General features: G+C 36.9%; 2 protein-coding genes across 14 annotated transcripts; one reads left to right on the top strand and one right to left on the bottom strand.

The window, feature by feature from the left end:
• The first annotated feature begins 31,472 nt into the window (after positions 1-31,472).
• Positions 31,473-81,210, top strand: TASOR (transcription activation suppressor). 8 transcript variants are annotated; one of them, XM_049640733.1, is made up of 24 exons: positions 31,473-32,047; positions 39,974-40,119; positions 41,290-41,382; positions 42,051-42,123; positions 42,570-42,661; positions 43,327-43,461; positions 45,914-46,038; positions 48,166-48,197; positions 48,933-49,038; positions 49,807-49,910; positions 49,990-50,093; positions 60,380-60,452; positions 60,558-60,629; positions 62,300-63,001; positions 66,286-66,692; positions 68,045-68,186; positions 69,452-69,511; positions 72,960-73,771; positions 75,875-75,997; positions 76,781-76,940; positions 77,705-77,813; positions 79,289-79,467; positions 79,634-79,798; positions 80,401-80,669. In XM_049640733.1, the coding sequence occupies exons 1-24, from the start codon at positions 31,720-31,722 to the stop codon at positions 80,454-80,456; spliced, it is 4,398 nt and encodes a 1,465-aa protein (XP_049496690.1). In that variant the 5' UTR covers positions 31,473-31,719; the 3' UTR covers positions 80,457-80,669. The 8 variants fall into 8 exon arrangements, with proteins under 8 accessions (XP_049496690.1, XP_049496689.1, XP_049496691.1 ...); XM_049640732.1 differs by having other exon boundaries at positions 72,837-73,771; XM_049640730.1 differs by lacking the exon at positions 80,401-80,669 and adding an exon at positions 80,678-81,210 and having other exon boundaries at positions 31,474-32,047.
• Positions 81,211-82,458: 1,248 nt separating this feature from the next.
• On the bottom strand, positions 82,459-132,212 carry CCDC66 (coiled-coil domain containing 66). Of its 6 annotated transcripts, none has more exons than XM_049640736.1 (19): positions 132,187-132,212; positions 130,478-130,542; positions 129,805-129,830; positions 120,150-120,594; positions 118,392-118,557; positions 118,109-118,212; positions 115,951-116,072; positions 115,219-115,320; positions 103,905-104,036; positions 103,038-103,288; positions 102,739-102,823; positions 101,507-101,668; positions 98,471-98,615; positions 97,620-97,706; positions 86,225-86,712; positions 85,613-85,653; positions 84,604-84,845; positions 84,291-84,415; positions 82,459-82,697 (listed from the first exon to the last, which is right to left on the bottom strand). In XM_049640736.1, the coding sequence occupies exons 1-19, from the start codon at positions 132,195-132,197 to the stop codon at positions 82,611-82,613; spliced, it is 2,886 nt and encodes a 961-aa protein (XP_049496693.1). In that variant the 5' UTR covers positions 132,198-132,212; the 3' UTR covers positions 82,459-82,610. The 6 variants fall into 6 exon arrangements, with proteins under 6 accessions (XP_049496693.1, XP_049496694.1, XP_049496696.1 ...); XM_049640737.1 differs by having other exon boundaries at positions 103,038-103,225; XM_049640739.1 differs by having other exon boundaries at positions 120,450-120,594.
• Between the last annotated feature and the right edge of the window lie 11,967 nt (positions 132,213-144,179).

Raw genomic sequence — 144,179 nt, 5'->3', positions numbered from 1 at the left:
GACCTGAGCTGAAGTTGGACACAACCGACTGAGCCACCCAGGTGCCCCAGACTAATCACTTCTTCAACTGACCTGGACGGCATAGCAAGGAATTAGAAACCGTGCTCTGTATCTGAGAACTGATCATCTAGTTCAGGAAACTGCACATGCATTCTAAATAACTTGTCCATTTATACATATGTATTCACACACAAACACACCTAAATATTAATGACCTGTGCTACTCATCTGTGAATGGTTTGAAGAATATCACCCTGAAGGTATTGTATTCAGTGTATCTATTTTCATATCTGTGAACACTTTAAAAAGTGAGACTGTGAATGTGAAATCACTTTGGAAATTAGTAAGAGCTAATAGTTTTCATTATTGTTATTTAATACTCACTTTTTTTAATTTTATTTTTTATTTTTTAAAATTTACATCCAAATTAGTTAGCATATAGTGAAACAATGATTTCAGGAGTAGATTCCTTAATGCTCCTTACCCATTTAGCCCATCCCCCCCCCCACAACCCCTTCAGTAACCCTCAGTTTGTTCTCCATATTTATGAGTCTCTTCTGTTTTGTCCCCCTCCCTGTTTTTATATTATTTTTGTTTCCCTTCCTTATGTTCATCTGTTTTGTCTCTTAAAGTCCTCATATGAGTGAAGTCATATGATTTTTGTCTTTCTCTAATTTCACTTAGCATAATACCCTCCAGTTCCATCCACATAGTCGCAAATGGCAATACTCACTTTTAAATTTACACCTGGTGTTATGAAATTTCTCAAAAGTATGATGTTGGCCTTTTTCACTGTACTGCACACTTCAAAGGGGGGGGGGGTGAGTGGTCTTCTTAATCCAGCAAATCAGGAGTATTTTTTTAGATTTTTTTTCTTTGGCATTTTCCTTCCCACAATTATCTGTTTTTTCTTTCAGGAACTCCAGAAAGAGAGATGTTGAACCTTGTGGATTTGGTCTCTACTCCTAATTGTTTTTCATTGTTCTTATCTCTTTATTCCTACTTTTTATTTCCTTATATTTTGTTCTGTCTCAGGGAAACTTACTTACTGTTATCTTCTAACCCTTCTATTAATTTGGGGAAATGGTTAGCTATCACAGGCTTTGTTTTTTTTTAAGATTTTATTTTTAAGTAATCTCTACACCCAGTGTAGGGCTTGAATTCACAACCCCAAGATCAAATTCACATGCTTTACTGACTGAGCCAGCCAGGTGCTCCAATCACAGTTTTTATTGCTAATTTCCCCCCCTTTTTCCATCATCATTCCTATTCTTAGACCATCTTGTTCTTGTTTAGTGAAGGCAATAACTACTGTAAACTCAGGACATCATAGTTTTGTTGAGTTTTTCTTCTTGCATTGTTTGTTAATCTGGCAATAATAATAGTAATATATGGGATTTGAGGGAGGAGTAAAGGAGCTTAAATGTCCAAGAAGGTAATGCCAGATATCTTCATTTACCTCTCCAAAGCCACTCTCTGTCCTGATCCTTCTGTGCCTGTGAAATCTATGTGTACTTCATCAATGGGCTCTCTTCCTTGTAGCTTCTGGCCAAAGGGGAGTTCTCACATGATATCAGGGAGGGAAGCAAGTGAAGTTGGAGTATTTATGCCCTCAGGTCTCTCAAAGAATTGACTTGGCCTGACTGCATCTCTTGACAGGAAGTCACAGCTCCTCTCAAGGAGTCCTCTCTGAGTTCCCATAAGCCTGCCAGCCTAGGATGGTAACAACCCTAACTGTCACTAGCCCTAGGAGACTGCATTATTCTTGTACCCTGCTCACAATTGCATAAAGTCCCTTTATGAAGTCCTCCTTGAATTAACCTAATTTGAATCTGCTGCTGAGCCTCCTAAGCCCCTGACGGATACTGGTGGCTGACATAATAAACATTATACTACATGTGCTATCATCACTCTTGTCACTGTTATTCCACATCTGCATTGTATTTTCATATGTTGTGGTTCAAGGATACAAAGATCTTGTGGACTCATCAAAGTTGGATTTTGTGTTTCTGTTTCTTATTATTGCAGTGGATTGTTTTATGAGAAGAAACAGGAAAATATCTTTCAAAAACAAAGACAAAATAAACAAGGACTTTTTCAGGCATGCCACATCCCAAAGCCAAAAGATTTCATAACCAACAGACCTATACTACAAGAAATGTTAAAGAACCTTCTTTCAAGAGAGAAAAATGATACTGGATGGAAGTATGGATCCATGCAACAGAAAGAAAAGCACTGAAAAAGCAACTATGTGGGGAAAATAGGAAATACTCTTCTTATTGTATAAATCTCCTTAAAGGATTGAGTTCTAGCCATTCTAGACTAATAAGGATAGTTTTACCTTTTCACCTGAAACAGCAAGAAAAAGGCAGCGTATATGAAACTGTGGCTTTAAAGACGCTGAACATCAGATATTGAAGAACAATGGCCCTGAGAGAGGGAGAGCAAATGACTGAGCCCTGTGATTGCTCCAGCTATGGCCTTGAGAAGGTTTTCAGGCAGCAGTGCAGAGAGTGGAAACCCAGACTGAGTCCAGTGAACTCACTGAGTGGAAGAGATATAGCTAAGAATTCTGGGAGACCAAAGCAGCTACGCTACAGAGAAGAGAGCAATGCCTGGAGAGAGAACCGTGGTGGTCTATAGAGGGACACACTCAGGTGCTCAGCTGAGTACTGATGAGTGCACACACGTGAAGAAACTACCCAAGGGTGGGGGAAACTATCCAAAAGGATTAGAGGGAACTCACACAGTGCTGGGAATAGTGCCTATTCCCACAAACCACACCAGAAGAATATCATAATTGGGTAAAGTACTCAGAAGGGCCTACTTTCAGTAGTGGGGAATAATTACCTCTACACTAAACACTAGCCTGGTTTGCACCTAACAAGTCTTAAAAGAAAGGCTAAAAAGGATCAAACCATTTCCAAGTAACTTAACTGCATACCAGAACAAAACTCAATTGTTTATACGAATACAAAATTATCCAGCATCTAACAGGGTAAAATTCACAGTGTCTGACATCTAATCGAGGGCTACAAGCCCTTCAGGAAAGGACAACCCATAGTGAAGAGGGAGGAAAAAAAATTAAAACCAACCCAGAACCAACATAGATGTAGGTGCATCACAAGTTGTAGCTGTGTTCCATATTTTTAATGTTAAGTGGAGAAATGAAAAATACGAAGAAAGACCCAAATCTAACTTCTAGAGATGCAAACTACCATGTATGAGATGAAAGATACACTGGATGAGAATAATAGCAGATTATGCCTCACAGGGAAAAAAAAAAGATAATTTTTTAAATAAAAATACTACCCGTATGTCACAAGACAACTTTAAGTACCCTAATGTGCATGTAATTGGAGTCTCTATAGGAATGGAGACAGGAGACAGAAGAAATATTTGAAGAAATAATTGTAAACACTTTTCTAAACTTGATGAAAACTATTACCCTACAGATCCAAGAAGCTCAAAACCCCATACATAAGAAACAATAGAACTACCCCAAGGCATAACATAATCAACTTGTTCAAAACCAGTGATAAAGGGTGCCTGGCTGGCTCAGTTGGTAGAGCATGTGACTCTTGATCTCAGAGTTTTAAGTTCGAGTCCCACATTGGGTGTAAAAATAAAACCTTTAAAAAAAAAAAAAACAGTGATAAAGAGAAAATGTTAAAAAGTAGCCAGTGGAAAGACATGGTACATACAAAGGAACAAAGCTAAGGATGACAAAAGATTTCTTATTGGAAACAAGGCAAGCAAGAACACACTGAGTGATATCTTTAAATTACTGAAAGAAATATAACTGAACCTGGAATTCCATACCCAGTGAATATATCTTTTAAAAGCAAAATTATTTTCTAACATAAAAAAACTGTAAGAGTACCTTACCAGGAGACCAAAACTACAAGAAATGTTAAAAGAAGTCCTTGAGGCAGAAGGAAAATGATACTAATGGTTAATTTCACATCCAAAATTAGTCAATATAATTCATCACCTTAAAAAAAGAAAAAAGGTGGGGAACACATGATCATCCCAATATTAAAAGAAGTATTTGGGGGGTGCCTGGGTAGCTCGGTCAGTTAAGCGTGTGACTCTGGCTCAGGTCGCGATCTCACAGTTCATGGGTTCAAGCCCCACATCAGGCTCTGTGCTGACAGCTCAGAGCCTGGAGCCTGCTTCAGATTCTGTGTCTCCCTCTCTCTCTCTACCTTGTCTGTCTCTCTGTCTCAAAAACATGGATAGAGCTAGAGAGTATAATGTTAACTGAAATAAGTCAATCAGAGAAACCATATGATTTCACTCATATGTAGAATTTAAGAAACAAACCAAACAAAGTGGAAAAAAGGAGACAAATCAAAAAATAGATTCTTAACTATAGAGAACACACAAATGACTACCAAAGAGGAGGTTGGCAGGGGATGGGTGAAATAAATGAAGGAGACTAAGAGTATACTTATCAATGAGCACGAGTAATATATAGAATTGTTGAATCACTGTATTCTATACCTGAAACATTGAATGCTGTGCTGGAATTAAAATTTTTAAATGGACTAAAAAACAATAAATAAAAATAAAGATTTTCACAGACGCTTGACAAAAAAAGAGATATATACATGGCAAATAAGCACATTAAAAATGCTCACCATCACTAGTCATGAGGTGAATGAAAGTTAGTACCACAATGAGATGCCACTATTCACCTATTATAAATCTGGAATTAAAAAGACTATAACCAACAGCATATAAAAACATGCTCAATATCTCTAATTAGTAGAGAAATGCAGTTCAAAACCTCAATGATAACATTAGGATGTCTATTATTTAAAAAAAAAACAAAAAAGTATTAGTAAGGATGTGGAGAAATTGAAACACTTCTGCACTGTTGGTGGGGATGTAAAATGGTGCAGCTGCTATGGAAAACAGTAGGGTGGTTCCTCAAAAAAATTAAAATAGAATTTCCATATGTTCCAGCATTCCCACACTTTGGGTATATATACAAAAGAATTGAAAGCAGAGTCTAGAAGAGGTAGTGATACCACAACCACGTTCACTGTAGCATTATTAACAATAGCCAAGAAGTGGAAGGAACCCAAGTCTATAGACGAGTGGGTAGACAAAATGTGGTATATATACACAATGGAATATTATTCAGCCTTACAAAGGAAAGAAATCCTGTCACATGCTACAACATAGATAAACTTGAGGACATTATACTAAATGAGCTATGCCAGCCACAAAAAGACAGATACTGCATGATTCCACTTATACGAGGTATTGAGAAATTCATACAAATTCATAGAAACAGAAAGTAGAATGTTGGTACCCAGGAGCTAGGGGGAGAGGGAAATGGAAGTTGTTGTTTAATGGGCATAGAGTTTTAGTTTTGCAAAATGAAAAAGTTTTAGAGCTCTGTTGTACAATGACATAAATATACTTAACACTATGACCTGCACACTTGAAAATGGTTAAGACAGTAAAGCTTATGTTCTGTTTTTTACCACAACTAAAAATAATAAGAGGCACCTAGGTGGTTCAGTACGTTAAGTGTCTGACTCTTGATTTCAGCTCAGGTCATGATCTCGTGATTTGTGAGATCGAGCACCGCATTGGGCTCTGTGCTGACAGCGCTGAGCCTAATTGGGGTTCTCTTTCTCCCTCTCTCTGCCCCCTCCAAAATAAATAAATTAATAAACATTTTAAAAGTAACAAAATAAAAGATTAACCAGATTTCTGGTGAGATAAGATAATATAGAATCATTCCTCCCTGTTATTCCCTACTAAGTACAACAATAAACCCTGAAAATAACACAAGAGGCAACCACAGGAGAACTCTGAAGGGTAGTAATAGAAAGGTGAACTGGTTTTGGACCTCAGAACTGGAGGGATAACACAGTGGCAGGGTGTCTTCCACTCAACCGAAGGTGACCCACGCCAGCATTTCCTGACCCAGGAATGGAAAGCAGCCCAGGTAGGTTCAGTCCACCTCCAGATCAAACAGACAGAGGGTGTTGATGTCCCTCTGTCAACACCGGGTGAACTCAGCACTGCCTGCACTAGGGACCAATCAGGAGCCCTAACAGTAAGTGCCAGGAAGGCATTCCTTTCCCACCAGGTCTGAGGCAACCCTCCCCCACCAAGAGATACTAGAGTAACCAGGTAGCACCAGCAAGAGGGACTCTGCTGCAACAGGTGGCCAGCCCAGGAAGCGTCTTTGTTCCCATGGGCCTTAGACTCACCTCCTCCACTCAGAGACACCTGGTGGTCCAGCCTGGGAAACACCCTCCGCCTCTTCAGCACCAGCAAGAACCAGTGGGAGCCCCATCAGCTCCAGAAATTTTATCACTCAGAAAATTAACCTGCCTTTGGAACCACAGCCCCCCAAATTGGGTGAAGACCTGCATGCTAAACCTAGAGTCACTGCCTGCTAAAATAAAATATTGAAATAGCACCTATCCTCCCAACATAATTTAAAAAAAAGAATGCTTAGGATGCAATAAAACAATCACCTATCATACCAAAAGCCAGGAAAATTACAACTTAAGAAAAGCAATCAGTTGATGCCAACATCAATCAATATGTCAAATACTGGCAACATCTGACCAGGATTTTAAATCAGCCATCATAAAAATGCTTCAAAAATCTATTGCAAATTCTCTTGAAACAAATTTTAAAAACAGAAAAATCTCAGCAAAGAAATAGAACTTAACACGAAAAGTTATCAAGTAGAAATTATAGAACGCGAAAATACAAAGAAGTTAAACAAAAAAAAAAAAAATGCTTTTGGCTTGATAGTAAAGTGGAGATGGTAGACAATAGGATCAGAAACTCTACGGAAGATCAAAAGAATTTACCCGAACCATAGAGAGAAAATAAAAAGAAGTTAACAGAGCCCCAGGAACCTGTAAGACTTAAAAACAAAAACAAAAAAACATTGGCATCACACACATCCAATTAAGTGTAAGTTAAACTGGGAAAATCTGAGTAAGATTGGCATATGATATCAATGTGAATATCCTGGTTATCTACTATTCTATAGTTTTACAAAATGTTACCATTGGGGTAAACTAGGTGAATGGCCAACTCTTTGTATTATTTGTTACAACTGCAGGTAAATTCACAATTATGTCAGTAAAAACTTTAGTTACAAGATGGCCTAGCTGCAATGTGGAGCTTGAATAGCCTGTGCGGAAGGAGAAGCATGACAGAGAGAACACCAGGAGTTCCAGTTTGCACGTGTTAAACTGGAGTCTCCTATGAGATATCAAGTGGCAGTACAAGTGACTGAGTCAGGGATGTCTAGTCTGTCAGCATTTGGTTTGCCATCTACCGGACTAGGCAAAGATTTATTTTTCGCTTTGAATCATATTAATGAGGTATAATTTACATACATGCAAAAGAACCCATCTTAAGTGTACTGCTCACTGACTTTGGAAAAACATTTACACTCATGTAACCACAACCACAGTAAAGATGTAAAACTTTTCCATTATTCCAAAAGATTCCCTTGTGCTCCTTCCCAGTCAATACCTTCACCTACTCCCCATCCTGCCATTGGCTCCAGTTTATTCTTTTTTCTGTTGCTATAGCTTAGGTTGTACTTTTCTAGAGTTTCATATAGCTGGAACAAAGTAATAGGTATTCTTTTGTGTTTGGCTGCTTTCCCTCATCACAACATTTTTAATATTCAGGTTGTCATATATACCAATTGTACATTCTTATTGGAGTATATGGATGTAGATACATGTATGAATGTATATATCCATCAATATTTTGTTGATGAATAGTATTCTATGATATGAATATACCAAAATTTGTTTATGCATTCACATGTTGATGGGCTAATAACCGAAGTTGCTGTAAACATTCACTTGCAAGTCTTAGTATAGATCTGTATTTTCATTTCTTTTGGGTAAATTAGTACAATTGATGGGGTACATTTAGCTTTACAAAAAACTTCTCGGGGCGCCTGGGTGGCTCAGGTCGGTTGAGCGGCCGACTTAGGCTCAGGTCATGATCTCGCGGTCTGTGAGTTCGAGCCCCGCGTCGGGCTCTGTGCTGACAGCTCAGAGCCTGGAGCCTGTTTCGGATTCTGTGTCTCCCTCTCTCTGACCCTCCCCTGTTCATGCTCTGTCTCTCTCTGTCTCAAAAATAAATAAACGTTAAAAAAAATAAAACTTCTCAATTATTTTCCATATGATTGTATCATTTTATATTCCCAGGAGTAAATCTCAGTTACTCTATGTCCTCAAAAACACATGGTATTGTTTAGCTGTTTCTCCCTCTCTCATGATACTGGTAGGCTTGTCACCATATCTGATAGCGATTTTCACTGTATTTCCCTAATTACTAATAATGTTGAGATTCTTTTCATGTTCTTTATCGGCCATCCTCATATCTACTTTTGTGAAGTGTTTGTTCAAATATTTTGCCCATTTTCATAGGGTTATTTGTGTTCTCAATATTGAGTTCTGAGAGCTCTTTATATATTATAGAAGCAAGTCCTTTATCGAGTTTTTGCTTTGCAAATGACTATCCTTCCATTGATATTACATAGCCTTGATTCTTGTAGCTTTATGGCACTTCTTAAAATTGGATAGTCTAAACATTTTTTTCTTGTTTTTTCATGATTACTTTGGCTATTTTAAATCCTCTGTTTTTTTCCAAATAAATTTTAGAGTAAGTTTATCAATTTTTACAAAAAACGTGCTGAGATTTTGACTGGTATTGTATTAATTAAGATCAATTCAAGGAGAATTACATTTTAGTAATATTGTGTTTTTCTTTTTTTTAATTTTTAATGTTTATTTATTTTTGAGAGAGAGAAAGAGCATGAGTGGGGGAGGAGCAGAGAGAAAGGGAGACACAGAATCTAAAGCAGGCTCCAGGCTCTGACCTGTCAGCACAGAGCCTGATGCAGGGCTCAGACTCACGAACCGTGAGATCATGACCCGAGCCGAAGTCAAGAGTCAGGTGCTTAACCGACTGAGCCATCCAGGTGCCCCAATAATATTGTGTCTTTCAATCAATGGACATGTTTTTTGTCTATATATATTTTTGTCTTTGAATAGGTCCTTTGAATATATCAGATTAAGTTTTCTCTCTCCTAATTTGCTAAGAAATTATTTTGCTTGTTTCTATATCTTGAATCATGTTGAATTTTATCAAAAGTTATTTAATTTATTGAGGTGATCATATGGTTCCCCCTTTTTATTTTAATGTGATGAATTATATTAATTTTCTAACATTAAATTAAACCAGCTTCACATTCCTAGGATCTACACTACTTGGTCTTAGAGTATCCTTTTTTTTTTCTATTTTATTTTATTTTTTCAATTTTTTATTTACAATTACAGTTAGTTAACATATTGGTTAGTTAATATATTGCAACATTGGTTTCAGGAGTAGAATTAAGTGATTCATCACTTACAACATCCAGTGTTCATCATAACTAGTGCCCTCCTTAATACACATCACCCATCTAGCCCCTTCCCCACCCACCTCCCTCCATCAACCCTCAGTTTGTTCTCTATCTTTAGAGTCTCTTATGGTTTGTTTCCCTCTCTCTTTCCTTCCCTCCCATATGTTCATGTTTTGTTTCTTACATTCCACATATGAATGAAATCATATGGTCTTTGTGTTTCTCTGCCTGACTTATTTTGCTTAGCACAATACTGTACACTGTAGCTCCATCCACATCGTTGCAAGATTTCATTCTTTTGATGGCTGAGTAATATTCCATTATATGGAATGGTTATATGGAATATGATGAAATATACATATATATGTGTATACACACACACACACACACACACACACCACATCTTCTTTTATCCAATAACCACATCTTCTTTATCCATTCATGAGTCAATGGACATTTGGGCTATTTCTGTAGTTTGGCTATTGTTGATAATGTGCTATAAACATCGGGGTGCATGTACCACTTTGAATCTGTATTTTTGTATCCTTTGGGTAAATACCTAGTAGTGCAATTGCTGAATCACAGGGTAGTTCTATTTCTAACTTTTTGAGGAACATCCACACTGTTTTTTTAGAGTGGCTGTACCAGTTTGCATTCCCACCAACAGTGCAGGAAGGTTCCCCTCTGTCCACATCCTCGTCAATACCTGTTGTTTCTTGTGTTGTTAATTTTAGCCATTCTGACAGGTGTGAGGTGATATCTCATTGTGGGGTTTTAATTTTATTTTAGAGAGAGCACGAGGGGGACAGGGGCAGAGGTCTCAAGCAGAGAGATTGTTTATCAGGGAGCCCAACACAGGGCTCAATCCTGGGATCATGACCTGAGCCGAAATCGAGTTGGACACTCAACTGACTGAGCCACCCAGGCACCCCTCATTGTAGTTTTGATTTGTATATCCCTGATGATGAGTGTTGTTGAGTATCTTTTCATGTGTCTGTTAGCCATCTGGATGTCTTCTTTTGAAAATGTCTATTCATGTGTTCTGCCCATTCCTTAACTGGATTATTTGTTTTTTGGGGTGTTGAGTTTGCTAAGTTCTTTATGTATTTTGGATACTAACTCTTTATCAGAAATGTCATTTGCAAATATCTTCTCCCATCCCATAGGCTTCCTTTTGATTTTGTTATTTCCTTTGTGATCCAGAAGCTTTTTATCCAATAGTTCATGTTTGCTTTTGTTTTCTTGCCTCTAGCAACGTGTCTTGTAAGAAGTTGTGATGGCCAAGGTCAAAGAGGCAGTTGCCTGTGTTCTCCTCTAGGATTTTGCTGGTTTCCTGTCTCACATTCAGGTCTTTCATCCATTTTTAATTTATTTGTGTATGGTATAAGAAAGTGGTCCAGTTTCACTCTTCTGCATGTTGCTGTCCAATTTTTCCAGCACCATTTGTTGAAGAGACTGTCTTTTTTCCATTGGATATTCTTTCCTGCTTTGTCGAAGATTCATTGACCATATAGCTGTGGGTCCATTTCTGGGTTTTCTCTTCTGTTTCATTGATCTGTGTGTCTGTTTTGTGCCAGAACGATACTGTCTTGATGACTACAGCTTTGTAATATAGCTTGAAGTCCAGAATCATGATGCCTTCAGCTGTGCTTTGCTTTTTCAGGGTTGCTTTGGCTATTTGGGATCTTTTTTGGTTCCATACAATTTTTTTAAAAATTTTTTTAATGTTTATTTATTTTTGAGAGAGAGAGTGAGATAGAGTGTGAGCGGGGGAGGGCCAGAGAGAGGGAGACACAGAATCGGAAGCAGGCTCCAGGCTCTGAGCTGTCAGCACAGAGCCCGACTTGGGGCTCGAACCCATGGACCACGAGATCATGACCTGAGCTGAAGTCGGACACCCAACTGACTGAGCCACCCAGGCGCCCCTGGTTTCATACAAATTTAAGGATTGTTTGTTTTAGCTCTGTGAAAAATGCTGGTGGTATTTTGATAGGGATTGCACTAAATATATAGATTGCTTTGGGTAGTAATGACATTTTAACAATGTTTGTTCTTCTAATCCATGAACATAGAATGCTTTTCCATTTCTTTGTGTACTCTTCAATTTCCTTCTTAAGTGTTTAACAGTTTTCAGAGTACATGTCTTTTACCTCTTTGGTTACATTTATTCCTAGGTTTCTTATGGTTTTTGGTGCAATTGTAAATGGGATTGATTCCTTGATTTCTTTTTCTGTTGCTTCATTATTAGTGTACCGAAATGCAACTGATTTCTGTGTGTTGATTTTATATCCTGTAACTTTGCTGAATTCATGTATTAGTTCCAGCAATTTTTTTGGTGGAGTCTTTCAGATTTTCTACATAGAGTATCATGTCATCTGCAAATAGTGAAAATTTGACTTCTTCCTTGCTGATTTGGATGCCATTTATTTCTTTTTGTTGTCTGATTGCTGAGGCTAAGACTTCCCATACTATGTTAAATAGTAGTGGTGAAGGTGGACATGCCTGTTTTATTCCTGACCATAGAGGAAAAGCTCTCAGTTTTTCCTCATTGAGGATGCTATTAGCTGTGGGTCTTTTGCATATGGACTTTATGATGTTGAGGTATGTTCCATCTATCCTTACTTTGTTGAGGCTTTTTATCAATGGATGCTATATTTGGTCAAAGGCTTTTTCTGCATCTGTTGAGAGGATCATATGGTTCTTATCCTTTCTTTTATTAATGTGGTGTATCACATTGATTGATTTGTGAATATTGAACCAAACCTGCAGCCCAGGAAAAAATCCTACTTGATTTTGGTGAATAATTCTTTTAATATACTACTGGATTCAGTTAGCTAGTATCTTGTTGAGAACTTTTGCATCCATGTTCATCAGGGATATTGGCCTGTAATTCTCCTTTTTAATAGCGTCTTTGTCTAGTTTTAGAATCGAGGTAATGCTGGCCTCATAAAAGGAGTTTGGAAGTTTTCCTTCCATTCCTATTTTTTGGAACAGCTTCAAAAGAATAGGTATTAACTCTTCTTTAAATATATGGTAGAATTCTCCTGGGAATCCATGTGTTTTGTTTGTTTGTTTCTTTGTTTTTAAGATTTTATTTTTGTGCTCACTTCAGCAGCACATATACTAAAGATTTTATTTTTAAGTAATCTCCACATCCAACATGAGGCTTGACCTTCAACCCCAAGATCAAGAGTCACATGTTGTACCAACTGAGCCAGGCAGGCACCCCTTAGAGTATCATTTTTAATCCTTATAAATCTATTGAGAATTGTTTTATATCCCAACATATGGTCTATCTTGGTGAATGTTTCATGTGTGTTTGAAGTGAATGTGAACTTGGATAGCATTGGGTAGGATGTCAATCAGTTGAAGTTGGTTTAGAGTGCTGTTTAAGTATTCTATATCAATGTTGGTTTCCTGTCCAACTTTTATATCAATTAATTTTTTTAAAAAAGTATTCAGGGGCTCCTGGGGTGCTTGGTTGGTTAAGCATCTAACTTTGGCTCAGGTCATGACCTCTCACTTCATGTGTTCAAGCCCCACATTGGACTCTGCACTGATAGTGTGGAGCTTGCTTGGAATTCTCCGCACCACCCCCCCCCCCCAACCCTTCCCTGACTTGCACTTTAAATAAATAAATAAATGAACAAATAAACTTTCACAAAAAGCATTCAAATTTCTAAGTACAATTTTGGATTTATCTGTTTTTCCTTTTAGTTCTGTAAGTTTTTGTGTATGTATTTTGAAGCTTTGTTATTGGGTGCAAACACATTTAGGATTATTGTATCTGCTGGATGAATTAACCCTTTTATCATGAAATGTCCTCATTCTCTCTGGTAATGTTCCTCATTCTAAAGTCTCTTTTTAATATTAATATAACGACTCTAGCTTTCTTCTGATTAGTGCATATATACCTTTTGTCATCACATCTTTTAATCCATATGTCTTTTTATTTAGATAGGTTTCTTGCAAAAGGCATTATGGGTCTCACTTTTTTTTTTTTAACCTAGCCTGACAATCTCTGTCTTTTAATTGTATACCCTGTATACTTAATGTAATTATCAATATACTTCATTATAGGTCTACCATCTTGTTACTTTTTTTGTTTACATAGCATTTGTTCTTTCCTTTTTTCTACCTTTATTTTGGTACTTTTTAATATTTCATTTTGTCTCCCTTATTGGCTTATTAATTATTCTCTCTCTTTCTGTCTCTCTCTCTCTCGCTCGCTCTCTCTCTCTTTTGGTAGTGATTATTATCACAACCTTATCCTAAGTTTTATCATAGTCTACTATGAAATAATATTATACTGTTTCATTTATAATTTAGGAAACTATTACCAGTACACTTCCGTTTCCCCTTCTCCATTCTCTGTGCTACTGTTGTTATACATTTGTAGGTTGTGTTACAACCCTACAATGTGTTGTCATTTTTTCTTAATAAAGGTATTTATCTTCTAAAGAAATAAATTACATAAAATCATGTTACATTTATGCACTTACTTACTATTTGTAGTACTTTTACTTCCTTTGTGTATATCAAGATTTCCTTTGTTATCATCTTATTTCAATCTGAAGAACTTCTTTTATTGGCAGTCTACTAGTAACAAATTCTTTCAGTTTTTGTTGGAAAATGTCTTTAATTTTGCTTTAGTTTTTTTTTTTTTTTAATCTTTATTTATTTTGAGAAACAGAGAGGCAGAGCTCAAGTTGGGGAGGGGCAGAGAGAGAGGGAGACACAGAATCTGAAGCAGGCTCCAGACTCCAAGCTGTCAGCACAGAGCCCGATGTGGGGCTTGCACTCACAAATCACAAGATCATGACCTGAGCCAAAGTCAGACGCTCAACCGACTGAGCCACCCAGGGGCCCCTAATTTTGCCTTAGTTTTTAAAGGATATTTTCATTGGACATAGAATTCTAGTCTGATATTTTTTTTTTCTTTCAGCACTTTAAAGATGAAGTTGCATTATTTTCTGGTTTGCATAGTTTCTGACAAGAAGCCTGTGGTAATTCTTATCTTATTCTTTTTTTTTTTTTTTTAATTTTTTTTTCAACGTTTTTTTTTTATTTATTTTTGGGACAGAGAGAGACAGAGCATGAACGGGCGAGGGGCAGAGAGAGAGGGAGACACAGAATCATCGGAAACAGGCTCCAGGCTCCGAGCCATCAGCCCAGAGCCTGACGCGGGGCTCGAACCCACGGACCGCGAGATCGTGACCTGGCTGAAGTCGGACGCTTAACCGACTGCGCCACCCAGGCGCCCCAGCTTATCTTATTCTTTTATGTAGAATGTGGTGGTGAGGGTCAGGGGTGTTTCTTTGTTTTGTTGTTGTTGTTGTTGTTGTTGCATTTAGGATTGTTTCTTAATTATTGGTGTTTGACAATTTGATTATGACATGACTTGTTATGGTTTGTATCTGTGAATGTGTTTAACTTTCTTGGGGTTCACTAAGTTTCTTGAATTTCTGAGTTTATAATTTCCACAAAATTTGGAAAACTATAGTCCACTATTTCTTCAAATAGTTTTTTGTACTCCCTTCCTTTAGGGATTCCCCCAATTACACACATATTAGATCACTCCATGTATTCCCACGGGTTACTGAGGCTCTATTCATTTTATTTTTTGTCTTTTAAAAATTTGGGCTTTCTTTCATGTAGATTCTATTGCTAGGTAATCAAGTTCACTAGTTTATTTTGGGGTTTAGCAATGTCTAATCTTATTAGTGCCATTTAGAGAAATTTTAATTTCTGATACTATATTTTTCATCTCAGGATGTTCCATTTGGTCCTTTTATGTATCTTCCATTTCTTCCCTCATTGTGTTCATATTTTTATTTACATATGCTTACATTGTTATAATAGATACCTTAATATTCTTATCTGTTAGTCCCACCAACTGTATAATTTCTATGTCTGTTTTTATTGCTTTTTTTCTCTCAGTTATGAATCAACATTTTCCTAATTCTTGGCATGTCTAGTAATATTTTATCAAATAGTGAACATTACGAGTGTCTGAATTTTATTGTTTTCCTTTATAGAATGTTAGGCTCTGTTCCGGCTGGCAAGTAAGTTAATTATAGAACAATCTGATCCTTTTAAGGCTTATTTTAATTTTTGCTACAGGAGGTGTAAATTGGCTTTTACTCTGGGAATTGTTCAGTCTTACTACTGACTTGAGGATTTGGGTTAATTGACTTTCCCACATCTCTCCACTCAGCTCTGGGTATTACTCAATTTACAACTACAACTCACTCAGCCTTATGAAGTTTCACCTACACGTGCATGGTCAGGGGACATCTGAGTAAGAATTCTGGGTCTCTTTCTGCACAGCTCCCTATTCTCTAGAATTCTGACTTGCAAATTTCAGTCAGCTTGGCCTTCTCAAATTTTCAACTCAGAGAAGACTGCTGGGCTCTGATTGCATTTCCCTCCCCACATACATGCTGGGGAATTGCCTCTAGACAAAAGTCTGAGGTGGCTGTAGGGCTTAACTTTCTGTTTCCCTTCTTTCAGAGATCACAATCCATACTACCTATTGTGTAATGTCTTAAAACCATTGTTTTACATATTTTGTCCAACTTCCTAGTTGTTTATACAAGGAGGACAAGTCTGATCTTAGTTGTTCCAGTATGACTGGAATCAGGAGTCCTAAAATCATTTAAAACATTTTTGTTTTAAAATATACCAGGTACATATACAATGGAATATTATTCAGCCTTGAAAAGGAAGGAAATTCTCACACATGCAGCACCATGGATGAACCTTGAGGACATTAAACTAAGTGAGCAAACCAATCATGAGAAAACAAATACTGTATGATTTCACTTATACGAGGTAACCAAAATAGTTGAAATCATAGCGACAAAAAGTAGAATGGTGGTTCCTATCAGCTAGGAGAGGGAGAAAGGGAAATTGTTCTTTAATGGGTACAGAGTTTCAGTTTTGCAAGATAATATAGTTCTGAAGAGTAGTTGCACATAATGTGGATTTACTGATCTATATTCTTAAAAATAGTTAAGATGGGGGGCGCCTGGGTGGCGCAGTCAGTTAAGCGTCCGACTTCAGCCAGGTCACGATCTCGCGGTCCGTGAGTTCGAGCCCCGCGTCAGGCTCTGGGCTGATGGCTCGGAGCCTGGAGCCTGTTTCCGATTCTGTGTCTCCCTCTCTCTCTGCCCCTCCCCCGTTCATGCTCTGTCTCTCTCTGTCCCAAAAATAAATAAAAAACGTTGAAAAAAAAAATTAAAAAAAAAAAATAGTTAAGATGGTAAATTTTTTGCTAGGCTTAATCATTTAAAGAAAAAAATTAATTATTACATATGGTAACAAATATTGTAATATATTTATATATTTACAATGTTATATTAAAGTATTAAGTATTTATGATCTTTATATATTATATACTATTGTTATGTTATTAATATATTTTAATGTGTAATTATATGCAATATAAAAGCAAATACATGAATAAATAATATTGTTAAGTAATAATTTAGCAATAATATTAATAATTAAATAAATTAAAAAACTTTTGAAAAAACAATGAACACTGTTCCTGTCACTAACATTTAATCTTGAGCCCTTTGAAGTACGGCTACTATTATTATCTACCTTTTAACAATAAGGAAATTCAGACACATAGAATATATTTTTTAAAAGAATTCCATTGAGGCAAGGAGGGGGGAAATGAATACTTATATTCATATACATACATACCTACATAAGAATTCCACTGTACCTTAAACCATGACCTTCGTAAAAGAGTCGGCAAACCACCAGCAAATGATCCCATCAAGATATTGTGGCTCATATTGGTTCCCTCCTTCTATTGTCTTAGGTCCTATCCATCCAAGAGCCTTCAGCAGTCTCAGAACTCTGGAAAGAATTCCATTCTGCCTAACTGTAATTCCATGATTACTATGAGAGAAACTAATATATATATTGTATATCAGGTAAGATATAAGTTTAGATATAAGACAAACTAACATATATATGAACATATATAAACATATATATATTCACATACTCTTCTGCTGAATATTTAAAAAATATTGTTAAGCAACATAAAAAAGTGGCTAAGGTTTTTAAAAACAGCTTAGTGAACTTTTGCTGCCCTCTGCTGTAAGGTTTATGTATATGCTCCCAAAGGTCTGGTTTGGGGCAACAAATGGATTGGTTAAAAAGCATCAAGTGTTGTATTTACTAGCCCAATGATAGATTCTGTTCTCAGAGCCTGGATCTTCAAGAAAGTGTCTTGGGGCACCTGGGTGGCTCCCACGGTTAAGCGTCTGACTTCCGCTGGGGTCATCATCTCACGTTTGGTGAGTTCGAGCACCGTGGCTGGAGCTGGGCTCTGTGCTGACAGCTCCGAGGAACCTGGAGCTGGCTATGGATTCTGTTGTGTCTCCAGCTGTCTCTGACCCTCCCCTGCTCACACTCTCTCTCAGAAAGCAGGAGACGCAACAGAATCCGAAGCGAGCTCCAGACTCAAAAAAAAAAAAAAAAAAAAAAAAAAAAAAAAAAAAAAAGTGTCTTAAAAAAAAAAAAAAGAGCCTTAGACATTCTGCAAGTGTCTGCTTCAAATTTTATTTTCTAAACACTGAAATTATTTTTACAATAAAAACAATACGGTGTATTTAGGGGCGCTTGGGTGGCTCAGTCAGTTGAGCATTTGACTTTGGCTCAGGTCATGATGTCACAGCTGGTGAGTTCAAGTCCCGCGTTGGGCTCTGTGCTGACAGCTTGGAGCCTGGAGCCAGCTTCTGATTCTGTGTCTTCCTCTCTCTCTCTGCCCCTCCCCTGCTTGCGTTCTGATTCTCTCTCTCAAAAATAAATAAATAAATAAATAAAAACAATAGGGTGTCTTTAAATGTTACATAATCTAATTTTGACACACCAGACACCACCTGAATCTAGCCTTAGAATGAAACGAGAAAATCTTAACCCATTCAGTCTTCTTACTATCTGCTCTTCTTAAACTTTTGTGCTCTACCACTCCATTTCAAACCCTATGGTCCTCTGCTATGCAATTCCAATAGGGAAAATACCTTATACTATTTCATAGGGGATGTTTTTTGCTTGAAATTTGTGAAGCATTGTAGGGTCTTCTGCATCTGAATAATGAATTGGAAGTGTTCTCATCCTTTATACAGCTTACTTAAAAACACCTGGCAATATCACTTCGTGGTTTACTACTTGGTCCTTTCAGGGAATTCTAGATTCCATATTTTTAAAAAAGGAATATGGTGGCAGGGAGAACAGCAACAGCTTCCTTAGTAACTATTATCGATTTCTTCCATCTCTTTACTTCTTCCCTCTGAAATTCTCTCACGCTGTAACACAAGCCTTGGTTTGTATCTAGGCCGACAACTACCAAGGCTGGGAGGTCCTAAGCCATCTCTTACCTAGATTTTAGCAAAGTGTCCTAACTGGTCTTCTGCCTTTATGTTATATCCCTAAAATCCACCTTCTATAACAAGAACCAGAATGATCTGCCTCAAATACACATCTGATTGGGTCAGCCTCTACCTAAAGTCACTAGGTTTTTATCTCTTGCCGTCAGGATTAGGTCCAAGTTCCTTAACATAGCACATGAGCTTTTTCTGTGATTCAGCTCAGCCTGCCTCTTGCATTCCCGCCTCACCCTGTATTCCAAAACAAGAGCCGCCTGTGCTTCCCTGCTGCATAAACATTTTTGCTTCTCACATTAGTATCTTTGTCCCTTTTTCTCACTGTCCTCTCTACCTGGATTCCCTGAATTCCCTGCCACTTCACTTCCTCTTCCTCTCTGGCCTTTGCTAGAGTGAGTCTCGACTAGATTGTCTCCTTTGCTTGATTGCTTTATTGTCTTTACGAGCAGGAACTACATCTTATGTTTAATCTTCTGCATCAGATACAGTTCCTGGCAAACACAAACTGTTCAATAAAGAATCGCTAAGTAATTAAATGGGTTTAGCAAATAAGCACCAGTGACATGAGAGTGGTAAGCTCCAAATTATCAGTGTCCCAGTGTGAGGGTATGAGGCATTGTCCTACCTTACAAATTTCCTGGGTTATCGTACACAGGTTGTGATTGAAGGTTGCTTGAGACATTGAGATATGCTTGTATGTTAAAACTTGCAGTATGGTATGCCTGGGTGACTTGGTGGGTTAAGCATCCAACTCTTGATTTCATCTCAGGTCATGATCTCACAGTTTGTGAGATGGAGCCCACATCAGGAATCTGCTCTGATAGCACAGAGTCTGCTTGGGATTCTCTCTCTGCCCCTCCTCCACACATGCTCTCTCTGAGAATAAATAAACTTTAAAAAAAAATTTAAAAACAAACAAAAAACTTGCAATTTGACTCCACTTCAGACATCTTAGGTAGGAAATAGGGACTTAGGACTTTGCTTGCATAATTTATGAAGCTTGAATATCTGGGATACATTGTCTTGTGTGCAATTCTGCAAAAATGTAAGATCTGTCGAATATGCTTTTTGTAGAAATGCTCTTTACAGAGCACAAGAAATACTTGGAAAAATTTGACAGTATTAAATGTCTTGCACGCCTTATTATATTAATAGGAAACAGAAATTCAACTAAAGGACATACGACCTATGATAGCAAATTGATTAGGAGAGTGATGAATTCGTTAGCATTTAAAGAAAAAGCAACACATAATGGTGAGTGTAACTAACATCTCTAGTAGGAATGTGGATAAACATCTTGAAAGGACTTATAGGGTTATATTGTTTTAATGCAATTTTTATTAAAGAAATGTATATAAATAGTATTTTATATTTAATATACATTTTGAGCCTTTGCAAAGTAAAGCAAAATGAGTTTGAAACATTATTACCATATGCTGTCCCCAGAGAAACACATTTAGATTCTCAAGAGAATGGACTGATCACCAAATGGCACAAACCACAAGCAAGATTCCTCTAGACAAGTAACTAAACACCACATTTTCTTCAATTAGATAAACGTCTGGTGTTATGTTTCTATAATTTATGTAAATTGCAACTATAGACCTACCAATTATCCTATTTAAACTTGGCTGGTTCCCCAAAGACTTCTTAGAAGAAAACTTATAATAACTAGTTGCCTATCTATATAGAGCCACCGGGGGGTACCAAAACTCTAGGACATATTTTTTGTAAAGCTTTATTTTTACAAATCTCTTCTAGCTAGTCAGGATTTTTTTTTTTTTACATTAAATGGAAAAATAATTGGGAAAAACATGGCTTTTTTGCATGTTTGGGAATATAATGAGAAAGGACATTTGAAATAAAATATTTAAAGCCAAACAGTAATCTAACTTTTATTTTAAATAGCTGAAATGGATTTTTTGGGAAAATAATCTGGAATATTTTATATTGATAATTCATGAGGACTTCTGTTCAATGTTATTTTTATAGGAGTTAATATTAATTAACTTTAATGAAAATTTAAAATATAAAAATCAAAAAAGACACAGCTAGCACTTTTCTACTTATATATGCACATATTATAATGGGTGGATATAGACATATATAGATGTCAATTGTTGCTGCCTTAATTGACCCAGACTATGTTTCAGAGGTAATATTTGCATTATGCCACTGCTGTATGGGTAGAATCTGGTGTTTTTCCTTTTTCTTTGAAGAGAAAACATAGAAAATTGCTTACTCAGCTATCTCTACATAGTCAACACAGAAGTAAGTAACCAGTAAGCAAGTAAGTCAACCAGTAAGCACTGCTTGGAGGTCACAATAACTTCCTACATCATGTGCCTGAAAAAGTGTTTCCCCCAAGTTATTACTGGACCACTTTGTCAATTCCCTTTTCAAAAAAGCTTTATTGATATAATTCACATACCAACAAATTATTAAAGCATGCAATTAGTGGTCTTTAGCATAATCACCACATTTAAGAACATTTTCATCATCCTAAAAAGAAACCATACCCTTTAGCTTTCACCCCTAAATTCACCCATTCCTCCAGCTCTAGGCAACCACAAATGTACCTCTGTCTCTATAGGCTTCCCTATATTCCAGCCATTTCGTGTAAATGGAATCATTCCATACATGGCCTTTTGTGACCGGCTTCTTTCACTTAGCATAGGTTTTAAGGTTCATCTATGTTGCACATACCAATTCTTCATCCTTTAGTATTCATTCCATTGCATGGAGTATACAACATTTTGTTCACCTGTTTATCAGTTGATAGGCATTTGCTAATGTTCTTTTAAAATCAGTATTTACTGTGTAGCAAAAGGTCATGTCAAAAGCATCTTTTGTTACTAGGCTTTTATGAATTGGGAGAAAGTGTCCAAAGTTAAAGTCAGTCTGAATCCCCTGCTGGTACTGTGAAGTTCCAAATAATAAAGGAATAATCTGAATCATGTGATGTAAAAGGGAAAATTCTTGGTTCAGTTTTTGGTCAGTTGAGGAAACTGGATGAGTAATTTGCTTCTGTCTGTCTAAAAACCATCTACAAATCCGTAAGTGCCATTAGAAACAAGTAAAAATGAAAGAAGCTTGTGTTTGTAAGGGATTTGGTGGAACGTTTCCTATTGGAAGAATAGACAAAAAAGGGGAGAGAACTGACACATTGGAGAGTGACCGAAGTAAAATGGGGCTGTACTTCATCCTGTTTCTTATCTCTTGACAGCCTTGATCAGCAAACTAGAGGCATAAAGCAAGTGGAATTTTTCGTGAGGTTCCAAAAGCCTGAAATCTGAGTTAGGAGACGCAAATTTGACCGCTGCTCTATCTCTTCTCAGTGGTGTTTCTTTCAGCAAGACAACTAAGCCATCGTTTCCCCCTCTGCCCAAAGTGGAAATGTTTCTCTGGCAACTTCTGTGAAGATTCAATATGGCAAGGGGAAGCCCCAGATTGTGAGCCTATGGTTAGGATGGATGTTTTCAGCTGTCCGCCCAGGAGCCCAGCCTGGGGCCTGGTAGCAGAGAGGATTCCAAGAAGTATTTGTTGAGAGAATGAAGCCTGTGGCAAACCGTAAGGAGTTATTCAAATGTTCTTTCTGTCTTACTACTCCTTTTCTTCTAATTTATTCACTCTTCCAAACTAAGCGGTGAGATGCATTTTATTCTGAAAACATCAATTCCTACACGACGTTCTTTTGCCCTCCTGTGTTATAAGAAACATAAAAGCAAAGACACTTTTAACTTAAATTTTTTTTCACACATTTCACCACTGCTTGCACTCTTGCAATGTACCACTTCCTCTGGAACGTTTCTTTCCTCTTTGTGTGACTTGTTTCCTTGGTACCATTCTCCATCTTAGAGACTCTACAATGTAAATTTAGTATAAATCTGAGTCTTTCTTCAGGTGGAAATTGCAGTGGTATAAATGATCTCATGACTAGGTCTGTACTGGTCAGCCAGCAGATAGGACATGACCATCACTTCCAACTGTCAAATCCTTTGGATTTAAACAAATCTTGGATTTGGCAGGTGAAGTTCACCTGTCTTCTCAAATGCACTACAAGGCACTTTGAATTTGTATACAATGTTCAAAGGGCATTGACTAGACACACCTCAATTTATACTTTGGGTAAATTTATTTTGTTTATGTTTACTTATTTATTTTTGAGAGAGAGCAGGGAAGAAGCAGAGAAAGGGAGACAGAATTCAAAGCAGGCGCAGTGCTGTCAGCACAGAGCCTGTTGCAGGGCTCAAACTCACAAACCGTGAGATTGTGACTTGAGCCAAAGCTGGATGCTTAACCAACTGAGCCACCCAGGTGCCCCTATTTTGGGTAAATTTAGATTCTTATGTAATGGATCCAGTTTGCATAAAGCCAGATATATCAGTAAACACTTAATGGGGTAAACCCAAATCAGGTTGTGTGAGATATTAGCAATTTTCTAGCAAGAAAATATCAGATGCAACTCTTTGTCCTCAGCAATCAAAACATACTTCGTAAACACCTACTCTGTACCAAGCACTGTGCCAGGCCCTGGGAATACCATGGTAAGAAAACCCAGATATTGCCCTCAGCCTATGGAGCAGACCATAGGGTCTAATGGGAGAGACAGATTGAATTAAATTATCCCACAAATGAAGGAGTAATTGCAGATTGAGGGAAGTGGTAATAGTCTGAGTGCAAGAAACAAGATTCTATGAGAGCACCAAACAGGGAACCCAATCTAGACGATCGAGGAAGCTTACACGAGGAAGTGAAGCTTGAGCCAAAGAAAGTGCAGAAGCTAATTGGGAAGAGGGAGGCACGAGAAAGAAGAGCACACCACACTGAGGAAATAGCACATTAAGGTTGATCATGTGGCAAGGAAAGCTTGGCAAGTGTGCCAGACTGCTTAGGGAAGAGGAGTGCAGATGGAATGGTAGATAAGGGTTAGAATCAGCAAGGTTCGGGGTGCCTGGGTGGCTCAGTAGGTTGAACGTCAGACTTCGGCTAAGGTCACAATTTCATGGTTTGTGAGTTCGAGCCCCACATCAGGCTCACTACTGTAAACGCAGAGCCCGGTTCAGATCCTCTCTCCCCCCCACTCTCTGCCCCTTCCATGCTCATGCTCTCTCTCTCTCAAAAATAAGCAAAACATTAAAAAAAAGAAGAAGAAGAATCAGCAAGGCAATATGGGCCACGTGAAGAATTCTTTATCCCTTGAATAACGAGAACCCTCATTTTTGTTTTTTTGTTTGAAGAATAACATCATAGGGTAAAAGGCACAACTGTAAAGTGTACAGTCCAATAAATATTTATATACGTATACCCTGTGTAACAATCACCCAAATCAAGATACAGAACATCTCCATCATTCCAGAAAGTTCCTCATGTCTCCTTTGAATCAACACCCTCTCCCCACCACACACAAGGAAACCACTATTCTTTTATCATCATAGATTATTCTTGCCTGTTCTTGAACTTCATATAAGTGGAATCATACTATACACACTCTTTTTGTATCTGACTTATTTCATTTAACATTGTGCCTGTGAGATTCATCCATAGTATTAAATTTAACAGAAGCCTTAGAAGGGTTCGACTCAAATGAAACAAAAACTTAACAGTAACTTAGTAAACTTAGTAACAGCTCTTGATTCCTGGGTTTAGTCGATACTTGTGGTTACCAGAGTCCGCTGTGTAGTTGAAGAGATACTTGCATACTTGCTCATCCCTAATTATATTCTTATCTTCAACTGAGACTTCTCTTCATTGCATGGATGTTTTTTCCTTCCAGACATCAACCATGAATGAATTTCAAACAAATTTGTCGTCAAACTACAGGGTCTTTTTTTTTTTTTTTTTTTTTTCCCCTTGGGAGAGATATGGGGGCGGGGGAGCAGAGGGAGAGAGAAAATCTTAAGCAGCCTCCACGCCCAGCACAGAGCCGGATGTGGGGCTCCATCTCACAACCGTTAGATGGTGACCTGAGCCACAATCAGGAGTCAGATGCTTAACCAGTTGAGCCCCCCCCCCCCCCCCCCCCCCCCGCGGGAGCCTCCCTTGTTTTGTTGTTGTTTGCTTTGTGTTGTGTGTGTGTGTGTGTGTGTGTTAAACAGGGTCTTTCTTATACCTACTTGGGATACACTCAAGAAATATCTCGTCAGTGAGTAACAGGATAAGCACTTTGGAAAAAGAAGATTCCATGGAAGAATTGTTGTTTTATCTGAAGTGTAATGGAAGGAATGACACTTTCATATTTTCTGATGCATCTGAATAGGCAATGGAGTTGCCTTGTAATACTGTCTTTATTCATAAAGACATGGGTTGGACTAATTAATCTCTTAAGATCCTTGGAGTTCTATGAATTGAATCTGGTAGTGGTGGTTTTGTTGGTTGGTGTTCATTATCTTTCCATACTGCTGCTTTTCAATGGGCATGTCAAAAAAAAAAAAAATCTTAGCTGTGTGACCTTGAAGTTTCAAGGTATGTGTGATCATAAGTAGCATCTATTACCTGAAAAAGACACATGAAAATTGCCTTGCAAATGTTAGGGGAATGTTGTTACTATCCATCTTATTAGTGATTTTGTTTACTTCAGAAGTACTATTAGTGGTGCTTCTGTTTGACTATGTGTGAATCTTGTAACTATTTACTTACCTAATAGCTTTCTTTGATCAGCATGTGGAAGTCTATAATTCCTCTAGATTGAAACATAGGGACCCTTCTAAAATCTCTGTATTGGCTTTCTGGATGATTACTGAGATACTAGTTTTACTCTTGCTAATGACAATGACAGCTTCTGAGCATGATTTTCTATACCTTCTTTCCCTTTCTTTTTAAAAAAATAATTTTTTGGGGTAAGGGATGCATTCATATGCTTTAAAGTATGAGAGGGTGTGAAGTCTCTCCTACTTCTTTCAGAACCTAGTCCCTTTCCATAGGAAACCAATGTTGCTAATTACTCATGTAGCTTTCCACAAAAGTTTTATGCAAATAGGTACATATACTTAACTGTATTTCCCCCTTTTTGGTGCAAATGCTACTACCATTCTATCCATCCTGTTCTGTACCTTGCTTTTTTTAAGCACATAATGAGCTACTTCATTCCAAAAAAGGAATTGTTTTAAGCACCTACCTCATAAAGTTGAGAAAATTGAATAAGCTTAACATATGCAAAGCACTTAGAAAACACCAAGTATATTGTAGCCTCTATGTTAGTTTTCCGTTTCTGCGTAACAAAATTACCACAAACTTAGTGGCATAAAACAATACCCATGTATTAATCTCACAGTTTCTGTAAGACAGAGTCTGGGCATGGCTTAGCCAGTTTCTGTGCCTGGGTCTCACAAGGCTGAAATCATGATGTCAGCTGGGCTTCATTCTCACCTGGAGACTCACTAGGAAAGAATTTGCTTCTAAGTGCTCTCAAGTGTTGGCAGCTGGAGAACCCGTGGCAGTTTGCTTTATCAAAGCCAGCAACACAGGAAAGTCTCCACTGCCTGGAGTCTCTGTCCTCAGGGAATGAGTACGTCCTCTATTTTTTTTTTTTTCCATTGAGATATAATTTGTAAGTCACAAAATCCATCCTTTTTAAAAAACAATTTTTTAAGTATGCTCTATGCCCAACATGGGGCTTGAACCCATGACCCTGGGATCAAGAGTTGCATGTTCCATGGACTGAGCCAGCCAGGCACCCCAAAATCCATCCTTGTAAAGTGTATAATTCGAAAAAATAATAAAGTGTATACTTCAAGGCAACTGGCTGGCTCAGTCAGAAGAGTGTGTAACTCTTGATCTCAGGGTCATGAGTTAGAGCCCCATGTTGGGTATAGAGATTACTTAAATAAATAAAAACTTTTAAAAAGTGGGGCACCTGGGTAACTCAGTCAGCTAAGTCATGATATCACAGTTTGTGAGTTAGAGCCCTACATCCTGCTGTCTGCTGTCAGCACAGAGTCCGCTTTCCATCCTCTCCCTCTTCTCTGCCCCACCCCCCCTTCACTCTCTCAAAAATAAACATTTAAAATTTTTAAAATAAAATAAAAATAAAAATTTAGAAAGTGTATAATTCAGTGGTTGTTAGTATATTCACAGAGTTGTGCAACTATCATCATATCTAATTTCAGAATATTTTCATTACCCCCAAAAGAAATCCCATACTCATTAGCAGTTTGTCTTCATTCCCCAGCACCCACCCTTCAAGCCTCTGGTAACCACCAATCTGCTTTCTGTTACTATGGATTTGCCTATTCTGAACATTCACATGAATGGATATGCAATACAATATGTGGCCTTTCATCGCTGGCTTCTTTCACTTAGCATAATGTTTTCTTCAAGTTGCATCCATGTTGTAACATGTGCCAGTGCTTCATTCCTTGTTGTGGCTGCATAGCATTCCATTGTGCGGATATATCCTATTGGTAGATATTTAGGTTGTGTCCAATCCTTTCCTACTACAAACACTTGATATCCCATTATAAACAACAACAGATATGCCCGAATAAACATTTTGAATGAGAATGTGTATAGCTGTACTATAAATTTCTAGAAGTAAAATTGCTAGAACAAAGGTTTATGCATCTGTCAGGCTCTGAGCTGACAGCATGGAACCTGCTTAGGATTCTCTGTCTCTCTCTCTCTCTCTCTCTGCCCCTTCCCTGTTCACTCTCTCTGTCTCTCAAAAATAAATAAACATTTTTAAAAACTAAAGTACTGTTTGAGGAAGGGAGGTGAAATTGTATCTGGACTTTATTTTACTACTGATAAAAGAAGTTAGCATATACTGGTTATTAACAACTCTGCCTCACTTTCTTTATCTGCAAAATAGGGATAACATTAATGCTTTTCATGGGGATTAATGAGACAATACATGTAAAACTTTTATACCAGTGCCTGATGCATAGAAAGTGCACAGTAAATATTAAGTCTTATTAGCTGGCAATGTGATCTTGGGCCACTGTCTTTCTTTATTTTTAAAATGAGAAGTTGAAATAGGTTATTATGTTTCCAAGTTTTAAAATGTGAATGTGGTTATTTATTTATTTATTTATTTTCAAGAGAGAGAGCACAAACAAGGGAGGGACAGTGAGAGAGCGAGAGGGAGACACAGAATCCGAAGCAGGCTCCAGGCTCTGAGTTGTCAGTGCAGAGCCTGACACCAGGCTCCATCCCACCAATCCTGAAATCATGCCCTGAGCCAAAATCAAGAGGCAGGTAGGAGTTCACCCTACTGGGCCACCTAGCACCCCTGTGTTGTAGGTCGCGATCGCTTATGAACTCCGGACAGCAAAAACAGGATCAAAACAAGTTTATTATGGCCAGGCCAGACAGGGAAATACAACAGGTCCCAAACGTCTGGCCCCGAACAAGCTTAGGAAATTTCTTATAAAGGCTACATCGACCAATCGAATTGCAAAGGGTGGCAGTTGGAGAGGGCGGGCTCCAATCAAACAGTCCTAAAGGCTTTTGAAATATGGCGCCTGACTCTAGCTAGTTGAATGATGAATCATGTTGTTTATAATATTAGCCTTCTATCTAGTTCGAACAGGATGTGATGACTGAAAATGGGGAAACGCGATTATGCCAAGCAGGTTTACAGAAGCTCAAACAAGCAATTAAAAAGGAAGGTTTGTTTTCCAGTAACTCAGCAAATGTGGTTTTAGGCAGAACTAATGTAGGGAACAGCAACAGTATTTCTATGAAAGCCCGAAGCAAACACAGGTTCACCTCACCATCTCATGTTCTGAAGTCCCTTTAAGTTTATATGGGTCATAGCTTATTCTCGGCCTACGGAAGGCTAGGTCCGTTTGCCCTTTATCACCCTGGATATTTAATTATATACTGTCTCCTATTGTTCTCTAATGTTCCTTGTGTTATTGTTTTGTTCATTACTGTGGATAGGGGGCAACATAGGTTTTATACTTTTAACCTTTGGTAGTCTTTACTCTAGAACCAGTACATCTGTAGTAGCTCATCCCCTTGCATTTCCTCTCTCCCTCCCCTGCCTTTGCCCTACCAAATATATATATATATATGTGTATATGTATATATGTGTATATATATATATATGTGTGTATATATATATATATATATATATACTGGATATCTATATGCATAAATATACATATGGATAGCCTCTCTATCTTACTGTGTTAGTTTTCCTGAGATAGGTAGGATTTAGCCAATTTATGCCCCCTCTATCCCTTTCTTGTAGCTGAAACTTTACTTCATCTTTAGGTCTCTGCTTAGTCATCACCATAGATCCTAATTTTACATATATTCTCACTGATTTGTAAACTTGAAGGAGGTAACCACGTCCATTTGCTTCAGAGTTATAGCCTCATCACATAGCAGTGCTTAGCTCCCAATAAGCAATTAAAAAGTATTTTTAATATTGAATATTAGTAATGTGACCCAGCTAAACCTAAATATTTTTGCTATGTACAATAACTGAATATATAGTTAAGATTATGTTAGAGCTTCCTTTTTTTTTTTTTTTTTTTTTCCTTTTGAGATATAATAGTAAATTCATTAAAAAAAATTTTAGGGGCACCTAGGTGGCTCAATGGGTTGAGTGTCCAACTCTTAATTTCGGCTCAGGTTGTGGTCTCAGGGTCGTGGAATCAAGCCCCATGTCAGATTCCATGCTGAGCATGGAACCTGCTCAAGATTCTCTCTCTCTCTCTTTCTCTCTCTCTCTCTCTCCCCCCTCCCTCTGTCCTCCCCAGCTTGCACTCTCAAAAAAAAATAATAATAAAAAAAATAAATAATTTGGAATGGAAAAAATTTTGATCTCACAAAATTTAAGATTCAATCTCTGTGGAAGACTAATGGTTTCTCTGGCCTTAGTTTTAGGTAACTCATTACCAACAACCAGCACCAGCACGTCTGCCTTATATATAGCCTAAGGGTTTCTACTTTCCAAATAGAATGGCTTTTGCTGAGCAAATGCAGAAAGCCTTAGTTGAGTAATGGCACCAGTGTGCAGTTAGCTCCTACTTATCTTTTGATCTGATAAGAATGAGCTTGCAGGGATGCCTTTAATGAACCAACAAAAAAGACAGCATCTGGAGACCTCAACATCTGAGTCTGATCTTCTGTAACCTCATTTATATCAAGTGAAGCCTCTTTCCCTAAGTTTAAAGGTTACTTTTAACTCAAAATAATGTAGCGTTTTGTCTCAACATAGCCCCACGTGTATTCATCAGTATTTAAAAATGTTTTTACATTAACTATTTACTAAAAGGAGTGACTGTTTTAAACTCGCTTTCCTATGGTTTACTGAGCTGATGCAAATATATTGGGCAAGCATGATTAACTTTTCAAGATCGGCTGGGATGGTATTTAACCGGACACAGGAATCCAACTTTCCTGTTGCCCTTGGGAATGTTCTTTAAGTACTAGCCATGTGGCAAGGCCTAGGGTTTTATTATAATTATAGGTTTGGTCAGCCAACTGCTTGGGAGACGGTTGGAGTTTGAAAATGGAGATATGGTCCCAATTCTGACCCTGCTGCTTGGAGACTCTGAGCAAAGTATCCTCATTTCTTCATTCATAAAATTCATAAAGGTGCGGGATTGCTGTGAAGATTAAGTCTTAGAGAAGCAGTGAAGTGCAAGCACTCTATGTCGGAGTTAAATAGACCTGCCTTCAAATTCTGATTTTATTAACTTAAATTGCTCAATGTCTTGCAACACTTTTTAAATTGTGTAAAATAGTGTGTTCTTGATACCTGTTGTTGTGAAGATTCAATGGAGATAAAGTGCCTGGTATACAGAAAGCACCCTGTAAATACTGACTGTACTCAAGATAACTCATGATGGTAATTTCAATCTAGTTAGCATAAAGTATTTAAACTGCCTTCCACTTGACGGTCAAATTGTTTTAAAGGAGAGCGACCACCTGCTGTATATTTTTTAATGTGGCTGCAAACTTTTGTATTTTTCTTTAATATATACTCAATACAGGAAAACCGAAAACACCAAAGAAGAAAAGTCTAAAAGCCAGCAGTCCCCCTCCCTTCAAGCTCCCCAGAACCAAATCCGGTTAACACTAGGCTGTGAAGTCACATTAAAGGGTCTCAGGTATTGTCTGCTGGCTGGAGGCGTGTCACTGGTTCTAACGCTTTAAGATAAAAAGGGATGCGGAGAGTAATATATTGTAAAGATGTAGATCCGGTGGTCAAGGCAGATCACTGGGCCCAGAGGCTTTCAGGCTGTCGTCGTCGTAAGACCACTGTCTTATCTCCTCTCTCCAGGTCTATCTATGCACGCAAATACTTCACAAAGCCGGGTTCATCCTGCATCCACTGCTTGAATCCTGTTTTGGCTGAGGGAACTCGTGCCGGGGGGGAAGGGCCGTTATCTCGCTAAGACAGGCGACGCCTGAGCTCACGGGACCTATCAGGCGCGCCTTCCTCGCCTGCGGCGCTGGCCAGGCGCGGTCCGAGAACTCGCAGCTCGCCTTAAGCCCTGTCCACCCCGCAGCGGTCCGCGGCGTCGAGGTATTCGCAGGGCGTTGCGGTCGCCCCTTTTGGCGGGCTCGGGCGCCCCGAGGCTCCGCCCCCCAGCGCTGTCTATCCGCACCCGCGGAGGCGGGCACCGCGCCCCCATTGGCGGAGAGGCCCGCGACGGCCCCGCCCCCTCCCGGCCCCGACGCCAGCACGTTGAGTGGCGGGGGCCGGCAGAAGAATTGCCCGAGCGAGGAGCGGCTCCTAGGGCGGGCGGCACGGTTGGGGCGCCGGCGTTGGGGCCCCGGAGAGGCTGTTGGGTCGGGACCGGGGTCCGCGGCCACGGGGGGAAGGGGGTGGGTGGGCTGAGAGCAGCTCGGCAGCGAGGCCGGCCCGTCGCCCCTTCCCCCCACCCCCGCCGACCTTGCCGGCAGAAGCTTCCCGGAGCTCTTCACGCCGGCGCGATGGCGACTGCTGGGGAGACGGAGGCCTCTCCGCCGACGGACGCGAGCTGGGAAAGTGGCGGCGGCGGGGACGACGAGATGAAGCAGGCGCTTCCGGAGCTTGAGTCCTCCCCACAAAATGGCGGCGGCGGCCTCAGCATCGCGGAGCCCGGCGGCGGCGCCGGGCCTGAGGAGACAGCAGCGGCCTCGGCCGCCCCGAGCGTCAGCCACGAGCAGACTCAGGACTCGTCTGAGGCGGGCGCGGCCGCTGTGCCCAAAGGCCCCGAAGAGCCCGAAAGACCCGTTAGGAGGAGTTTTCAGATCCCCAGGAAGAGCAGAGAAAAGAAAGGTGGTGCTTCCCCTCTCCCCCAACCCCTCTTTCTCTCTCCCCTCCATCTTTTCATTAGAACCTCTCTGTCTCCTCTTCCCACACCCATCCGAGACACGTAAACACGCATGCAGCGCCAGCCGCCTCTCCCCTCACTGCCACGGCCACCCAGCTGCTGCGCCTGGTGCGAGAGGAAAGCGGTGGAACCACGCTCCCCTGCTCCCCCTCTCCCCGTGGAAGTTGGAAGTAGCTCAGGTTTGAAGCTTGTCCGTAAGGCTGCAGCTCCCAGAGAGGAAAGATGGTGCTCGGCGCCCCTCCCTCCCAACCCCTGAAGGCACAGAAGCTGGTGTGTCCTCCTCAGGATGCTTCTGACAAGTCTCACTCTGGAAATAGCCCGTGGCCGTGGATTCTGGGGCTTTCTCCAAGGCCATTGCATTCAGAGGACCACAAGTGCTTCTCCCTATGGAAATTCTTCAGCTAGAAGTGTCTACTTGAAATTTGCTCGATGTCAGCGTCTCCCCTTGTTTAGAAATCTCCATTAGATGTGATCCATGCACACTGCTGTCTTCCATCACACTTCATTTCCATGTAGATTTTTCCCCCCTTGTTCAAGCGTTAGATTAAAATAGGTCTCTCTTTAAATCCAAACTTTGGTATGTTTTCTCTTGTATTTGAGAAGAATGGGAAGGTAGGTTCTTGGTGCAGTAATTTCCCTATGGAAAAAATAGAAGTTAGCTTATGCCCAAGAGTCACCAACTTGATCTTGCAGATGAGAGAACTTAAGTTGGTTTTTTGGTTTTTTTAAGGCCAGTCACTTGTTTTTTGGTTTTTTTAAGGCCAGTCTACTTTTTGGAACCAATATGGGAATAGTTACATGAACTACTTTTACGTTTTTAAAACAATGCTATATTGGGACACATTTCTAATGGAGATCAAAAGTAGTATTATGGTTTTCTATTACACTGTTTTTGACTCTCCAGTGATTTGGACTTAGTCAACTTAAAGTCTCTTTTTGTTTTACCTCATGGTTCAGGTTTTCATGATTTACTTTGGGAAATAATAGGAATTTTTTATTTGCAGAATGCTTTTTTATTTGTAATTAAAGTCTTAGTAGACTTGGAATCTTGATTGAAGCATGTGCTTCTTTTTTCCATGTGCTTAACCACCTCCATTTGCACAACTGAAATTGTTAGAGCCTTGTATCAGGAAGATACAAATAAAATCAAACTTAATTTCTTTTTGGATGAGAAAACCAAGGAAATCCTTGGTGTCAGAAACCATGTTGACAAAGATGAAGTTACCTTTTGCCCACTAGCATGAGGAATGTTTCTAGAAATATCTTTTAGGTGAATTAATGTAATGTATTTTAGAGTTCAAGGGGATATTTGTAAAGGTCAAGGCTGTCCATTATTTTGGTTTATTTAGTCAAGATTTATGGTACAGCCTATATGAGGAAAGTTAGGTGTTCTTCCCAAATTAATCAATTGCTAGAGAATAGGTTGGAAGTACATTCACGTGGCCTCTGGTTTATGAGGTAGGAGATTGAACTTTTGTTCCTAGCTTGATAAAATTTTGAAGTCCATTTTTTCCTTTTTCCTCTATTTCTTTCTTTTCTTTCCTTTTTTCTTTCATTTTTAAGTGCCCAAGAATATGGTTTATGTTACACCATAAACAATGGATGTACCATCTTTTAAAACTTTTGATAGGACCAGAATATTGGTGTAGAAAGCCTCATAGTTTGGTTTGAAATGAGGGAAGTCACCAGGAAATGTTAAAAGGCACTGTTTACATGTATTTTTTTTTTAATTAGGTAAATCCAGAGGTTGCTGTAAAATAGAACTTTATTTGAACACACTAAAAGTGGAAATAATTGAGGAATTAGGAAATATAAAATCTAGCTGTTTTCTCCCCCGAGTCTGATGCTCCATGGGGAAAATTTGTTTTCCATTTTCATGTAGAGGCAAAAGGTTGTCAACCTTGGGGAAGTTATAGCTAAGGAAAATAAAACACACTGGACTTGCTTCATATTTAGTGAAAATAATTGATGCACTAAGCAGCAGCTGTTCAAATAATTCAATAACGACTTAATTAGAGCTTTTAAAACTTAAATAAGCAGGTATTTTACCACCATGGACTTTATCCTATCCAAACTGAAAGAAGTTAGTGCTTGGTGATAGAATTTAATAGAAAAATTCAACTTTTCATTATTTTAAAAAGAAAGTTTTATTAGAAATGGTATAGCAGGTACTGTTAATTTCGCACTTCATCCCCAAATCTTTGCCTCTTGAAAGGCTTGAAAGGTATCACTTTATGTATAGGATGTGGCTAGATACTAGTTGTGGTCACGGGAGTCTTTTATCATGACTATTAAATCATTTTCAGGAGATCCCTCTGAACCTTCCAGTATCAAAGATTCTGTTGCATTCATATTTTAATATGGCAGACCTTTGCTTGTGACTGTGCGTTTCCAGTGAAACTTAACATGACTTGATTATGGTACCTCAGATATATGTGAGTATAGCTTGCTGACTCAAAGTTCGTTTCCTTGTCTTGACAGTAGCATAACATGCAGAATACTGCCATTCTAATTAATGGTAGTGGCAAACACTTTATAGTGCTTAGTAAGTTGTGGGCATTGTTTAAGGCAGTTTACATGTGTGGACCAAATTCTATGTAGTAGGTACTATTCCCATTTTACAGATGAGGAAACCGAAGTATTGAAAAGTTAAATAACTTGCCCAAGGTCACACAAATTCCAACTTGAACTTGGAATTTGAATTTAGGTGTACAGTACTTATCATTACACAAACTGTAGCAAGACTTCTTTTTTTGTAATATAAGTGCTCTTGTTAGCTTTTGATTTGACCTATTAAATTTTTTAACCTATGTTAAACTTAGATATATTTAGTATGTCTTCATCTCTGGGGTATTTTGAGATTCAGAAATTATGTTCATTATGAAATTAACACATTTAATCTGTGGTGACAGATTAAATGACCTAACTTGACTGGGAGGGTAAAATTTTACTCTTTGATGTATGTTGTGTTGTTTATTGGCTGGGCTCTTCTATAGTGTAAAGAGGCACTGTTCTTATATTTAACCAAATTGTACAATTGGATTTTGTCGGTAGATGTTTCTCTATTGCCTTCTTTTACCCTAAAATCTAATACTATAAGTCATTAAAAGTAAATTAAAATTGGCAATTTGATATAATTTTTCCCTCCAAAGTTCTTGGGACATGAAGTAGTGATGATTCATTTTCTGGAAAGTGTTTATTGGTCAATGTTTTTTTTTCTGTAGGACACAAGACTAACTTCTCATGCACCTGCGTCCATACTGGTCTAGGCTAGCACAGTTAATGGCTAATTCTCCTTCCCAGCACCCATCTTTTCCCACAGAATTTGCAGTTGTCTTTTTTAAGACTTGGAGCAAAGTTTCCTTTAAGGAAATTTGCATCGTGTTTCAGTAGTTGTATATGAATGACTGGGTTCTAAGTACCACAGATTTCCCTATTTACAGGTAAGCAGGGAAGTATAGGCAGAATCCAGTTATCCACATAAAACATTTGATAGGTGTGTATCAATTTTAAGTAATGTAAGTAAAATTTTCTTTGACCTATTCCCTGGGCCAGAAAAAGTCAATAGTTTTTAGTTTTAGTCATATTTGTACTTGTTTCTCTAGTTCTCTGCCAGCAGATTCGTTCTTAATTCTATATTGTGTTCAATCTTGATTTAGAGATGAAACGTCCATTCCTAAAGCATTATGTCTTTAGCAATTTTATTAGACTGGAGAAAAGTGATTTTTAAAATATCTTTCAAATAAATTATTGGAAGGAACAAATGGCTAGACATCAGAGAGATGGATTCAGAGAATTGAACACACATGATCTGCAGCCTACTCTTGGCTATTTCCTTTTCTTCCATGAATTAGTTACTTTAAATTGGAATGTTTATTTCAAATTGGCTATTTATATGTTTTGATAATAGTGGTCTATCTTTTAAAAGTTTAGCTTATTTTTACATATATGTATAGATGGGTTTTTGTTTTACATATATACATAAATCGTAATACAAACATAAAGATTGGCATTTACACTAAGTAAATTGGTAAAAGTAATTGAAAATTGTTTCTTTGACAAAGGAACAAAGCTGTTGCATGACTTAAATTTTATGTCTATTCCAACTGCTTAAATAGAACATTAAATTCAATATATATTTGTATGCTACCAGTAGTCAAAAATATTTAATGATAGTATGGATAGTATGGAGTCAGGAGACCTGAATTCTAGTTCTAATTTTGTGATCCATTTTCCTTGTCTGAATTATAAATCTAATGTCTTTAAATCTGTTCTTCAGTCCCATAAAACATCTATTATCAATTTTGTCCGTAAGGAACCTTGTAAATTATGTACATCAACTCATTTCTGACATGTATGTTATGGAAATCCTATAAATAAGCAAAATCGTGTTTCTCGGTGTGTGGAGGAACTATGGTTACTTCTGTTAACCTTTAGAACCCTAAAAAGGGCACGTTGGCTTTTGGCTCTATTAAAATGAGAAAAATGAGATTTGATAGAAGAGACACATAAGAGGGTAGAAAGAGCATAATCCTGGACATCAAGTTCTTTTTCTTTAATACCTAATTTTCTGTGTCTAAGTGTTCTATATGATTTCTTGGTCTAAAATGAAGAAACAATTTTATTCTCCCAGTTCTGTAATGATCAGTTTCAGCTCTTAGACACACACACACACACACACACACACACACACACACACATACACACACATATATCTTCTACTTAGAGTTCAGGATATAAGATTTGGAGCTAGGCAGCCTGAATTTGAATCCTACCTGCCCTGTTATTCACAACTATGCAACCTTGGGTCATATTGGCTGTTAGCTCTCAGGTTCATTTGTGAAATGAGTATAATTGAACTAAGTAGGATGGTTTTAATGATTAAATGAGATCATTCATGTAAAGCTCTTAGTATAGTTATCTAAATAGTAATAATGACCCACTAATGGTTAGACTCCGTAATTGTCAGAATCCAGAAAACAATGTATTGGATACTGACTTTTCATAAGTGAAATAATTATCATAAAATGTTCTGTTCCCCATTTGGATAATCACAGGGTTGTTTATTAATTGCCTCAAATAATGGCCTATAATTAAGATTATGATGTATACATGTTTTCTTTAAGAGAAGTGATAGGATATGTTGACCATGGGATGTGGAGTGTTAAGAGGATTATTAAGGACAAAATAGGCCACTAGGGAATGTACATTCAGAACAAAAACTTGTTAAATTTCTAATTATGATTACCAGCACTTTGACTTGAAATCCTTAAAAAGAGTTAACAGCATAATTTTATTTTTGTAGAAATGAAAACTGGGAGGAAAAAGAGAAATTACAACTTTGGCCTAACTAGTAAAGCCAAAGGAATCATTTGATATATAAAATAACTAGGACACAGGCATCTTTTTCTATATTTTCATTCACAAGAATGTTTTCCCCCCACTGGCAGTCTACTTGAGGACACTTGACATGACTATAGGACATTGCTTTGGAATGAAACAAATGTTAAGTACTTTTCTGATAATTGGAATGTTAATTTCTCTATAAACTTATATGATGAAATTTTCCCCATATGATTAGATAGTCAAAATAGTGTTGGGACAGCTTAACTAAGGAAAATGCTTTATGTAGACTTGTAAGATTTCATAGAAGTTTAAAGCCACATGAAACTTTTGCAGAAGGAGCGTTTTAGATGTCTGAAGTCACTTAGAAACAACAAAAAAAGGAATCGTGCATAAAACCCAATTTTTGAAATCATGCTTAACCCATTTTGGATGTGAAAGACTATTCCAAATACATGCTGTTCTCCTTGCCAAGTTTTTCCCAATTTAGTTGGGGACAGTCATAAAGATGTTTTTTCCTATTCTATAAAACTGATTTGACTTAGGATTTATTTCAGAGCTTATATTTTGTTTTACATATTACTGAATTATTGAATCTGTGGGACTTAATTTAAGATGACACAGCAATGATACTTTGGTAGGTGTAGAATATGTTTGTATTCAGTATAAACTTTTAAGTTTATTTTGAAAGAGAATGCAAGTGGGGGAGGGGCAAAGAGGAGGATAGAGAATCTGAAGCATTTGGTGCTGCCAGCAGAGAGCCTGATGTGGGGCTTGAACTCAGGAATAATGAGATCATGACCTGAGCCAAAGTCAGCTGTTTAACCAACTAAGCCACCCAGGCACCCCTCAGTATAAAAATCATTGAGAAAGTTTATTCTCACTTTCTTTACGAACTTACTTATTCAACTTACTTGGGTCCAGTGCTCACAGTTCTAGCTACTGGCATATGATAAAGGTAGGGTAATAAAGCACATATGGTTCTGGCTCTGGTGGAGGTTACAACAGTAGAGGTTACAACAGTAGATTATTGAATGTATTCATCTGCTACAAATTTGATTATAGGACACTTTGTGTTTAATTGTTCTATTTGAGGTTTTTTTTTTCTGATTAACCCTAGTCAGTGTCTTCATTGCATTATAACTATGTTGGCTTTATTTCTTTATTTTAGTGTGTGATCCCAAAGTAGTGGGCACCGTATATACACATTTTGTCATCGATATACACATTTATACACACGTTACAGTTTTACAGACACTTTTGTAATAATATACATGGTTTGGTGAATGGATGGATGGATATGTCATTTGACATGTCCTTTAAAGCCTAATAGTACGTTTAGAAAATATGGTGAAAATATCTTATTTGCTGTCTAGTACTGTTAAGAGTACGTACAATTTTTAGTCGTAGCCTAAAAGTATTTTGACCGTGAAATTTATTGACTCTTTAGAAATAGTACCTCAAAAGAAATTAAAGTAACACAGTATAGCAAAGTTCTATGAATGAATACTTCTATATACAGTGAAATATAAGTAGTTCCTTTTTTGGCTTGGGGAAATTTTATGTACATAGATTCTTGAAATTTATTATTAAGTTAAACTATTTCATGCGTGAAGTGGAAATTTGAAATTATTAGACCAGTAATCCACTGGTCTAAGAACAAGTGGATATTTAAGTATTTTAAAAATTAAATAGGTTGTGGAATAGTTGTAGGTGTGGAGAGTAAAAACTTTTATTGTCTTACTTGAACAACAGATGTTGTGCTTAGAGCTTTTTCCGTGTATTGTATCATGTGTGGCATGTAGAATTTAGTGGTTATTAGGATAGCTGGAATGAATTCTTACAGGTAGGAGAACTGAGCTTATTTTTGGTTAAGTGAATTGATTTACCCAGGGACTTCCACAAAGCTAGTAAATGCTGGATCTGATATTTGTGTCCATGCTTCACTCCAAAGCTCTACATCTTTCCATTTCACTAAGCTTTCATAATGTCCCACTACTTTGTATTGGTAATACAAGAAGCCAATGGATGCAGTGTATTTTATTCTAACGTTAGTACTAAAAACCAGGTAGGATAGTTTTATTATATAGATACATAAGTATCTTAAATGTTTTTATGCATTCATTTATGCTGTAAGCATTTAGTTTGGTCAAGTAAATGGTCCTAGACCTATTTCAGTGTAACATAAAAAAGGAGTGGAGACAAGTTGAGTTTATGCACAAATTCTTTCTTATGAGAGTCTTTATGCAATTAAAGTTGCCTGATGTAACATTCTTAAGGTTTGCAAAATTGTAACCTGCTCGTGCATGTGTAACGGCCAGATACTTATTGCTGAAGGAACTGAACAATGTAGGCAATTGATTTTTATTTTCTCTCCGTTAATATGTGTTTCTTTTGAATATCACAAAATTAGCCTTGATGCCTTATTTCAACCTTATTTAAAAGTTATAGTAAGCCCACAAAAGTTTAAGAAATTAGACTTAAGAAGGAATAATCTTAAAATTAATGTTTGTTTTGTTTTGTTTTAGCACTTTTTCAGCCATTAACTCCAGGCTCTCGAGAATTTGAAGACGTTCTAAATATTCTCCATTCATCTTACCTTGAACCAACCTCAGTAACAAATTTTAACTACAAACGTGCTTGCTTGATACATAATGAACTTTTGGAAAAGGAGGTAAGTTTTAAATAGTACTTATTGTAAGATTCTTCATAACCAGTTAATAGCCTAGAAGTTGTTTTATGTTCCTTTTCTTTAAAAATGGTAGTTTTGGGAGAACCTGGGTGGCTCATTCAGTTTAAGTGTCTGACTTCAGTTCATGATCTCACGGTTCGTGAGTTTGAGCCATGCAGGCACCCAATAAATAAAACTTAAAAAAAAAAAAAATGTAATCAAAGGGGAATAGTTAAGTATATAAGATAGTAAATTTAAGTTTCATGTAGATTATAAACATTTTTAGGAAAAGCCAGAATGAGGAATTCTGCAGTAATACAAATGAGATGTTTAGAAATATTTTGTGTTTGTTGCTTTCTAATGCACATGAACTACTATTAATTTTGTACTTTTGTAAAGTGGTCAACCCAGTGCTACCAGAATTGAACTTCGAAGGAATCCCTGAAGTTACTGGCTACTTGAGAAAATTAAAACCTTGATAGTTTGATGTGATTTTATGGTGTGATAGGGGTTATTTATTAACTTTATATGAAAATTTTGTCTAATAATTCTTTAATTACTGAACATCAGTAATGGCCTGAATACTGCATGTAAATCTCTTAGATGTATGTTCCATATTTTGAATGTATATCCATTTGCTTGTATCTTAAAAGTGGAAGCAGTTTGGGTGACTTGCAGTTGAGTTATACTTAGAGGATGTCACTTTTATCCAGGAAATATATATGGAGTACATCTTATGTACTTGGCATTGAGAATGTAGTTATAAAGAAAACATTTTTCCTTGTCCTAATTGAGTTTATAGTCCAGAAGTTGGCCATTCTGCAGAGATTTATTAAACCACCTACTTTATGCAGTGTACCATGTTATGTAAAATGAGAGATGCAAAGGTAACTATTAACTTAAAAATCTGTGGGAGAGTTGGAATATGGCAAAATTTTAGTAGACATTTAGTTAAAATTCATAGATATTAGATGTTTATTTGATTATTACAAGGTATAAAGAGCTAGTTATAATGGGGTAAAAATTAATTGAAGCATGGAAATTATAGGGAGAGAAAAGATCATTTCTGCTTTGGTTACATTTGGGATTTCTTAGAAATAAAATTCCTGAAGCTATTAGCTTGAAAGACATAATCACATGCTAAGGAGTTATTACAGATTTTATTTTATTTAGTTCACCGAAAAGCGAAGAGAACTGAAGTTTGATGGTCGTTTGGATAAAGAACTTTCGGAATCCTATGCATTTCTTATGGTTGATCGATATCAGGTGTGTGAACTCCTTTTATAAAAAACAATTTGAGGATGTTTCCACTGTAAGTTACTAATTTTGCAGTGTGAACAATACACTTGGTAATTATAAACTAATGTTTTACATTTTACTATAAATGATATGTGTAAGTGGATATATATGTGGAAGAAATGATTTAGTAGGGCAAGATATTTCATTGTTATGTAATTTATTTTTCAAATGTGCTTATTTTTTCTCTGACCAAACCTATTTTCTTTGCCTAGGATGTGCTTGATAATAATTTTCTCTTTATTAAAGTAGATTATCTTCTGTATTGTTGATTATATGTACTAGGAGCTATTTTGTCTCCTTTAATTAAAGTTGTGTAGGTGGAGTTACTTTTTCTTTAAATGTTTTGCCAGTTCTAATTCTCTTTAAAAGGGAATGTTTGTATATACAAGTGGCATGAATTCTGAGTATCTGTCACACCTAGTATAAACAAAAATGGATATCTGCTATGGTTACATTGCAAGCATAAGCCAGTTTCACATTGATATTTAGTCATAAATTGTCATGTGTATAAAATTTCTATAATGTAGAACTTACAGGGTTTAGGAGCTTGTATTTTATTTAAAACAAGTTTATAAATTATCTTTTCATGTTTTAAATGTATTATGATTGCAAGATGAAGTGTTTTGTTTGTTTAGGTGCAAAGCATATGTGAAAAAGGATTACAGGTGGGCCAGTCCAAAATAACCATTCTTGGCAGTCCTTCCATGGGTAATCTTTTTTTTTTTTTTTTTCATTTATCTACTATTAAGTTGCCACTTAAACATGTTTTTGTTGCAGTCCTTATAATTAAATTCCTGTTTGCTTTGTCACGTTCTCAGAAAAAGTAGGATAGTTTGAGGTTATGCAGCGTAAAACCAGTTTTACCCTTTGTTTCTGATTTGCATACTTCAAATTGATCAAAGATTATTATTTTTTTAACTCAGTCCTGGTGATTTTGAGAAATTTGGATAGTTTCACAGGTTTTTTTTGTAGTTTTGTGGTTAGGTTTTGTTTTTTGTTTGTTTTGCTTTGGATTAATATCCACTGTCTTTACTGTCATTACATTTTTTTTTAAGTTGTCATACTTTTTCTCTCATCATTAGATTAAATGTTTGAATTTTCTTTTTAGTATTTGTGCCCTTATTCAAATTCTTTAATTTTTCCCTCTTTACTAGGTATCTATCTTTCTAAGTATGCTGATTTATTACAAGCTAACCCTTTGGAAGCTGGGGCAGTGGGCGATGTTGTTATTTTTAAAATAATGAAGGTAATTTTAACTTTTACATTTCATATATCAAAGACAGCATTTGGTTTGGATTTTAGTTGGCTCTGTCTTTAGGAGTTTGATTAAATTAAAATTGATGCTTGCTTTATTTAGTAGATAAACATACTTTGAAGAGTGGTTTGCCATCTTTAATCTATTTGACTTCCTTTCCAAAGAAAAGAATGAAGAGGGTAATACAACTGGTAATGTCATTTAGGCTAATGAACAGTGTTGTGAATAAAATTTTTATTTCCTTGGGGCGCCTGGGTGGTTCAGTCGGTTGAGCGTCCGACTTCAGGTCATGATCCACGGTTTGTGGTTTCGAGCCCCGCATCAGGCTCTGTGCTGACAGCTCAGAGCCTGGAGCCTGCTTCGGATTCTGTGTCTCCCTCTCTCTCTGCCCCTTCCCTGCTCGTGGTCTGTCTGTCTGTCTGTCTGTCTCTCTCTCTCTCAAAAATAAACATTTAAAAAAAATTTTTTCTATTTCCTTGTTATTAAATTCAAACAGCACTTTTTTTTCATGGTTAACTCCTTTTTACTGCTTCAATATTGGTAAAAAGTGTTGAGTGTTACCAGGTATTAAAGGAAAGAACTGTTGTCATAGGTGATCTGTATTCAGAGAGGTATAAATTAGGTTAGGTGGACTTAAAAGGTTTTCTTTATTTTAGGGTAAAATAAAAAGTTTGGAATCTATATTAAATAAAAGTGCTTTGGACCCAACGCCGAAACATGAATGTCACGTGTCAAAGAATGCCAATAGAGTTACATCACTTTTGGCTTACAGAGCCTATGAGCTTACCCAGGTAAGTGCCTGGATTCATTTCAGTGTTAATGACTTCATATCTGTTTTGTCATCAAATCCTTTAAAATGTCTCCTTTTCTGTACCTTCTGCCACCACACCAGTCTAACCTCTGGTATCCATATAACACTACCAGACTCCAGTGTTTCTCACTACTGTTTGTTCAGTGTTTTCAAGACCATTCAGAAACCTAAGTCTTGTGGCTCCCCAGACTTAACAAAGTAATACATTCCTTAGTCTAGTTCTTCCTTCCAAGCTGATGTTTTGTATGATTGCTGCCCTCAGTAAACCTCATTTTATTTGAAGCCTAGGCTTCTCTTGGCCTAGATCCTGGCCTAGAAAGATATCCTGTCTAATAAAATACTACTCATTCTTCAAGGTAAAGTTGAAGCCCCTTGAATTACCTTAATTGATGTAATTTTGCACTGTTGATTTGATATTTTTTATTTTAACATTTTTCTAAGACTACAAACTTAGAGTTTTCTAAGATGCAAGTTTTATTCAGATATAATTGATAATACAGTAAACTACAGGTACTTAAAAGTATAATATTTACCAAATTTTAGTCATTTTTTTTTGGAAGTACACACGCGCAGGCAGGGTCAAGGGAGAGAACTTTTTTTGTTTGTTTCATTGTACTAGTTTTTTATTGCTGCATAACAAATTACTACAAATTTAGTGGCTTAAAACAACACAAATTTCTTATTGTACAGTTTTGATGGGTCAGGAGTCTGGGGACAAGTTAGCAAGGTCCTTTCCTCATGTTTCACCAGGTGAATCATGGTGTTGGCCATTGCTGCCATATTCTCTGAGGCTCAGGATTCTCCAGAGAGAGAATCTCAAGCAGGCTTCACACCCAGCTCCTTAAAAAAAAAAAAAAAAAAAAATTGTGTGAGTGAAGCTTTTGTGTTGTTTTTTTTTTTGTGGTTTGTTGTTGTTGTTGTTTTTTTAACTAATCTTAATCTCTACACCCAACGTGGGGCTTGAACTCATAAACCCCAGATCTAGAGTTACACAGTGTACTGACTGAGCCAACCATATCCTTGAAACTTTTTTTTAATTGAAGTGTATAGTTGACTTTTTGAAGACTCTGAATGGGCAAGACATATTGTTGGGGGCTTTCAGCAAAAATTATATTCACCAAAGATGTCTGGGCTGACTTGTTTGTTTGCCTTCTGAACAGTAGTTGGAGAAGGTAGCAATAGGCTTTTCTTTTTCTTTCTTTTTTTTGTATAGTTGTTTTTGAGAGAGAGAGCGTGCACATGAGCAAATGTGGGGGAGGGACAAAGAGAAGGAGAGAGAATTCTAAGCAGGCTCTGTGCCATTAGTGCAGAACTGGATGTGGGGCTCAAACTCAGGAACCTTGTAAGCTGAAGTCAAGAGATGCTTAACCACTGAGCCACCCAGTGCCCCCCCCCCCCACCCTTTTTTTAAAGCAGTAGGTTTTTCTAGCAGAACTTGTAAACTGGCTTGATGTTTCCAAAAAATTTCTAGGCATTTTTAGAGCAGCAACAATATTGAAAATCAGTAGTTTCCCAAGGGAATAAACTTTGAAGGACAGTGCTTTGTTTATAAACCAGGGCATTCTTTTTAATGAAAATCACTAGTCTGGGTTGGTGCCTGGGTGGCTCAGTTGGTTAGGTGTCCCACTTCGGCTTGGGTCGTGATCTTCCAGTTTGTGGGTTTGAGCCCCATGTCAGGCTCTGTGCTGACAGCTCAGAACCTGGAGCCTGCTTCGGATTCAGTGTCTCCCTCTCTCTCTCTGACCCTCCCCTGCTCACTCTCTCTCTCTCTCAAAAAAAAAAAAAAAAAAAAAGAGAAAGAAAAAAAAATCACTAGTCTGTGAGTCACAAAACCCTAATGAATGTTGTGAATAGGTGAAGGGGAGAAGCAGATGGTAGTAAGACAATTAGCTACGTTTGTCACCTGTGTTCATAATCTCTTCTAACTCCTTTTTTCTGCTTAGTCTGTGGTTAGAGCCAAGAATATATTTTTCTTTTGAAATAATGAACAGAATACTAGATTTGGTTGAGATTGTGTCCTTAGCATTTTACTTTTTGGATTGAATTGACTTTTCTGGGCTGACTTGGAGCTTATAAATGTCCATTTGTAACATTTTTATGAGGAAATTTGTTGCACATACCGAGCCCTCAGCTCTTTAGTAATAACTTTTTCAAGTACCTATTAGTGCTCTGGCATGATTGATTGATCTGGCATGATTGATTGATTGATTGATAGGTAGGTAGGTAGATAGATAGAAGCAGAATGTTTTATACCATAAAATGAATATAAAGTGCAAATTATTTTAAATAAATTAACAAGCAGTGCTTAAAGATACTTCCTGTTAGAGACATTTAAATGGTGTTATGTTTCTCTAAAGTCAGGCAACTAAAGATTCTACTCTGTACCTTTTTGTCTTTTTATAGAAGTTAATTTTGCATTTTCTTATTTTTAGTATTATTTTTATGAGTATATCTTTGATGAACTCAGGCGAAGACCAAGACATGTGTGTCCATATGCCGTTGTATCTTTTACTTACAAAGATGATATACAAACTCCGAAGTTTGTACCTTCATCAAGGTAAGACTCGTGAGTTTTAGACATCATTCAGAATACTAATTTACATATCCTGCATGGCCTAGAACACTGTTTTCTTCCCATTTTTTCTTGTCTTGCAACTAATTAGATGCACAGTGTTTATGATGACTTGTGAAAGTAGAGTGTGAAAAATGTACTTTATATGCAACTAAAATTTACTTAAACCTCACCAGTTAACCCTTTTTTTCTTGATATTGAAGGTTTGCATAGTTGAGTAAAATGCAGCTTTTATTTATTTATTAAAAAAAAATTTTTTTTTTGATGTTTATTCATTTTTGAGAGAGAGACGGAGACACAGAATCCGAAACGGCTCCGGGCTCTGAGCTATCCGCCCAGAGCCCTATGCAGGGCTTAAACCCAGGAGCCGTGAGATCATAACTGAGCTGAAGTCAGACACTTAACCAACTGAGCCACCCAGGTGCCCCTAAAATGCAGCTTTTAAAAAAAAGTGAAATTTTGTGTGTTAGCTCTCCTACAAATGAGGAGCTTCTACAAAAGATCCCCGATCCTACCTCAAACAAATTAAATCAAATGTGTATTAAGGAGCCTAGGCATTGGTAATTTTTTTTCAATGTTTGTTTATTTTGAGAGACAGGAGGAGCAGAGAGAGAATCCCACGCAGGCTGTGCTGTCAGTGCAGAGCTCAATGTGGGGCTCAATCTCACAAACTGTGAGATCATGACATAAGCCGAAATCAACGAACTTAGCCCTCCCTAGGCATTGGTAATTTTAAAAGCTTCCAGGTGATTCTGATTTTCAGTGAGTTGAGTACCACTGATGATTTCTTATAAGCTTTAATACAAAGTGACCAAATGCAAAGTAGTCTCCCTTATTGTTTCGCCCATGTGGTGATTCCAGAAAAAATGTTGGTAAAATTGAATAAGTAAATGTATAGGGATGTAGGTGAAATGGTCAAATGTCTGTTTAAAGTTATGTATGAGCCTTATTAATTTAGAAATACTGTTTTTAAAAAGCCACATATCATGAAACACATTTTTGAGGGCAACCTTTTTGTTGGTTTTCCAGATCAAATCATCTTGTCTTTCTTTAAGTTGTTTGAGATCCAGCACACTTATTTCATGTCACCAAATAGCCCTGGTAACCATCCATCCATAGCCATAAGTAGCAGTTCATATGTTATCCAGACACTTGTGATTTTCATTTTTCTTGTGGCTCTGTATTTATGATTTCCATGATAAATTTACAATAGGGCCTTTCGATAGTAATCTTTAAAAGACATCCACCACTTAGTAATTATGAGGTCATACCTCCAGGAATTGTAACTGTGTTAATTTTTTTTTTTTTTTTTTTTTTTTGCCTCTTCTTTGATTCTATCTTTTGGTCTCCATATCATTTAAAAATGAGCATTGTTTGAACACCTTTGCTATACCTCAAATGCTGCTATGAATCATTCTGCCTCAGGGCCTCTGCATTTACTGTTCTCTTTTCCCAATTAGCTACATTGTTTACACTAAAAACCTTTATCAGATCTCTCCTTAAAGGTGACTTTATCAGTGAGGCCTTTCATGATTTTTGTTTTTAACCCCATAACCTTATTGCTTTCTCTTTTTCTGGTTTCACTTAAAACCATCATCTGGTAAACTATATACTACTTTTGGTTGTTGCCTGGAATCTTCATGAGGTTGTAAACTCTATGAAGGCAGGGGCTTTGTTCATCCTGGTAATCCTGTTATCTAGAACTGTGCCGGGTAAATAATAGGAACTTGGTAAATATTTATTGAATGATGAATAAATAACATTTAAGTGTATTTTGAGGCTATTTTTTCAAATCTCATCACCAAAATAAAGTAATTCACAGAGACTTTAATGGACTCTGTTTTCTTCTGATGACTATTTTTGGGGAAAATAGCTCCCATAAATTTGGACAGTTATGATAATTTGAGCCAAGTAAGTAATTGTTTTCTTCATATAGACTTGGATGTATTAAGTGTTGTAATAAGTAGTTCATATGTATTTCCCACTTGGATAAAAAGGATTTAATTTTTCTTGTACCTTATGCCATTAGAAATAGTGCTTATGTCAAGATCCTGAATGTTAACTTTCTTGTTACCAATCAGTAATGTTTTCTTTTCTTTTTAAAACTTGTAGATCTAACAGTTTCAATGCAGATAGAAACACTGGTAAGATTCTTTTATTATTTTCCTTTAGTTTTATAAATTGGAAGAATAAGTACATAAAATAAAAAAATTAGTGTTTTACTTTATTTTTATAATGGACAAAAATCTGCAAAGTATGATAAAAGGGGTGAGGCCATGTTATGATATAGCATCAACATTTGGTTGTCCAAGCATAAGGTCTTCTTTAGAAGCTGCTGAAACTATGAGTAAACCAAAGGATTTTAGCACTTTGATAAAAGTAAACAAACAAGCTTTACAACTTAGATAATTAAAATACATTTATCAGAAGTTTAGGATTTAGAAGACACAGAAAAGATTAAAAGCAAAACTGACATTTTCTGTCATCAAGTTTCTCCACAATGAAAAGAAAGTGAGTAGAGAGGGTAGGAGATGCTGTGGGGATTTGTGATTTGTGTAGTTAACTGGATTTAATATAGTAAGATAGTCTCCTTTGGGTGAAATAAGAAGGCAGTAAATGCTTGGTCTTTGCTCTTCAACTGTCTGATATGAGGACATTTAGACAAATTTGTTAATTTTTTGCAGCTGGAATAATCCTGTAGGGGAAAAGATCCCTGAAACAAAAATCCTATTTGAACTCTCTCCTAAATAGCAATGTCATGGGTGTTTTTTGTGTGATTTTTATTTCTTGTTGTCATAGATGTTTTTCCCTTATTTGTAGTAAACATGTATTTGCTTCTGGGCTGCTAGAGGCTGAACTATATCATTCTTTTTATTTAGACAAATTTAACTACACCTTGTGGAAAGGACAGCTTTTAAATAAAGGAAAGCTTTTGTGTTATATTTCTCTGAGGTCAACCACTCGTGCTTTTTTGCCTATCAAGCTGTAAGTATGTTATAAGAAAATAGCAATTAGCGGTTGCTCAATATAGTTTCTTCTTTTGCTTTTTATTCTTATATTTAAATTTTGCTTTGGTCCACAAGAACTTCAATGTAAATGTCGATTTGTTTTAAAAGATTGATAACTTGGGAAACACATTTGGCAAAATGGGCCCTCTGCTTTTCTATCTTGGTTTGAGAATGGGCTAAGTAGTCATATACATTTATAGCATAAAAGTTTCTGAATGATTTTAAATTTTAAAAGTAATTTTTCAAAGTTTTATCCTAATTAGATATATTTGTCATTTAGCAATTTGAACATGGTAGACTTAAAAGTTATCAGTTCTTTGTTGGAAACCTCTTTGATGTGGTGAGGTAAGTTAAAATTTATAGACTGTTTTCAGTCCTGTGCAGCATATATTAGAATAGAATGGTCTAAAATGATCTTTTGCTACCACCCAAACATTATGGGCCTTCATTAAATGTTTGATGATTACTTTCAGGATTCATACTCAAATTGTCTTAATAAAAGGACAGCCTTTAATCCTTTGTGGTTAGGAAAATTGGTGTATAAGATTAGCTTCTGGCTTAAAAATGGAAGGTTGGTGATATTACCAGTCTTCCTATCTACTTCTCTATATATCTGGGCTTCCCATTTCCAATCCTCTTTAGAATCAAGTCTAATATTAATAGTATGTTGTGGGTGGAAAGGAGATAACATTGCTAGAGTTAAAAATACAGGTGAGGCAAACATACTTTTTCAATTTTCTTTCAGTCCCGAAAAGTTAGATGTTGAAACAGTTATGAGTATTGATCATCTGAAACAGAAAATCCCTCCGGCGCTGTTTTATAAGGAAACATACTTAGGTCCAAGTGAAGGTAAGTAATTTAATTTTATTAAAATATATAAGAAGCAGATTTGATTTGAATATTTACCTTGTATTTTTTCTTATGTCAGTTTTGAAGAATGGAATGTATTGCAGCCTTTATGAAGTTGTAGAAAAGACAAGAATTGGAAGTAACATGGAGAGTTTACTACAAAAACTAGAGAAAGAAAAACTTGTGAGTGAAAGGTTTTAAAATGTTCCTCATTCTCCCTTAGAAATAAGTGTTTGAATAAGTGATCATATTAATATTTCAATTTATTTCATTTTTGCCTCAGAGTACCATAGGGTCTCTGTCTTTGTTGATATTATTTAGTGAACCATTTTACTATGGCCTTTAGTAGTCGTCATTGTTGTTTTTGTTTTTTTTAAAGCCATGACACTAGACCTTCTGCAAGTCTTCTCCATGAAGTATCTTTATTGTATTTTGTGATTGTGACAACAAATATTTATTGAATATTTTCTTATGCAGGGTGTATAATTCCAAAAAGAATGAGATAAGGACTTTTCTGGATCCTATACAGAGTGATAAATGGAGTTACTCATGTAGATATGGTTTGTTCCAGTAGGACTGTGCCATATTTGAAGAATCATCAGAACAATTGCTTGATGAGGTTGAAAGAGAAAGGAACACTAGAGTAGTTGGGGGAAAGTGGTAGGACTTGAGACTAGAAAAGTTGTGGGGGTGGGGCCTGTGTCCTGCAGTGTTGTGTAGGCAGTGTTCAAATGTTTGGAATTTTGGGTGTCATCCTAAGAGCAGTTGGTTTTAAAGGGAGTGTTTTTGATTGTGTATACAACATGATCAGATCTGTGTTTGGGAAATTTATTTGGTTACTCTGTAGAGAATAAAGAGGCGAGATGGGGCAGGAAAGTAGCATTACATTAGAGGGTGGTAGTGGGTTAGAGGAGAGAGGTAAGAACAATGATATAAGAAGAGACTGATTTAAGAGCTGTTTACTAGGTAGTATCCAATAATAGATACTGATTTTATTGAGTTTAGATTGAGGGTTTAGGTCAGGCATTAGTTGTGATGGGGTTAGGAAAGAACAAGATGAATACATGCTATTATGTGTAGTTCTGCTGAAGGAGAGGAGTTGGTTACAGAGAGGGGTTATTCCAAGGTTTCAGTTAACCTGAGATAGATGAGTTCACTTTTAAATGTTGATGAGACATTTCAATAGGGGAAGAAGTATTTTGCACAGGTATGCCATGTGATAAAAGCTTTTCAGCAGTTAACTTCTTTGTACTCATTTTATTGAGCCTCAATTTCCAGGTAGTCAAATGGAGGTTACTATCAATGATTTTCAGAACTGGCAACTGCATTTTTAATGGTTATGTAGAATTTTGTTGTATGCATATTTATTTTCTTAACCCATCCATTGTTTAGAGTGGCAGAGTCAAATTGTGTACAAAATTTATAGGCAGAGTTTATATACTTATGAATTGGTGGACATCTAACAATAATTTTTTGACTAACCAGCTGGAAATCTTTGGACTGGGCATCTTATAACACATACATATGGACAGATGCACATTCGCCACATATGAATATACTCTTATATTTACATTTCTTGTTTTCTTCTGAAAGCTTGCCTAATACAACTATTCCTCACATCAAAATCTGTTTAATTCCTGAGTTCAGAAAGTGAAAGTTCAGATTGTAGGTTTGGGTATGGTGAGATACTGGGTTATCCAAATCTGTTCAGTTCTTCCATTTCAGAGAATGAGTATTGAGAATCTTGACAATGAGGAGTTTATCAGAAAATTACAGTATCTTCCATTCTAATAGTGAGACTCGGGATAGGAAGATACTGGTATCTTATTCTTCACCTGAGCAAGTACTATATTAGATTCTTAGAGGACTGGGTTTTCTCAGGGTTAAGAAATAGAGTAAGATCCTATGTCTTAGAGGGCATGAGCATTCTGCAGGGGTATACTACTTGAGTCTAATGGAGTTGAGATATTTTTGTATAGCTATCCCTTTTCCTGCAAGCTCATTGGGAATTATTCTAACTATGGCTACTTTCTTCATAGTTCTAATGAAGATGGGAGATGCATTGGGGACTGTTGAGTTCTCAATAGTTTTATCTTGAATATGCACACTAAATGTTCTGAATCAGAGATAGATTTAGTGAATACCTCACAGTAGTAAATATATTGGCCTTCCTTTGCCCCCTAGTCCTTAGCCTTAGGGCATCCCAAGGAAAGACAGGTCTGTTAATCCTGTGCAGGTGGCTGGATATTCCACAGGCAAGGGATGAGGAAAAATTACTTTTCTTTGCTTATAAGGGAAGAAGGCCACTGTCTCCCTCCCCTTCTGGGAAGTTCTCCTTGAAAATGTGATGAATATTAACTCCAATACTGTGGTAAATGAATAAAATCTCTTCAGGATACATTCAGCCCTCTGGAACTTAAAACATAGGAACTAATCTGTGCTGTAACCTCTTGTTCCTCTTGTGTACCCACGTGGCACTCTCAGGGAGATAAGAAATTTAATTATCTTTTTGGATCAGAGCAGTTACTTAGATAATTGGCTCTAAAGTATGTGAGGAGTAAAATATTTCTGGGGGAAGTGAATGCAAACATTTCCCTATCTGTATATTTACTTTTTTGTGTATCAGAAGGCTAGTTTTGGAGGACCACAGAGAAATTAGGGAAATTTTATTTCCTCACAAGGAGATTTGTAATATAAGTAAAATTATATTGAGCTTTCTTTTGGTTGGTGATAAGTTAGTAATTCTTAAAACTAACTTAATATAAAGGAAAATGATATATGTCACTAAATTTGAACGTTATTTCTGATGTGAACACTCTTCTGTATATCTCCCAGTGTGACATGTACAAAAATTTTTTCTCTTGGGTATATATCTAGTATATTAGATTTATTATCGATAAGTAGAATCATTGAATCGTAATTCTACATGACTAGCTTTACAAGATAATGTCATATTGTTTTAAATATCTGTACCAATTAAAAAAAATATTTGTACCAATTTATATCCCTTACTACCAGCAAGTTCTCGTAAATTCACGGTTATTAGTATAGTCAGACTGTGGCATAATCTTGCCAGTATGGTTGGTATAAAATATATTGTACTGTGATTTTAGCCTGTATTTTCCTGAAATATGATGAGTTGATCATCCATTTATGAATGTATTTCTTTCCATATTCAGTTGCCTATTGTTTGCTTTGTGTTTTTATTTTATTATTTTTTTTTTACTATTTTATTTCTTAAAATTTTTTAAATGTTTATTTTTGAGAGAGAGAGAGAGAGAGAGAGAGAGCAAGCAGGGGAGGGGCAGAGAGAGAGGGAGACACAGAATCCAAAGCTGGCTCCAGGCTCTGAGCTGTCAGCACAGAACCTGATGTGGGGCTCCAACCCACAACCCTTGAGATCATGACCTGAGCCAAAGTCAGATGCTTAACTGACTGAGCCACCCAGGTGCCCCTGCCTTGTGTTTTCTTACTTATTAGAGGAATTTTTAATACATTTTTGGGTCCTAATACTGAGCTATGTGTGCTAGAATTTTTTTTTTCATAATCTATGCTTGCCTTTTCACTTTATTCCTGGTGTTTTTTGAAGAACAGATGTTCCTAACTTCAGTGTGTTTAAATTTATCTGCCTGAATGTTAAGCACTGTTTGTGACTTTAAGAAATCTTTCCTTACCCCCTAGATCTTACAGGTATTGCCCCTGTGTTTTCTTCTGAATATGTTATGATTTTGCCTTTGGCACCTAGGTCTTTAAATAAATAAATAGGTTTTTGCTTGTTTTGTTTTTGTGTGATATAATATAGGAATCCAGTATTCATTTTTTTTCCCCACTATGAATACCAAATTGTTCCTGAAACATTTCTCCACCGAGAAGCCTTGATATGAGGTAGAGTCAACTGCCTCTTTTGGGAACTGTTTTGCTATTTGAGATGGAACTTTTTTTCAAATATTTAAATATCAGCTTTGCTTTTTTCTTTCTTTAATTTTTTTTTTTTCATTTTAGAGAGAATCCTAAGCAGGCTCTGGGCTGATATGGGATCCCATGACTCTGGGATCATGACATGAGCTGAAATCAGGAGTCTGTTGCTCAACTGAGTGAGCTACTTAGGCTCCCCTCAGCTTTGCTTTATGCAAAAAATGTTAGAATCAGCTTTTAAGGTGCCTCCCCCCCCCCCCAAAAAAAAAAGCCCTATTGAGATTTTTTTAATCTATAGATGAAATTTGAGAGAATTGATGTGTTTTATGTTACTGTCTTATCCATGAACAGGATTATCTCTTTACTCTTTTAGGGTATTCTTTTAGTAGAGCTTTATAATTTTCTGGGTACATGTCTTGCTTATTTTTTGTTTGGTTTATCCCCAGCCATTTAATTGTTTTTGGTGTGATTGTAAACAGTATTTTCCATTTCAGTACATTTTCTGTTTGTTGTGTATATAAAAATGTAATTGATATTTATGTATTAATTATATGTTAGATCAGAGTATGAAATTTGAATAATTTATTTTTTGTACATTGTTTGAGATTGCTATATAGATTTTATTATCTGGAAGCAACATTGGTTTTTTTTCCTTTCTAGTCTTCAAGCTTTGTATTTCTCTTTCTTGTATTAGTATTACTGTGTAATCTAGGATCTCCAGTACAATGTTGAATAAAAGTGGTAGTTGGAGGCATTCTCTGGTCTTTGATTTTAAAAAGAACATGTCTAACATGAACCATTAGGTAGGAAGTTTGTAGTAGATTTTTCATAGATACCTTTATCAGTTTAAAAATTTCCTTCATTATTTTAACCACTATGGGTTTTGAATTTTTTTTAATGCTTTTTTCATTTTTTGTTGTTGTTTTTGTTTTTGGCTTTTATCAAGTTGGTAACAAGGTGTATTAGGGTTCTCCAGAGGAACAGAACTAATAGGATGTACATATATAGAAAGAGATTTATTATAAAGAATTGGCTCACACAGTTATGGAGCCCATAAAATTCCAAAATTTGCAGTCACCAAGCTGGAGAATCAGGAAAGCTTATGTGTTAAAGTCATCCAAAAATATTCTCAGAAACAGCCAGAATAGAGTTTGACCAAATATCTGGACACCCTGTGGCCCAGTCATGTTGACACACAAAATTAACTATCACATGTAGTATTTATTCTGTAGACTTAGAAGATGAATTACATTTATCTTTTGCCAGTATTTAACTATGTTTGTATTGCTAGTTAAGAACACCAACTTCACTTTTTTTTTTTTTTTTTGTAATGTATGGTTTGATCTGTGAATGTTTTGTTGAAAAATTTTGTATCTGTGATAAGTTAGATTGACCAGCAATCTTGTTCTTGTCTAGTTTTTGTATCAAAGTTATACTAGTGGGCACCTGGATGGTTCAGTCAGTTAAATGTCCAACTTTTGATCTTGGCTCAGGTCATGATCTCCTGGTGAGATTGAGCCCTGCATCAAGGTCTACACTGACAGCACAGAGCCTGCTTGGAATTCTCTCTCCCTCTCTCTTTGCCCCTTCCCTGCTAGTGCACACACACACTTTCTCTCAAAATAAATAAATAAATAAAAACTTAAAAGTTACACTAGCTTCTCAGAATTGAGTTGAATAGTATTCCTCATTTTGTAAGAGATGTTTGTACATATGATTAGAATAATCTGTTCTTTGGATGTTGGCTAGCACTTAATTACAAAACTGCCTTCGTTTTTCTGGATGATTTTAAAGTACTGATTCAATTTAATAGTTAAACTTCTCAGGTTTTCTATTCTTATGTCAGTTTAGATATATTATGGTTTTGTTTGGTTTTTAGGAATTTGTCCATTTTTTCTATGTTTTTGAGTTTATTGCAATATAGTCATTTAAATAGTCTATTAATAGCTGCTGTGAGCATTATAATGTGATAATATTTTCATTATGCCTTCCCTTATTAGTCACTTTCACCAGGGGTTTGTGTGTTTTTTAATCTTAACCAAATTATGGTTTTAACCTTCTGTTATATCTTTGTTTTACTCTTTTCCTAATTTTAGCTGTTCTATTAATTTCAACTTTTGGGAGGTTCATTTTATTTCTGCTTTCTTAAGTTGGAAAAATGGTCAATGCAAGTACTCTTTTAGTTGCATTCCACAACTTTTAATATGTAGGATTTTCATTATCATTCAGTCCTAAGTACTTTTTAGTTTTCATTATGATTTTCTATTTTGATACGTGATGTAGAGGATTGTTTTTAAATTTCCAAATATATAAGAATACTTTTGTCTTTTTTTTTCCCCATTTAATTGTTATAATCAAAACAGGTGGTGATTATTTGAAATGTATTGATACTTGATCTAAAGCCAACTTTGTGGTCAATTTTTGAACATGCCCTGTAGATGCTCTGTAGATTTGCCAAAAAAAGTGTATTCTTTGTTAGATTCTGGGTACACAATTCTGGGTTGACAGCTATTTCCTCTTAGTGCTTTGACTATATTACAATATCTTCTGGCTTCTATTTTTGTTGAGAGGTCAGTTCTTAGTCTAATTATTGTTCCTATGTAGGTCGTCATCTTTTTTCTGGTTGCTTTTTTAATCTTTGTCTTTGGTGTTTTTCAACTCTATATCTAGGTATAGATTTCTTATTTATCCACCTTGGTATAATTTGATATCTGGATTTATAGATGCATTTCTATAATACAGTCATTATCTTTCTGATTATACTTCTCCTTCATTCTTTGTAGACTGTTTTTCTAGGAACCTAGAGCATCCTATGTCAGGTCTTTTCATTATGTTCTTGATGTCTGTGAACTTCTCTTGTGTTTTACATCTACTTGTTTCTCTGCTTCATTCTGAGTGATTTCATCATAGTTACCCTCTAGTTTACAAATTCTGTCTTTAGCTGTGTCTGGTTTGTTATTTAATCCATTCGTTGAGTTTCCAATTTCACATAATATTTTTGATTTCTTAAAAGTTGTATTTGCTTATTTTTAAGACCTGCCTGGTCGTTTTTTTTTCTTTTTAAATAGATTCTTGTTAATATTTTTTAGAAATACTTATTGAGGACATGGAGGTTCTATTCTGATAGTCAGGAGGTATATTGAAATAAGCTTCATTTTAGCCATTTCTATTTTTATTATTTTTTAGAGAGAATGTGAGTGAGGGAGAGGGACAGAGAGAATCTTAAGCAGGCTTCATACTCAGCGTGGAGCCCAACATGGGGCTCGATCCCGCGGCCCTGGGATCATGACCTGAGCCAAAATCAAGAGTTGGATGCTCAACTGACTGATGTTTGTTTATTTATTTTGAGAGAGAGGGTGTGAGCAGGAGAGAGGCAGAGAGGGAGAGAGAGAATCTTAAACAGGCTCCATGCTCAACACAGAGCCCAACACGGGGCTCAATCCCACAACCACAAGATCACAATTTGAGCCTATATCAAGAACCAGATGCTCAACCAACTGAGTCACCCAGGTGCCCCATGCCTAGCCATTTTTAAGTGTACACCTTTTCAGTGACGTTTAGTAGATTCACAGTGTTGTGTAGCCATCATCACTATCCAATTTCAGAACATTTTTATCACCCTAGAAAGAAAAGAAACCTCATACCTGGTAACCATACATTCTGTATTTTTTCCTCCTCCAATCCCACTATGAATCTACTTCTGTCCCTATGGATTTGTCTATTCCAGACATTTTATATAAATGGAATCATGCAGTATGTAGCCTTTAGTGCATTGCTTCTTTCACTCAGCATAATTAAAAAAAAATTTTTTTAATGTTTATTTATTTTTGAGAGAGTTGAGCAGGGGAGGGGGAGAGAGAGAGGAAGACACAGAATCCGAAGCAGGCTCCAGGCTCTGAGCTGTCAGCACAGAGCCCGACGTAGGGCTTGAACCCATGCGCAACGAGATCATGACCCGAGCTGAAGTCGGGGATGCTTAACCAACTGAGACACCCAAGCACCCCTCACTCAACGTAATGTTTTTAAGGTTCATCCATGTTGTAGCATGTCAGTACTTCATTCCTTTTTATGGCTGAACAGTATTTCATTGTATGGATAATACCACATTTTGTCAATTGTTTCTATTCTTTGTTATGAATAAGCTGCTATGAACATCTGTGTACCAATTTTTATGTGAATGTTTTCAGTTCTATCAGTTATTTCTTTAAGCATCTCATACCTGTGTTATATATTACATTTGTTATTCCACTTTGAAGCCCTTGGCCGTTTGAATCTCTTGTTTCTGCTAAATCTCACTTAGGGTAGCTTATTTCCTCCTAGGTTGTGAGCTTGATGTTTTATATTATTAACACACTTTTGTTTGTTTGTTTGTGTGTTTGTGTGTTTTTAAAGATTTTCTTTTTAGGTAATCTCCACATCCAACATAGGGCTCGAACTCACAACCCTGAGATCAAGAGTCACATGCTCCACCGACTGAGACATCCAGGCGCCCCAACACATTTTTGTTTTTGTACCATGTTACCTTTAATATTTATATGGAAAGTCAAAATAGTAGAATTGAGTAATAAAAATTAATGACTGGGTTAATATTGTTTTCTGAGGGGAAGAAAACAATAAGGTGTAATCGAGGTAGTAGGAGAACCTAGTTAACAGGTGTTTGCTTTCCTATAGCATTTAAAGTATTTCTTGGAGCTAAAGGGCAAAAATACTACTGTTAGGGCCTCTGTCTGCTTGAGTGGTGTTGCTGGGTATAGAGTCCCTGTGCTCCATGAGACTCTGGGGACATTGAAGCCCCTTAAAAGACAAGGAGGGTCTTTATGCCACAGAGCCAATGGAATTTTTAAAAACCTGGTACTTGGAGTGGGGTGAGACATTAAAAAGAATGGTTCTCCTTAGTTACCACAAAACATGAAAATCTTACTCATGCTTCCCAACTTCCTGTTCTGACAAACCCGGAGTTGGGTAAAATGTTAACAGAAATATAAAACATTTTTGGACAAAAGTGGTTGAATCTGAAACAAAAATTTTGCAGGTACATTTTCCACCTTACTTTTGGCTATTCAAACGGTATTTTTATTTTTTATTTTATTTAAAAAACATTTTTTTTTGAAGTTTATTTATTTATTTTGAGAGAGACTCAGACAGTGCAAGTGGGGGAGTGACAGAGAAAGAGAAGGAGAGAGAAAATCCCAAGCAGGCTCTGTGCTGTCAGGCAGGGCTCCAACTTAGGAAACTGTGAGATCATGACCTGAGTTGAAACCAAGAGTCGGTCACTTAAATCGACTGGGCCACCCAAGCTCCCCTAAACCACTGTTTTATTAAATGTAAATTGATAGCAGTTACTTTTTGTCCTTTAAATTTGCGTTCTTACACAGACTTTGTTTACTGGAATAGTTACAAATTTACAATACAAATTTAGGTAGCACACATTTCCTTTCAGAGCCCGGAGTTCGTTTGTGTGCAACTGTCATGCTTAATTCTTCCTTTACTTCCCCTTTCTTTAAAATGTATTGTGAACAATTACAATAGCTCCTGAAGTTTCTTTGCATTACATTGTTTTCTTCCCCCTCCTGCACAGTGCTGTTGAGTTTTTGTTGTTTTTTGAACTCCCGTTCAAAAGGATATATTCTTGAGGGCATTCCTGGCTAACTTGGCATCCTTGTCTTTTTACAAATGAGCCAGTGATCTTTTCTTCTAGATTTGTGTGTTTGTCATAATCTGTCATTACCCTTTTCCCAGTCATAAGTACTCTGATGCCTGCAAACTGTTCATCAATTATAATTCTGCCTTTGTTCATGATGTTGCCTCTATTGAAATGTTCTTCCCATAATCTCAGGCTCTTGGCAATATTCCCATCCTTCAGCATCCAACTTAAGTATGCTCTTGGCATCTCTTCTAACCATAAATAAATTATAGTTTTTCTCTGTTGTTTTATAAATCTTTTCGAGAACTTTTCTATCTTGACTAATTATTGACATTTCTTGTGTTACTCTCTCCATCCAATTATAAATTACTCTCAAGGCTCTTGTGTTGCTTATCTTTGAAGTTACTTCTGGCAAGGGAAATTGACTTAGATGTGAAATGTGTTCTTTATGTGAAAACATTAGATTATAGCAACACATTTCATTTGAGGTTAGCCTGTAGTCACAGAAAGGCAATGTTTGTGCTGTAGTTGTTTTATACCCCCAACATCCAACACACTGCCTTGGCAACTAATAATAGGTCTTTTGAATTGCTGAGGAAGATATTTGAAGTCTTTAGTTTGGTCCTTGCATTTTAACTTCAAGGAAAAATCAGCAAGTTGGTTTCACAGTTAATTAGAGGAATTCTTTCAGTAGTAATTTCTTGTTTTCATTCTGAGAACTAAGTAATTTTTATTCGATTGGAATTCTGTTAATCAGAGAGTAGAGCTTTTAATTTAGTAGAATTATTTTTCCTAAAGAAAGATGATCAATAACTTATTGTTTTCTTTATAATTGGTAGAAATTGCTATGTCTTTGCCTTATGAGTAATAATAAAACAGATGCAACTTGTTCCCTCTTCCAAAAATGCAGGTTCTTGTTAAACCTTTGGGAGACCGAGGATACCTATTTCTTCTCTCTCCTTGTCAAATGGTTTCTCCATATGGTAGGTGATCTCTTTAATTTTTCCAGTTCTTTCTAAAATTTTTAGTTAAAACATATTGCTAATCAATTTGGCTTCTGGTTTTTTTGTTTTTTGTTTTTTTTTTAGAACATCAGACTGCCAAGGCTCGAGTCCTGCATGCTTTATTTCTATTTCAAGAACCTAGAGGCATAGTTACTTGTAAGTTCTTTGAGTATCTAAATCTAGTTACTTATAGATACTTACATTTTATTGAAATTTTCCAAATATTTTGTTTCTTACATTTTGGGAAATACTGGGAATATTAAGAGGTCTTAGCAAAATAAAACACGTTATATATGACATGGGTTTTTTTTTTTAACTATTAAAAATTATTTGATTGTTATCAGTATTTTCACTAAATAAACATGGGCTGTAATTATTAAAATACCACAGCTTAGATTTTTGGGTTTTATATTTTTATCTTAGTTCAATTTTGCATCCAGATTTTAGTAACAATAAAAGAATCATGTGCTAGGTTAAATTTATGCCATTTAAAATTATAAAAGCTTTGGGGCGCCTGGGTGGCGCAGTCGGTTAAGCGTCCGACTTCAGCCAGGTCACGATCTCGCAGTCCGTGAGTTCGAGCCCCGCGTCAGGCTCTGGGCTGATGGCTTGGAGCCTGGAGCCTGTTTCCGATTCTGTGTCTCCCTCTCTCTCTGACCCTCCCCTGTTCATGCTCTGTCTCTCTCTGTCCCAAAAAATAAATAAAAAACGTTGAAAAAAAAATTTAAAAAAAATAAATAAATAAAATAAAATTATAAAAGCTTTTCACACTGATTTTTTTTTTTTTTAATTGAACTTAGTTAACATACAGTATAGTCTTGGCTTCAGGATTAGTAGAACCCAGGGATTCATCTCTTAAATATGACACACAGTGCTCATCCCAAAAAGTGCCCTCCTTAATGCCCATCACCCCTTTAGCCCATTTCTCCACCAACCTCCCCTCCAGCAGCCCTCAGTTTGTTCTATTTTTCACACTGAGGTTAGAGAAAATTTGCTATTCACTGTTTCTAAGAACATACTTCAATGCTATATTAAGGTAAAAGTCCCACTAATGGGCTTCACTGTTAGATTAAGAATGTCATTTTCTTTTCTTTTCTTTTCTTTTCTTTTCTTTTCTTTTTTCTTTTCTTTTCTTTTCTTTTTTTAAAACGTTTATTTATTTTTGAGAGAGAGAGAGACAGCGTGAACAGGGGAGGGGCAGAGAGAGGAGGAAGACACAGAATCTGAAGCAGGCTCCAGGTTCTAAGCTGTCAGCACAGAGCCTGATGCGGGGCTCAAAACCATGAACTGTGAGATCATGACCTGAGCCAAAGTCAGACGTTCAACTGACTGAGCCATCCAGGCGCCCCAAGAATGACATTTTCAATTGTAGCCACTTGGTGCCTGCATATCTGCTTATGGGGGTAGAACATTTATGTGTAGTTAAAGTTGTTACAGTATAGCAGGAAGGAGTGACATTGCTATTGGTTGCAGGACTCTTGCTAGGAGCCTCATATCTTGCCCTGCTTCTTTATTTCTCCTTACATTTTGCTTGCCATCAGTTGAATTGCCTAGGGACAATGGGAAATGAAGAAGATCTTCAATGAGTGGGTTTTTCCCTTTACAGATATGTTCTGCAATTTTGTTTTAGTTTTAATTTCTTATTGGCCTGTTTTTAGAAGCACGCTATTCATCTATTTCTGTATTACATATATGTACTAGGGTACATGCTTCTAGTTTGGTTCATCATTAATGTATGAATGAATGCATTTCTCTGACAACATATAGATCTGTATTTGATTAATTTATTGCTTGCTAACATAGTTTGCTTTTTTGTTTGTTTACAGCACAAAAAGGTTCAACTAATGCAGCACCACAGAAGAGACATGAGAGCATGACAGATGTATTAAAAATAACTCAGTTTTTACAGTTTGCTTTGATTCAGTGTCGAAAGGAATTCAAAAATATGAATACTATAAATTTTCATTCTGTTGTTGAAAAGTATGTAAATGAATTTTTTAAGCGAGGTTTTGGTTCAGGTAAACGAGAGTTTATCATGTTTCCATACGATTCACGATTAGATGATAAAAAATTCTTATACTCAGCTCCAAAAAATAAATCCCATATTGATAATTGTTTGCATGCCTATATTTTTCGGCCTGAAATGTATCAGTTACCAATTTGTAAATTAAAAGAGCTTTTTGAAGAAAATAGAAAACTTCAACAGTTCAGTCCACTTTCAGATTATGAAGGCCAAGAAGAAGAAATGAATGGTACAAAAATGAAATTTGGAAAACGAAATAACTCAAGGGGTGAAACTATTATACCTAGAAAGCACAAGTCCTCTCATTCTTTGGATTATGATAAGGATAGAGTCAAAGAATTGATTAATTTAATTCAGTGTAGGAAAAAAAATGTGGGTGGGGACTCAGACACAGAAGATATGAGAAGCAAAACTGTCTTGAAGAGGAAGCTTGAGGATCTACCTGAAAATATGAGAAAGCTCGCCAAAACCAGTAATTTATCTGAAAATTGCCATCTATATGAAGGTAAAAATATCAGGTTGCTTTTATATAGTATAAAAATAACAACCAAAACTAAAGTAGTTCTGTCCTTTCCCCTAGTACAGGGGTCTGCAAATTACAGCCTGAGAGCCAATCCAGCCTGTCCCCTGTTTTTGGAAAGAAAGTTTCAATGGACTACAACCACGCTTATTTATGTGTATATGGCTGCTTTCACGCTATAATGGCAGAGTTGAGACAGAGACTGCTTGGCCCATGAACCCTAAAATATTTATTGTCTGGTTCTTTACAAAAAATATTTGCCAACTACTGCCTTAGGACATCAGGTTTCTGAATTGTGTAGCTTAGGCTGATAGGAGGAAAATAAAGTATGCGTAGCTCTTATTCTATTAATTGGAGTTCTTGTCCTTTTATATCCCTTTAATTGTATAATTGGAAAAGTACATTGAATATTGGGTTCTTTTAGCATGTTGCTTAATGAAAGGAACCTTCTGAGCTTTAAAATTAAGTTTCTTTGATGCATACACATTTTTTTTCCACTCCAGGAGCCTAGTAATATGTTTGGCTTCTCTTTTTTTTTTTTTTTTTTTTATTTTTCTTTATTTTGTTTTAGTTGACAGTAAAAGACAGAAATGGGAGACCCTAAACTGTGTGTTTCAGTATTGCAAGTAATATAAAACATTTTTCATCTAGAATTTTAAGATCTTTGCTAAAGTAAGCATGAAATGTGTTCCTTGCGTTCAGACACCTTTGAATTTTGCAATGCTGCTGCTGTTCTTATTGATTATGGCAGATCTCAGTATTCCATTCCTGTTGCTTACTAAGCTGTTTTACTTATATGTGTTCGCATTCAGTGGGTCTCAGAACTAATTTGAATCAATGTCTTTATTGTACTATTCTTCTAGCAATCTGTGTTTGTATCCTCAGTTACTTTTTACTTACCTGCTTTCCTTAAATTCTTCTCTTCCTGCACATATGGTAGCCACTAGCCACGTGTTGTTATTTAAGTTTAAGTTGAAATGAAGTAAGAATTCATTTCATGCTTTATACTTGATATATTTCATCAGCCATACCACCATATTGAAATAGCACAGATAGAGGACATTTCCATCATTGCATAAAGTTTTTTTTAGCCAGTGCTGTTGTTTTCAGTCTTTCAAGTGTTCTTTCTTCACTTGACTTGCGTTCTTTTTCTTTCCAACATTTTCATCTTATTCTTACCTTTGGCTGGCTTTCCTAGCATCTGTCACTCATTTCAGTATCATCTTCCAGTCTTAGCTTCTGTATTTGTCTTTCAAAGCTTTTTTTATAGGCTGGCATGTCCAGCCTGAATAACCATGATTCCCACTCTTTTTTCACATGTTCTTTGATTAGGGCTCATCTCTCTCCTCAGAATATGTCATGGTCAGCAGTTTACTTCTCTTTCTTTCTTCATGTATGAAGCATCTTTGATTTATCTCAAGCCTCATATCTTTGCTTGATCCCTCCTTAGCTTTCTGGCTCTTTTCCTTGAAGGTTTTCATTTCCTTTAGCTTACGCTGTGCTGAACCTGTTGACATTTAGTGATCTGCACTCATACTGTTGACCTGTATCTTGAAAATTAAGTGCTTACTATGTGCCAGGTGCTTTACATTCATGGACTCATTCAGTTCTTGAGTGGTAGACATTATTATTCTTATTTTTCAGATGAGGAAACCATCTCAGAGAAGTTAAATAATTTTCCCTAAAGTTACATAGTTCACTAATCCATGTTTAATCCATAACTTACTTGTGACTGACTTTAAAACATTGTTCCTAAACTTGACTGTGTTTCCTAGCACTGAGCACATAATGGTCAAGATACTTAAATTTCAGTACTGTTTTAGCTGTTAATTGACTAATTTTGTTAAAAATGTAAAAAAAAAATAGTTGTGGGTGATAGGCTTTATCAATAATAAAATGGTGGGAACGCCATGCTAATTATAATAACTTGAAGGAGAAGCAGGGCAGGGGAGAAGGGAGAAGAGATAGGTTAAACTGGAACAAGCAACAGTCGGACTTGTATTTCTAGGTGTTCCTCATTTGTGTTTCTTTTTAGTCATTTTGATTTTTTAATTTTTGATTTCCAAAAGTAGAGATTTAAAGGTTGGATTCTAACTTTTAAAATACCCTCACCTTGATTTGATGGTGAATCCACTCATTTAATAAGAGGTAATCTCCTAACCTCCCTACCCTCTTTCACATTAACTTTTTGAGGTATGATTTATGTATAATGTACCCATTTAAGTGTACAGTTTAAAGATGAGTTTTGATAGCTATGTTACCACCACTCCAATATATAGAACATTTCCATCACTCCCACATGTTGCCTTGTATTCCTTTGTAATCTCACCCCTCCCTACCACTGAAATGCTTTCTGTCTCTATATAATAGTTTTCCTACTTCTATAATTTTATAATTTCATATATTTAGAATCATACAGTATATACTATATTATTTCTAACTTTTTTTTTGGTACATTATATATACTATGGTACACTATATATACTCTGTCTGCCTAAATTGGAAATCATGACATCTACTCAGGCTTTACCCTCCTTCAGCATTAAAAGCATGGGACTTTTGAACATCTATTCCTTTTGCAGGCTTTAAATATAATGGTTGTGCAGATTACCCAGATTTATATCTGCTTGGAACCATGTCTTAACATGTTTTCTCTCATATTGCTTTTTGTTCTTAGTGCAGGTTTGGTGTAGATTTCTTCAGGATGATTTTGTAGCTTTGTTATGAAATTAAGTAATCTAGTCGTTCAAAATAAGGTTTTAGATTATAAGAATATCAGTCATTATCTTAAAGACAAAATCTAGTAGGTATAGTCCTGGTTTGTTTTTTAGTAGATTTAAATGTAACCTGCATATCTTCCTAACATTTTGCAAAATTACAAGTATACAAATATTTTATATAGTTTTCAAGTCACTTGATAGACTTTGGGGTTTTGGTAACAGAGTTTAAGGTGAATACAGTACAGGTATTAATATATATTATTCATACTACCAGCATGTCTGAGCTCATTTCTCCATTAATACAGTTTTCAAATTATGAAAATAAGCTTTCATTTATGGGAAATTTTAGTTTTGTGCAAAATTTTAGAACCTGTCATATCTGTAAAGAAAGGGATGGATATTCTTATACAGTCTAAGCCAGTGGTTTGATTGAATTCCTGCCCACAAATGTCTTATGATAATTTTTAAATATACTTGACTTTTTAAATTTTTATGCTACCATTCCAAACTTAACTTTGAAAGATGGTTTTTCTTTCTCTTTCCCTTCAGAGTCTCTGCAGCCTATTGGCTCTCTTGGGCATGATGCTGATTTGAGACCTCAGCAGCAAGATACCTCTAACTCCGGTGTTGCTGACATCCATCGGCTGTTTAACTGGCTATCAGAAACACTAGCAAATGCACGTCATTCTGATGCATCCTTGACAGACACAGTCAACAAAGCCTTAGGATTGAACACTGATGATGCCTATGAAGAGCTGAGACAAAAGCATGAGTATGAGTTGAACTCTCCCGCAGATAAGAAAGAATATGAGCAGCCTACTTGTGCAAAAATTGAAAATGTGCATTTTAAGGGTACTCAGAGCCCATTGTTAGAAATTGATACATCATTGTTAAAGTATCCTGTTGCTGTTTCTACCAGTGAAGTAGGCACTGACCGTAAACTACATTTGAAAGAAGTAAGCATATGTCTTTTGATTACCTTTGTTGCTTTTGTGAATGTGTGTCTGAAAGAGGATGTAGTTGTGTTTCAATGTTTTTTTTCCCCGTTTCAAAAAGAAATTACACATTTACAATGAAAGTATCCAGGATAGTATTTCTAAGTTATCCTTGTTACAGAGGGATAAATGTAGATGTAGTTGTTTTCCTTCCTGCTTAGAGAATCATGTATATAGGCTTATATATAAAGTTGAATCCTCAAAAGATTAGTTTTCTACTGGCAGTACCAGAATCCGAAAGTGAGGCAGATGAGGTGACCACAGCCTGTACATCAGTGTCACAAACAAGACTAGGTACTTTGTATTTTTCATGCAAATAGGAATGGAAAGTGAGTGTCCTTTAGGATTACCTCTGAAGTGACTCAGCATTGCTTGACAGGACATCCAGTTTGTTTATGATACAGGCTTAGAGAGTACTGATCTCTAGCTGAGAAGTAACCTTATCTCCTCCAAGAAGGGGTTGTATCTCTGGGGAATAATAATAATAGGATAGCACCATGTTCCTACTGGCTTATTTCTAATTTCCTCTTTCCTCCTGTATTTCTTCCCTGTCTTTGAATAAAAGTTGTATGCATGTCCCCAGGCTTTCTCCATGCAGTTTTAGGATATTTTTTTTTTTTTTTTAAGAGGAGGTTGATGGCAGGAGACCACTTGGGGAAGTATGTAACTTATGTAACTTAAATTCTTAACATTGCTTGACATATTTAATACTCTAAATCAGGTCAATGGCAGCATCAGCCCATTGCCTGTTTTTGTAACTAAATTTTTTTGTGGAATACAGCCATGCTCATGTGCTTAGGTATTGCCTCTGGCTGCTTTTGCACTACAGTGGCAGAGCTGAGTATCTGGCCCACAAGGCCTAAAATATTTGGTGCTTTACCAAAGAAGCTTACCAACCTCTGCTCTAAATCAACATCAAATTATGTTTTGAGGGAAAAAATTATGTTTAAATTTAAGACTAGAGAGTTACAACTTTGTCATGTTGATCTTACTCATTTGTAATGTTTAGATTGAAGCTTGTGGATTTGCTATTAAAAAATGTTTAGATTGAAGCTTGTGGATTTGCTATTAAAAAATGTTTAGATTGAAGCTTGTGGATTTGCTATTAAAAAATAGTTGTTTAGGGGCGCACTGCCTGGCTCAGTTGGTGGAGCATGCAACTCTTGATCTTGAGTTGCGAGTTCAAGCCCCACGTTGGGCGTGGAGCCTATTTTAAAAAAGAGAGAGAGAAAGAAAGAAAGAAAATAGTTGTTTATTCTTGACATAAAAATTAATTGAAAAGAAAGCTATTGAATATGTACTCTAATTTTTAGGATCCAAATTTAATTAGCATGAATAATTTTGAAGATTGCAGTTTGTGTCCCACTGTTCCCATTGAACATGGATTCCGCAGACAATCTAAGTCAAATGATGTTGAAGAGACTGAAATACATTGGAAACTGATTCCAATTACAGGTAAGAACAAGTATACTGAGACTTAGGTTTGCTTGGTTTTACTTAGGGACCAGTTTCCTGATGGGTTTCATCTTTTCTAGATTCCATTCTTGGGTCACTAGGTGGTTCATCTTACTTGGCTCTGACATCTTGGTATCTTATTTTGAACAATGTAATTGTTCATTATTGAGTGTTGCTGTTTTTGGTCAGTATCAGCAAGTATGTGCAAAACAGCCTATAAAATCAGAAGGATTTAAAACATACTTACTCTTCCTATGGAGTTGTTAGTATGCAGACTTCCAAATGAAAATTGTTGACAGAAATGGAGTTTCTGATAAGGTGAGCTAGTGACAGAGATGAAATGATGGTCTTTGGGGTAGCGGATTAAATACTATCTTCTCAAATTATTAGAGCAGACTTCACTAACAAGCTATCATCTGAGAAGTGGGCATGTTGAGGTTCATCTATTTGAAAGAAATTTCTTAATATTAGATTATCCTAGAGAAATTAGGTCATTGTAGAGAATGGCCTAAAATTATCAAATGCAAAAATCCCTAGAAAGCTTACTGAACCATGTAGGTTAGCAAATGTTGAAAGATCATTTTGCAGTATTCTAATTTCTCTGTGCAAACACATGCATATATACACACATATATACATACTCTTAATATTCCAAGTTCTTACTCATCTTTGTAAGCTAAGCATTTTTGGAAATATTCCCAGGGCACATCTTTTCCATTCCTAGACCTTTATATAAACTTTAAAAAGAAAAAACAAATAACTTTTTGCTAAAAAGTAAGTAGACTGGCTTGTGACCCAGAAGCTACTAAGGCCTCCAAGGACTCTGAGAAGAATTTCTAAAACTTGATGAGTTTCCATGGGCTTTAGCACATTCTCTACTTAGTACCTTACCAGAGGGGGCAAGAGCCTCAGGAGTGATGGTAGAGAGGTAGCTGATACTTATGAGCTGGAGATATCGGCTTGAGTAGGAGGAACAATAAGAAAGTAGGCAGTTCAAGATGATTATCCTAACCATTCCTCATTTAGGCACCTTCATAGTTGATGTTCAGAGCCATTTGAAGGCACAGCATCTAGGTGTTGATATTCTATCATCACCTGAACGGAAAGGGAAACACCTTGCTATTTCTGAATGACCCTTCTGGATTATTTTAGGCAAAAGGTGGAATACTTGGATTTGTTAGCATTTGGGGTTGTCTGAAAGGTGCTTAATAGGTATCACCAATATCTGAAGAGAGTCTACAAATCTAATGGATGCTTTCCCTCAGGAGGGAATGCAAGAAGCCCAGAAGACCAGCTGGGGAAACATGGTGAGAAACAAACACCAGGTGAGAAGGCTCCCTTTGCTTTTCTTCCCAATGTGCCCTTCTTCAGAATTGCTACTTGCATTTCTGGTTCTCCATCAATAGGGCATCATATTAAGTTCTGTTAATGACAGAAAATTTGGACAATCTCATATTTGCATTTAAATCATTTGATTTGTATCAAATATTCTTATACAAAGAATGTGTTCAAAGAAGTCACTGAATCATTCTTAGAGGTTAAGTTTTCTTCACCTATAGTGTGATTCTATCTGATAGGACGACTTCAGAAGACTGCAATATTTTTCTTAATCTGTTCCTGCAGAATATCCTGTGAGAAGCAGTCTTCAAGTTTCTTTAAGTTTAAAAACTACTAGGATTAAGACATTTATCTTTTAGGTACATTATTCCTAATCTTGAATTTTTTGACCCAGTTCTTCTTCTAATTATTTAAATAAGACAGTGTAATTAAGAGATTAGGAAACTTTGGGATTCCAGAAACAGTTACAGATGTTGCTGATTAGCTAGTTGCCATTGGTTCCTAGAAGACCTATTCTTTTGTCTGAGATCAGTCAATTGAACATCTCTGCAGATGGGCATAGGCATTGTTTTCTTGCTTTCAGTTTGGTGGTCGGACTTTTTTGTTTCCATTTCGTTGTGTCTTACTCTTTCAGAAATCTTCAGTGGTGGTTTGTTTTTTTTGTTTTTGTTTTTTCTTAATTTTGAAGAAAAGCCAAGTGACTTTTAATTTTAGTAGATCTTTATGGTTTTCCTCTCTTTGGGATTAGAAAAAGATTGAATAGTTTTCTTCAAGGACGTCTTTGTCCTAGGAAAAGATGACCCCAAAAAGCAAAACAGGAATAACAGATCTATGACATAAAGTGCATAAATCTTTAGTGCACAGCTCGATGGATTGTTACATGTGCATACACTTATGTTACCTCTATCCAAATTGAGATGTAGACCATTTCCAGCACCCCAGGTTTTCTTTTGTATGCTTCCAGTCAGTACTCTCCCTGACCCAACAGTAACCACTAATCCGATTTCTTTCACAATAGATTATTTTTACCTGTTCTTAATTAAGGTAAATGGAACCTACACATGTCCTGTTTTGTTTTTGGCTCTTTCACTCAACATTATGTCTGGAATTCATCTATTTTCTATCTGTCAGTAATTCTTTCTTATTAGAAGCAGCAGGGCATCTTGTTTATGCTTCACCATGCTCCCTCAGCATCTGCAGTCCTCTTATTTGGCATACCCATCTTTATATTTTGTGTTTAATAGTGTAAATACCTGAATGATGCTGCCTTTAGAGAACTCACTACTCACACTTAAAATCCTGCATTGCTTGAATGTCAGTAGAAAACATGCATTATTCTTGATATCTGTGTGTTTTTCTTTTAAATCATTTACTGATGAAGACATTTTTTAAAATAATAAAGTCAGTGTTAGTAATTAGAATCATATAGGGGAAATTTGTGCAAAATAGAATTAGGTGATGATAATTTGCATTTTTAAGCAGGGTTTGTTTAGAGGGGTTTTTTTCTTAATATTTATTTTTGAGGGGGGTGTGAGCACATGTGCACAGAGGAGGGGCAGAGAGGGAGGGAGACAGAGTATCTGAAGCAAGCTCCGTGCTGACAGCAGAGAACTTGATGTGGGGCTTGAACTCATGAACCACAAGATCATGACCTGAGCCAAGGTTGGACGCTTAAACTGACTGAGCCACTAAGGGGACCTTAGAGTTGTTGTTGTTGTTATTGTTGTTGTTTTAAAGTTTATTTATTTATTTTTGAAAGAGAGCATGCATAAACAGGGGAGGGGCAGAGAGAGAGGGAGGGAGACACAGAATCTGAAGCAGGCTCCAGGCTCTGAGCTGTCAGCACAGAAGCTGAACAGCTTGAAGCTTGTGCTTCACAGCACAAGCACGTGAAGCTTGAACCCATGAACTGCGAGATCGTGACCTGCTCCAAAGTCAGACGCTTAACCAACTGAGCTACCCAGGCGCCCCTAAAGCTCTGTTCCACTTTAGAAAAAAATTCCTTTTATCCATAGCCCTTCAAGTGTAAGCTTATTGGTTTGAACTACAGCTGTACATTTTGGGAAGCAGGTTATTTCACTTGAAATAATACATAATCAGAAATTTAAAAATTATAGGTAGTCTTCTGCAACCCGTTTGTTATGTAAGATAGAATTTAAAATGTATTTTGTGTGTGTACTAAACCCCATGTTGCAAATTTAAGAAGGATGTTTTGTATTCCTGAGTTATTTTATGGAACTTGAATTTTCTGGTTTCCAGTTTCATATAGTTTTCTTATCTTGGTGCATTGGTTATTTTGTTCCCCTTCTACCTATAGACCTGTTGTGGTCTTGCTGACAGGTGTCTGTGCAGTAGTTAACGGGTGGAGTGGCTCATGGTAAATACCAAGATTGGTGGAAAAATGTCACAAGCTGACAGCTGCTGATGCTGTTAAAGCCCTTAGAAAAGTGTGAATATGAGGAAACCCAAACTGAATGTGTGTGGAGAGGGCATGCAGCCACACCTAGGTGCAAACTTGAATAGGGAATTCACTATATCTTTAAAGTACCGTGGTTTTGAAGACTACACTTGTGCCTGCACTTCTTCGTATGGAGGTACCATTTTGTAGACTACAACAGCAATTTGTTGGGGAATATTTGCTAAGATCTAAGAAAATTAAAAATAAAATTGTATAATATCATCTAGGCAAAGATTGTTTTTTCTTTTCCTAAAAATATTATTACTATAAATTGCTGTTAAACATATTTTCCCCTTTTAAAAAAGGACTTAGGGTGTCTGTTTTGAACTGTAGTTTTAAAACCATATTGTGTTTTGAATTTAGAATTTCTGGGGAAAAAAGTATAATCTGTGGATTGTGCTGGTTGTCAAAAGTCAGAGTTATGGTTCCATTAAAATCAGTAGTTAGCTGAATGACCTCTTCATCTCAAGAGTGTAACTGTTAATGCAGATATGAAATATGTCCTCTTCCACATCCTTGAGCCTTTCTTTTCCTGATCCGAGAAGCAGAAATAAGCAAATGACTTAATTTGTATTGTTGCCAGTTCCAAATTGGCATTTGTTCAAACACTTCAAAAGGAATCAAGGAAAATAACATCCAAACTTGTCACTCTAGCTACCTAAATCCAAAGACCAGCCATAGATAGGGCACTTAGAAAATAGGGTTCACATCATTATTTGAGATTCTTATTCTACCTTCCAGTACGTAATTAATTCTAAGTATATGCTTTGATCTGACATTCCTATTTATGAGTTTGTGTTTTCAGGTGTTATTTTTTTGGATTGCTGTTATAATAATGAACTCTTCCTATATAGGTATGAAATCACCAGAAGAACAACTGGTGTGTCTGCCACCACAGGAGGCCTTTCCTAACGACCCCCGGGTAATAAGTAGACAGAGAAGTTCTGATTACCAGTTTCCATCCTCTCCATTTACAGACACGCTAAAGGGCACCACTGAGGATGACGTGTTGACAGGTCAGGTGGTGACAGTGGAGGAGCAGTGTGTGCCAGCAGCAGAGCCACCAACAATGAGTGAAACCACAGAGAGGACAGTGTTAGGAGAGTACAGTCTCTTTTCTAGGAAGATAGAAGAGATTTTGAAGCAAAAGAATGTTTCATATGTCAGTAGAATTTCCACACCTATTTTTTCAACACAAGAGAAGATGAAACGGCTTTCTGAGTTCATATATTCTAAGACTTCCAAAGCTGGTGTACAGGAGTTTGTAGATGGCTTGCATGAGAAACTAAATACTATTATTATCAAAGCATCAGCCAAGGGTGGGAATTTGCCACCAGTCAGTCCTAATGATTCTGGTACTAAGATAGCATTGAATCCTCTGGGAAAGCCTGTCATCCCAATTTCCTCAAGTGACTTCAACAATAAACAGCTCCTTGAGCCACTTTGTAGTGATCCTTTGAAAGACACCAACTCCAGTGAGCAGCATTCCTCTTCATCTTTGGGTTTAACCGAAGTAGAAGTGAACCAGCCACACCATGCCACAGAGCTAATGGTGACTTCTGACCATACTGTACCTGGTGATATTGTCCGGGAACCAGTAGAAAAAGAAACAACAAAATCTCCCAGTGATGTAAACATTTCTGCCCAACCAGCTCTTTCAAATTTTATAAGCCAGTTAGAACCTGAAGTATTTAACAGTTTGGTTAAAATCATGAAAGATGTCCAGAAAAATACTGTGAAATTTTATATTCATGAAGAAGAAGAGAGTGTGCTCTGTAAAGAAATAAAGGTAACTAAATGAGAAGGTAATAGTAATGCTATATAAACTTGTCTTGTTGGGTCTAATGCCTATAAAATGGATTGTTTTTGTTTTTAAATGTTGATGATATACTTTCTTACATAATTTAATACAGACTGAAATAAAAAACTAGTAAGTTCAATTAAATTTAGAACCTGTGATCTAAGTATCTTAGGATTAACATCTTGTTTTATTGGGTGGTATTGAAGACCATTTGTATGCACACTGCAAATACCTTTAAACTCTTGATTCAGAGATTTTAAATGCTTTGTACTTGGGTTTTTAATGAAGGGGAGGGAAAGATACAGAGAAGTAGAGGAAGCTATCAGTGTTTACCTCTTACGGGTTTTTTTTATCAATCAGATAGAAAAAACTGTCCAGGGATGACCTAATCATTATATATGTAATCTTTTGGCATTTTCTTGATACCCTGGTCATGTCAGGATTCCTTATAGCCTTTTTGATCAAAAAACATGATGATCCTGAAAGATTCCCCAATCATGAAAGATTCCTCACTGCAAGGTGTATTTTTTTTTCTACTGAAGCTACAGAGTAAGACTAGTGTTTCAAGTATGTGATTTTTAAAAACACTTGCGTGTGTCTGTGCAGATGCATAAGTATGTAACATTTGTAACGATAGGTAAATTATAACACAGTAACAATTATATCAGTGTTTTCATATTAACAATCAGCATTCACTAAATTACAGGATTTCAATTCCTTAAGGGAATACCATAGGTTTTAAAATAAATGCCTCCTCCCATTTATGGAATTTACTTACCATGATGAGTTTCTGTTTGTTTTGTTAGAGGAAGCAGAAAGGACTATAAATAAGGGCCTTGTAGCCTACAGTGGCCCAGAAACTCTGTGCTGCTGACATGTCCTGAGCCGTTGTCAGTTTGGGGATCTCTTTGATGTCAGCATGTTTCATGTAGTGCAGCCATAAGAACATGAATGGCATGGAAATGAAGAGGGCAGGAAGAGTGCTCAGTGTGATTTCTTGGAAAGATGAGATCCGACTGTTCAACCGTCTTACCTAAAATGAACTTGCTTTTAAAACTTCTTACTGTAAAAAGACCAAAAATTATAAGCTGGTCTGTCAGACAGTAATTTACTTTTTCATTACCTGACTGTAAGCTGTTCCGAGATCTGCCCAGAAGCTTAAATTAATAATCTAATAATACAGAAGACGCTGCTTTATTTAGTTTAGGGCTACACAAAAACATCCTCTTTGGGGGTGACACCTGTAGACCGTTCTTAACAGAGCAGTAGACTGGTTGTGAGGCAAGCTGGGTTTAGATTTAATGGCTATCTAACCAGCCTTGCCAATCTTGAGAAAATTAATCTGCTCCTGTATCTGTGAAAAGAGGAATGTGACCTCTAGGACCCTGCAGTTTACCTCAGACTTCAGGATTCCACCAGCAAGCAAAGAGCAAAGGAAATTGCCTGTACTACCACCATGTGTCCTTTGAAAGGTAGTACCATGTCACCAACATGGAGGGAGGTATTAATTAGATGGGAGGGTCTATTTCGGCTGGAGGTATAAACTTGACAGACATGGCTAACTAGTATGTGAATGCCATCGTATACGCTGAAGCTCTGTATGAATGACTTTGGGACTGTTGTGAATTAAATGAGCTACAGTGAGAAAAGTGTTTTATAACTAAAGGAGTATACTGGCAACCTTGCTGCAAATAGCCAAGGGCTTGCCTTAAATGGAGCGGAAAACGGGAGTGAGGGAGTGGTTGATGATTGGACTCTGGGTTGCCCAGAATAAGTAATGGACCTGGATTAAGAACCTGGCTAATCCATTGTTCTTATGGTTCTTTCTATTACCCACCATTGACATTTACTTAGTTTTCACTGCATAGCATTGTAACATTGTGACTGGCCACTTAAACTCTGAGCTATAGGTTGTTTATAAGAAGAGTGGACTTGATGATCTCTAGGGTCCCTAGAGTATAAGGTCATCATTGCTAGTGTTCGAACAGTAGTTACACTTGCCAGTTTATCTTGCATTTGTAGTGTTAAATGGATATTTGCAAAAAAAAAAAAAAAACTTCTTAATGTTGATTTAGTTTTTTTCTTTAACAGGAATATCTTATCAAATTAGGCAATACAGAATGTCATCCAGAACAGTTTTTGGAAAGAAGATCAAAATTAGATAAACTATTGATTATTATTCAGAATGAAGACATTGCAGGTTTCATTCACAAGGTAGAATATTAAGTCAAATTCACTATTATTTTGGCTATAAAAACTCCCTTATTTTAAAATCTTACTGCCTTTGAGACTAAAGCTGTTTGTTTTTAAAATATCCTTGTAAGGTCTGAAAAGAGAGAAAACTTCAAGGTTGGTAGATTTAGGGCTTGAGACCTAAATGATCCTTCTGTGAATCAGTTTGTGATCAAGTTTGTACCTTTGCAAAATTTTAAATTGCGGCATGTCCCATACCCTCCCTGTCACTCATCAAGACTAGGAATACTGACTCCTTGAATGTCAGTGGGTCTGTTCACTCTCTTTACATTGTCATTTTCATTCGTATGTCCCAGGTAAAACCTGTTTGTACCCGCTCTCTGCCACATCATTTCCCCTTTCCGTTGCATTTGGAGGAACCCCACCCAGTCTTCTGAGCTTGTCTCAAGTCCTACTACCCTTTGAAGGCTTTCCTGACTGTTCCAGTACCGTAGGCTCTTGCCCTCTGAATTCTGCCTGCACTCACAGGGCCAGACAGGTTGGCCTATATCATTCTGTTTCCAAGTCCGTTTGTAGGTACCTTTTCTTTAGAGCATTCTGTTTACGGTATTCACCGAGTACATAAATGTTGATTTATGTATTTGAACATGTTGGGAATATTATTTTTGTGCTTGGCTTTCCAGAAGCAACACACTAATATATATGAGCTGTAGTGCATTTTGTTAGACTTTTCCTGTAGGTCACTTCACACTTGAGTCTTAACCATTTCATTTTTTATTTGTTTTTGTTTTGGGATTTAAATAGGTACCTGGCTTGGTGACTTTAAAGAAGCTCCCTTGTGTTAGTTTTGCTGGTGTTGATAGTCTGGATGATGTTAAAAATCATACATATAATGAATTATTTGTATCTGGAGGTTTTATCGTGTCTGATGAATCCATTCTAAATCCAGAAGTTATCACAATTGGTAAGATTTGTGCATTCTTTCGAGCATGAACTTCTGTCTTTTCTAGGTTTTTCTGATTAATGACTCATGCTTTTGTGTTTTGTTTTTAAGTTTATTTATTTTGAGAGAGCTAGAGCGCATACGAGCAGTGGAGGGGCAGAGGGAGAGAGAGAATGAGAATGAATATCCCAAGCAGGCTCCACACTGTCAGTGCAGAGCCCGACGCAGGGCTCTATCCCACAAACTGAGATCATGACCTAAGCTGAAACCAAGAGTCGGACATTTAACTGACTGAGCGACCCAGGCACCTCAGTGACTCATGCTTTTTAAATGTATTGTCCATTCTGCCAATCACAGATAACTAATACATTTTCATATTGCCTCAAATTTCTTTTCTCTTAGTCTTTGCAAATAATTTCCTCTAAATCTGGTATAAAGCAAGGCTACCTGCTCCTACTGCATTTGTATCACTTCTGCTTGGTTATTGTTATCATCCTGTTCTTTTTTTTTTTATGTAGATGTTCTTAAATCTAAGAGTATGTATAGATCTGTCTCCCTCAGAGGGAAAAAAGTGGGGGGCAACACTACATAGGAAAGTAGACATTTATGGAAACCAATTTGACAATAAATTTCATATATTTTTAAAAAACAAAGTAAATTAAAATAAAAAACAAAAAAGGAAAGTAGACATTTCTGTATAATGTCAACAAAAATTTCTTCCATAATTCAGTTGTGGATTGACTATTATTTATTGAATTTAAGATGAACTTTGTTATCTCTAACAGAAAACCTTAAAAATTTTTTGACATTCCTCGAAGAACTTAGTACTCCAGAAGGAAAATGGCAATGGAAAGTCCACTGTAAATTTCAGAAAAAACTAAAGGAATTGGGCAGGTAAGATTTGAAAAATAACTGTATAATGGTTGCTGATTTAAAATTTTATTTTTCTGTGTTTATAGATTATCATCGATGCTGTTCAGTTTTCACAGGTATCTTTAGCCAGCCATAAGGGAATGTAGATATAATTCTAGCCTATTTGGAAGTAGTATTCTTATTTAGGTAGAGTTTTTCTTAAGCTGAAGTTCTAGTTATGTATATAGGTAAAATGGTTTTCATCTTTGCCAGTTGGGGATTTAGAATAATCAAGAGGGAATAGTCTGCATTTTTTTTTTTTTTTTACCAAACTGTATATGCCAACTAGGTCAGACTCTTTCCCAACTGAGGACTAATTTAGGCAGCTAATCTAGTGACGTGCATACATAGTGAGACAAGGATTAATCCCGACATAAGGAGATTTGTGATTAGGACATTCATTTATGGAAATAGGTGATTTCTAGCATACCCAGTGGTCCTTAGAACACTAGTCAGCTTGAGAGGCTTCACAAATGATAGAGGAGTTTTGGATACTGTATCTTCCTACTAGAGAGTCCATATAGTATATTTACATAATTAGGGATCTGAGAGACTAAGACTTCTGTTCTACAGGGGTGCTTGCGTGGCTCATTTGGTGAACTGTCCGACTCTTGATATTGGCTCAGGTTGTGATCTAAACGGTCGTGAGATGGAACCCCATGTCTGGTTCCTCGCTGAGTGTGGAACCTACTTGGGATTCTGTCTGCCCCTCCCCCACTCACACTTTTTCTCTCAAAATTAAAAAAAAAAAAAAACACCACATTTTGTCAGCCAGCATTTCTGAAACAGACTACAAAACACTTTTTTTTATACCCTAATACCTTCTAATCCCATGGTACACTTAAGAAGGAAATTCAGGCTTAAATAACTGAAAAGTAACTTTTTGTAGTAATTCACTCTTTTGAAACTTGTTTTATCTTCAAATCATGTGAAATAGGCATCAGTGAAGCCTTACTTTTGTATACCAGATAACAGTGAGGCGCACAGGTGTAACTTTGGTACAAAGTTAGTACCTTTATCTTCCTGACAGTAGTCAGTAATTTCTACCACTTGTTGCCTTGTGCTTGGAGGTGTAGAAACAGCTTAGACCCATGTATTTTTTTGAAGGAGATATTTATATATATTTTTTGTCCTTCTGTGTCCTTCATTCAAGTTCTAAATTAGTAAAGTTAAAGGGAACTGTTGTTTTTTATTAAGTAAAACAACAGATTTTTTAGCCTAAGCTGAATAGCCGGCTCTCAGGCTTTTACACCCATAGAAAGCCCCTGGACTTACATGTAGGTTGCACATTTCCTGCTCCCCTCTCTCCCCTAGGAGAAACCCATTCACTAGGCACTGAACTAAGCAGTGCAGTTGTCATTAGTTGCCTCAATTGAGAAATTATGGTTTTAATTTGAAGCAAAAATTTCCATACTGTAGAAATGCAGATCCAGATATTGAACTATTTAATTTCACAGATTGAATGCTAAAGCTCTAAGTCTGTTGACGCTTCTGAATGTCTATCAGAAGAAGCACCTGGTTGAAATTCTGTCGTACCACAATTGTGATTCACAAACTCGAAATGCACCAGAATTGGATTGCCTCATCAGACTTCAGGCTCAGAACGTACAGCAAAGACACATAGTCTTTTTAACAGGTAAAGAGCGCCCTTAAGCTTCCTATTGTGAATGTAGGTGTGGATGCAAGGATTTTCTGGGCCTGTGGTAGGTGTTGAGCACTTTTATGGGGATTGGGGGTAGGCACCATCATTTGTCCATGTATAGTTTCAAGTGTTTTATACTAGAAACTTGTTTTTAATTTAGAAAAGAATATCAAGATGATTTCCAGTTATACAGATAATGGAATAGTGGTTGCAACTACTGAAGACTTTATGCAAAACTTTAAAAATCTTGTGGGCTATCACAACTCAATCACAGAAGAAAACCTTCCACTGCTTGGTGCTAATGAGAATCTTGAGTCGCAGTCAGGTAACTTTTCAGTAGTTTTCCTTTTCTTTAAGGCAGACAGAAAAAGAGGAACGGTTTTGTTTCATTTTCATATAACGAAATGCCTGTCCTGAAACTACTCACCCTCAGTGTTAATAGCTTCAGGGAAAGTGTTTCAAGGCACCTATGATTTTTATACTTAGCATCCACAAAATCTGCTCATTTATACTGTAATCACTACAAGCTGTTAAGAGTTACTGTGTTGCATACTATAGAGTAGGCATTTTCTCTTTGAGGGTTTGTAAGCTTTTATTGGCTGCTGTTGTCAGCAAAGGGGTTCTATTTTTAAAAGGAGGACACCAGATAATGGGGATTTAGCATTGGGCTACTAAATCTCCCCAGATGTATAAAGCAATTTAATTACAAGGTAGTAAGGGATATCCATAGCTTTAGTCTTTTGTGAGATGGACTCTGCTTTGGTTCCAGGTTTTATGTTAAATGAAAGATGTAATTTGTTTTTGAGGAAAAGCAGAGATGATCATTTGATAGAACTAACTGGTTTAGTCATAATCCAGTGAAGCTAGATGTCAAAATTTTTATTTTTTATTTGTCTTGTCAAATACTGAATTACCGTATAACTTTAGATGCTGTTTTGACATTAACCCCTTTGGAGCTGGGAGTTGGGATTTCCCAACATTAAACGTGAACACATTTCGCAGAAGCTTTTAGCATCGGATTATCTGGACATTCACACCTAGTGTGAGTGTTGTGACTAAGTGAACTTGTGGCAGAAGACCAAGCTTTAAGGGATTGTGGACTTGCAGACCCTGACGCGTTATATTGTGTGAGTAGTGTATAATTTTAAAACTTAAACAAATTGTGTATTTCAATAGAGGAGGACTTTTTGTTTTTTAAATGTAGCTCTTTTAGAAAACGATGAAAAGGATGAAGAGGATATGTCTCTGGATTCAGGGGATGAAATCTCACAAATAGAAGTATGCAGCAATTTTCATTCAGAAATATTGGCGAAAGAGACCAAAGGATCACGTGGAACAGATCAAAATAAGAATATTCAAATTGAATTGCAATCGTCTCTTGACGTGCAAAAAAGTTTATTAGAAGATAAGACTTGTCAGATTGATTCTGAAGAGAGAGCTTCTGTTGCTCTAGTGTGCTCTGAAGGAGAGAACAGCAGTTCAACTGAACAAGATGCATATAGCAGCTTTCAGGTTTATCACAGTCAATTACATATGTCCCATCAGTTTAGTCATTTTAACGTTCTCACTCATCAGACATTTTTGGGGACACCATATGCCCTTTCATCAAGTCAGTTTCAAGAAAGTGAAAATTACTTTTTATCTGCTTATACTCAAAGCTTGGATAGAGATAAATCTCCATCTCCATTAAGTTGGGGGAAAAGTGATTCTTCCAGGCCGTTTTCAAAAGAGAAATAATTATAGTAATTTTTTTTTTTTTGAAACAGGTTGTTATGGACTTTGTTTCTTATAAGTGAAATAACAATTTATATTTCATTCTCTAAACAAAAGGTTTCTTGTCCTTTCTCAAATGTTTTTTTTTCCTTTTATTTAAATCATGATGGCCTGTAACAGTTGAAGCATCTGAAAATTGAAATAAATATATATATTTTTAACATATATTGTACTTGAATTATCTCATGTTGGCACTTTTAAGTTTTACATTTATATGTCACCTGTACTTAGACTTCAAATTGAAGCCTGTTTTATACATAAAATTAGATATTTGCAAAACCATAGTAAACAATAACTTTTTCCCCCCCTCTGTCAGGATACCAGCTACTTTTGCTGAAATGACATATCAGTCAACTATTGTATTTATTTTAAGCTTTTGTATAGTGTTTTTATACAGGTATAAGCCAGTGATGTCAATAAATATTTACAGGATTTGGCTCAATACCTCAAGATTTAAGACCTAGGACTTAATACCAGGCAGCATTATTTTTATCTTTAAGCTTAGCCATGTAAAAACTGCCTGTTGCTAAAATTTTGCTCAACCTTTTATTCGAGGGTATTTGATAATTAACAATTTTCAGTGCTTAGTGTGAAATTTAACTTATCAAATTCAGTCTCCTATTTCAAAAGATAGGTTTGTTTATTAAAGGCATTGAACAAATTTGCTATGGATTTTTAAATTGGTAGTCTTAGCAAAATGTAAGTATATTTTTTGAGGTGTTAAACACTTAAGTGCTGTTCTAAAAAATAACTTCAAATTCACAAAGTATATGGCGATCAGTTTTAAAACTATATTGGTAACTGCCTGCATTACAAATGCAAACTGTTTTTGAAAATGCAGTTTCCACAAGTGAAAAGAAAAGAAGAAAAAAAAGGATTTAGAGAAAAGAAATACCAAATCAGCTACTCTAGTAAAAGTTGGGATGTGTTAAGTCAGACCTTCCTTTGGGCCCGCCCTTCAGAAGAACTTAGAATCTGAGTTCTAACCTTTCAAATCTTTTTATAGAGCAAAATACCTAAGTGGTATCTTAGTAATAAGCTTCATAAGTGTAGAAGAACGTTGTCTGTGAACAGGTCAGAAACCTGTCGTAAGGTAAGTGGAAAGTGTTTTTACAGGACTTAAATGCCTAGATTGTGATAGAGCAGAAATGTTTTTTTTTCTTTACTAAGCTTTACAAAAAATGTCCGATTTATTGTAAAATATATATATATATATATATATACACAGTGTTGTACTACATAATGTACAAGTTTTAAATAAGCATTTTTAAAATAAATCTAGGTTATTTGGAAAATACAGTTATGCAATGAACACATTTTATAATTTAGAAGACAACAAACGTGAAGGATTTGATTTTCTACATTTAAAACGAAGAATTAAAATTCTCTTCTTGATTTGCAGCTAAAGGCATGAGATTAGTTTCCAACTCCCTTTGCTTCTGGAGAAGGCCCTGAAATCACATTAATATGTTAGTGAGGTGTGCAGCAGACTTGCAAATTATTCCTATTTTACATTTCAGCCCTGCTAACCCAGAATTCTATTTACTTTGAAAACCTATAATAATAAATTCCATTACTCAGCCATAGCTTGTCATGTTGAATTTTGAACCACTCAAAAAACTTACTCACTTGGATGCTGTATACCCAGGATTATCTTCTTAGCATAAAAACCAAGAGGGATGACTAACTTGTAAAACAAAGTCTCCCCAATGACATGGCTCTTAAAATGGTAATGAGACACACTGAAGGAGTCTCCCCAAACATCCAGTGTTTATCTTGACTGCACTAACCTTAGTGGCTTAGACAAGGCTCTGCTGAAATAAGATGTGGCTACTATACAGGTGGGTCACTGTGTACAATCATATATATTCCTGCCTCTTGACCTCACAACTTTTACCTCTATTAAGTGCCTTGTCACTTTAAAGGAAAATTGAAAATATTTACTGCTTGTGACATAACTCAATCTATATGTAGCCAAAGCTAGCATTTGGAGAAGGATACTTTCTACATAATTCTGTTAGTATGGGTGATTTTCTAGCTCTGTGAGAAAGAACTAGTAAGCAACTGTTCAATCAACAATTTGAAATGCAAGAGGCATTAGCAAATGACTGGACATGGAAAAGGGCACTTCTAAAGTGGCAGTTTATTTTTCTTGATAGAAAAAGGTTATAGCCTTAAAATAGTGTGTATGTTACCAGATTTTATTTTTATCTGACAATAATTGGTCTGGGAGGAAAAGATGTAGTCTGATGAGTAAGGTTATATGTATAATTTCACACTGGATTATATTATTCTTTGGGACTTGGATCACTGTTCTGTTCTGAACACTGCCAACACATTCAATTAAAAAAACGTGAACTGCATTACTAAGAGTTTATTAAAGCATAATTGTGTATTTTCTGCTTTTGGTTTTAGGGCCTTATTGATCATGTTTTACCTTTCAAATGTATGCTTTTTTTTTTCCCATTCAATAAAATTGTCTTAATATTAGAACTGTCTCATGATTTCATACTGGAGAGATTTTTAAAATGGCAAATTTTTTTTTTTTTTTAACGTTTATTTATTTTTGAGACAGAGACAGAGCATGAACAGGGGAGGGGCAGAGAGAGAGGGAGACACAGAAGCAGGCTCCAGGCTCTGAGCCATCAGCCCAGAGCCCGACGCGGGGCTCGAACTCACGGACCGCGAGATCGTGACCTGAGCCGAAGTCGGACGCTTAACCGACTGAGCCACCCAGGCGCCCCAAAAAAATGGCAAATCTTATTTCCATTCAAGGTTAATAACACAGGTGAATTTTTTATGTGGGAGAAGGGACATAAATCATGTAACCAATTAGGCACTGTAAGTAAGTAAAATACAGCCTTCCAGGGGCTCCTGGGTGACTTAGTCGGTTGAACTCTCAACTCGGGTCCGGTCATGATCCCAGGATTGTGGGATTGAGCCCTGCATCAGGCTGCACGCTGAGCATGGAGCCTGCTTAAGATCCAACACACAGCCCTCCATCAAACAGTTACATCCACACTTGGTGAAAAAGCTCATCATACCTGTCTCAGTTCTGATAGTCCCTTAAGGATTGCTTGTTGTCGATCCCTGTTTTTCAACAAGTTAGGATTAAGAAGTGGGTCCCTGACACCAAAGTCAAGTAGCTGTCCTTGTTCTTGGTCACAGTCTGAAGCCAGATGAAAGTAGTATGTTAAATATAACTCTAATATGATATAGCCCTATCTTAGAGTAGTCTAAGGATTCATTAATAAACTTACATATTCAATTAAAAATTTAGTTATGCACCCCAAAATGGAAATTCTACCTCTCCTGGCTAAGGGCAAGAATATTAATTTGGATTTTGAATTTACTTACCATGTGGATTTTGGTACTGAAGATCCTGGGTTAAAGGCCTAGACAGTGGTGCATCTGGATCAAGGTAATAGATCTCATTGGTTCGGACATAGGGGATAAAATGGGATGGTTCAGAAACCCCAGGTGATGTTTCTGTTTGACTGCCTTCTAAGATCAGATTCTCTCTTTCATAATTACTGTTTAGTGTCTGAGTCTGTTGTGTTCTGTTTTTCACCACTGGAACTGGTGGTGGTGATGGAGACCTGTGTTTTTCAAAAAAGCACAATAAGGACTAAGAAGATTTAATGCAAAATTATGTATTTTAGAGTAAGCATATCTGCTCTTCAATCACATTTCAATTTATCCTAAATGTAAAACCTTTAGGAACACTATGTACAGAAGTGAGTTCTAGGATACTTTCCCTAAATAGCAACAGAATAGGATGAGTTCTTACTTGGCAAGGATATATACAGCATAGAGGAAAAAAGGGGGATCAACATTAGCTGGGTTAACGTAAGCCTAATGTTTCTCCTGAGATAATTTAGCATAAAATAATATACTTACCGTTTGAACTAAACTCATTACAGCCACATTCTGACAGAACGCTAAACCATCTGGTTCAAAGGCATAGAATCAAATTCCTAACAATCTAAATCTCCTACTGGTTAACTGAATTTTTCATTATCCCTACTAGTCATTTTTTCATCCAAGTACAATGTCTATTCCACTGTTGACATAACTGGAAATTCCAACTATTTTAGCTAAGTTTGCAGACAACAATACCTTACCTACGTTCCCACCCAGGATGTTTATTAGGCCCAGTCCAAATTGGGCCTTCAAATTTTAGGTAAAATGCCAGCCACATATCCCTTAAACCTCTATGCCTCACGTGGAAGTCTGACCTCCAGTTACTGACTTCATACATGCTCATGTTTTCATCTCAACTGTATTCTCAGCAAATATTTTGTATTTCTTTACCACATATACACAGCACTAAGTAGCTGTGGAATCCATCCAGTCCATAACATACCTTTCCTTGCTGAAAGAATTAATTTTCAGAGGATCTTCTTCCTAAAAGATAGATAAATGCAGAAAGGAGTAACAGTATTTGCCTTATATACCCACAAATACTTCTGATGATTACTTGTGGAAATAATCTGAGGATAATATTTGAATAACAGATACTGGATGATGGGATAGAGATTTTGTATTTTTCCAGTCACAGGGAACCAATACAGTAATACGTGACCTTGTAAAATTACCCTCTGTCAATATGGACTATAAACAAGAATTTTGAGTAGCTATTTTAATGAACAGCATTAATCTAGACAGGGTTTAAGTGTCAAGTTTTTATGTAAAGGGCCAGACAGTAAACACTTTTAGCTTTGTGGGCCATGTGGTCTCTTGCAACCACTCTAAGCCACCCACAGACAATTCATAAAGGAATGAACATGGCTATGTTCCTATAAAACTTGATGGATTTGCCATAGTTTAACAATCCTTTATAAACTAAAGCACATTTCTTAAACTCTTGTTCAGATACAGAACAGCCTTGTCAAAACATGCATGTGGGGAACCTGGTTTTCAATCTAGAAACATCAATACATACTTCAAAATATATTTTAAGACAAAGGAGTTTTACCTTTTTGATTAGATGCCACCTGAACCTTGGCTCAGTTTCTTGAGATGAAGGAAGAACTGGTGAAGGCCCTCTATTTTGAGAGAGGTGTCCAGGACTGTTTCTTTCTACCAAATTAAGCAGTTCCATCTGCCTTCTTACTTTTTTTTCTTCTCTCTGCTTTTGAAGCTGTTTAGGGTACTTTTCTGATGCTGGAATATACCTTTTGAGTGGCTTATTTATATTCCAGTCGGGCCTTTTAGGACATTTCTTCACTGGTTTTGTTTTCTCTGTCCTTGTGAATTCATTCCACTGATCATTATACCAACTGTTTTCTTTTTCTAAGTTGGCTCCTTTATCCTGATTTGTTAGTTCCTGTTTGTCTTTCTTAGTGTGAAGTTGTTCACTAAATTCTGCAGGAATCTCAGGGGATGAACAATTTATAATTTCCCTCTCTATTACTGATCCACAGCATGATTCTGCATTGGTGAACATTCCTGTATTTAAGTCATCTAAAAAGAAAAACTTCAAAGGCTTAATTTTAATTGTTGTAACACAAAATTTAGGTTTTTTTCTCAAAGGTATTACACAGGGTTTTTTGTTTTGTTTTTTCAAAACAAATTCTATACCCATTAAACTACTTCCCATTCCTCCCTGCCTGAAGCTCCTGGCTACCACCATTCTACTTTGTTTCTATAAATTTGACTACTCTAAGTACTTCATGTCAGTAGGATCCTACAGTATTTGTCTTTTTGCGACAGGCTTGTTTCGTATTAGGATAATGTCCTCAAAGTTCATCCAAGCTGTAGCATGTGTTATAATTCCTCCTTTTTTAAGGCTGAATAATATATACCATCAGAGGTGTCTAAATGCCACACTTTATCTATTTATCTGTTAAGGGACATCTGGATTTCTTCCACCTTTTAGTTATCATGACTAATGTTGCAGTAACACTGGTGTCCAAATAGCTCTTCAAGACTTCAGGGTATATACCCCGAAGGGGAACTGCTGAATCATATGGCAGTTGTATTTTGAATTATTTGAGGAAATTCTTTATGTTTTCTATAGTGACTACAGTATTTTACATTACCACCAACTATGCACAAGTGTTCCAATTTCTCCAAATCTTCCATTCAACATTTTTAAGTGTACCATTCACTGCAGCAAGCATACCCACAGGGCTGCACAATTTCAGACCCTTTCATTACCCCAAACATACCCTGTATACACTAAGCAGTAACTCCACATTCCACTCAACCCCCAGCAACCTCTACTCTATTTTCCACCTCTATGAATGTGTCCACCCCACCCTAGATTCCTCACGTAAGTGGAACTATGTAATATTTGTGTGTCTGTGCACTCCTCCCCGACCCTATGCTCAGCTTATTTACTCAGCATAATTCCTCGGTCACCCATGCCACAGCATGGATCGAAACTTAAGCTGCTTCATTCTTAGCATCACATAAAATAGACCATTTTTTAAACAAAACTTTTCACAGGACTGTCCTGGTTTTCATTCAGAATATACAGAAGCCGTATGTAATATCATCTTCTACATCTAAGTGTATTTCTGAGCAAAACTCTTAATTTTCCCTATAAGAGTAACTGACAAAAGTGTCATCAAAAGCAATGTAAAAAATTTCTTCTGAGATGTTAAGCTTTTCTGGTAACTTGTTTTGAAATTAACAACATACAAAAATATACAGGATCTGGAAAATGTCCTTCTGTCTTCACCCCAAAAGTGCTGGGAAAATTTCTTTTGTACCTCCCTCCTTGGAACCAAATTTTTAGGGAAATGTTGCTACTGATAAAAGTCACATTGCATTTTGTGTATTTAGATCTATAGATCTCATATACCATTATACTCGGCCTGCAGATCATCCCTGAATCACACACAATGTCAGGAACAGTTCACTCAAAAAAACATCTGAAATTTTACAACTTACATGTTTAGTGATGTGTTCAGCTGTAACAGCTATGGGACCAGTTGAACAATCTTTTAAAAGGTTTTCTTTCACTCAAGATTAAAACTTTAAATACATAATTAGGTCATGAAAAAAGGTTTGTGTTCACATTTAAAAAAATTAACTCTAGCTATTGCTCTCTTATTTTGCACACTTACTAGGGTGTGTTATTCCAGGCTGGACATGCTTTAGGACCAATCCATAGTAAGGCTGCCCAGCCTGCATCACTCTCATAGTGGGTATCTTCTTTTGCCACTCTGTACCCACTTAACACCTTTTTCTACCCTGGCAAGCTGACTGGTATGAACTGTATTAATGGGTTCCTGATCCTCTGGCTTCAGTCAACAGGGTTCACAAGCAGAGTAAAGGGAGGGAACAGAATGAAATCAGGATATTTACTCCACTGGCTCATTCTCTTAGTTGACCTGAGGCTGACTCTGTCCCTTTACCATAGTTCATCACTGCCCTCAAAGTTCCCTCTGACACAACTTCTGTCTTCTAGGTTCCGGTATCAGTTTAGTTGCTACCTAGCACAAGAGTCATGCACCCTCTCTGGTTCCCATAAATCTGATATATGCACTACCTCTGATTCTCCTTTGAATCTCTGACTCTCCTTTGGAAATACTCCCTTCCTACATAAACCATTTTGAATTATTCTATTTTGGGACTCTGACTGATTGAATTCCCTTATTTAGAGCTGCTCAGTGAAAAGACACATAATTCCATTATTTTAAAAACTTATTTTCACTTTCCCTTAATGTGTAGGATCTATATAACTTAGTAATTTATCTGGACCTAGGGATGGGACTGAACCAGATTCTTCAAGCTTAAGAGTGAAGTATCAAAAAATACCAAGAGCTCATAAGCAGAATAATTTTAAGTAAGCAAGTGGCTTAAGTAGGTAAGTTAGTAACCCAGAGCAGCTCCCTAAGGTGCGATGGGTTTGAACCCTACATCAGGCACTCCAACTTTTAAGACCTGCACTTGAGAAATGAGCCCCCAAAACATCTTGCTTTGAAAGCCAACAGGCTCATGCCCATGAGACCCACCAAGCTATAGTGGAGGGAAGAAATGGCTTTTAAAGGGTTGTTGTGTAGACTCACTTGCCCCAAGGCCCAGTGCAGAGATAGCCAATAGTGCCCAGAGTGTAATATAATTAGATGAGCCTCTTTCACATAAAGTGAGGGGCAGGCATCTAACTTAACACACATCTAGGGACCTGCTGGGATACTGTTCCAGGGAACTGAGGCTGGCAAGTATTACCTTCATTTAAAACTCTAGGTATCCCCTGCACCCCTGGCAGATGCTATCTTTAGAGACCTTCCTCCATCCACTCCTGTCCATCCACTCCTGTCTACCTCACTCCAACCAGCAGGTGTCATCTTCACGTTCTTCCTCTGTCCTGTTCCACGGTCCCAATATCTCCTTATACATGTCTGTTGCCTGGGATTCTATGTTTTGTGCCCTGGTTTCTGCAGCTGCTATGTGCAGGGTGCCCCTTGATCACCTGGCTCTGGAGGCCAGGTGCGCTTCTGCTTGTGGTCCTATTGGGACTGTATATGCTTTTATATGTTAAAAGCTGATGCGTGAGGGTCTGGCTTCCACTCAGCCTGAATCTAGGTGCTGACTGAGATATTCCCCTCTAGGGCACTGACCCGGTCTTGGCACACTCAATCCCCCCCCCCTTTTTTTTAATGTTTATTTATTTTTGAGAGAGAGAGCATGAACAGGCTAGGGGCAGTGAGAGAGGGAGACAGAGAATTTGAAGCAGGCTCCAGGCTCCAAGCTGTCAGCACAGAGCCTGACACAGGGGTCAAACTCACTGCTTTCAGCAAAGAGCCTGCTTCATATCCTCTGTCCCCTCTCTCCGCCCCTCCCCCACAGGTTCTCTCTCTCAAAATATAAACTTAAAAAAAATTTTTTTAATGTTTGTTTATATTTTGAGAGCAAGAGAGAGACAGAGCATGAGCGGGAGAGGGGCAGAGAGAGCTGGAGACTGAATCTGAAGCAGGCTCCAGGCTCTGAGCTGCCAGCACAGACCTGTGTTCATGACCTGAGCCAAAGTCAGATGCCCAACTTAATGAGCCACCCAGGTGCCCCTCAAAATAAACTTAAAAAAAAAAAAAAAAAAAAGAAGTAATTTACCTGATAGAGTTCAAAGTAATGATAAAGATGCTCACAGAACTCAAAAGAATGGATAAGCAAGGAAAACTTCAAAAAGAAAATAAATGTAAGTATCAAAGTACCAAACAGAAGTCACAGAGCTGAGGAATAACTGTACTGAAACATACACGAGAAGGGTACAGCAGACAAGATGAAGCAGAAAAAAAGATCAGTGAACCCAAAAACAAATAAAAGTGAAGATAGCTCAAGGAACTTATGGGACAACATCAAACAGACTAATATTCACATTATATGATGGAATCCTGGAAGAAGAGAAAGGGGCAGAAAACTTCTAGGAGAAAAAAACATCTCCTAACCTGGAGAAGAAATAGATATACAGATACAGGAAGCCCAGAGAATTCAAAATTAGATAAAAACAAAGAAACCATCACAAAGATACATTATAATTGAAATGTTAAAACTTTAAGACAAGGAGCAAATCTTAAAAATGGTGAGAAAACAACTTGTTACATACAAGGAACCCTCCTAAAGACTACATGAAATTTTTCAGCAGAAATTCTGTAGGCCAGAAGGCAGGGACTCAATATATTCAAAGTGCCAAAAGAAAAAACTTCCAACCAGGAATAATGTACGTGGCAAAGTTATCATTCAGAATTAAAGAATTTACTTTCTAGACAAGCAAAACATAAAAGTTCATCACCACTAAACCAGACTTAAAAGGAATGTAAAAGAAACACTAATCAACAACAAATGGAAAACTAAAAATCTCACTAGTAAACATTAATACAAAATAAAAGTAGTAGCTTAATCATTTATAAGACCAGTCTAAAGGCTGAAACCCTGAAACAATAGGAGCGCCTGGGTGGCTCAGTAGGTTAAGCATCCAACTTCGGCTGAGGTCATGATCTCACAGTTCATGAGTTCAGGCCCCACGTTGGGCTCTGTGCTGACAGCTCGGAGCCTGGAGCCTGCTTCAGATTCTGTGTCTCCTCTCTCTGCTCACTCTCTCTCTCTCTCTCTCTCTCTCTCTCAACAATGAATAAACATTAAAAAAAAAAAATTGAAAACACTGAAGTAGTAAAAATCACCATAACTGGAATAACTAGTTAGGGATACAAAAGATAAAAAGATGCAAAATGTGCCACCAGAAACAAAATATGAGGGAGGGGGGTAAAAATGTAGAGCTTTAGAATATGTTAAAACTTAAATTGTTACCAACTTAAAACACACTGTTCTAAGTTACACTGTATGTAAACCTAATGTTAACCACAAAGTAAAAACCTACAGTAGATACACAAAGGACAGAGTCACAAAAGATCAAGAAAAGAATCTAACAATACCATTAAGGTCATCAAAACAAAGGAAGAGAAGCAAAAAGGAACTAGAAAACAATGAAAAAAATGGCAATATATATACACCTGCCAATAATTCCTTTCAATGTAAATGTACTAAATTTTCCAGATCAAAAGACATGGAATGGGTGAATGGATAAAAAAAAAAAAAAAAAAAAAAAAAAAAAAAGACCTAACTAAATGCTGCCTATAAAGAGACTCCCTTCAGAAGGACACATACAGATTGAAAATAAGGGATGAGAAAAGATGTTCCATGCAAATGGACAATAAAAGAAATTGAAGGTGGGGCGCCTGGGTGGCTCAGTCAGTTAAGCGTCTGACTTCGGCTCAGGTCACGATCTTGCGGTCCGTGAGTTCGAGCCCCGCGTCAGGCTCTGGGCAGATGGCTCAGAGCCTGGAGCCTGTTTCCGATTCTGTGTCTCCCTCTCTCTCTGCCCCTCCCCCGTTCATGCTCTGTCTCTCTCTGTCTCAAAAATAAATAAACGTTAAAAAAAAAAAAATTAAAAAAAAAAAAAAAAAAGAAATTGAAGGTAGCCACACTTATATCAAACAAAATGGACTTTAAAACAAAGACTACAATAAAGAGACAAAGAAGGGCATTACATACTGATAGAGGTCAATCCACAAGAGAATGTAACATTTGTAAATATTTATACACTCAACACGTGAGCACCTAAATACATGTATATATATAAAGCAAGTATTAACAGGCATAAACAGCAGTACAACAACAGGAAACTTTAAAACCCCACATATATCTGAATAGATCATCCAAACAGAAAGTAAAAAAACAAAGGCCTTAAATGTTAGACTAGATGAACTTCACACATATATTCAGAACATTCGATATAAAAAGCAACAGAAAACACATTCTTCACAAGTACACATAGAACATTCTCCAGGCTAGATCATGTTAGGCCACAAGACAAGTCTTAATAAAATAAATTCATGAAATTTCAATTAATATCTACACACAGTTTTCCCAACCACAATGATATGAAACGAGAAATTAATAATTACATGAAGAAAACTGGAAAATTCATAATTCTGTGGAGATTAAATTAAGGAGTCCAATCACCAAAAGAGAAATAAAAAAATGTCGAGACAAATTAAAATGGAAATACAACATCAAAACTTATGGGATGCAGTAAAAGCAGTTCTAAGAGGGAAGTGAAGTTCATCGTGATAAATGCCTACATCAAGAAACAAGAAAAATAAGCAACATAACTTTAAATCTCAAGGAAAAAGAAGACCAACCAAATTCAGTACAAGGAAGGAAATAACAAAGATCAGAGGGGGGAAAAAAGGAAGTGGAGACTATAAAAACAATAGACAGTATCAGTGAAACTAAGAGCTGATTTTTGGAAAAGATAAACAAAACTGACAAACTTTTGCTAGAATCATCAAGAAAAATGAGGATTCAAAAATCAGAATGAAAGAGGAGACATTACAACTGACACCACAGAAATACAAAGGATCATAATACTATGAACAACTACACACCAACAAATTTGACAACCTAGAACAAATGGATAAATTCCTAGAAACATACAACCTATCGAGACTAAATGATGCAGAAATAGAAAATGTGAACAGACCTATTACTAGTAAGGAGAATCCGTAATAAAAAAACAAAACAAAACAAAAAAAAAACCTCCCTATAAACAAAAGTCCAGGACCAGATGGAATCACTAGTGAATTCTACCCTGCATTCAAAGAAGAATTAATAACCAATCCTCAAACTATTCCAAAAAACAGAAGAGGGAACACTTCCAAACTCATTTTATGGGACCAGCATCACCCCAATACCAAAATCAGAGAAGAATGCCACAAGAAAATTATAGGCCAATACCCGTGACAAATATAGATGCAAAAAACTCAACAAAATATCAGCAAACAGAATTCAACAATACATTAAAAGGATCATACACCATGATCAAGTAGGATTTATTCCAGGGATGCAAGGATGTTCCAACATCTGCAAATAAATCAATGAGATACAACATATTTACAAAATGAAAGATAAAGATCATATGATCATCTCAATGGATGCAGAAAAAGCAAAACTCAACATCCATTTATGATAAAAACTCTTATACAGAGAGTATAAAGGGAATACACTTCAACATAATAAGGCCATATATGTCAAGTAAACAGCTAACATCACACTCAGCAGTGAAAAGATGAAAGTTTTTTCTAAGATAAAGAACAAGATAAGGATGTCTACTCTCCCCACTGTTATTCAACATAATACTGGAAATCCAAGTCATTGCAATTAGGCAAGAAAAACAAAATAAAAGGCATCCAAACTGGAAAAGAAGTAAAACTGTCACTATTTGCAGATGACATATTATACACAGAAAATCCTAAAGACTCTACCAAAATCTGTCAGAAAAATACAAATTCTGTAAGGTGCAGGACATAAAATTAATATACAAAAATGTGTTGCATTTATATACACTAATACTATTAGAGAAATTAAGAAACCAATCCCATCTGCAATTGCATCAAAAATAAATACCTAGGAATAAATTCAACCAAGGAGGTGAAAGACCTGCACACTGAAAACTATAAGATGTTACTAAAAGAAACTGAAGAAGAACACACAAATGGAAAAGATATTCCATACTCACTGGAAGAATTAATAACATTCTTAAAATGTCTGTACTGTCCAAAGCAATCTGCAAATTCAGTGCAATCCCTATCAAAATTCCAATGGCATGTTTCACAGAAATAAACAATGCCAAAATTTCTATGGAACTACAAAAGCACCCCAAATAGCCAAAGTAAGCTTGAAAAAGAATACGGTGGAGGCATCACACCACCTGATTTCAAATTATATTACAAAGCTATAGTCATCAAAAGAGTAAGGTACTGACATAAAAACAGATACAGATCAAAAGAACTGGGCGCCCAGAAATAAACCCATGCTTATACAGTCATTTAATTGACAACAAAGGAGCCAAAAAATACATAATAGGGAAAGGACAGTCTCTTCAATGAATAGTGCTGGGAAAACTGGACAGTCAATTGCAAAATAATGAAACCAGACCACTATCTTACACTATACACAAAAATTAACTCAAAATGGATTAAAAACTTGAATGTATGACCTAAAACTATAAAACTCCTAAAAATAAAAACACAGGCAATAAACTCCTTGACACTGGTCTTGGCGATGATTTTTTGACTCTGAGTCCAAAAGCAAAGGCAACAAAAGTAAAAGTAAACAAGACTACATCAAACTAAAAACATTCTTCATAGCAAAGGGCAAAAGAAACCATCAAAACACTGAAAAGGCAACCTACTGAAGGAAGAAAATATTTGCAAACAATGAATCTGATAAGAGGTTAATATCCAAAATACAAAGAACTCATACAATGCAATAGCAAAAGCAAAACCATAATCTGATTTAAAATGGACAGGGGCACCTGGGAGGCTCAGTCGGTTAGGCGTCTGACTTCAGCTCAGGTCATGATCTCACAGTTTGTGAGTTCGAGCTCCGCGTCAGGCTCTGTGCTGACAGCTCAGAGCCTGGAGCCTGCTTCAGATTCTGTGTCTCCCTCTCTCTCCGACCCTCCCCCACCCACACTCTGTCTCTGTCTGTCTCTCTCTCAAGAATAAACATTAACATTTTTTTTTAATGAAACAATAACAAATAAATAAATAAATAATGGGCAGAAGATCTGAATGATTTTCCAAAGACAACCTACTGATGGCCAACAGCTACATGAAAAGATACTCAACACCACTGACCATCAGGAAATAAAAACCACAATGAGACATGGCCTTTAACCAATCAGAATGGGAGTACCAAAAAGACAAGAAATGACCAGAGTTGGCAAAGATGCGGAGAAAAGGGAATTTTCATGCACTGTGAGAATTATAAATTGGTACATTTCTACTATGGAAAACAGTACAAAGGTTTCTCAAAAAATTAAAAGTAGAACTACCACATGATCCAGCAATTCCACTTCAGGGTATTTAACTGAAAGAAACAAAAACACTAACTCAAAAAGATATATATACTCCCATGTTCACTGCAGCATTATTTACAATAGTGAAGACAAGGAAGCAACATTAAGTGTCGGACAAATATAAAGAAAATGTAGTGTGTGTACACACACACACACACACACACACACACAAAGAATATTATCAGGCCATAAAAACAAATGAAATCTTGCCATTTGTGACAACATGGATGGACCCTGAGAGTATTATGCTAAGTGAAAAAAGAGAAAGACAAATAGCATAATGATCTTACTTCTATGTGGAATCTTAAAAAACCACGCATAGTCAAAAAAAAAAAAAAATATATATATATATCCAGAAGCTCATAAGTACAGATACTGTTGCCAAGAGCAGCAGTTGGGGTAAAAGGAAGGGCAAAATGGGTGAACGGTCAAAAGGTACAAACTCCAGTTATATGTCTTGGGATGTAATGTACAACACAGTGACTATAGTTAAAAATAATTCTATATTTGAAAGTTGCGAGTAAATCTTAAAAGTTCTCATCACAAGAAAAAATTCTGTAATCGATGGTGAAACTGCTAATTAGACTTACTGTGATCATTTTTCAACATATACAAATATAGAATCACTATTGTACAACTGAAAAAATGTTGTATGTCAACTATATCTCAATTTAAAAAGGTGAAAAGATAAAGGGGTTTCCTGCAAGTTCATAAAAAATTCCCAGGAAGAGGGACGCCTGGGTGGCTCACTCGCTTAAGTGTCTGACTTCGGCTCAGGTCATGATCGCACAGTTAGTGAGTTCGAGCCCCATGTCGGGTTCTGTGCTGGCAGCTCAGACCCCAGAACCTGCTTTGGATTCTGTGTCTCCCTCTCTCTCTGCCCCTCCCCCGCGCACGCTCCCATGCACACTCTCTCTCCCAAAATTAAACATTAAAAAAATTATATTAAAAAAATTTTTCCTAGAAAGATAAATAAAGAGGAAAGGATTCACAGTAAGCATGGAGATCTCTGATAATAATATCCAACATGGATATTACCTTATCAACTTTTTAAAATTTAAAATGAACACATAACAAAGATGTTCAACATCATTAGTCACTGGGGAAATGCAGATCAAAACCACAATGACATACCACTTCACTACCATGAGAATAAGTGCAGGGGAACATGCAGAAAAACTGAAACCCTCATACACTGCTGATGGAAATATAAAATGATACAGTTGTTTGGAAAATGGTTTTGTAGTTCCTCAAATGCTAAACATAAAGTTGGTTATATATGACTCAGCAATGTTACTCTTTTCTCCCAGGAAACCTGAAAATACAGGTCTACGTAAGTTCTGCATGAGTGTTCATAGCATATCTGTAATTAAAAAGTGTAATTAACCAAAAAGTCCATCAACTGATGAAGGAATAAACAAAATGTGGTATATGCACAAAATGGGATATTATTCAATGATAAAAAAGAATGAAGTACACACTATAACATGCTGAACCTTAAAACATTATGCAAAGAAATAATCCAGACACAAAACACCACATATGGTATGATTCCAATTATGTGAAATGTCTAGGACAGACAAATCTAGAGTAACAGAAAGTAGATTAGTGGTTGCCTATGACTAGAGAGGAGGGAGGAAGTGGACAAAAGCTGCTGATGAATACAGAGGTTCTTTCTGGAGTTATAAAAGTGTTCTAAAATTGTGGAGATGTTTGCACAACTCTAAATATACTCTAATTGTACTCTAGAAAAAACACATTGCATTGTATTCTTTAAAAGAGGTAATTTTATGTTATCTGAGTTATATCTCAATAAAGCTGTTACAAAGAAATGAAAAGCCAAGAGATCCCTTTATTTTCTTATTTTTACTGAAAACCTTGAATTCCTTTCATTTTTTTAAATGAATTTTAAATTGAGCTCAATTTTAAATTGAGCTTAATTCTAACTGTGATGTTAATTTTAAGTATATCTTAAACCAAATCACAACTTTTAAACAAATACCTGTTTGCACAGCAGTGTCCTTTTTGGGAGAGGTTGTAGAGTTGATACATATATTCATTTTATCACTGACATCATCCAAGCCATGTCCTAAATTTGAAATGTTGTTAGTAGATTCATTATATTCCACTTGTATTAACTGACAAGAGAAATATGTTATCCAACATAATGACACTTCAGAAATATTAACAGAAATTATGTATAGCAGCAACTAAATACAAAGAAGACGTTTGGTGTAATCAGGAAGTGTGAACACTGCAATACAAATTTAAAAGGGCTATCCTAAAGTTTCTTACAAAAACTTACCTGCATTTTTATCTGTTATTGAATTTTAGGGAGATCACTTAATATTTTTCTCCAAAAACTGGGTAAAAAAGCAAACATTTTCCCTACTGCGAGCAAAACATAAAGAGAATTTAAGATTACTAGAAAATGTAACATTTAGTATACTCTTAAGGCGATTTCTCAAATAAAAAAAGCATTATAGAGTTCCAATAGCTCAAAGTCTGAAATTCCTTAAAAAACATTTAGTTAATAGGTGTGTTAGGCACTAAAAATAAGAAATTACTTAAAAGCATCTTCAAAAGATACTGTAAGTAAAATTCTTTTTAATTATTTTATTATTTTTAAGTTTATTTATTTAGAGAGAGCATGGTGCATGAGCAGGGGAGAGGCAGAGAGAGAGAGAGAGAGAGAGAGAGAGAGAGAGAAAGAAAAAGAATACCAAGCCCAGCGCAGGGTTCAATTCCATGAAATGTGAGTCATGGGGTAAAGCGAGATCAAGAGTTGGATGGACTCTCAACCGACTGAGACACCCAGGCACCCCATAAGTAAAATACTAGTGAAGCGCTTACCGCCAAGATTTTTAATCAATCCAGAAGTGTCATGTCCCTTTTGAGCCAATTCTCGGATTCTCTGTTCCTGTTTCAGTCTCTGTGCTAGCTCTTGTGCTCTTTGCATTGTCTGGAATAGCTCATTTGTCTTGAGAGCCATGATTTCCTATTGAGGTGCACAAAGGTATTAAATACAATTATCAAACACGTACAGACTTGACAATTCTGAGTAGATAAGCTACTATGTGTCAGACACTATTCAAGATATTGGGAGAACAGTCTGGGCAAAGTTCCTTCCCTTTTGAAGCTCACATTTTAGTATCTTTTCTCTGTATTTAATATCTTTTTATCTGTATTAGATCACAAATTTAAGAACACTTTTACCCACTCAAATTTATAATAAAGTTTTGAAAGCTTCTAAAACCAATGGTCAATTCCATCAGAATTCCATTAAGAGTAAAAATAGATTAAGATGTAGAACACAAGGTTTATATGGGGCGCCTGGGGGGCTTAGTCGGTTAAGCGACTCTGGCTCAGGTCATGATCTCACAGTTTGTGAGTTTGAGCCCCACATCAGGCAGGCTCTGTGCTGTCAGCTCGGACCCTAGAGCCTGCTTTGGATTCTGTCTCCCTCTCTCTCTCTCTGCCCTCCTCTGCTTGTGCTGTCCCTCTCTCTCTCTCTCTCTCTCTCTCAATACTAAATAAACATTAAAAAACTTTTTTAAAATAAAAACAAAAAAAACCTATAAGGTTTATGGCCATTTCTTGCAATTCAAGCACGTGATACTTAGATTTTTTTCATGTATACAGTTATTTCATAGGAGTAGTTAGCTCAGCCTATTCAACATAATCAAATTAGAACCCCGACCATATGCTGTTTCATCAGCTAAGTGTGGAGTGAAGGCTGCAAATGGGAAAAATCAAGAAAATGCAGGCTCTTAGACCCATCTCCCAGCTCCAGAGAAAAGGCTCTAAGGCTCTTCTCTAAACCTCCCAAATCCTTGGCAATCAAATGTCACTGTATGACATGGTACTTGACACAACCATACCTATGCTGTCTGTGCCACTTAACAGAGATGTTTTCCTAGCTAACCAGAGAGCTACTCTTTTTGAAAAGACTCTTACTGGGGCACCTGGGTGGCTCAGTTAGTTAAGCATCGGACTCCTGATTTTGGTTCAGGTCATGATCTTACCATTGTGAGATCAAGCCCTACATCAGGCTCTGTGCTACTTATGGAGCCTGCTTGGGCTGCTCTCTCCCCTTCTTTCTGCCCCTCCCCCACTCAAACATGCTTTCTTTCTCAAAATAAATAAGCTTAAAAAAATCCATTTTTTACTCTAAAATATTATTTATAATGTAAATATTACCATGTTCATGGACTGGAAGAATTAACACTGCTAAAAGTCCATTCTATCCAAAGCAATCTACAGATTCAATGCAGTCCCTATCAAAACACCAATAGTATTTTTCCCAGAACTAGAACAAATAATCCTAAAACTTGTATGGAACCACAAAGGATCCCAAATAGCCAATGTAATTTGAGAAAGAAGAACAAAACTAAAGGCATCACAATCTCAGATTTGAAGTATATATACTACAAAGCTTTAGTAATCAAAATAGGATAGTAATGGCACAAAACAGACAGAGATCAAAGAGGATAGAGCACCCAGGAATAAAACCATGCTTAATATGGTCAACTAATCTACAACAGAGGCAAGAATATGCAATGGGAAAAAGAAGTCACTTAAACAAATAGTGCTGGGAAAACTGGACAGTTACAAGCACAAGAATGAAACTGGACCACTTCCTTCACCATACACAAAAATAAACTCAAAATGGATTACAGATCTAAATTGTGAGACCTAAAACCATAAAACTCCTTAAAGAAACATAGGTAGTAACCTTTTGGACACTGACCTTAGCAACAATTTTCTAGATATGTCTCCTCAAGCTACAGAAACAAAAGTAAAAATAAACTGTTGGGATTACATCAAAATAAAATAGTTCTGACCATCCACAAAAGGCAACTTACTGAATGCGAAGGTTATCTATAAACAATGTATGTGAAAAAGAGTTAATATCCAAAATATATAAAGAAGTTATACAACAACAACCTAAACCTCAAATAACTTGATTTTTTAAAAAAAGGGCAGAAGATTCAAATAGAGGTTTTTCCAAAGACACAGATGACCAACAAACACAGGAAAAGATGCTCAACGACAGGGAAATGCAAATCAAAACCATAATTATACCATCTCACATTGGTCAGACTGGTTAATATCAAAAAGACAAGAAATAACAAGTGTTGGTGAGGATGTAGAGAAAAGGGAACTTTCATACACTGTTGGTGAGAATGGAAATCGGTACAGCCACTGCGGAACAGTATGAACTTTCCTCAAAAAACTAAAAATAGCACTACCATACAATCCAATAATTCCACTACTGAGTATCTGCCTGAGGAAACAAGAGAGATATGCACTCCTATGTTTATTGCAGCATTATTTACAACAGCTAAAATATGGAAGCAACCGAAGTATCCATAGGTAGATGAATGGATAAAGAAGATGTGGTGTATACATATTCTATATTTTATTCGACCATAAGAAAGAATGAGATCTTGACATTTGCACTAACATGCATGGACCTAGAGGGTATCATGCTAAGCAAAATAAGTCAGATGGGAAAGACAAATACCATATGAAGTCACTTACATGTGGAATCTAAAAAATATTAAATGAAAAGCAAAACAAAAAACCCCATACAAACACAAAAACAGCCCCACAAACTGGTAGTAGGATGGAGTCAGTAAACGGGTGAAGAGGAGTGGAAGGAACAGGCTTCCAGTTATGTAACGAATAAGTCATGGGGATGAAAGCTACAACATAGGGAATATAGTCAATGGTACCCTAATAGTGTGTATGATGACAGATGGTAGCTACACTTGTGAACACACATAACATACAGGACTGCTGAATCACTATTTTGTATAGTTGAAACTACCATTGTGTGTCAACTGTATTTCAATAAAAAAATTTTTTTAATATATAAATACTTACTTCCTTTTGTTTTTGCTTAAGTATGTCTTCTTCATACTGCTTCTGCATTTCTTCTCGCTCCCGTGCTAAGCGACACTCCTCTTCTTGTTCTTCCTTCTTTCTTTGCTGTTCTTCCAGCTGTTTCTTCCTGCGTTTCTCCTCTACCTGAGCAGTGATAGCTTTCTGGTCATAAATCATAAATGACACAAATTACTGTTACAAATTAAAAAAATCCATTTTTAGCATTTGTTTATATTCCTAAAATAAGCTTATCAGTATCAGATGATACACAATACAGCATTACATATATAAGTAAAGTTAAATTGTCAAATTCCCAATCTATTTCTCCCATCTCATCTGTCAAGTTCTACATATGCTTTTTCTTTAACCCCAGGAGGGCTGTTAGAAGAACTAATCCAGAAACAGCTGAGTGCTTAGTGCTTAGCATAATGCCTGGTAAGCAACAGATACTCTATAAATGTCTGTTCACTAAACTAAGAGTAACATTATTAAAAAAAGTTTGTAATACTTATTTTTGAGAGAGAGAGAAAGAGCACAAGTGGGGGAGGGGCAGACAGCGAGGGAGACACAGAATCTGAAGCAGGCTCCAGGCTCTGAGCTGTCAGCACAGAGCCCGACGCAGGACTCAAACTCACAAACCCTGACATCATAACCTGAGCCAAAGTCAGACGTTCAATCGACTGAGCCATCCACACGCCCCAAGAGTAACATTTTTAATTAAACTGAATTCTTCATGTATCAGTGATTTTAAAGAATTATTCAGAATTTTAAGTCCCTTTAGTGTTAGACTAAAATTAGAAGAGAAATTAAATCTGTCTCCTTTCTTACGTTGTCTGCTAGATTTCTCAATCAGAATTCTACTTCAATGCCCTATATAATTCCCTTACAAAGAACTAATTCTTATCCTGAACAGAATTCAGGAGAACTAAACCAATGAAAAAAAATAACCAATACTAACTTAAGACTTAGTGCCATTTCATATGTGCAACTTACATATTAAAGACCTCTTCTGGCAGGCAGGTGGCTGGCTGTACTACATGATACTGTCTAGTTCTTAGCATGAATGTAATTTTAATATAATGCCAGTTGAAGTAAGAATTAGATTTATCACAGGATTGGACAGGGCCTGTGCTACACATTTACACTGAAATTTTAACTGCCATTTATTTAGGCATCCACTGGCTATGACTATTATTTATTAAGGCAAAGAACAATATTTTACAGTGCAATACCTGATGTTCTAACTGTTTTTGTCGTCGCCTGTCACGTTCTTCAATCTGAGCTGGGTCCAAGAGAGCAGTCATAGAACGGAGAAAACTGTCAAGACAGACACTTTAGCTATTCAAAACCCCCAAAAGGTGGGTTTAACAAGGTGCTAAATCACTTTTGTTTCAGATATATCCACTATTCATTTATACTTTAAACAAAAATACCAAACCTAAAATCAATTAAGACATATTATAAATATAACAACAGCTCTTTTAATAAAGCACAGACTTTCTTAAACATCAATACTGAAGAATAAACTTACTTCGTTTTCTGACTGTTTGCCATAGTTGTATCTCTAAGGGGTTTTGCTATATGTTCCTCCTCTGAAGGTTCAACGTGGCTTCCACTCATAGGTGTATAAACACTGTTGATATCAGCCAGTTCCTGAGTCTCCGGAGAGACACAGAAGTACTCTGGTTGGTTGTATGTTGACCGAGAGGAGAGTTGAGACTGAGAAGCAGGATAGTTCTTTAATGAACAAAAATGCATTGTCCATCTGTCATGTTCCTCACCCTAATCATGATAAGTAAGAATTACTAAGAATTTTTCCAATTGTTCACATGTATAAAGTCCTATACAACAAACACAATTAAAAAAAAAAAAATTTTTAATGTTTATTTGTTTATTCTGTAGGGGAGGGGGGGTGCAGAGAGAGGGAGAGAGAGAATCCCAAGCTGGTTCCACACTGTCAGTGCACAGCACGATGCAGGGCTCAAACCCACAAACCATGAGATCATGGTTTGACCTGAGCCGAAATCAAGAGTCGGATCGTTAACCGACTGAGCCACCTAGGCGCCCCTCAAACACGATTTTTAAAAGTTACCACAGAACAGAATAAGAATAAAATTAATGAAACTACATTCTTTATTGATTCCATATACATTTCGGTAACTAGCTTCAAGAACATGAGAAATTCAAAGAATTAGGAAATTCCTAAGAAGTTAGTTTTAAGAAGCTATGCAAAATCACACTTACTAAATGTGTTCAATAAAAGTTTCAGAAGAACAACTGTGTAAGAATTTGTATAGTGTAGTCTTGTCAAATAGTTTCAGGATATATTTAGGTTTATGATTAAAGACTTTGAAATTATTTTTTTCACCTTTATATCCACATATATTTGCCACCTTACCTTTGAAGATGTAATTTTTTCCTCTGTTTTTCTTTGCCGATCATCCTCTGTTTGTTTGTTCAAATCTTCGATCCATTTTCTCTGCTGTTCTTGTTTCACAGCATTGAAAGAGTGCTCCAGTGGTACTGCTTCCTAAACAAGAGTCATCGATACTAGCTGAAGTTCGCTTCTCTTTTTGTAACCACTTTATATTTATAAATCTTGCCAAGAATTTATATAGATTTAAGCAGAAAGGCACTGATCTCTAAGAGGAGCAATAATTTTAAAGAAAAAAATTTGAGTTATACAATTAAATAGATCTATTCCAATTTCTAGAATCATACTTGTAACATACAGAAGTAGAGAACACAGTAAGGTAACTAAATGTAAAAAAAGTAATTTTATAATAAAAAATTCTTTTTCTAAAATAATTATAAGATTTTTAAAAGTTTTTCCTAATAGTCTCATTTAGACTTTGAAAGGAGTTACTGATCATTTAAGTTAGATGTAAAATACTGTTTTACATCTGGATTCAGAACACAGGAAATACTGCCTCTGGACCAAGAGCCAGGAAGATATGAGTACCAGAGGCTTTCTCTATTGAATCACAATGTCTCTCTAGAGATCCCTCTTTTCCATTTATACTGCTACAGCCTTATCACAGTAGATGACGTTTCAATAAGATAAACATATTGTGTCTAGGTTAAGTCCTTGAATTCTAAGAAAAAAACAAAAATTAAAATAGTAGCATAAAAATTTGTTGTTGCTTCTTAATCTATGAAAATTTAGGATACTCTAACAAAAAGAAAATAATATATACTACTCAAACTGTCCTGAAATGCACCAGCTAAGTAACAAACGTACTGTTACACGAAATAACTGCAGGACATAATTAAAAAAAACAGCTTCATAGACCAGTACAGTCACAATATATCTCATAATGCTACTTTCTACCTTTGTTTTTAACAGAAACAATGGCAATTGACAAACTGCTCTAGTTAAAGGAAGGAAATATTTATACAACAAGAAAAAATTTTAGTATCTCATGTATTCTTACATGTTTTAAAGAGATAAAAACCGTCACATTTCCTTAAGCCTAAAAGAGTCACTTCAAAAGAAGCATTATCTTCAAGTAATTCAACAATTCTATTTCTAGAAATATGATTTTGAAGATCAAAATGGAAAAGAAGCAAATGTCCCTTTTTACCTCCTTACAAGACTTTCTCAACATGGCACTCAATCATTTTAGACTCTGTCATCTGTTTAAGTCTGATTTAACTAGACGTGGTTTCAAATTTCAGTCGAGTTACAAATTATTCACTTTAGGTACAAGTCAAAATTACCCTTGAAAATTCCTAAAACCACTCACAAAATGTTTTGTATACGTGTCTTTACAACCCTATGGAAAACTTAATGAGTTCATTTCTCTTAAATATAGAGAACAAAGAGAGGGTTGCTGGATGGGCTGGGGGAGGAGGGATGGGCTAAATGGGTAAGGGGCATTAAGGAATCTACTCCTGAAATCACTGTTGTACTATATGCTAATTTGGATGTAAATTAAAAAATAATTTTTAAAAAATCAGTTTTTAATTCAGTCTTCCACTTCCTACTCAAGGATGTCTTATAACTTCCTTACCACTTGAATAATTCGTTTTACTTCTCTAACTTACTAGGAAACACTTAAAATTATTATTTTCTCTTGGGGCACCTGGGTGGCTCAGTCGGTTGAGCATCCAACTCTTAATTTCAGCTCAGGTCATGATCTCATGGTTCACGGGTTTGAGTCCCATGTCAGGCTCTATGCTAATGGCACAGAACCTGCTTGGGATTCTCTCTCTGCCCCTCCCCTGCTCACACTCTCTCTCAAAATAAACTTAAAGAAATTTTAAAAATTACTAAATTTTCGGGGTTTTAAAAGATATAGTCTAGATACAGCCCTTTATCAGGTAATTTGCAAATATTTTCTCCATGTATTTTATAATCTAACAGTAATATTCGCAGAGTACTTTTTAAAGTTTGAGAGAGAGAGAGAGAGAAAGCGCAAACCCACAAACCCTGAGATCGTGACCTGAGCCAAAGTCAGACACTTAACCAACTAAGCCACCCAGGTGCCCCCAAAGAGAACTTTTTAAATTTATTTTCAAGTTAGTTAACATATAGTCTTGGCTTCAGTAGAGCCCAGTGATTCATCTCTTACATATGACACCCAGTGCTCATCCCAAAAGTACCGTCCTTAATGCCCATCACCCATTTAACCCACTGCCACCCTCCCGCCCCGCCCCAGCAACCCTCAGTTTTGTTCTCTGTATTTAAGAGTCTCTTATGGTTTGCCTCCCTCTGTTTTTATCTTATTTTTCCTTCCCTTCCCCTATGCTCATCTGTCGAGTTTCTCAAATTGCACATGAGTGAAATCATAGGATATCTTTCTCTGATTGACTTATTTCGCTTATCATAATACCCTCCAGTTCTACCCACATTGTTGCAAACAGCAAGGTTCCATTACTTTTCATCACCAAGTAGCATTCCATTGTGTGTGTATGTATAAATATATACCACACCTTCTTTATCCATTCATCAGTTGGTGGACATTTGGGCCACCAGTGTTGTGTCCTTGATGTCAGCATATTTTTATATCTTAACCCTTTGATTAAATCTACCTGTCATTCCTCAAAATACAAGGGAGTATCATTGACTTCTGAATGTTAAACCCAGCCTGTGTTCCTTGAATAAACCCAACTCATCATGATGTGCCATTTAAAATTCTTCTCTTTCTTGTACTGTCAAGTTTTCATATCAAAATATTTGTCTTATCAGCTTTGAGTATCAGGTTTTGTTTATTCCACTCTCATAAACCTTGAAAAGCTTTCTCTTCTACTTTAATTATGTGGAAGAATTCACCAATAAAAATGTCTGGGCCTTGGGTTTATTTTGTGAGATTTTTAATGATGGATTCCAGCTCTTTAATAAATAGGTTCACCAAGATTTTCCATTTCATGTGTCAATTTTAGTAATTTGTTTTTTCTAATATTTTGTCCATTTTCATAAATTCTCTAACGTACTGACAAAAGTTCATGTATTCTCTTACCTTTTTTTTAAGCTTATTTTTGAGAAAGAGTGAGCACAAGCTTAGGAGGGGTAGAGGGAGAGGGGGACAGAGGATCTGAAGCAAGCTCCATACTGGCAGCAGGGAGCCCAATGTGGGGGTCAAACTCACGATCCGTGAGACCATGACCTAAGCTGAAATCAGATGCTCAACCAACTGAGCTACCAGGTGCTCCCATTCTTACCTTTTTAATGTCCATAGACCCTTTAGTGGTATCCCCTTTTTCACTCATGCCAGTCTTCACAAGGGGTTTATCAATTTAAACACCTTTATAAAGGACTACTGTTGATCTCTTAATTCTGTATATTTATTTCTAATTTTACTAATATCCACTCTGATCTTATTTCCCTCCTTCTACTTGTTTTGGGTATAATTTTTGCTGTTCTTTCTCTAACTTCTTGAATGAATTACTTAGATCATTAATGTTTTGTCTTCCAGTCTTCCTTTTTCGAGAAATGCATTTAAGTCTATAAACTTACCTCTAAGCACAGAAAACCCATGTTTTTATAAGCAATATTTTCATTTTCAGAGTTCATATACTTTGTTTTTCATTCATACAGAACTATATTGCTTAAATATTAAACATTTGGAAATTTTCTTTTTACTATTTGTTACTGATAGCTAGCTTAATTCCACTGTGATCAGGTAACATATTCTGTGTAATCTGAACCTATGAAATTTGTTAAAATTTTATGGCCTTTCAAATTATTAATCCTCGCTTTTTGTCCATAGATGTTTTAGGTTTTATTTCTATATAAATGAAAAATCATTACAATTTTATTTTTTCTTTTCCAGTTCTTATGACTTAATTTTGTCCCCTTGTCTTGCTATACTGGCTAGGACCAATCAATAACAAATAATAATTTGAACATCTTATCTCTTTATGGAATACTTCTAAAATTTCTCACTTAGGATGTTAGCTTTAGGGTTTTGTTTTTTAACTCCAGTATAGTTAACATACAATGTTCTACTAGTTTCAGATGTACAATATAGTGATTCAACAATTCTACACATTACTCAGTGCTCATCAAGTATACTCTTAATCCCCTCCACCTATTTCACCTATCCCCCCTCTGGTAACCACTAGTTTGTTCTCTATAATTAAGAGTCTATTTTTCAGTTTGTCTTTTTTTTCTTTGTTGGTTTCTTATATTCACATTTGGGTAAAATCATATGGTATTTGTCATTCTCTGATTTATTTCACTTAGCGTTATACTCTCTAGCTCCATCCATGTTGTTGCAAATGGCAAGATTACATTCTTTTTTATGGCTGAGTAACATTCCACTGTACATATATAACACATCTTCTTTATCCATTCATCTATCAGTGGATACTTGGGCCTGCTTCCATAATTCAGCTATTGTAATAATGCTGCAATGGAACACTGGAATGCATATATCCTTTCAAATTAGTATTTTCATATTCTTTGGGTAAATACCCTGTAATGCGATTTCTGGATCATATAGTAGTTCTACCTTTAATTTTTGGAGCATACTGTTTTCCACAGTGGCGGCACCAGTTTGCATTCCCACCAACAGTGCATGAGAGTTCCTTTTCCTCCCCATCTTCACCAATGCTCGTTTCTGTTTTTGATTTGCATTTCCCTGATGATAAGCGATGCTGAGTATCTTTTCATATGTCTTTTGGCAATCTGTATGTCTTCTTTGGAGAAATGTCTATTCATGTCTTCTGCTCATTTTTGAATTGCATTATTTGGGTTTTTTTGGTGTTGAACTTGCATAAGTGCTTTATCTATTTTGGACACTAAACCTTTATCAGTTTTGTCATTTGCAAATATCCCCTCCCACTCAGTAGGTTGTCTTTTAGTTTGGTTGATTATCTCCTTTACTATACAGAAGCTTTTTACTTTGAGGAAGTCCCAATAGTTTGTTTTTGCTTTTATTTCTCTTGCCTGAGATGAAATCTAAAAAAAAAAAAATGTTGCTATGGCCGATGTCACAGAAATTACTGCCTGCGCTCCTTTCTAGGATTTTTATGGTTTCAGGTCTCAAGTTTGGGTCCTTAATCCATTTTGAGTTTATTTTTGTGTATGGTGTAAGAAAGTGGTCCACTTTCATTCTTTTGCATGTAGCTATCCAGTTTTTCCAACATGTGGTAGTGTTTTGATTTGTTTTTTTAAATACTCAATTGGAAATTCCTTAACTGGGGTTAAATGTTATCAAGTGCTTTTTCTGCACCTATTGAAATGTTTTCTTTTGTTATTAAAATGGTATAATATACTTCTGGATTTTATTTTATTTTGGAGTCTATAAGAAAATGGATTTTTTTTTCTCCAAATTTTTATTTAGACTTTAGTTAAAATATAGCATAATATTGGTTTCAGGGGTAAAAACTAGTGATTTATCACTTACATGTAACACCCAGTACTCACCATAACAAGTGCCCTCCTTAATGCCCATCACCCGTTTAGCCCATTCCCCCCTGCCCCTCCATCAACCCTCAGTTTGTTCTCTATCTTTAAAGAGTCTCTTATGGTTTGCTTTCCTCCCTCTCTCTCTTCCCTATTGTGGATTTTAAAATATTTCCTTAACTACCTAGCAAAAATCTGCCTTAGTCATGATATATTATCGCCTTTCTGTATATTACTAAATTTTAATTGGGAATATTTTCTTTAGAATTTTTGGGTATATATTCCTGAACAAAATAAACTTTATTTTCCTTTTTTGTTTTGTATTTTTCTGGCTTTAATACCAAGTTTACACTGTCTTATAGAATGAATTGGGAGCTATTCCATATTTTTACTGCCTGATCATGTGAATAGAGTTTGGTAGAAACTGTTAGTAAAACCACTTGGGTATTTTGCATCTCTTGTGGGAAAATCTTTCTAACTAGATCTACCATTGACAGTAACAGGATTATTCAAGCTTTCTGTTTCCTTTTAAGTCAGTTCCTTTAAGTTATAATTTTTATAGTAATTTCTCCATTTCACCAAGGTTTTCAGAATTGTTGGCATAAGATATTCACTACTGATTACTCTCTGTAATTATGCCACTCATAATTTTTATCTTCTTGATCATCTTTCCTAGAGATTTATTACTTCTTTCCAAACAGGCAACTTTCAGCTTTAGGTTAGGACTGGTATCCTTATTTTCATGATTTCTTCTAATTTATTCTGTTGTTCTTAGGGCGCCTAGGTGGCTCAGTTGGGTAAGTGTCCAACCTCAGTTCAGGTCATGATCTCACAGTTCGTGAGTTCGAGCCCCGCGTTGGGCTCTGTGCTGACAGCCTGGAGACTGGAGCCTGCTTCAGATTCTGTGTCTCCCTCTCCCTTTGCCCCTCCCCCACTTGTGCATATGTGCACATGCACACCCTCTCTCTCAAAAATACACATAAAAAAAAATTTATTCTGTTGTTCTTTTTCTAACTTCTTTAGACACCTAGCATTTAAAGATTTTCTTTTCTAATACACTTTCTCTTGAATTTATGATGTGTTTCTGATGTGTGCGTATACACTGTAATTCTGTTCCAAGTATTTGTGATTTCCACTATGATTTTTTTACTCAAGTTATTCAGTAGTGTGATTTTTAATTTCCAAATACGTATGTAGTACTTAAAAATCTCTTTTTGCACGGGAGCCTGGGTGGCTCAGTCGGTTGAGTGTCTGACTTTGGCTCAGGTCATGATCTTGCAGTTAGTGAGTTTGAGCCCCGGGTCAGGCTCTGCTGCTGACAGCTCGGAGCCTGGAGCCTGCTTCGAATTTTGTGTCTCCCTCTCCCTGCCCTTTCCCTACTCATGCTTGCTCTCTGTCTCTCAAAAATGAATAAATGTTTAAAAAAAAAAACAAAAAAAAAACCTTTTTTTAAATCTCTAAAACTTCTAAGTTACTTGTAGTCAGAGATCACTGCAAAATAGCTATTTAAATTTTATCTGAGCCTTTCTTCATGGCCTAACACAAATCACCTTTTGTAAATATCCATGTGTGCCTGAGAAAAATATTTCCCAACTGTTGGACAAGGCACCTGATATATGTTACTTAGGACCAACTTGCTGTTCTTACAAGCACGGGCTCGGCTCTGTGCTGATGATGCAGAGGCTGCCTGGGATTCTCTCTCTCTCTGCCCCTCCCACATGTTGTCTCTCTCTCTCAAAATAAGCAAAGAAACTTGAAAGAAAGAAAGAAAGAAAGAAAAGACAGAAAACAATTCCATGTATAATAGCACCAAAAATAAAATACCTAGGAATAAGAAGGCAAAAGATGTGTACACTGAAAACTGTAAAACACTGCTGAAGGAAATTAAAGAAGGCACAAATAAATGGAAAGATACTCTGTGTTCATGAATCAGAAAACTTAATATTGTCAAAATTACCTAAAGTGATCTACAGATTCAACACAACCTCTATGAAAAACTTGATGCATTTTGCAGAAATAGAAAAATCTACCCTAAGATTCCTATGGTATCTCAAGAAAGCCTGAAGAGCTACAACAATCTTAAAAACGAACAAAACTGGAGAATTCATACTTCATGCTTTCAAAACCTACTACAAAGATTGGACAATTAAAAGAGTGAGACAGTGACGTAAAGAGACATACAGAACAATGGAATGGAGTGCCCAGAATTAAACTCTCACATATACAGTCACATGATTTTTGACCATCATTGAGTCATCATGATTGACCATCAAGGACAATCTTTTCAAATAAATGGTGCTGAGAAAACTGGATACCAATGCACAATATGTGAAAGAATAAAATTGGACCCTTATCTTACACTACATACAAAAATTAACTCCAAGTAAATCAAAGACCTAAACATAAGAACTGAAACTACAAAAATCTTAGAAGAAAACATAGGGGAAAACTTCCGTATCAGATTTGGCAATGGTTTCTTGGATAGGGGACAAAAAGCACAGGCAACAAAGGAAAAAAAACAGATAAAATGGAGTTAATCAAAATTAAAAACTTTTGTGCATCAAAAGGCTCTATCAAGAAAGTGAAAAGGCAACATAAAGAATGGTACAAAATATCTGCAAATTATACATCGGATCAGGTATTAATACCCAGAATAAAGAATGCCTACAACTCAACGACAACAAAAACCCAATTCAAAAATGGGCACAAAACTTGACATCCCTCCAAAGAAGATACACAGATGGCCAATAAGCATATGAAAAAAATGTTCAACATCACTAATCATTAAGGAAATGTAAACCAAAATTACAATGAGCTACCACTTCACACCTATTAGGTCAGTTATTACAAAAATGTCGGTGAGGATGTGGAGAAATTAGAATCCTTGTGCACTGCTGATGGAAATGTGCAATGGTAGAACAACTATGGCAAACAATATAGTTAAACATAAAGTTACCAAGTTAAAATTGGTAAAACCTAACAAAAAATTAAATATAAAATTATCATACAATGCAGCAATTCCACATATGGGTATCTACCCAAAAGAACTGAGAGTAGAGCCTCAAAGAGATTGTCTGTACACCAATGTTCATTGCAGCTTTATTCCACAATAGCCAAAAAGGGGTAACAATTCAAATATCCATCAACATTTGGACAGATGAACAAAATGCAGTATTATAAATACAATGAAATATTATTTAGCCTTAAAAAGGAATGAGACTCTGACACATGCTATAACACGGATGAACCCTGAAAACAGCATAAATGAAGTATGTCAGACACAAAAGAGCAAATATTACGTTACTCCACTTAAAGTATCTAGAATAGTCAAATTCACAGACAAATTAGAATGGCTGCCAGGGGCTAGGGGGAGGGAAAAATGGGGAGTGACTGTTTAATGGATAGTTTCAGTTTGGAATGATGAAAAAATTCTGGAGGTGGACAGCGGCGATGGTTGACTGACAAAATGAACGTACTGAATCCCTCTACATGTACACTTAAAAATGATTAAAATGGTAAATTCTATGTTTTGTGTATTTTACCACAAAAAAGGTTAAAAAGGAAAAAACATACAATTTTTTATTGGCCAAATGCAGAACTATAGTATGGTGGTAGCATTAAGAAACTTAGCAGAGTGATAACCTCCCTTTCTTCCCCATGTTAAAGAATGCATTTGAATATACTTGCTTCACTTAATAGGTTTCCCAGCAAGGAGTAGTGATTAGGGAAAGCCAAGTCTGCATGGAGGTGAGATGTTCTCAAAAAAGTTGAGGCTAGAAGTAAATTTCTTAGAAACACAACAGTTTAAAATTACACAGTGTAGGGGCAACTGGGTGGCTCAGTTCCAAGTGTCTGATCTCATGATTGGATGATTCATGATCTCATAATCTCACGGTTCATGAGTTCGAGCCCCTAGTCAGGCTCAGCACTGGCAGTGCAAAGCCTACTTGGGATTCTCTCTCTCTGCCCCTCTGCTCTTTCTCACAAAATAAATAAACTTAAAAAAAAGAAAGAAGAAGGGAAGCTGGTGAGAGAACTGACGCCAAACAGCCTTGGACTCCAAAAAGATATGCTTTGTAAGTTACAAACAGAGTAAACTTTCATTGAGTGTTTGCTATTTGTCAGCCAATGTTCTAATAAGCACTTTATATGCATTACCTTATGTTTTAACAAAATTGGCCTTGGTGACTCTACTTGCAACCAAATTTTTGCTCCTCTTAATTACACAAAAAGGTTAACTTAATAGTAAAACAGTCTGGCTATGGGATGGATTTCTGAAGCCAACTGCTTTCAGATATTTAAGAAGGGTTTTTTAAAATTACACAGTTAATTCATTTCCCCTCAACAGCATCTCTCCAATATCCTACCACATGCATACACATAAGTGCATAAAAACTGCATTTAAACAGTAAAAAAAAAAAAAGAGAATAATGATACCCTTTAAGCCTTGGTTGTCCAGCCTTACATTTAGTGTGTGTTTTACTTTCTAGTTCTTCTCCCACCCCAATTCCCATCTCTGACTCCACAGTATAAATAATTTTATTGGTTTTTTGGATTATAAAAAAAAAGACACACGCTGTCATTTAAAAATACATACGAAATGTAAAAACACCTAAAAGTCACCTCGAATGGCTAATTATTTATTTGCATTAATAATCATAGTATAGGGATGCCTGGGTGGCTCAGTCGGTTAAGCATCTGACTTCAGCTCAGGTCATAATCTCACGGTTTGTGAGTTCAACCACCGCATCGGGCTTGTGCTGACAGCTCAGAGCCTGGAGCCTGCTTCGGATTCTGTGTCTCCCTCTCTCTCTGCCCCTCTGCCATTCATGCTTTGTCTTTCTCTCTCAAAAATAAATAAACATTAAAAAAAATTTAAGAAAATAATCATAGTATAAATTACTCTCAGATAATAAATGACCTAAAAATAGTAAAAATTAAGCAGTAAGAAATGATATACTAACATTTCAATCTAAATTTTTTTGGTAACTGAAAATACCTTATCATTTTTAGTATTAAAGATACTTCAATCCTAATGTTGAACTGTAAATAGCTAACAATTCTTACCAACTTCATGAACAGTTTTAGTTATAGTTTTTAGTAGTATCTGCATGCATCAAAGTATTTTGTTTTTGAGAGAGAGTGCACACACAAGTTGGGGAGGGGCTGAGAGAGAGCGAGAGAGAGAAAATCCCAAGCAGGCTATGTGCTGTCAGCTCACAAACCAGGAAATTGTGACCTGAGCCAAAACCTAGAGTCGGACACTCAACCAACTGAGCCACCCAGGCGCCCCTGCATGTATCAATTTTTAAACTTTACACTTTAACTTTACACTTAAAATTATCCTTCAAAACTAAGATTTTTGTAAAATGCCTTCTATCAAGACTAATTTATTGCCTTTCAATAGTCAAAGTACTTTTGGGAATGTGGAAAAATACAATTCAGATTTCATTCCTTTTGTTAATGTAAAATTATCAACAACTATAGAACTCTTTGATGTAGGCAAGTCAGCCCTATATGGAGCAGAACAAACAGCCATGGAAGCCACACAATCTAACCTGGAGGGGTTCTATAAGAAATCTACCAGTGCTGAAAACATCTACCACCAGAATCATCCCTTTAGGTTACTGCATTATTTTCAGAACACATTTGTTAAACTGTAAACGTTCACTAGGAAAGAAAAATTATTATATATATATAAAAAAGAAAAGTTCATATTTTTTTAAATGTAAGGAGCATAATGCACTCAGTAAAAATTAACTGTTAATTAAAATAAAATAAAAATACTTAGATTCACTCCTTCAAGGAAAATAGAGATCAAGTACTAAAAGGCTTATATATTCAAAGTAATGGCACTTACCTCTAAAATTTGACCAACTCTAATTAGTGGGTGCCCATCAGCCTGGACCACTGTTACCTGACAAGGAGACTGTGACAGAATGCTAGAAGAGCTAGCACAAGTCTAAAAACAAAGAGAAAACACAAGGACACTTTCTTTATATAATATTAAACCTAGGCAAAATTTAAAGGTCACTAAAACACTACTTAAGGGACACCTGGTATATACTTATGTTTGATATAAGTATCCACCTTGTTGTTATAAGTTGATATATCCACCTTGTGGTGGATACCACATGGTCACTGGCAGTGTTTTGTGGTCACCTAAAAAAAGGCAGAGCTCTTTTACAGGAGCCTGAAGGAGGTGCCTCAGGCCTCTACACTCATCTATATAGTAAGACAATTTACAGAATGCAAATAGAACCTAGCTGAGGTCATAATTAAATTCAAAATAAAATTGTTCTAAAATAAGATATGAGAGGTGCCTGGATGGCTCAGTCAGTTAAGCATCCAACTCTTAATCTTAGCTCAGGTCTTAGCTCAGATCTTGAACTCTTGTGAGTTCAAGCCCCACATTGGGCTCCATGCTGTGCATGAAGCCTACTAACGGAATGAATGAATGAATGAATGAGATAAAATAACATGAAAAATAAATTTTTTTAAAAACCTTTATGATATGAACATGGCTTAGAATTTAAAAAAGTAAAATTAAGATGTCTTATATTCTATAAATGCTTCATTTTTATACTCTTACCTTAGACTGGTCAAGAATTTGAAATTTTTCCCATATTCTTTTATCACTTTCAAATTTTTTCCAAGGATTGTTCCATTTTTCAGAAGCTTCTTTTTCTTTCTTCTTTAAAGCAACCTGTTCATCTGTAAATAATGTCCTTTTTTAAAAAAATGTATAAAAACTGTAAAAAAAAAATCATGTAAACAAATCATGACCTTCTTAAAGAGTGCAGATTCCAACACAGATCTAATCAAAACTGTTTTTTAGGGAGATTACCTCACAAAACAGAGAAGAATTTTAAGAAATATGGAATAAAAGAAAACATTTAACCAGAACCAAACTTATGTATGGCACAGATGGATGTAAAAATGTTTATCACAATTGGCAATAAAAAGCAATTTTTTCAGAACGTATTTTATAACATGCTAATTATTCTGAAGTTCTACTTTCCTATAATGTTCACTCAGGTATTACAAAGAGATTGAAAAGTGAGACCTCTGGATTCAGAGAACCCTGTAATCGAATCCTAGTTCAACCACTTCCTATCTGTGTAACGGGGCAAATCACTGTTCACCTTTCTAAAACTCAGTTTCTTCTTTTGTAAAATGAGAATAGTGCCTATTTCAGTATAGGACCTAGCACAAATTAAGTATGTAATAAATGCCATTATTATTCATAACCGCTGAAAAGTGAAAAAGCAAAATCTTGTATCTAACAAACTAATATAACAACAAGGTCCCAAATCAATAGTTCTTAAAAATTCAGAGACGTATAGGGGCACCTGGGTGGCTCAGTCGGTTAAACACCCGACTCTTGGTTTTGGCTCAGGTCATGGTCTCATGGTCTCACGAGTTCAAGCCCCACGTCAGGCTCCACACTGACAGAGCAGAGCCTACTTGGGATTCTCTGTCTCCCTCTCTCTCTGCCCCTCCCCATTCATGTTGTCTCTCTCTTTTTTTTTTTTTAATTTTTTTTTTTTTCAAAGTTTTTAATTTATTTTTTTTGGGACAGAGAGAGACAGAGCATGAACGGGGGAGGGGCAGAGAGAGAGGGAGACACAGAACCGGAAACAGGCTCCAGGCTCTGAGCCATCAGCCCAGAGCCTGACGCGGGGCTCGAACTCAAGGACCGCGAGATCGTGACCTGGCTGAAGTCGGACGCTTAACCGACTGCGCCACCCAGGCGCCCCCTTTTTTTTTTTTTTTTAATTTTTTTTTTTTTTTTTTATGTTGTCTCTCTCTTAAAAATAAACTTTAAAAAGATTCAGAGATGTATAAATCTAAATTTCAAGAAAATTAATGAAAGCAGGACTTTAGCAAAGAGAAAGGTGCTTTCTTAACAGAAGAAAGTAAACTCTTTTTAGGTAATAAAACATAAAACACTTTAGTCATTTCCAAGCAGTTCCATCTTACTTCAGAAGTTTGGTGTTACAGTCTGATAAGCAAAATGTGTATTGAAAGAAAATATTTAAAGCTGAAATTATGATATAAAAACACAACGAATCTCCAAACCTTCAGATACTGTTAGCATACATTTAATTTCTTCAAACTTCTGCTACTTTGACTTCCAACATAATAATTCATTCCCAATTTCTTCTGCTTATCTCTTTTTCTATATCACCTGTCTCATCAGCGATATGACTGCCTCACAGGACTCTCTAGTTGAGTGCAAGATGAAGCCCATCTCTATGCTTTTACTTTTCTTTTAATTTTTTTTTTTAATGTTTATTTATTTTGAGAGTGACAGACAGACAGTGCAAGCAGGGGAGGGGCAGAGAGAGAGAGACAGAGAGAGAGAGAGAGAGAGACACACAGACAGACACAGAATCCAAAGCAGGCTCCAGGCTCTGAGCTGTCAGCACAGAGCCCGACGCGGGGCTCGAACTCATGGACTATGAGATCATGCCCTGAGCCAAAGTCAGACGCCTAACCGACTGAGTCACCCAGGTGCCCCGAACCCAATTATTTTTAAATAAAACCATTAAATGCATAGGATTTCTACAACAGAAAAATATGAAAATGGATTCTCAGGAACTGAGAAAAGTTTAGGAATCTTTGAGCTCCAGAATGATACTAATGATATTAATGCTCATCGCTCACCTCTGGTCTTTTGGTGCACACCGAGTAGACAAAAAGACACAACCTAATCTATAATAATAACAGGTATAATAATTACCTACCAAGCTCTTTCCTCCACTGGGCTTTTTTTGCTTCCAACAAACTTCTATCACGTTCTCTTTCCCCCAGGGTACTGAATATGTCAGCTGGTTTCCATGCATTCTCTCTAACACAAAAAATAACAGAAACCTTATTATATGTTTCTATACAAGTTACCCATAAATATTAAGTAATAAACTTTTAAACAGCTCACAGTCTTCACAGTAAATATTTCACATGCAAGTCAAGGAAAAGCAGAACCATTTTCACCAGATGACCCCACAATAACATATAGGAGTTACATACATGACAATTTTCTGTTCATACTGCTTAGATGTCTCTTGATTTTTATTTAAAACAGATTTACTTTCATCTAGGACAGATGAAAGAGCCTCAGTTTTTTGGAGTACTCCCATAACGTTTTCGTCATTTGGCTGATTAGAAATATTGTTTAAATGTAGACTGCCACGACCTAGGGAGTAAAAATGCATGTTTTAAAATTAACACTAAAATTACACATATTACAATACCTTATCTTGGCATACTGCTACGCACTTTAAAAACACTGCCTTAACATTACCAAAGTAATTACCTCTCACAGCAATCCTTCAGTAGGTATTATCGTTCCCTTTTGTGAAAAAAGGAAACTGAGCCCAGCGGTTAAATGGTCCAGAACATCTATACAATCTCTTGTGTCAAATATGAAAACAAACAAGCAACAACAACAAAAACCCTCCATTTACTCTTGTTGATAATATTTTTACAAATAATATAAAACAAATCACAACTTAAAGGAGAATAAATGCAAATAGCTTTATGAAAAACTCATTACCTTGTCCTTATTCTTCTCATTTAGCTGGGAAATCAATGGAAAACTTTATTATGGACCACTGTCTCTATGCCTCTGTTATACCTGTTACAAATGTTTTATACAGGTTCCTATGCTTGGCTCAAACACTGTTCTAATTCTACCTCAGTGTGCTAGTTTTCCCAGTGAAGAGAAAGCATATTTAATATGCAGGTCAATACATGATTAGACAAATTCTGCCTTCAACTTTGTTGACGTTATCTCTCACTATGCATAGTAAGTTTTTATTTTTTGTTCTCTAGGCTACAATTCTAGCCTCTAAAGACCCAGCTCCCTCATTTTACAAAGAACAATCTAGGCCAAGAGAAGGTAAATTACTCCAACTTGTCCCCAAATCAGTTGTGGGGCCTCTTTCTAGTGACTGTTAATTTTAATTTATTTCATTATCACCTAACAAAATTTTAATGATAGTTCTACTCATATTAATTCCTTAGCTCAAAGCTGAAACTGGAAGGCTTTTAAAAACATAACACAATGCCCTAATGAAACAGAAGACATGTAACACTCTACTACTCCTTCCAAATCTATGTTTTACATTGATTAAAAAGATAGTGCTGCCAATCCTCAACGTAGATTAAGGGTCAAAGAAGGCAAAATGCAGGAGCCAGGAAAAAAATCTTTTCAGCAACTCAAGTCAAATATTCAAAGTAAAGGTTCCCTCAATTTTCACTAGAAATTCTATAGTGGTCTTTTAAAACATTTAATATAGGGGCGCCTGGGTGGCTCAGTCGGTTAAGCGTCCGACTTCAGCTCAGGTCACAATCTCGCGGTCCGCGAGTTCGAGCCCCGCGTCGGGGTCTGGGCTGATGGCTCGGAGCCTGGAGTCTGCTTCCGATTCTGTGTCTCCCTCTCTCTCTGCCCCTCCCCCGTTCATGCTGCGTCTCTCTCTGTCTCAAAAATAAATAAACGTTAAAAAAAATTAAAAAAAAAAAACATTTAATATAATTATTTTTAATGTAAGTACAGCCTTCTATATTCTAAAGTAAGTACAATAGCTTTTTTACTCTAGAGTCCACAGAATTGGTAATTCTGCATGAGAAAACTGTTCTCTAAAAGAATAATTATTTTAAAAGATTGTTACACAGTAACTTAGAATTTAAGAGGCACAGTTATATCAAATCCAATGAATGAGAAATTCGAAAACAAGTACATATTGGTAAAGTTAATATTAATTAAAACTTCAAAAAAAACCTTACATGTTTCCTCCTTTCCATTTTCAATCAGGGAAATAGATCCATTCCCTTGGTTCACAGTCATCAAAATCTGTTGTAGTTGGTCTTGTGTTAGACACACCAAACTGCTCTTCATATTTGCAGCTGTGATGTGTTTTTGGCAAAGCTTCTCTTCAGATACTATAGATGTATTTATGGTGTTTCTAGTCTTCTGTATATTGGGGGTGGCAGGTGAAATCTCTTTCTGGACATAAAGACAGTCTTTATCTACATACTGCTTGCATAAATCCTTAGTGGGTGAAAAAGTCATACTATTTTTTTCACCTTTTGCCTGTGAAGTTTCTGAACCCATTCTCTTCTTTTGCAAAAGTTTTCCACTCTTGATACAAGTATTTTGTGTTGATTTTAGAATGTATCCAGTTTGTTTTGTTCTTAATGGACATTTTGCAATCTTGGTCTTATTTCCCATCTGTTAAAATACCAGAAATTTATACTTTATAACAGCCCATGAAAAATCAAACAATTATCTTTATTTATATTGTCTGTGATGTCAGGCCTCTAAATTTTTTTTCCATTTTGCTGTTAAAAGATTATATCCATGAGAAAATAACCTTTAACCTTTGCAAATCTACTTGAAAGCTTCATCAACAACCGGAAATTACTTTATTTCAAGATAATGAATACAGAAGAATTTTCATTCTAGCTGTTGTAGAACATCTCCATTCTACTTCAGCTTGGAATCTCATGTCATGATTATACCACTCATACTACCAATTTTCTTTATAGGTATCTATAGGCCTGTGCATTAGTTACTTAGGTCAGTTATGCCTTGAATAACTTAACTTGTGGGTCGACATCCCTCTAGCGTAACTCCTGTCTTAATTATTAGTGCTTTCATATCCACATAGATCATTTTTCCAATTCCCTGGCCTCTCATTTCCTTGAACTCTGCTCTTCTACTCTTGTCCTCCAAGCCACCTCAGTTACTCATTCCCATAGTGATATCTTATAGTGACCTTGTTACTCCTAACTTGCAATCCCTCCATAGTCTCAATTTCAATCACGGCACAATGACCAACACTCTCCTTGCATATCCCAATTCTGATAATTCTTTAACTCACCTGGGATCTATAATCTATTGATTCTACTACCTTCCTCTTGTCCTCATTTCCTTCCTTAAATTCCACAATCAACCAAAACCACCACTGCCTTCCATTCCCAACTCCTGCTCTGACATACACTTTGCAAATCCCCAAACTGGTAAAATCTAACTCTTCATCACCTACTCTGTGCCTGCACTACTCAGGAAGAAAAATACCAAGCCACAATATTTAGTTTCACCTTAAATACATGCCCAAACAACATGCTACCCTACAGTCAAACATTTCCCAAATTCATTTACTCTTAACAATTTCAACTTTCTCCTCTTTCCCAAATTCCTAACACTTTCTCTTTCATAACTTATTCTCAGCTGAAAATCTTGATCAATATTTCACTAAAAATCTTATAGAGAAGCATTCTGAAAAAACTTCAAGAAATTTCTACCACCAAATCTGTATCAGCATCAAGAGTCATACAAACCTGCTTGTACTCCTGTTATTCATACATATTCATATAACCCGTTCTCAGGGATCTTTCTGCAGCAATTCTTTGCTTTCTCCTGAATCAACTGTTTCTTTTCTGCTGGATCACATCATTTTTTATCACCTTAAAAAATACATGATTCCACTTTCTCCTCTCATCTCCCATAATCCCATTCCCAACAAACTTTCACCCACACGACTCCACTAAAACTCATCAAGGTCACTAATAACTTTTATGTTGCAAATCCAGTGACTGATTCTCAGATCCTCATCCTAACATGTTATCAGCATGTGACACAGTTGATTATTCCTTCTATTTTGAATACTTAAAAAAAAAATTTTAATATTTATTTTTGAGAGACACAGAGCATGAGTAGGGGAGAAGCAGAGAGAGGAGAGACCGAAGCAGGCTCCAGGCTCTGATCTGTCAGCACAGAGTCCGACATGGGACTCAAATTCACAAACTGTGAGATCATGAGCTGAAGTCTGATGCTCAGCCAACTGAGCTACCCAGGGGCCCCAACTCCTTCCACTTTGAATCACTTTCTCTACTTCACTTCCAGGACTCCACAATCCTGGTTCTTGCTGCTCCTTTCCCCCAGACCTCTTAAAGTTGCTCAGTCCCAGGATCTCTTCTCTAAGTTACCTCATTCACTTGCTAATTTCATTTACCCTTGTGGCTCTAAATATTATCCATATACTAAGGACTCCCAAATTTGTCTCCAGGATGGAACTCTCCCCTAACTTAAGGTTCCATCTGCCTATCCAAACACTTCCACTGGGTTTCTAATAGCCATTTAAAACTCAGCATGCCCCATATAACCTATGAAAAGAATTCACAGTGACAAAAGTACATTATACACAGGACTTCCAAACGTTCTCATATTTATCATATATACCATATATATATATATATATATATATATATATATATATATATACCATGTATATATACCATATATATATTCCTGCAAAGTCTGCTATGGACTGTGTGTATGTATGTGCACACACAGATTGGATAGGATCGAATAAAATTGTCTTTAATCACACACACACACACACAAAAAAAAAGCCTCAGCAAGCCCCAAATCAAACTCTTGATCTCCCACATGCCCCTAAATAACTTCCTCCTTTCAGAGGAAGCTACCCATGCCAAAAATTTTGGAATTATCTCTCCTATGCCACACTTGTCATTAAACCTTGTTTTGCTCCATCTTCAAAATATGTCCTGAATCTGACCACTCCTGAACATTTCTTGTGCCCTCTACTCCAAGTCATTATAATGCTCTTGCCTGAATTTCTAAAAGCCTGCTTTTCCTACTTCTGCCTTCACTTCCCAGTCTGTGCTCGGCACAGCAGCCACAGGGTACCTTAGTAGGTAAAGTCACATCATGTCACTTTTTTCAAAAGCTTCTAAGGCCTTCCTATCTTACTTAGGAAGAAAACTGAACTTCTTACTCTGACCTAATGATCTGTGCATGCTTCACATTTTATCCCCTTACCTGATCTCTCTGATCTCATTTTGTCTTAGCCTCCAGACACGTGGGCTTCTTATTCCTTGAATAAGACTCTCTTAATTTCAGGCCTTAGCATTAGTCAATCCCTCTACCTGGGCCATTCTTCCCTCATGGTTTATGTACTCACCTCCTTCAAATCTTTGCTCCAACATCACTGGCTCAGTGAGGTCTTCTCTGAACAACTGATTTAAATTTGCAGGTTTCCTGTTCTCCCTCACACTCTCACCTACCTAGCACTCCCTTTTCCAAAGACTGCTGTGCCCCTAAAGTGACTGTGCCTCTTCCCTTTCTCTTTTTCCCTATAGCACTTTTCATCTTGTGACATTGTATATTTTGCTTACTGTATGCCCATTCAACTCAATCTTTTTTTTAATGTTTGTTTATTTTTGAGACAGAGCATGAGCAGGGGAGGGGCATAGAGACAGGGAGACAGAACCAGAAGCAGGTTCCAGGCTCCATGCTGTCAGCACAGAGCCCGAAGCAGCACTTGAACCCACGAACTGTGAGATTATGACCTGAGCTGAAGTTGCACGCTTAACTGACTGAGCCACCCCAAGTGCCTCTATTCGTTTCCAATGTAAACTCCCTAGGGCAGAGATTTTTTATACTTTGTCCACTGTATAGCTCCAGTACAGAACAATGAGTGGAACAAAATAGGTGTTAAGTGAATTTTTTGTTGACTACCCTCAACTACACTATTTTAAAGACTGAATTATCTCTCTCCCCCATATTTATTCCCCTTTCCAAAATATCCTATTTCTGTGGCACTGTTGTCCTAATCTCTCAGACCAGTAAGCATGGAGTCATCTTTAACTTTATCCTCTTTCATGGTCTTCTTTGGCTTATGAACAAGTATTGGTCATTTCTTCCTTTCAAATATCTTTTTCTCACCATTTACATGATGATAAGCCTAAATTCAGGTTTTCATTACCACACTACTAGATTACAGTCTGCCTAATTCATACCTTTCCTCTATTAATCCATTATACATTTCAGTAAACCCAATTAACCGAAAGTAATTCAACACCCATTTAATCACTATTAATTGTTGCTTTTTATGTGCTCACCAATAAAGAAAAGCACTAGAGGTGTAAAAATGAAGAAGATATTTGCTGTCAAACAGTAGGGTAGATGCCCCACGACTTTCACCCGGCTTATCATATCCCAACTCTCCTGGTCTTTCAGTAACTTATATAATATACAACCACACTTAGACCAAGTAGCCATTCACATTTCACCTGACTTTTCAAAATGTACCTGTAGTATCAGCCACAGATCTGTTTGTTATTCTCTTCACCTCATCCAAATCCTATTTGTTCCTAGCTTCAGGCTTTTGATAATACCAATGTAATTGGTACCACAATGTAAAATGCCTTTTATCCTCTCATCCCTGTGGCTACTTTAATATAACTAATTCTCTAAGTGAGAAATGGCAAACTCGAATACGTACTGTAAATTAGGCTAGGTAGGAAACAAGATGAGTTGAAAGCATTTTTCCACCTAAAGGAGGCAGTCACCATCAGAACCAACCTACACTGCCAAACAGGAATCCAGTATTTCAAGAGAACCAAAAATGACAGATTTTACATTAAACTCTCCAATGTTTAGATACTGGCAATTCACTCTAGTTTTTGAAAACCATTGTGTGGAATAAGCAAATTATTAGCTGACTGCATGTAGCTTACAGAGCTGAGCCCTACCACTTCAGACTCCAACTACAGCTCCTACTTTCTCACCCTTCTTTGACTCATATGGGCCTTTTTTTGGTCACTAATAGTTGAGCATTTTGTTTCTCTAATCAGTTGCTCATTCAAACTAAGTGCAGTGCATGCCATTAACATATCTTGAAGTCATTTCTGTCCCCTTCTTTCCATTTCACTAGCCACCACCCATGTTCAAGAACTTATGACTCTCCCTGGACTATATTTGGCCCATAACTATGGTCTCTCAGTTACAATCTGTCCTTTGTAGGGCTGTCCGAAGCCCTATCCTACAACACAAATTATACCGTATCTACTCCACTTTTCAAAAATACTTTAATGCTCCCTACATACAAATCAAGGAAGTTCAAATTCTCTAAGTATATATTTAAACTCTTTAAAGGGTGCCTGGCTGTCTCAGTCTGTTAAGCGTCTGACTCCTGATTTCAGCTCAGGTCACGATCTCAGTTCATGAGATCAGGCTCTGCATCGGACTCTTGCACTGATGGCGCAGAGCCTGCTTGGGATTCTCTCCCTCTCTCTCTGCCCCTCCCCTACTCATGCTCTCAAAATAAATAAATTTTTAAAAAAAATTAAACTCTTTAAGACTAAACCCTCCCCTAAGCTTTATGTTCTAAACTTCCCCGAGATACACACTATTCCCCAAATGCAAATTAGGCTTTCTATCTTGGTATTGTGCCCAGTATTTTCTCTGAACTTAGAATACACTCCCCTACCTCTTTACCTATAAATATCTGCCTCATCTTTTAAGTTCTAATTAAAATGTCACCTCGTTTATGAAGCATTCCCTGGTCTCCTCAAACCACAAAGGGCTGCTCTTTGCAGTGTTGTCTGCCTTTTATAACCCTACTGTGGTATACATTATCCTACTATAGTACACATCATATTCTGCTTGTAATATAGAGTTATTTACCTGACACCCTCACTTCCAAAACACAAGGACCAGGTTTTGCTCATTTCCTTTCTTTCAATCACAGAAGAAATAAAGTCAAGAATGGCACTCTACTAGAATTTTACATCTTCAGTAAATCCTTGTTAAATAAAAACTTACTAATTGACGATCTAATTTAAATAGAATTATCCTGCAAAATTTCACTTACAAAAAAAAAAAAAAAAAAAAACAGACCAAAAAATCTTCTAAAAATATTTAACAAAATGGGGGTAGGGGGGTGGGCAGGAAGGGCAATGATGTGGCATGAGGTCAATATATACTCAGCTCAATTCTGATTATCTTTTGTAGCTAAATGGCAGGGGAGAAAAAAAAAAAACAAAACCAATAAATGGAAGCAGCAAAAGATCATGAACTACCAAATAAATATTCAATTATGTTCAGGTTACTTATTAAGAAAAAGCAATCTAGACCAAATAATTCCAAGTGTTTACTGGATTATGTGAATTTTAATAGATCAAAATAGATCAAGTCTTCATGTCAAAATTTTTACATAGCCAAACTGTTTTTTAACTAGTTTTAATTCTATCAATATTTTTCATAATACAATGTCCAATGAATTTGTTTAGTACTGGCTGACTTTATCATTTATATGGGGCCAGGATGCCAAAGCTAGAAAGAATCAGAGAAAAGTAACATTTTAAAATATAAAATGTGCTACTTAACACTAATATTGTGTATATCCTTTAGCATGACACTATTCTGCTTCTCACATGTAGAAATACCTATGAAAAAAATTTTTAAATGTTTTACATTTCAACTAATATGTGTGACAATTTTTTTTTAATGTTTGGTTTTGAGAGAAAGAGAGACAAAGTGCAAGCAGGGTAGGGGCAGACAGAGAGCAAGACACAGAACCTGAAGCAGGCTCTAGGCTATGAGCTGTCAGTACAGAGCCTGACCTGGGGTTCGAACTCATAAACCTCAAGATAATGGCCTGAGCCAAAGTCAGACACTTAACCAACAGAGCCACCCAGGCGCCCAAGTAACAATTTTTTTTTTTTTTTTAAGCTCTTCAGCTGATTTTAATGTTCATTTTTTATTTTTGAGACAGAGAGACAGAGCATGAACAGGGGAGGGTCTGAGAGAGAAGGAGACACAGAATCCGAAACAGGCTCCGGGCTCCAAGCTGTCAGCACAGAGCCTGATGCGGGGCTTGAACCCACGGACCGCGAGATTATGACCTGGGCCGAGGTCGGATGCTCAACCGACTGAGCCACCCAGGCACCCCCCAAGTGACAATTTTAAGTGTAAGAGTTTAGAAGTTTATTCATTTATTTTGAGAGAGAGCAGGGGAGGGGCAGAGAGAGTGAGAGAAAGAGAATCCTAACCAGGTTCCACACTGTCAGTGCAGAGCCCAACGCAGGGCTCAATCCCACGAATCATCAGATCATGACTTGAGCCAAAGAGTCAGACATTTAATCAACTGAGCCACCCAGGTGCCCGAGTAGAAGAGTTTAGAATTTATAAATTACTCATGACACTGAATCATTAACATTTCTTTCATTTCTCTTCCTAAAAGCTTAAGAAATTAAACTGGTAACCATCTTTAACTTCATATTCCTTACCACGGATTTAAAAAAATGCAGAAGGGATTTTGAAAAATTTAAAAAGTACTCGGACCACAGAGGTGTTAAACTTAATCATGACGAGATGAGAGTTCAGCTGTGTTTAAAGAGCACACTATGACAATGACAGTAATTCAACCTATGAGGAAAGGGAAAACCAGAACTGTAGGTAGGTGTTGTAGTCACTCAGGAGCTTCTCCCAGTAGAAGAAAAACACTATGAAGAGAGAATTCATGAATAACTTATGGGAAAGAGAATCCAACATAAAGCTGAATGAGATTTGGGAAATTAAAAACAGATTTAAGCAAAAAAAAAAAAAAAAAAAAAAAAGATAAGTACTACTATCTTTGTATTTTACCTTCTGTGAGGAGCAAAGAAAGAAATGAGGAAGATCTCAGCAACCCCTATAAGTAAAGGAAGAGAAGCTCCTTCAAGTAAAATCAATCTAGAAGGGAGACTTAGGTTTCATTAGAATTTTTTCCCCAGCTTTATTAAGGTATAATTGACAATTAAAAACTGTATATATTTAAGGCATACAACTAGATGATTTGATAAATGCATACACTGTGAAACAGTCACCACAATCAAGTGAATTAACATATCCATCACCTTACATAGTTACCATCATCAGTATTTTGAAGTCTCAAAAGCAAGAGGAATAAAATCAAACAATTTGCTCCAAGACAGTAAATAATAATTTAAGATCAACATCGACTGAGACAGTTACTCTGGAAAAAAAAGAATCCTAGAATAAAATATTTTTAGATTGATAATAGAATCTTGTGATGATTCTATCAAAAGTCCAAGACTAGTAATTTTATTATAGGCATGAAAGGAGATCTCCATATGTTCTAGGCTGGTTAAAAAGACAATGAAATGTCTTCACAAAATGTGGTGACTGAAGCAAATCCATTAAGGACATTGATGGAAGAAGAAACAGGTGAAAGAAAACAGAGGTCAAGGGAAGATGGAAACCAACTATTACAAGCAGCTTTTTATCTAAGAGCTAAAAAAGGGGTGCTGTAGTTGTTAATGTGACTCAAATAAAATAATTAGTTGCAGGGGCGCCTGGGTGGCTTGGTCGGTTAAGCGTCCGACTTCGGTTCAGGTCATGATCTCACGGTCCGTGAGTTCGAGCCCCACGTCGGGCTCTGTGCTGACAGCTCAGAGCCTGGAGCCTGTTTCAGATTCTGTGTCTCCCTCTCTCTCTGCCCCTGCCCTGTTCACGCTCTGTCTCTCTCTGTCTCAAAAATAAAAAATAAACGTTAAAAATAAAAAATAAAAAAAAAAATAATTAGTTGCAATATTTTAACAGAGCAGGACCAGGAAAAAATATATAATTTGTATTCTGTGATTTTAAAAAAGCACACAAGGTATACAACTATATACCATATTTAGAGAGATAATTTTTACTGGTAACATGTGGAATTACTGATTATCATCACCCATTTATGAAGTGATTATTATGCTCGGTACTCAAGGAACTTCACCTTGATCAAACCTGGAAAAAAGAGCAAAGCCATCAAGAGCTCAGAGTTGAAAAGTGCCACATCATCCAAATTGAGCTCTATTCACAGAAACACAAAGACTTTAAGAAGCTGCAATGATAAAGGAAAAAGGAGGGCTACAGTGAATTATGGAAGAGATAAAATTTCTGCTCATATTAATCTAAACATGGAAAAAAATAGGGAACAAGAAAAGTATGATATCAAAAAACTGAAAGTGGTACTGTATTTTGTAGAAAAAGTCACTATGGGTTCCTGATAAAAATTTAAAAGGAAAATTATCATTAAGCTCAAGTACGATCTCTTAAAGGAGAAGGCAAAATGCATGTAAGAGTCTGTGAATCAGATACACCGTTTTGATGTGGGAAAATGGAATTTGAATATGAAAAGAAAAATATTCTCATTTTAAAGAATATGTATTTTTAAAGATCTTAGGAACTGCACTGTCCAGTGTACTAACTATTAAATTTGCATTCAAAATTAAATAAAATTAAAAATTCACTTCCTTAGTCATACTAGCCACATTTTAAGTGCTAAATAACCACGCATGACTAGTTGCTGACTACTATGTTAGAAAACAATGATCTTAGAATATTTCCATCATCACAAAAAGATTTACTAGGCAGCACTGATGTAGAGAAAAATGTTCTATACACCTTTTTAAACTGAAAAATTATGATCCCATTTCTGTGAAAGGACCAGCCTGAAAGCAAGAGAACAATAACTCCTCATCATTATCCCAAACCCATTATGATAATTTCACAGGAATTCTTTTCAAACCACTGTAAAGAAAACCACATTTTACATTCAAATACAGGTCAGGTCATTTGGCTTACCTTCACAGAATATTTTGATTTACATTCTACAAAAGAAAAAAATAATTACTGGGCCATCAAACAAAAACACACTAAGGCAGTCACAAAATAAATTTTAATTAGCATTGTTTTAAGAAGGCATTTAATAGAAATATTAACTCCAAAAGCATTAACTTTAGGTCCTGAGTGTTCTAACTTTTACAGAATAGTTCAAGAATTTCTATTTCACTTCTATTTATTTTCCAAGATAAAGCTATAAACAGATCAGAGAAAAAAAAAAAAAAATAGGAATACGAATGAGCGGACTACCAAAGTTTACTGAGTTTTAAAACTAATACTAAAAATGATTTTAGCAACTGTGGTCTTACTACAAATTTAATTTTCTCAAACAACATTCTTTATATACACAGAACATAATTACACAAACTTTACCCAGATTATCCATTAGGCAACATATTAAACCTTAAAATATACTGGGACATTAAGTTTTATGAATAAATACTGAGAGTGGTAATAAGCAGTGATGTAATCTGACTTTACTTGGCTAAAAATAAATCTGAAAAAGTGAAAACAGCTTTTTGCAAAGAATCATTTAAATATTACTCTATTATAAGCAAAAAGTACATTAAACTCATATAAATTTTAGGTAGGAATATAAAAGTTAACATTTTAGGTTTCCAGTAACACAGCATACCATATGGAGACAATATTAACTTGGTTTTTCCATCCAATAATTCAGTTTCAAGCTTTAAACCATCTCTGAAAAATAAAAGAAAGTTGTCATTTTTAAGAAACAGCAAAGTTTTAAAGAGAAATGAAATGCTCATTTGAATCTTGAAAATATATACGTTCTTCCCAATTTATACAAGAATTGTAAATATTAAACCATTCTTTTAATTAAAATCATTTTTCAATCCAAGATAAAACTAAACACTCAGAAAATTCCTGAAAATTTCCTGAAACTTACTTGGAAATAATTGGAAATAATTAATAATTATTAATTAATATATTAATTAAAAATAAATTCTTTTATTACCTTTAACATGAAACTTCGTATTTTACTGGTAAGCAATGAATTCAATTATCATGCCATTATTTAACTCTTATAAATCCAGACTGGAAAAAATGCTGTTACCAAAACTCTCCACCTAAGTTAAAGTAGCAAAACATATCTAACTACTATTTGTTCATGACTAATACATTCTATGGCCTGCTACATCATTAATCTGAAAGTGGCCTGTAACATTGCCACCACTGTTACTTTTTGAGCACACTGACACTTTGTTACTATAACAACAATAAATCTGTAATAAGTTTTGGCTGTTATAATTTATTTGTGCATGTCCTATGCAAGAGCACAAAGTTAACAATAGACACTACCAAGGTAACTTGTACAAATCAAGGTCCTAATAAAAATTCCACTGAAAATAAAAATAGTCCACATTTAATTCACTGTTTCCTAAAAGTGAGGGAGGAATAAGTGTAGGTCAATAAACATCAACGGGGACAAATGTGATGTCTAAGAGAGAAAATTAAATCCAGCGGGATCAGCCAAGGAAAAAAAGGTTGAAAAAAGTCTCATTGGGAACACGAAACTGTAGTGTTGGTAAGCAGAGGAAATCAAAATACCCTGTTTTATTAAAACAGTGGGGGAAAACGGACTTTAAAAGTTTCCCTGTTGCAGGGTTAGAATACTCCATGTTTACACGTTCGTGAAACTCAACAAATAAAAGAATGAAACCGAAAAGTACGTCCGTTCAGTATTACTGCACTGTAAACTCCTTTAGGGGCAGCCTGTCTTATTTATTTTTCTCTCTACAGATTCTAGGATACAAAATTCATTTGCTAAATGATGTGTTGTCTGAGTTTGGTAACTTTTCATCTTCTTAAAACATGAACTTCACCATCACTTCCCTGCAACAGTCCTTTTTACTCAACAAACTTAATGAGGGCCTATTAGGGACCAAGCACTGGCAATGCATCGGTTGCTCAAGACTCGGTTCTCCGCATTACGGGCGTTAAACGCCTCTGGGCGCTCCGACAACCTGCAGAGACGCCCAAGGCGCAAAAAATCAGGGCCGGGGCCAGGATTTCTCCCCGGAAAGCCACTAAACTTTATCTCTCCATCTGCCCTTACTGCTTTCCGCCTCTCTTCCCTCACCACCGTGAGGTTAATGAGAGGGCGGAAAGGAGGTCCCGGACAGGTTTACAGCGAGTAACGTTGTGCAAAAGCGGCGGCGGCGACAAACGCCGTCCCGGGCCTCTGGTCCCCTCTCCGCCACAGGCAGCCGAACAATGCCGTATGAGGCGGCGCAAGCCGGGAAGGTGTTCCACGAAGGATTCCAAGGGCCAACCTAGCTTCACCCCGTCTCCGCTAGAGACCACCTTCTCGCCCCAGCTTACCCTAGGTTCATGGCCTGACCTCTCACTCTCTCCACGAACACTCAGGTCCCCTGTGTATGCCGGTTGCCTCCGCCGCTCAACAAGCGCTACGCCCATTGGATACGGTGATGCCGGCGAGCTGGGAGAACAGACCAATCAGAATTAGTCGTGCTGGAGGGTGCTCTCTCTACCGGGGAGAAGCCACTGGGGAGACCCGCTGGGTTAGCCTGGCCTCAGGCGCTTCGCCCTTGTTCTTGGGTAGTGGGGATCTTCGTTCGTTGGAGTTGTAGGCACACCACCCCCCTCCCTCCGCCCCTAGTTCACTCGAAGCCCCCAGAGAAGTGCCTCAGCTCAGGTGGAGGTGGCAAAAATATGGAAAAACTAAAAGTATAAGCTTTTTAGGAAATGAACATTTCCCGTATTTCATATTTGTAAGAGAGGGTTATTCGGGTATGAAATAAATTGGGAGTGGGGACCTGGGGAGAGACTCCTAGGTCCGGTACAGGGTTGTCCTGTTTCTGGCTCTGAATGCATTGTAACTCTTTTTTAAATTGCAACAATCACAAGTACTGAATTTCAGCTCTTTTGTGCAGACTGGGAGCTAAGGGCTTTAGGTCTATTGAAGCTTTACGTTATCTCTGAGGCACAGAGAGGTTAATCAAACAATTTAACCCCGGAGCCCATGTTCCGAACTAGTGTTTTATGAGTCTAACTGCTGTTAGTTCTTAAAAATCTAAATTTAAACGTACTTCCTCCAAGAACCGCCTCTGGAATCCGCTAGTGGGTAAATCAGGAACCTATTCTCTGGAGCTTCCAGTCCCTGCCCTTTTGATCCGCGCGCTCATACGTTTAAGATCCTGTGCCAGAGTGAGCTTCAGAGGGCCAGGCAGTTGGTGTCTCATATACCTCCATAGCCACAGCACCTGGCACTGAAAAGCATAGACAGTAAATAATCGTCACATGAAAACACAGCAAAAAATAAAAAATGCCAACAACTTTATTAAATTTGGCTGAATGCTATTTCATGATAAGGATTATAATGCAGCTACTAAAACTTCACAGGGTTTTCATCTACTCAAGCAATTTTTGGAAACTATAGTTTTAATAAATGAGGCACATTGAACTCTCATAGTACATTCAGTGAAAACTCAGAGATCTTTTAATATTCGTTTATGTACCTGGTCTGTGGAAGATATACTTAAATCAACATTTGTTAATCTACTTGACTGAGTAAATGAACAGGTACCAGAGTACATTTGATCCTGTGTTTTGTTTCGTTCTGTTTTAAGGAACACTTACCTAGGCATAGAAAAAAAAAAAAAAAAAAAGGCTAAAAAGATTTAAACTGACATGCTAACAGGAGTATTTCTGGGAGATAGAGTGGTGTGACTTATAAAATGTTACTTTGGGGGCACCTGGGTAGCTCAGTCGATTGAGTGTCTGCCTCTTGATTTTGGCTTAGGTCATGATCTCACAGTATGTGAGATGGAGTCCTTTGTCAGGCTCTCTGCTGACAGCGTGAAGCCTGCTTGGGATTCTCTCTCTTCTCTCTTTGCCCTTCCCCCTACTCGTGTGTCCTCTTTCTTTCTCTCTCTCTCTCAAAGTAAATAAACATTAAAAAATAATGATTAACTATAATAATAGTTAATAGATCTGGCATAATGAGAGATTGACTAGTAAGAAATAAAGAGAATTCTAAAAAATATACAAACAGCAGATATAAAGAGCAGTTTAGATAAAGTCCCCAAGGAAGAGCCCCCTTGCCCCACAGGACCGAGATCCACACCTTACTGGAACTCATGACCCTGGCTTATGCCAGGAGATCTTGCCAGAAATCCATCCTCTAGGTTACCGGGGGAATCCATTCAAGGTATCTCACCAGGGGCATGTCACTACAAAACTGCCTGAGGGGGTTGCTGGGGGACGCTGTTGATGGCTGGGTGCTTCTGGCCACTAGGCTCTATAGGAGTTGAGTGCTGAAGCAAGCTTGTGTGCTGGGGGCTTGACCCTGGAGATGCTGCCCATGCTGCATGAGCTTGATGTTGGAGAAGCTGCCAGTGCTGCAGAAGCTGGAAACTGGGGGAAGCCTCTTCCACTGAGATATTGGATTCCAAGGAGCCTACCAAGTGAATACACTGGAAGCAAGGACAGGATTCTTTTTTCCTACAGTGTCTCTCCAGAAATCTTAGGGGTGCCTGAGTGGCACAGTCGGTTGAGCGTCCGACTTTGGCTCAGGCCGTGATCTTATGGTCTGTGAGTTTGAACCCCGCTTTGGGCTCTGTGCTCAGTTCAGAGGCTGGAGCCTGCTTTGGATTCTGTGTCTCCCTCTCTCTCTCTGCCCCTCCCCCACTCATGCTCTGTCTCTCAAAAAATGAATAAACGTCAAAAAAAATGTTTTTAAAAAAAGAAATCTTAGGGGCACCTGGGTGACTCAGTTGGTTGAGCATCCAACTTTGACTAAGTTCATGATCTCGTGGTTCTTGATTTGAGCCCCATGCCAGGCTCTGTGCTGACAGCTCAGAGCCTGGAGGCTGCTTTGAATTCTGTGTGCCCCCCTCTCTCTGCCTCTTCCCCACTCGTGAGAACAAAAAAAAGCTTAACATCCTGTCAGCTACAAAGGAAAAATATTTAAAGGGCCCAGATCCATTTTACATAGAAGATTAATTTAAAGCTGAGTTAGTAAATTGATAACTGAATTATCTTTTTGATACTTACCAAGGCTTTCACTAATACCATGAATTTAATACCAATAGAAAGGTCTTTCGACAAAGAACTACATCATAATACTGAGGTTCATTCCATGATCTAATGGACGTTGAATACCAATTAATACAGCCATGGATATTGGATGTATTAATGGATACATGGATAACATATTCTGCTTGAGAAGACTACATATTTCAGGTGTTTTTACATGTTTCTGTCCATTTTAGAATTTATTTAATAGCACTCTCCTTGAAATATTTTATTTATGTGACCAGTTTATATTCTTAATAAAAACTGATTTTTAAAAAACATTTATTTATTTATTTTGAGAGAGCCAGTGAGCATGAGCAGAGAAGGGGCAGAGAGAGGGAAGGAGAATCACAAGCAGGCTCCACACTCTCAACTCAGAGCCTGATGTGGGATTTGATCCCATGAACTATGAGGTCATGATATCAAGAGTCAGACACTTGGGGTGCCTGGGTGGCTGAGTCAGTTTAAACATCTGACTTCAGCTCAGGTCATGGTCTCACAGTTCATGGGTTCGAGCCCCGTATTGGGCTCTGTGCTGACAGCTCAGAGCCTGGATCCTGCTCTGGGTTCTATGTCTCCCTCTGTCTCTCTCTCTGTCCCTCCCAGGCTTGTGCTGTCTCTCTTTCTCCCAAAAATAAATAAACATTAAAAAAAAAGAGTCATATACTTAACCAACTGAGCCACCCAGGTGCCCTTAAAAACTGATTTAAAAAGAAAATTACATATACTGCAATCAGTATCAAAATAACACCAGCATTCTTCACAGAGGTAGAACAAACAATCCTAAAATTTGATTGGGACCAGAAAAGACCCCAAATAGCCAAAACAATTCTGAAAAGAAAACCAAAGCTGGAGGCATCACAATTCCACACTTCAAGCTGTGTTACAAAGCTGTAATCATCAAGACAGTATGGGACTGGCACAAAAACAGACACTCAGAGCAATGGAACAGACTAGAGGACCCAGAAATGGACTGACAAATGTATGGCCAACTAATCTTTCACAAAGCGGAAAAGAATTTCCAATGGAAAAATGACAGTGTCTTCAGCAAATGGTGTTGGTAAAACTGGATAGCAACATGCAGAAGAATGAACCTGGACCACTTAACACCATACACAAAAATAAACTCAAAATGAGTGAAAGACCTAAACATAAGACAGGAAGCCATCAAAATCCTAGAGGAGAAAAAGGCAACCAATGGAATGGGCAATATTTGCAAGTGAGATATCAGATAAAGGGTTAGTACCCAAAATCTATAGAGAGCTTATCAAACTTGACACCCAAAAAACAAATAATCCAGTGAAGAAATGGGCAAAAGACATGAATAGACACTATTCCAAAGAAGACGTCTATATGGCTAACAGACACGTGAAAAGATGCTGAACATAACTCATCGTCAAGGAAATACAAATCAAAACCACAAGGAGATATTACCTCATACCAATCAGAATGGCTAACATTAACTCAGGCAACGACAGATGTTGGCGAGGATGCAGAGAAAGAAGAACACTTTTGCACTGCTGGTGGGAACACAAACTGGTGCAGCCACTCTGGAAAACAGTATAGAGGTTCCTCTAAGACTTAAAAATAGAATACCCCATGACCCAGCAATTGCACTACTAGGTTTTTATCCAAAGGATATAGGAGCGCTGATTCGAAGGGACACATGCACCCCAATGTTTATAGCAGCACTATCAACAATGGCTAAAGTGTGGAAAGAGCCCAAAAGTCCATCGACTGATGAATGGATAAAGAAGATGTGGTATATATCTACAATGGAATATTACTCGGTGATCAAAAAGAATGAAATTTTGCCATTTGCAACAACATGGATGGAACTAGAGGGTAAAATGCTAAGCAAAATAAGTCAGAGAAAGACAAATATCATATGATTTCACTATGTGGAATTTAGGATTCAAAACAGATGAACATAAGCGAAGGGAAGCAAAAATAATATAAAAACAGAGGGAGACAAACCATAAGAGACTCTTAAATACAGAGAACAAATGAAGGGTTGCTGGCCGGGTGTTGGGTGGGGGAAGGGCTAAATGGGCAAAGGGCATTAAGGAGGACACTTGATGGGATGAGCACTGGATGTTATATGTAAGTGATGAATCACTAAATTCTATTCCTGAAATTATTATACTATATGTTAACTAACTTGGATTTAAAATTTTTAAAAATTTTATATATGGTAAAATGCACAGATCTTAGGGTATAATTCAGAGGCTTTTTTGGTAAATATATGTACTCATTTAACCACCACTTCAATCAAGATACAGAATATTTCTGTGACCTCCAAAAGTTCTCTTGTACCCTTTCCATCAATCCCTACCCCTTTTTGTAGGCAATCACTGTTCTGATTTCTATCACCATAGATTTAGTTTAGTCTTTTCTAGAATGTCACATAAATGGAAGCACACAAGGTGTGGGTTTTGAGTCTGATCTCTTTTACTTAGCATAACATTTGTGAATTCATCATGTTATGTGAGTATAGGAATTTGTTCTTGTTTTGTTGCTGAGTTCATACATTGTAGGAATGTATGACAATCTGAGAATATTTGGATCACTTCTAGTTTGGGGGTATATTGAAAAAAAAGCCGCTCTATATACTCATGTGCAAGTCTGTACACATGTATTTTCATTCCTCATGGGCAAATACTTGGAAGAAGATTCATTGCTGGGTCTGAGGACAGATGTTTTAAAATTTTTGTTAGAAACTACCAGACTGTTTTCTGAAGAGGTTGTGCCATTACACACCCCCAATGTATGAGGATGAGGGTTCTAGTAGCTTTCATACCTTCACCAACATTTGGTATTATCAGCTTTATTTATTTATTTATTCTTTAATTTTTTTAATGTTTACTTTTGAGAGACAGAGGGGAGGGGAGAGGAGCAGAAAGAGAGGGAGACACAGAATCCAAAGCAGGCCCTGGGCTCTGAGTTGTCAGCACAGATCCCGACATGGGGATTGAACCCACAAACCACAAGATCATGACCTGAACCAAGGTCAGACACTTAAATGACTAAGCCATCCAGGCTCCCCTGGTATTGTCAGCTTTTAATTTTAGCCACTCTAGTGGATGTAAAATGGTATCTCATTTTGGTGTCAAGCTGCATTTCTGTACTAATGATTTTTAATACATTTACTCAGTTTTTATGGAGTTTGCAAGGGGAGGCCCCACTAGTGAGATCTTTCTTCCATTGGGTCCTTATAGGAGGCTCTGTTTTTTTTTTTTTTTTTTTTTTTTTTTTTTAAACTGTGGCTATTTCTTTTTTTTTTTTTTTTTAATTTCTTTATTTTTGACAGAGACAGAGTGTGAGCACGAGCGGGGGAGGGTCAGAGAGAGGGGGAGACACAGAATTCAAAGCACGCTCCAGGCTCCAAGCTGTCAGCACAGAGCCTGACACGGGGCTCGAACTCACGAACTGTGAGATCATGACCTGGGCCAAAGTTGGATGCTCAACCGACTGAGCCACCCAGGCGCCCCTAGGAGGCTCTGTTAAATTCACTCCTGGCACTTCTACCTTACCAACCCATCAGATATACTTAAACATTTCTGACAGACAGGGTGTGGCAGTGCACCATTCAGTCTTAATTTATATCACAATGTGATATAAATACAATATATCATGTGTATCAAGCATCTGCAGTAGGTACAGGGGCATTGGGATTGATAAAAACCAGTGGCCTTAGAACTGTGAAGTTGTGAGGTCTGTCCCTATCAGGACTACCTAGAACCCCTTTTCACCATCAATGCCTAAGGATTCATGGTTTGTTTCCAGAAGGACTTCAGCAGAACCATTTTTATATGATACAAAATAATTAAAATCCTACCTTGGAAAGTTGCATTCTGGACTGATTTCTGTAGTTTTCTTTGAAACTGTTCCAAAGCTTTTCAGAAATACATTTGGGAAGACTTTCCAGCATCCTCCATTTGTGGAATTCACTTTCCTCCCTACACATCACCACTGTTAGGCAGTTTTTGTGATTCATTTGTGAGTGCTGCTCTACAGAGCCGGTTAATTAGCTGTCTTCTCTGTCTCCAGGAGCAGATGATACAAACCAAAGGACCAATACGTTAGACAAAAGCAAAATTAAATTAAGTAAATTGTTCAGGTGTGAAGGCATGAAGGTCTTAATTGCACAATTCTGAGAAGCATCTTAAGAAATACTGAAAGAGCAGAGGAAGAAAAGAAAACCACTGTAGGAATAAGTCAACCCTCTCTGACCTCAGGTTCTTCATATAAAAGATTAGATGAGCTGTCTAAAGTTCCTTTCAGTTCCTAAGTGGATTCTAAATTGTCATCATCTCTCTCCATGCCCATCGGTTCACCCTATTTAGAGCCCCCCCCCCCCCCGGGGAATCTCTCCCCCGGACTATTCCAACAACCTCCTAACCAGTCTCTATTTTGTGGCCAGAATGATTTCTAAAATGGGAGTCTGTTTGGGGTGCCTGGGTGGCTCAGTCGGTTAGGCGTCCGACTTTGGCTCAGGTCATGATCTCATAGTTTGTGAGTTCGAGCCCCACGTCAGGCTCTGTGCTGAGAGCTCAGAGCCTGGAGTCTGCTTCAGATTCTGTCTCCCTCTGTCTCTGACCCTCCCCCACTCACACTCTGTCTCTGTTTCTCTCTCTCAAGAATAAACATTAAAAAAAATTTTTTTTAAATAGGAGTCTGTTTAAGTCACTGTGCTGCTTAAAATCTGGCAATAATTTGAAAACTCAGTTGCCCTTGCTACAAAGTCCGAAGGACATAGCGTGTTTATCAGCCCCATCTTGATCTTTCTAAGTTTCCCTCTCACCACTGTCCCTTGAGCCCCGAGCCTCCCTACACTAATGTTCCACTTCCTCGAATGTAGCCACTTTTCCTGCCTCCCATTTTACATAATCCTTTGCACCACAGATTTTATTGGGGGCCTATTGTGTCCCAAGAATTGTTTTAGCATAAAGGATAAAGGAGTAACCCAAATCGACAAAATCCCTGCCCTCCTAGAACTATTTCTTCTTGCTGGAGTGCTTTTCCTCATGGCACTTCACTGAGTAACTTCACTGAGTAACTTGTCCTGTTCGCTGAGATGTCACATCCTCCTGGGAGGCTCCCCTTACTGCCTTCTCTCCTCTTCCCACTTCTCCAGGGTGCATTCTCCACTCCTCCCCAAATAGCATTTGTTACCCTGTGTGACCATCCCTGCATTCCACTAGAGTGTTCTGTGTGAGACCATGGACATGCTCCCTTCTTCATCATTTCCTCCCAAAGCCTGACACATGGTACCTTCTAAATAAATATTGGTTGGAAAGAAGATAAATTAAAATGGCCACAAACCAATGACTTCCTGCTGGAAAAGACATCCTGTAAAATGGGAAAGTGCTACCCATGAATCCATAATAGGGTAACAGAGGCTCATAATTTATGTATTTTCTTAGACATACCAAAGAAAAGGGTACACTAGAGTAGGTATAAGATGTAGCAGCAACCAAAGAGAGGTTAGCTGGGCAGCTCTGAGTTGTAAATTTGGGGAAAAATCTCTTTTGTAACAAGTGTATAAGAATAGAGATCTCAGGACACCTGAGTGGCTCAGTCTGTTGAGTGTTTGACTCTTGATTTTGGCTCAGGTCATGATCCTAGGGTCATAGGATTGAGCCCCACATTGGGGTACATGCTGAGTGTGGAGCCTGCTTGAGATTCTCTCTCTCTCTCTCTCTCTCTCTCTCTCTCTGCTCCTCTCCCCTGCTCATTCTCTCTTTCCCTCAAAAAAAAAAAAAAAAAAAAAAAAAAGGAATCGCAATTTCTCTACTAACTCCCCAAGATGAGTTGCTAGCACAGAGACTTCTTCACTGGTCAATCTTAATAAAGCACACAGAAGTAAAAGGTGAAACCTTTGTGGAAATGAACTGTGCCATCAAGTAATCGTATTTATGACAGGTCACATACATGAAAGTACATTGTGGTAACCAGAATGATGCGTCCCTCACTCCTCACCCCAAAAAGGTCCCTGACATTCCTAGAATGTCCCCAGAAACTGAATAAGCAACCTAACATGACACAGGGGAATTAAGGTTGCAGATAGAATTCAGTTTGCTACTCAGCTCACCTTAAAATAGGGAGATTATCCTAGATAATCTGAGTGGATCTAAAGTTATCACAAAGGTCCTCAAACATGGAAAAGGGAGGCAGAAGAGGGTCAGAGAAAGAGATGTGACAATGGAAACAGGGTCAAAGAGATGCTATGTTGTTGGCTTTGAGGATGGAGGAAGGAAACCATGAGCCAAGGAATGCAGGTACGCTCTAGAAGCTGGAAAAGGCAAGGAAATGGATTCCTCCCTAGAGCCTCCAGAAGGAATGCAGGCTTAGCAACATCTTGATTTTAGCCCAGTGAGGCCTATATCAGACTTCTGACCTTACAGTTAGTAAGTCTGTGCTGTTTTAAGCCACTTGGTGTGTGGTAATTTGTTAAAGTGGTAATAAAACTAGTACATATGCTTATTCTGTAAAGCACACCTTCTTTCTAGTATAACAACCAAAAAGAGTTGAGGCCCCCAAATCTGACTGAGAGCCGATCACTGTTGTGATAAACAAATTGTAGAATTTGCTTTGGATCTATGAATGCTTAGGGTTCCTAGCTTTCCTTATTTGCTCCCTCCTACACATGTTTCACTACACACATGCAAACATAAAAACATAAACCACCACCTGATTCAGTAAGACGTGGCCGGCCAGAAATATGCCTAAGATCCCTCTTTAGCAATAGCATCTAAAGAGGTGGCTTTCAGGGTGCCTGGGGATACAGTCAGCAGATCATGTGACTCTTTATCTCAGGGTTGTGAGTTTGATCCCCATGTTGGGTATGGAGATTACCTCAAAATAAACTCTTAAAAGAAAAAGAGGGTGAGAGATAGCTTTCTTCTCCCTGTAACCTAGACTCTGCAGGCTCCTCTCTAGTAGTGGCTTCTCTTTTCCTTCCGGTTGGCCTGATATTCATCTAAGCCAGTTTATTCTTACATTAAATTATTGAAGGAGGTGGGGAAAGGCTTGTAGATAGTGCAACATCTCAGGCTCCATGTCTTTCCTCCTGGGATTGCCTCTATTCAGGTGCATTAGAAGAAAAGGACACATGTGAGATAAAACCAAAAGAAAGGATTTGGTTATAGCCAGCAACAGAGGAGTCAGTGCTGGGACAATTGGGATGGGGGTATTTTTATCATTCGCAGAGTGGGGTACTGTGGCATCTCAGTACTGACTCCTCCCGTTGTATTTTCTACAACTCTCCTCCTAAGCCCTTCTTTTTTTTTTTTTTCCAACGTTTTTTATTTATTTTTGGACAGAGAGAGACAGAGCATGAACGGGGGAGGGGCAGAGAGAGAGGGAGACACAGAATCGGAAACAGGCTCCAGGCTCCGAGCCATCAGCCCAGAGCCCGACGCGGGGCTCGAACTCACGGACCGCGAGATCGTGACCTGGCTGAAGTCGGACGCTTAACCGACTGCGCCACCCAGGCGCCCCCTAAGCCCTTCTTTTGACTGCTCATCCCCCACTCACATTTACGATCTTACCTCAGTACAGGTGGCTCTGAAATTGCCAGACTCTACTTCCCTCCTTAGCTACAAAGTCCCCAATTGCTGGCTGCCACAGTTTTCAGGCTATTCAGAATCAATTCAAATGCAGCAGAGGTCATGCTAATTGTGCCATTCTTTCCCCCATTTGACTCTTGTTGTTCATGTTTTCCTTCATTCTGTGAATGACACAATGGGTTTCTCTGCCCTCGGTACTCAGTGTGCCAGTGGTAGGACATGTCCTCTGTATTTCCCCTTCCTCCTAGTGCTCCAGCTGTGACAATCTATTTATTCTTCTCCACATACCCTTTGTATTCTCTCTCATTTCTATGTCTTTTCTTTAGCTCTCCCCTACCTAGAATGCACATCTTCCCACATGAAACTGTAATGGGACAAATAGCATTTTAGACATACCGCAGAAAGGGAGGCACCGTGATTGGAGTGTTAGTGACAACCAGGGAGAAGTTACTTGGGCAGCTGTGAGTCTTAAATTGGGGAGAAATACTCTTCGGGACAGGTGTATCGGAACAGAGCTCTTTCTGCTAGCTAGCTTCCCAGGATGAAATGTTACTACCATAGAGACTTCTTCACTGGAAAACCTAGATAAAGCACACAAAAGTAAAAAGGTGAACATATTTACCTATAAGATGTATGCATTTGCTTATTAAAAACGTTCCAGTGATAAGCATGACATTAAAGAGTGATTTCTTCGGCATGGGTGTAGGAGTGGTGGAGAATGGGACCAGGGAGACAAACAGGCATTTATTTATTTATTTATTTATTTATTTATTTAAATATAGGTGGTGGGGACTTAAGTTTTGTCATACTATTCTCTATTGTTTTTTTCATGTCCAATTCAACACACACACACAATTCCTCTCCACACTTCCAATACAATTTGAAACATATAATTGCAAGCATTTATTTTCCCTTGTACTCATTTTCCACAATATAGGCTCTCCAAATGTATATTTTGCATTCTTCAAGTCCAGTTTATGTGGGTGATTTTTCACCTAATCTTGACACAGCAGATGGCAGTGTGGGTCCAGTTTCCTATGTAGTGATGACACGTTTTCATTCATAGATGAAACTTAACTTTAGCTGAAAACTTGTGGTTTCAAATGGTTAACATAGAAAATATAAAATTGTAGAAAGTCATGACTCCCTGGAGATTTAGAGACGCATTTTCTAATTATATTAAACTCATTAAAAAATACTTCATTAATAAAGTGAAAGCTAATTCTTACTCAGAAATAGGAATCATCGCCTCCAAAGAGACATTGAGCAACTCTCATTCTCACAAGATTCGAGTGATTATCTGAACTGGTCAGCACTTCAAGTTTGACTTTGGCAAATAAACCCCCTTACATAAAATTAGTTAAGAATCTTCATGTACCGTTACCATTGTATAAGATTACATTTTTTGCAAGACTCAAAAAAAAAAAAAATCAAACACAAAGAGAGTTAAATTAAATCGATTTTTATTTAAGAACTGCAGATAGGAGATTTTGCCAGTACGTTTTCTTTGCCTCCCTCTGCTCCACCCTCCCTCACAGTTCCCCTACCCCACAGTCGCCCCCCCCCCCCTTGGTTTCCCAGATTCTATTGAATCTACAGCTTTCCACCCATTAGTAGGAACTACAGGGGCAGTACCGGAAGATGCAGGAAAGAATAGGCTCTGGTTAAACAGAACCGGATTCAAATCTCTGCGTTGCTGCTAACCAC

This window comes from Panthera uncia, chromosome A2, assembly GCF_023721935.1.
Source record: "Panthera uncia isolate 11264 chromosome A2, Puncia_PCG_1.0, whole genome shotgun sequence".
NCBI classification, from domain to species: Eukaryota; Metazoa; Chordata; class Mammalia; order Carnivora; family Felidae; genus Panthera; species Panthera uncia.
Note: the sequence above shows the minus strand (reverse complement) of the source record. Positions and strands in the feature narration are given on the sequence as shown.

Coding starts and splice junctions, on each gene's coding strand:
- TASOR (XM_049640728.1), top strand. CDS start 31,720: ATGGCGACTGCTGGGGAGACGGAGGCCTCTCCGCCGACGGACGCGAGC. Junction 42,662..43,326: donor TTATTTTTAAAATAATGAAG/GTAATTTTAACT, acceptor TCTTTATTTTAG/GGTAAAATAAAAAGTTTGGA. Junction 50,094..60,379: donor AACTAGAGAAAGAAAAACTT/GTGAGTGAAAGG, acceptor CCAAAAATGCAG/GTTCTTGTTAAACCTTTGGG.
- CCDC66 (XM_049640736.1), bottom strand. Junction 120,595..129,804: donor AATCAAAATATTCTGTGAAG/GTAAGCCAAATG, acceptor GTATTTTAACAG/ATGGGAAATAAGACCAAGAT. Junction 118,213..118,391: donor TATGAACAGAAAATTGTCAT/GTATGTAACTCC, acceptor TTTTTGTGTTAG/AGAGAATGCATGGAAACCAG.